This window comes from Notamacropus eugenii, chromosome 2, assembly GCF_028372415.1.
Source record: "Notamacropus eugenii isolate mMacEug1 chromosome 2, mMacEug1.pri_v2, whole genome shotgun sequence".
Taxonomy (NCBI): Eukaryota; Metazoa; Chordata; class Mammalia; order Diprotodontia; family Macropodidae; genus Notamacropus; species Notamacropus eugenii.
Genome location: NC_092873.1, coordinates 195,112,701 through 195,234,596, shown reverse-complemented (window position 1 = coordinate 195,234,596; position 121,896 = coordinate 195,112,701). Strand labels below are relative to the sequence as shown.

Sequence of the window (121,896 nt, the reverse complement as noted above, 5' to 3'; positions counted from 1 at the left end):
GCAGTACTAGAGTGTGTAGGATGAATCCTTAAATGAACTTCATTTTACTGAATTTGTTAAAAATTTGTTAAATTTGTTAAAAAATTCTGTGATGCTGACATCTTCCCCCACTAACTCCAGAACAATCAAGCCTCTATTTTCAGATGTTCCTAAGTAGGATCTTCCTTACTTTTGTCTTGAATATTCTGTAAAAGCATTCTGTAAAAACTATTGGCTATGCAAATCTTATCAAGTCTCTTAATTGTTTCAAGTTTCATTTTCCTGATCTATAAAATAAGGATAATATTTGCAGTACCTTCTGTACCTGAACACATGATACTCAGGAACACATGTACTTGTGATTTATTGCTAGAATTGATTTTCTTTGAGTTATGTAGGTAGGTAGTATTCAGACACAATTGAACTGAGCTGTGCTTTGTGTAACCTTTAGCCCTTAGTGTGTTTATACTTTCCATAATAACACATCCACACAGTTCTAGATTCACCAGGATTAAGTTAGACACAGTCTCACTATTGCTATTCAGTATAACAACTGGTTCACTGACCCCAAATGCTCATATGGACTATTTGTGCCATACCTGTGGTAGAGAAGCCCATTGCTTTTCACTGAAGTTTGGGTGGGGATAAATTCTTTGATTAGATTGCCCAAGACTAAGGGGGTGGGGGGGGATGGCAAGGTTGGGAGGTTGAAAGTAAATGATATAATCAATCACATTTCCCTCAGCCCTTCATTACACTAAGTCCACCTCTCATTATAATATTCATCCTCTCTCATTACTTGTTAACCAATCACAATTGATTGCCACCCTCAAAAAACACCCATTCTTCCAAGGGCATGAACGCATTGAGTGGATTACATGAGGGGTCTTTGGCATTTGAGAGTGTCACTAACTCCTTGTATTAATTACCCAGAAACTATGTCTCCCAAATGTTGGAATGTTGAAAGAAATTATGAATTACTATGTTGAAAGAAATTATGAATGTGATGAATATAGAGTAGGATGAAAAGAGCTACATGAACTGATAGTGAAGTAAAAAATAACCAAGAAAACAGTATATATAATGATTATACAATTGAAATGGAAATGGAAAGAACCATCACACTCAAAAAAAAGTAAAAGTGAATGTAATAAAATTATAAAGATCAAACATGGGTAGAAAGGAGATATAGAATATACTCCCACCCACCTGATCACCTTGTAGATGTTGGAACTATACTAGTATTACACATTACACATGTTTTCAGGCTTTTTTTTGCCTTAAAAATATCATTTTTTAATATAGGATGGCACTCTGAGAAGAAGAAGCATATTGGGAAAACTGTGATGATGTAGAAAAAAAGATAGCAATAAAAATTTTTTTTTTAAAGTCATTTGACTGTGTCATTTGGGTTCACTAAAAATTTATGTTATCTGATCTCAGCTGGACTTTTACTACTGCATGACAATCCTTTTCTCCTTCTGACTTTCTCATTGTCAAAATCATGCATTTATCACGGGAAACTATGACTCCACTCAGCTCGCCTAAGGTCTGATAGTCAAATCTCTTGCCTTACCTACCCAGAAATCAGACTTCCTTGACTCTCTGCAAAGTCACCCTGCCATGTATCTGCATAAGAACCCTTTTCTTCTTCCTTTCTCCCTTTGCATCACCCCTTTCTATGTATCTTCCCTCATTAAAATGTAAATACCTTGAGGAGAGGGATAGTTATTTATTTTTATATTTCTGATACTTAGCACAATACCTCGAACATAGTAAAACACTTAATATATATTCTATCTATCCCAACCTTTCTTCTCCCTTCTCAGGCTGCCTATATCACCTTTCTTAGCAGAGGAAATTTATTCCTCCTTTACTGAGAAAGTAGAAGCCACCCACTTCAAATTTCCTCTTCATCCCTTCATACCTCCAAAATACTCCATTATTTTCCTTTTTCTCCTCCTTTGCTCCAATCTCTGGTAAACAGATAGGCCTTCTTACATACATATATACATATATATATGTATGTGTGTGTATATATATGTATGTATATATATATATACATATATAATAAATACACACACATACATATACATATATATGTGTGTATGTATATGTGTGTGTATCCTTATCATCTAGCTCCTTCTTTCCCTCTACTGACAGACATTCCCAGGTCTCCATGATCCTTAAAAAATTTTTTTTCACTTAACTTTGTCTTCTTAAAGCTATTGTCCTATATCTTTTATCCCTTTCATGGCCAAACTTCTGTAATAAGTTGCACACACTCAAGGTTTCCATTTCCTCATTTCCCACTCAGTCTTTTAAATTCAGTCAGTCTTTTATAACTGAACATCAAAACCCCAGAATAAAAACCACTCTCTCCAAAGTTATCAACTGCTTAAGTGCTAAATCTAGCTTGTACTAATAATGATCCCAGAGAACAAATCATGAAAAATATCTCCCTTTTCTTGACACAATGTTGAGAATGTTACATGCATTGTCATGTTAGTTCCATTTTGTTTTTTGCTTAAGTATTTTTTCTTAGTTTTAAGGGAGAATTCATTGTCTGGTGTGGTGAGGGTGAAAGGATGGTAACATTCTGAAATTATACAAAGGCATCAAGAGTACTTCTACGAGAAAAAAATTCAATCACTTTTTCTTAGCCCACAACCACCTTGATCTATCTCAGCTTTTGAAATGACTGTTTCCTAGACTCTTTCCCTGTGGTTTATGTAGCATTGCACACTCTTACTATTCTCCTATCTGTCTATACACTCCTCCTCCTTTGCTTGATCATTATCTTTCTCTTCCTTACTAAATGTGAGCTTGCCTTTCACTCTCCCAAGGTTCTATTCTAGACCCTAGTCTACCTTTTTTTCTCTCTCTTCTTAATAATCTTCTCTACTCCCAAAGATTTCAATGATAGTATAGATGATTCCCAGATCTTTCTGTCCATCCCTAATCTATACCCTGAATTCTAGTACTGTATTTTCAATTGCCTGTTGGATAACTTCACCCAGATATTCCGTCATCATTTCAAGCTCTGCATGTCCAGAATGGAGCTCATATTTTCCCCCTCTGCCAGATGTCCTCTTTTCTGCTGGTGGTTCCACCATTCTTCTAGTCATTTGGATTCATATGACTTTGAAGCTGTACTTTACTCTTTCTTCTCTCCCAATTTTCTTCTCCAATCAATGGTCAAATCTTGTTGACCCCACTTCCACAGCATCTATCACAGTTGTCCCTTCATCTCCACTCACAGAACCTCTACTTCAATTCAGGCCTCCATCATCTCTTGCCTAGATTATTAAACTTTATAATTGGATTCCCTGTCTCTAATTTCCCCTCTCCTTTCCATCTTCTACACAGATGCCAAAATTAAATTCCTAAAACACACAGGACTGAAATGAATGAGTGAATGAATGAATGAAAAAGTATTGATTAAGCATCTGCTATGGTCCAACTGCTGTGCTAGATACTGGGGTTATAAATATAAAAATGAGCTAGTCCTTGTTCTCAAGGAGCTTACATGCTAGTAGAAGCAGATCATACATGTAAGAAGTATTGGACAGGAGAGGAAGTTTAGGTTTCGGGAGCCACACTAATGGTGAATGAAGTCCATTGCCATATGTTTCCAAAAACAGTGGTAATATTAATTTGATTACTTTTCTTTTTAAATAATATTCTATTTTTTCCCAATTATATATAAAGACAATTTTTAACATTCATTTTTCTAAAAAAATTTTGAGTTCCAAATTCTCTCCCTCCCTCCTTGCCCTACCCTTCTCTCTCCTTCAGACAGTAAGCAATTTGATATAGGTTATACATGTGCAATCATGCAAAACATATTTCCATATTAGTCATGTTGTGATAAAAGACATGGTCCCCCCAAACCCACCAAAAACATGAAGACGATGTGAAATGTTTCACAAATTTGCTTCTCATCTTTGCATAGGAGTCATGCTAATTCTCTCCCTATCATTCACATTTTAATGTATATGCTTCCAAAGTAAGCACAATTTGACTACCTTTCCCTAAGCAAGAGATAGAAAGGTCTACCTGGCTGACAGACCATTATGGGCAATTCAGAAACAGAGGAGCTTGCCTTTGTTGAATCAATTCATAGTGTTCTTGATACATATCCTCGTTAAATACCTTCCTCTATGACTAAGTAAGTTATTTTTTGTTAACTTTTGAATGACCTATGAGTGTCTCATTTTATACCAACATTGAGCTTAAACTGTTAGGGAAGTAGCCTGAGGCAGGCCTATCCTAGAACAATGGGATGGGGAGCACTATACCCAATGGCAGAATAGATGGCATATTATTCAGGGTGGATGGATGTGAAGCCTCGTTTGAGGCCAGTTAGATATAGTGTAGTAGATGATTTTTTACTTGCTCACTCATCAGGACAATTCATGCCCAGGGCAGTTCCAAAGCTATACGAATTCTTCTTCCCCACCCTCAGCTGTTAGTTCTGCTGCTTTCTTGTCTTTATGTAAGGGTTGATAGAAAGCTCTGGGACTGACCTCCTTTTGATGAGCCAAAACAGAAAAGTGGCTCTGATCCACAATAATAAAACAATTATTGCCCAGTTGATGAGATATAATGAAAACGATGACATATAAAGTCCCAAATAAAGGCTCTCTACCCTGCACGCTCATCAAATTGATGAGGTCCCTGATGAATGAATGAATGAATGAAAAGCATTTATTAAATGCTTACTATGTGCCAAGCACAGTGATAAGACCTGGGGATACAAATACAAGTCTATTTTTGTTATTGTCTTGCCTGAAGTCATGACTGCCATGCCTGCTTTTTTTTTTCAGTTCAGCTGAAGCATTAGAGATTTTGCTACAGCATCATATTTTGGTTTTTATATTTCGAGTGTGTTTCTTATTAACAATACATTATTAGAGTCTGCTTTCTAACCCATTTTACTATCTTTTTCCATTTATGGGTGAATTCATGCCATTTCACACTCACAATTATGATCATTAATTGTGCATTTTCCTCCATCCTATTGTCTCATATGTTTCCTCTCTTTGTTCCCTGCCTCCTGTTTACAAGAATATAGTCATGGGACAGTAGGATGCTTAGCACCAATGCTCCATGTCTAATGTAATCAGCTTCTGCCTTTCCAGGAAAGTAAATAAAAAACAAGACAGCCCCTGTCAACCCCTACAGATGAAATCACAGATCCTTAAGTATTGAAGTTAGTAGAAGAAACAGAGGTACTAAAATTAGCCAATAATATCAAGAGGCAGCCAGGTAGCACAATGATAAAATGCTGAACTTGGAGTCTGGAAGACCAGAATTCATTATTGGACCTTGGGTACTTAAAGGCATATCTCCATTTGTTGTGATTTGTAAATATTATATTGTTTTTGTTTTACAAATTGAAGGTTTGTGGCAACCCTCTATCAAGTCAAGTCTATCAGCACCATTTTTCTTACAGCATGTGCCACATCATATCTTTGTGTCACATTTTGGTAATTCTTGAAGTGTTTCAAGCTTTTTCATTATTATTATTATATCTATGGTCATCTACCACACTGATGGTAAATTCTTCAATTTGAAAAGGCTACAAACCAAAGTGGAGGGAGTGTTGGTGCATGATTTTCTGTTTGCAGATGATTGTGCACTCAATGCAGCTTCTGAAGTTGAGATGCAACAAAGTATGGATTATAACTCTCCTGCCTATGATAATTTTGGCCTAATAAATTAACACCAAGAAAACACAGGTCAGCCACCACCACACCATCCATGTGTGGAGGTATTGGTTATAACAAATGGAGAAGTTTTGAATGCTGTGGATAAGTTCACTTACCTTGGTAGTATACTTTCCAGGGATGTACACATTGACAGTGAGGTTGATGCACACATTTCCAGAGCTAGCTCAGTGTTTAGGAGGCTCCAAAGAAAAGTATGGGAGAGAAGAGGTATTAGACTGACAACCAAACTAAAGGTCTACAGAGCTGTTGTGCTCACCTCATTTTTGTATGCCTGTGAAACATGGGCAGTCTACCAATGCCATGCTAGGAAATGGAATCATTTCCATTTGAACTGTCTTAGAAAGATTTTGAGGATCACCTGGCAGGATAAGGTACCAGACACTGAGGTCCTTGCTCAAGCTAAACTGCCAAGCATTCAAACTATGCTTCAGAAAATGCAACTGTGATGGACTGGTCATGTTGTTCGAATGCAAAATGTACACTTGCCAAAAAAGACCATTTTATGGAGAACTCACACGAGGCAGGCGATCACATGGTGGTTAGAAGAAGTGATACAAGGACACTCTCAAGATCTGTCTCAAGAACTTTGGATTTGAGTGTGCAACATGGGAGACACTGGCACAGAACTGCTCAGCATGGCATGCCCACATCAGAAAAGGTGCTGTGCTGTGTGAACAAAGCAGAATTGAGACAACACAAAGGAAATGTAGAATGCACAAATTTGGAGTATCCACCCCAAATGTTCACATGGACTATCTGTGCCTAGTTTGAGGTAGAGCATTTCAAGCTCTTATTGGTCTCATCAGCCACAGTCGGACATATTGAAACTTGACTTTATCAAGCTGATATCATTTTGGTCCTCTTTAAGAATGAACGACAACAACCAACCAACCGTCCATCTGATAGGGTGCTCTGTGATCAGTGATCTCTGATGGTACTATTACAATTGTTTTGGGGTGCCAAGAACCACACTTATATAAGATGGTGAACTTAACTGATAAATGTTGTTTTGTTCTGATTGCTCCACCAACTGTCGTTTCTCTGATCTCTCCCTTTCCTCAGCTCTCCCTCACTGAAGTCCAATTCACTTGCAAGTCATGGCACCTGATCTCATGGTCCTCTTCAAGAACAAAGGACAAACAACAGTTCTCCCCTTGAGTCTCCCTATTCCCTAAAAACACGATATTGAAATTTGACCAGTTAACAGCTCTGTGATGGCTTCTAAGTGTTCAGGTGGAAGAAAGAGTCTCACATCTCTCACTTTAAGTCAAAAGCTAGAAATGAGTGAAGAAGTGAGGAAGGCATGTTGAAAGCCCAAAAGCTAGACTATCACCCTGATCAGTTGGCAGCCATCAACATCAAGGCAAATCCCTCCACTAGTAAAAAGATTATGACTCACTGAAGGCTCAGATGATGGTTACCATTTTTTAGCAATAAAGTGTTTTTTTTTTAATTAAGGTATATGCATTGTCCTTTTTTTAGACATAATACTATTGCACACCTAAGAGACTACAGTATAGAGTAAACTTAACTTTCTTTTCTTTTTCCTTTAATTTTTTTATTTTATACAAATATTGAAACTTAAGTACATAATAAGAGAAACATTATAAACAAATATAAAATAAGAAAAAAACTGTTGTGCACAGAATAACACAGGAAAGGATTCAAAATATGTAGTAATAACTTATCATTTAAAAAAACCCTATATATTAAATACTGTGTGTTAAGTTGAAAGCTGTCCATCTTTGCTTTCATTTAGGTTTTTCTTTTATTCTCTGATGTGCACTTTTTATTTTTTTCCCTTCCTCCTCACTACCCACCACCCCAACACTACAATTGAGCATGGATATATTTACAAATAAGTATTGATACATACATACATACATACATACATACATACATACATATATATATATGCACATATACATATATAAACATATACTTTCCCTAAGAGAGTCTATTCTTAATCTTATTTTTATGTTTTTGCATCTTTTTTTCCATCTCTCCTAACTCCTCTACTTTACTTCTACCTGCTACCTTACTCTCCTATTACTTAATCTACCCCTACTCCAGCAATCCCTCCCTTATCCTCCCATTGCCCTAAATCTAAACACCCTTTTGAATACCTCTTTGACCTATTTTGTCCCCACCCCTCTAAAGCTCCCTCCCTTATCCTCTCCCCTCTCCTTATTCCCCTTATTTTTATTTCTCTTTTAAATTTAGAAGGCTTACACTCTTCTAGATGTATATGTTATCCTGCCCCCCAAACCCATTCCTAATGAAAGTAGGTTTCCAGAACTAACAGGCCTCCTCCCCCATCTAATTCCTCTGTATTGATTCTTCCTCTTGCACTTCATTTGTATAAGATAATTACTCTTTTTTGCTGTTGTTGAACGATTTTACTTTTTATAGTCATATCATACTCAGGTCTACCCTAATCTTTCTTATACACTACCTAATTACTAGTATCAATCTTAGACATAGGTTTTACATTTTCCATACACAAAATTTAGTCCCTTACAACTGGTCATTGGTATGTACCTTATATTTCTCTTGGCTCTCCTATGTCAAAGCGTCTATTGTGTTTGTTTTGTTTTGTTTTGTTTTTTTAACAGATTCCTGAAAGTCTGACAATTGACCAAATGTCCATTTTTTTTTTCCATTCAAAATTACTTTTAGCTTTGCTGTGTATGATATTTTCTGCCAAAAGCCCAGTTCTTTTGCTCTTCAATATATAGTGTTCCATCTCTCAAACAAAAATTTGGGACAATCATTGATAGTCCTTGGAGAGACATATAATGTAATCAAATGAAGAAAATTATTGGACAGCTTCTACTTCACTTTGAAATATTTTGGTCACTAGGTACTTTAAAATTTTAAGCCTCAAGGGTGGATCCTAATAGCACTATATTACTTTGCCCAACTTTATGCCCACAAATTCGATGATCTAAATGAGATGGATGAATATTTTAAAAAATACAAATTGCCCAGATTAACAGAAGAGAAGTTGAATACTTAAACAACCCCATCTCAGAAAAAGAAATTGAACAAGCCATCAATGAACTCCCTAGGAAAAAATCTCCAGGGCCAGATGGATTCACAAGTGAATTCTATCAAACATTTAAAGAACAGTTAATTCCAATACTATATAGACTGTTTTTGAAAATTGGGGAAGGAGTCCTCCCAAATTCTTTCTATGACACAAATATGGTTTTGATACCCAAACCGGGAAGAGACAAAACAGAGAAGGAAAATTATAGACCAATTTCTCTAATGAATATAGATGCAAAAATTTTAAATAAGATTCTAGCAAAACGAATACAGCGTCTTATCACGAGAATAATACATTATGATCAGGTAGGATTCATACCAGGAATGCACGGCTGGTTCAATATTAGGAAAACTATTAGCATTATTGATTATATCAACAACAAAACTAACAAAAACCACATGATTATCTCAATAGATGCAGAAAAAGCTTTTGACAAAATACAACACCCATTCCTATTAAAAACATTGGAGAACATAGGAATAAAGGGAACTTTCCATAAAATAATAAGCAGTATCTACCTAAAACCTAATAGCACTATATACTCTGTTGAAGCTGTTCAAACCCTGTGAATTACCATGTGGCATGTACTGCCATGTAAAAGCAAACACCATGATTTTGGGGAGATTAGGTTTAAGCCTGAGGCTATTTCACTTTGGGTCAACACCCAAGTGTGAATCTTGTAATATACCTAGTATTTCCCTACTATGTTGCCTATGGTGTTGCCACATTAGCACTAGATGAAGAAAAGAGGCCTGGCAAGTGAAAACATGTTTGTTTGAAGAATAATTTTATATAAATAAAAAAAGGAGTGACTCCACAACACACATGTTAGTGCCCCCTATAAATTAAGTGATATTTCTTGTTTCCCTGTTTTGTGCTTACATCTCTGTATGCAAATCCTCTCTCCCCAATCCCCATTAGAATGGAAGCTTTTTGAGGATTTTCATTTTTGTCTTTAGACAGTTCCTGGCATACAATAGTTGCTCAAAAATTGCTCTTAGCATTGAATTGAACTGAACTGAGTTATGACCAGAGTCTAGTTTTTAGAGCAAGTATAGCTATTAAATTCATATTAATAGTGTAGAGAGTCCTTACAAAGACATAGCTGGTGGCCCAGATTCAAATTTAAATAGGGTCCTCAAAAGGAAAGAATCTGAAGGTGATACTTTGTGCATTGATAGATAAGGAAACTCAGTTTTGGAGAAACAGAATTAATTGCATAAAGTTGAAGGCAATTTTCAATTATTCAGGGAATGAGTATCATTTGTGAATTGTCCTTTTGATGATTTTATTCTTTTTGAACATTTGTTATTTTATTGGGTAAAAATTGAATCATTTTGTTGCTGGTTACTCTGATAAAAGGTTTGGTTATTGATTTTTAAAATGGCGGTCTATCCATTTTTTTAATGCTCTTCATTTGTCCACATTATTTTCTTTATTCATAACAATAACCAATTTGCTCTTTAAAAAAAAATTTTAGTTCAGAATTTTTAAAAATATAGAAAATGTTTAGTAAATGTATGTTGATTGATTTGAATTCTCCACCTATCACCGTGATGTTTTTCTCAGACTACTTCTAGGCTTTGGAGCTTTTACACTTGGTACATTTCCAATTATCTTTTGGCTATAAGCATCCAAAATCTAAAAATAAGTTACAAATACATTTTTATTAGTGTACTTTAAGTATGGGCCCCACTACTATCATTGACACCACGTACAGTGTATACCCCACGTGTTCATGGGGAAAAGTTTTGTTACTATTGGTCTCATGATACCATCTTAGTAAATGCCTTTGCTTTGAAAAAAGATTAATTGGGAAGAGAAGTTATCTGTTAAAATTTATGTGTCCTCTAAGAATAGATGAATATGAAATATTCAGAGAAGAATGGAAAGATGTATGAACTGATAAGCCAGAAAAACAATATACATGATAACAACGTAAATGGAAAGAATACCAACAAAACCTCTTGAATTTTATATATTTGTAATGATCCAACTTGGCCCCAGAGAAGAGTTGTGAAAATTAATCTCCCTCCTTTCTTGGTAAAACTATGTGTGTGGAACATTACATATGTCAGAAGAGATTGATATGTTGGCTGATTTTGAAGAACCGCTTTTATTCTTCTTTCTTTTTTATTCTTTATTACAAAGAATGGCTCTCTGGGGATGGGAGATAGATGGGATATGTTCAGAAATAAAGCTGTTGTAGAAACCAAAGATTTTTAAAGTTACTCATCATGACGTACCCTTGGGGTAGTGTCAGTAGTAATGGTGGAACACATACTTCAAGTATATTAGTAGAACCATTTATTCATAACTCAGTTTTATTCTTATGCTGGAAATGAACCAGTTGTAAAGGCAATTGTAAGAAATCGTCTAAGAAGAAGACCACAACCACACTCATCACTCCATGCTTCATCATACTCATGTAGCAAGACAACAAGTGGTTCAGAGGGATGACTGACACCGGAGTCTATGGGGGGTGAAGGGGGCGGCAGTATCTCCCGTCCTTCATGCATTATTGATGAATCTTGAGAAGATACAATTTTGTCCGCAGCCATCCCAGTAATCACACCCCGCAGGGCACACAAACCTACCTCAAATTCGCTTATCCATTTACGGATCCCACACTATACACAGAACTTTGTGCTAGGTGCCAATGGACATTTTCCTTTCTTAAAAAATTGACTTTTGGGGAGGAGCCTAAACTTCCAACAAACTTAACTGTTTTCTTCCCAACGGCTAACACATTTAGGATTTATGGGAGAAAATGCAAAAGAGTCAACTGAACGCATTTTTTTTTTTGCTTTTCTTTTTAGACAAGGAACCTACAGAGCTGGGAGGTCCTAGCACGTGGGACCGCTAAGGGGCTACTGAATGAAGGAGCTTTGGAAAGAGAAGGGCTTCAGCGTCCAAAAAATGCCTTCTCTTTCAAGGAACTATTTCTTAAGAAAGGAAGTGGGGGGTGGGGGGGAGAAGGAAGAAAGGGGTGGGGGAGGAAGGGCTGTGTCGAGGGGAGAGAGCGGCGGCCCGTATGAACTCGCACATGGATTCCTAATTTAATTATTTTTAAGTGAGCCAGTGAGACGTTCAGGGTCCACGACGGCAAAGATGGTGACTGGTAATAAGAGGACTAAGAGGAGGGAAGCTCGGGCAGAAGTGAAAGGGAAGCGCAGCCGCACAGGAGAAGGGGAAAGCAGTGGTCTCTTCCAGACCCCTACTACCCCCTCTGGCGTAGAACACGTGGTTTGATCCAGGCGGGTACACTGGTGGGGACAGCGAAGGAGGAGGGAGGCGTAGGTGGACGCAAAGAAGTCTCGGGGACTGATGCTTCGCCTAGGAGGAACGGATGAATGCGCAACTGCGCAGGCGCGGAGTCGGCGCTACTATTTCGCCCTCGCTGAAAGAGAGGGGAATCCAGGCAGCAGTTCTGACTATTTAGTTGTTAAATATACTTATATTCCCATCTTGCCTCCTAACTTCCTTTTAGTTACTTTCATTTTCTTTACTTATAAAGAAATAGCCTATATAAGGCGTTTTTCCGCCAAATCTCGAGAGGTCTTTTGCACTACTTCTCCCAAAGCCGGCACAATGGGCACGTCCCCGCCTCCCCAAGCTCCCGGGAGGTGGTGGCGAGTCTCCCCCACCCCCCTAGCGTCGCGACTTGGCGCTGCTTCCTCCCCGACTCCACTTGTCGGCCCCCTCTGCCGGGCGGTGCCGATTCCCCCTCCCGTCACCCCTCCCTCCTTTCCCTCCCTCCCTCTTTCCTTCCCTCCCTGCCCGCCTGTAGCGCCCCCGTGGCCGCCGCCACCACCACCACCACCGTTCCAGCGCAGGCCATCCTCTGCTCCCTGCGCGCTCCCAGCCTGCCGCGGAGGCGGCGGCGGCGGCGGCTGCAGAAGCCCAGGAGCCCGAAGTCAGCAGCGACAGCCGCGGCGGCGGCAACGGGGAGCCCATGGCGTACAGTCAGGGAGGCGGCAAGAAGAAAGTCTGCTACTACTATGATGGTAAAAAAGGCCGACCCTCAGCGGGAGCGGGGAGCCCGGAGCGCGCTAGTGGGGCTGCAGGCTCCCCTTCACCCTCCCCCCACCTTGCACTGCACCTTGGCCTTCCCTCTCCCACCCGGCAGGGGGGCGGGGAGGCGGAGAACCTGAAATTGTGATGGGTCGTGCCCTGCTGTGAGTGAGGGGTGGTCGCCTGTCTCCCTCCCTTTCCCCCTCCGTCCCCGCCCCCGCCCGGTGTGCAGGCGGGAAAATGGGCATCTCCTTTTCCCCACCTACCCAACCATCCCCATCCTCCTCCCCCAAAGTCACCACCCCCTGGGGAGCCCGCCCAGGCTTCTTTGGGGTTGGGGTAATGGCGAATAAGGCCCGCCCTTCACTCCCACTAGCGTGCGTGGGGAGGAGAGCTGGGGGTTGAGGGCCGCGACGAGAAGCGCATCCGACTTGCACAGCCGCCCCCGAAATGATGGTTTCTAACACGTTCTGGGCTCACACAAAGCGGTGCATCCCCCTCCATCCCGGGCCCCGCCTTCTCTCCCCTCCCCCCGTCAGCCCCTTCCTCTTTTCCCTCCCCTCCCTTTCTCCCTCCTCTAACCCACCTTTAGCGCATCCGCTGCAGAAGGTGGCAGAGAGTTTTCCCCCAATCGCCAGGCCAGGGTGAGATGGCCTCAGACACTCGGCTTAAGGAATGATCTTTGTCCATCCAGTTGATGGAGCCCCACGTTCTCAGGGCCGGTGGGATGAAGAGGGCCCCTTCTTCCACCTCTGCGGCAGAGCCCTCGATGGTTTTCAGCCTAGGATTTCTACCGACTTGGAGACGTGCGGTCTAGTAATTAATTAGAACTAGGAGGAACGCGAGGTGGCCAGGGGACGGGATGTATTTGTTGCTACTTGTGTGTGGGAATCAGACCCGACGGGGCCTGGCCTTGGTGAAGCCTCTGTCTGTCTTAGCGGTGCCAAGTTAGACGTGGTTGCCGCCCACTTCTTTGTTGCTCTTTGTTCAGCCAGGGGTGTGTGTGTGTTGGGGGGGAACGTTGTGCGAGAGCCCCTCTTTAGGAGTTTTCATACCCCTTTGGAACCTTTGGTAAAGTAGAATGAGAATCCTGGTGAAGAAAGCACTCAGCAGCAGTTTAGAAGTGATGTCTGATTGCAGGTAGTTGAGTCCTTCAAGGGTCTGGGGGGATTCCATCCACTGGTACATATTCACCACCCTTCTGCATCTTGTTTAGAGGCTCTTCAGAAATTGATGTAGCTGAAAACAATCACCTTGTGGCCAGCCTGGTAAAAAGCCTCCACTAACACCTTTCTCCCCCTTAGTGTCGGTGGGACTTGATGGCACTTGTCCTGCACTAGTGTATCCTGAAGTTATCCCCACAGCGGAATGAGGCATCAGAGTAGGGCCCGAGTGGAGAGGGTGTAGATATTTTCAAAGTATTGAAACAAATTATGCTGGAGAGAAAAATCCCAAAATCTAGCAAAGGAATTAGACTTCTTGGCCTGATGTGCCTTTACAAATTTGTATGAAATGAACTCAAAAGCTTCCCTTTATAAGCCAGCCTTTTCCTAAATTTGACATGGTTTCTTTTGGAAAGGAACCCTATAAGTTATCTCTCCCAACATAGAATCATAGTGATACCAAAAAATAGATGTTGATGATTTGCTTTTGGATTTTTCTTTAAAGTAATATCCCATCTTTCTAGTGAAAATGACATAACTTGACATAATTTTTCTTATGCCTGTTTTATGAACCCCAAAATAACTCTTTATCAAATGATGTAAAAATTTTAATGGGGATTTTATTTTATGGCTATGAGAATAAAACAATAGTTTTGTCTTTGTTAGAAATATACTTTCTAGGAGGCTTAATTATTTATTCTAAATTGTTTAAAAGTTGTATCTGGGGCTTAAGATGTCTTAATAAGACTTATAATTCACTTTTCGTATATATTTTGGGGTGCCATAAAATCTTTTGGCTTTTTTTTAACTGAAATAGACTTTAATTATTTATATAGCAAGTGATTCTTTTTATTTAAATATAGTTTTGGAACACTCTTTTTTAAATTGATATTGTAAGGGAAGGTCTGAAGGGATCAGGGAAACCTGATCTACAGAACGCTTCAAACAGCTGTTAGTTGGTCTTGGCAGTGAATTGTGGGCTCTGAATGGAGTAGGCCAGCCTGCACTTTTCTTCTGGTCTTAGTAACATCTGTGGTATCCAAGGAAGAAACTTAGTTTCTTCTTTTCTTTCTTTTCCCTGGTAGCACTCTCTCTTTAAAACTTAGCATATTTGTGTACCTAATGTATCCCTGTTAGTAGATTGTAGAGTCCTTGAGAGCTGGGACTGTCTTTTTTTTCTTTTTTTTAATTTTTGTATCACCAGCCTGCTTGCACTAAGTGTTTTAAATAAATGTTAGAATTGAGTTGACCCTACTAATACTCTGATGATTTTGGATTATTATGGTTACTACATGGTGAATATATTCAGTTTTTTTGTTTGTGGTAGGGCAAGTAATCCTAGGTAAAATGATAAAATAGAAACAATGAGAATAGCTATAGAAGTTAACTTTGTCAGCGTTCCTTTATTGTGGATTGCTTTAGTTATCTTATGTGCTAAGAACTGCCATCAGAGTTTTTAGGGACATATTCTAAAAATCATTAGACTAAATGCTGACACCATCTTACTTTTTTCCAGCCTTATCAAATTGCTCCAGATATTTAAGTCAGCCAAACCCAATTGCTCCCTCTCCCAGAAGAAATTTCTCTGCTTTTTTGCTTCTTCAGTTAATGGCACCGCCAAGAGCATCATCTTCTTTTCACCTGTTTTACAATGAATTCCCTTCTGTTCTCAGCTAGCATTTGTGTTTTGTACTTTTCAAATGGATTTATTGTGTATCACACAGTTAACTGTTTTATATAAACTTTCCCTCATTATCTAGCATGAAAAACATAGCTGTGAATGCAGTGGATGCTCAATAAATGTTTGAGTTGAATTGACTTCTCATCTGGGGCTCTTTTTAATCTATATTCTTAACTTGCCTACCTTTACCTTAATATATGAATAAATTATATCTTACTTCCCTTGCGTTTTAGTTAAACTGGTCTATTTATTGTCCCTCAAGACATTCCATCATATACCATCTCCCTGCCTTTGCCAACACTGATCCAAATTATACGTCTTCCTCCCTTCAGACTTTAAGAATCTTGATTCTTTCAAAGCCCAGCCCAAGAGCCAGCTGCTACATGAAACCTTTCCTGATTACTTTGTATGTATTTTGTATTTATTTGTGTGTCCTCTTGGTTTCTCCACACAAGTGTAAGATCCTATACAGCAGGAACTGATTTTATCTATGTGCCACTGTTGCCACAGTGTAGGCACTTAGTAAACGCTTAATAGTTGATTGATTTTCTTTGGAGTACTGTATTTAGATAAGCATTTACTGCCACACATTATAAATTTTCTCTTTGTAAACAAGTTGGCTCCCTCTTGTTTGAGTCTTTTTTGGCTAAAAATTTGGCAGTGATATCTTTGAGTCTGATAACTTTATTACGTTTATAATCATTAGCATTACTTAATAGTCTTAACCCCCCTCCTATATATGATGCTGAGATCTGTGTAATAAATGTAAATGTTTCCCATATCTTTAAGAACTTTAAAATTAGAATAATATATGTAAGGGAAAGATTTTTACCAAATTTCAAAGGTAATTTAAATATGTGCCCCTCAGAAAAAACCTTAAATTTGACAAGTTTTGCTCATCAATAAGCGTTTACTAAGTGTCTCCTCATCATTATCCTCTTAAGAAATATTTTCATGTCTTTACTTCACTTTTGTGATAGCCTACTTATTTCTGCTTCTTCATTTGAAAATTCAGAAGGACGAAGTAGATGGAGAAGAAAGAAAAATAGAAACTGGAGATATACACAGAGCATAAAAATCTCCATCTTAGCCTAGTTTCGTTAACTAAGTGAATATTTGAGCACCTACTATGTGCAAGACTAACATTGTAAGAGCTATTTTCAATAGCAATGTGACTAGGAAGTCCTCAGGAAGGAAAAATAGAAGAAGCTTAGATAATCCACCAACCAATTAAGCAATATTTCCCAAATTAATTTGGCCATAAAACTCTAGAGCTTGAGATCTGTTGATAGAACCATGAATCCCATCTAAGAGAATCTTTGAACATGGGTTACCTCTTGGATGAAGGAGAATTCATTGAATTTGGTGACAAAATAAAAACCATAGAACATTGTAAAATGAATATTTTTGTGTGTGCATAATTTTAGAGGGAGAATAATGTTCAGGATTTAGAGTCAAAAGATTTGGGATTAAATTCTGATTCTTCTATTTACTAGGTATGTGACCTTTAGCTCTGTGTGCTTCAGTTTCTTCATCTGTTTATTGGAATTGATCTCTAAGTTCCTTTCCAGCTCCAAATCTATGAAATTTATTATTTTAGAGTGGATAATATAACTACTGTCATTTTTCCACCTGGAATCCTTTTTGACATCATATGAAATGCGTCTTTAGAATAGTTTAGAAAACATTTATCTAAGCAGTTTAACAGGAGTTTGAGATGAAGAAAAACAAAGAAATTTTTGGAAAAAAAAACAAAACAGAAGCCCCATATAGCTTATTACTGTGTGTAAATATATGCACTTGTTAATATATGGGGGTTGGGGAGAGGGTCTTCCAATAGATGTAGTTTTTAAAGCTTAAAGACTGCACTAAGACTTTTGGGACATACTGTATAACAGTTATATACTAGAGATGAGACAACTTGCTGTATTTAAAATTATATTTACTCCGAGAGTTTGAACTTTTTTAGATGGTACAAAATTACTAACATTTTTATTATCTTCTGTCATCATTGCTTAAATTTGCTGCCTAATGGGGCCTGTCCTCTTTATAAGCCAGTCAGAGAAGTAAACGTACTTAATTTTGCTCAAGCTGAATATTAATACTGAGAAATTAACACTGGAAACAAATTTCCACATTATTTATGTGGCCAAAGATAGCGGTATCTGTCTATATTTTAAGCTTATCACTTTTGTTTGGAAGAGTAGGTGATTCATTTTAATCCTCTGATTTATCATTACATAATAAGAGTTTTAAATTCCAAAGTCTTTCAGAGTTGTTGTTTTTTTCTATTATGTTGTCATTTTATAAATCATTCTCCTAGTTCTGTTCCTTTCACTCAACATCATATCCTAGAGGTCTTTCCATTTTGCTTCGAAATTGTCCATTTCATCATTTCTTGCAGCACAATAATGTTCAATTACCTTTACACACCACAGTTTGTTTATCCATTCCTCAATTAATGATCACCTTCTTAGTTTCCAACTCTTTGCCTCCACAAAAAGTTGCTATAAATATTTTTATATCTATCCTTTAATCTCTTTGGGATAAAAAGCCTAGTTGGATCAAAGGGTCTGCATAGTTTAGTAACTCTTTGTACATAGTTCCATATTGCTTTTCACAGATCCACCAGGAGTACAGTAATGTACTTAATTTCCCACAGCCCCTCCAACATTTACTATTTTTCTCTGTCATCTTTGCCAATCTGATGGGTGTGAGGTAGAACTTCAAGTTGTTTTAATTTGATTTATTTATTATTTGGATATCTTGAAAATGAGAACATCTCACAAACTTTTAGTTAACTTAGTACAAGGATTTTTTCCCCTATTGCCTGTTTCTCTTTCTTATTTTAACATTAGATTTATTTACGTAAAAACTTTCAATATGGAATCAGAATTGTTCATTTTATTTTCTGTGATCCTTTCTTCTCTATTGCTTGTTTAGGCATGACCTCTTCCTCTGGCCATGGATATGTTCCTTCCTTCAATTTGCTTATGATGTCATCTTTTACGTCTAAATCATATATCCATTTGGAGTTTATCTTGGTACATACTATGAGTGTTGGTCTCTACCCAATTTGTAGCAAGTACTTTTCCCAGCAGGTTTAGTCAGATCGTGAATCCATACCTAGCAGTGTCCTTGAGTTTACTGAACAATTATTGTATTCTCTTGCTTCTTTGTGTTGTATACCTAATCTTTTTCACCGATTATCCTTTCTATTTTTAATGACTACCAAATTGTTTTGAGTATGTCTTTGTAGTTTAGTTTAGATTTGATACTAACAGATTCCCCTTTTTTCCCTATTTTTTTTATTACTGCCCTAGAAATTCCTGATCTTTTGTTTCTCTATAAGGATTTCATTATTTTTTTCTGCCTCAGTAAAATAATTTTTTGGTACGTTGGTAATTTGAATCAATTAATTTTGGTAGCATTGTCATTTTATTAAATTGATTGGACCTACTCATGAACAATTGATATTTCTTATTTAGGTCTCTATTTCTGCAAAGTGTTATATCTTGGTAGATATGTTACCCAATATTTTGTGTGGGAGTACTTACCTTTGACTTAATACAAACAATGATTTTTTGGGTAAGAAACATGGCCTGAATTGGAATGAATATAGTGTGAAGCATTAACTTAGTAGTCTAGTACAGGGCAGTATTCCATTCCCCAATGCTCTTTCCTGGACTCTCTTTATTTTTTCCCTCTATTTCTCTTGTCAATCTCATCAACTCCTATGGATCCAGTGCTTTTCTCTATGCTGATAATTCTCAAATCTATTTATCCAGCCCTAACCTCTCTTTTGACCTCCATTCTCATATCATCAATTACCAATTGGACATCTCAAACTGGATATCCCATAGACTTTAACTCAATATGCCCAGTCTTTCTCCCTGAATTTTACCTCGTTTATACTTTCCTACCTTTCCTGTTACCATTGAGGGTACCAACAGTCAGATAGGCTCAAAACGTAGATGTCATTCTTGACTTGCTCTCACTTTAGCTTTCTGTATGTCTGTTTCTCTCTGTCTCTTACACAAGCACATGCACATACACCCATATCCTATTCTGCAGCCAAATCTGTTAATTCTGTTTTCTCAGTCTCTCTCATCTATGTCTTTTTCTCTACTTTGATTCTGCCACCACCTTAGTCCAGGCCCTCATCATCTCATTTGAACTCTATTGCATTTTTCCTCTCAGGTCTCTCCCCTCTGTTTTGTATTCTCTACTCAGCTATCAAAATGATCTTACTAAAACAAGTCTGACCATGTCACCTCTAATTTATCCTGTATATATTTTATATGTATATAGCTATTGATATGTTTTGCCTTTAGATTGTGAGTTCCCTGAAGTCAGGTACTATTTTTATTTTTCTTTGTACCACAGGTGCTTAATTTTAGTAAATCCTTGTTGCTAATAAGTGTTTAATAAATACTTGCTGATATGCTCCCACGGATATTCAAGGCTTCTAAATCTGTGGTAAAGCAATTGCAGGGATATGTGCCATGGTTAAATTTATTTATGATGGATTTTAAATTATTTTTGTTAGAGACATGCTTGACACTAATGAGGTATCAAAGAAAATTTATTGCAGCAGAGGTCAGAGGAATTGAACACTTTGGCTAAAGTGGACCCCCACCCTCTTTTCAGAAGGAGGGAGCACTGAATACAGAAGCAAGATGAGCTATGTATCGTTAGCTCAAGACAGATCCTCCTACCAGGAGATGGATTGGTCCATTCTCTATTAGGTCACCATCTTCTCTACATGCCCATTACATAACCACCCTTGGTGTGATTTCCCCTCCCAGATATGCTTTAACATAGGACCTATGATCATAAAATGGAGAGAGAATTTTATGTGGGTTATATCTACTTATATGCATGAGGTTCATTAAGCAAGCGCAGTGAAGAAAAGCTTTCTCTAGGTTATTCTAGGTCATTTTTCCTGACTGGTTCAGGCCTGTTTCAGGCCTGGACCTTCTTATCAAAAATTTTGTGACTTTCTGAAGGCCATTGTCTGTTTCTTGATTGGTTGAGTCTACCTGCAGTCTGCTGGCTTTCTTATTGTATGACTTATTCTCATTTACTTCATCAGCTAATAACTTCTGTGGAAACTTAACTTTTTGCTGTCTCTCACATTTTTATTATATATTATTTCCATGAAGATGCAGGTAGAATTTTATAAGTTACTGTGGTTAAAACAACAACTGATGACCAACTATATGGTCATGACTGAACTAGGCTCATGCTTGACAACTGCTACCTTGGACCAAGGTAGTAACTGTAATAACCTTTAAGAATCCAGGGTTACCTGTAATCCTCCATGGGGCATCTAGGAAAACTTATGTGGAAGAGAATTTATGTGGAAGAGATTTAGGATCCAGTTAAATAAATCCAAACATGTTTAGGCATCATTTTGACATGATGTGGAGAGCCAAATAATAGAAAAGGCAAATCACTTTTCTGAACACTCAGAAATTGAACTGTTTTGCATATTTTATAAGAATAGAAGTTTGCTGTAGAGAACAGAACCGGAACCAGTATGTGGGAGTTGCCAAAAGGCATTTTTAGCAACATCATGTAAGGAGAAACTTTCCAAAAGTGATGAGGTATATGGACTGACAGCAGGGACTATACAATTAAACATTTGTTGGAAATTTTGTTGTGAGGAGTCTTATTCAGGTACTGGTTTGATTATAATTGCTAAGGTCTCTTCTAAGTGGTAAATAATAAGCATTTTGTATTTTTATAGTGTTTTACATTCTTTCTTAGCCATTAAAGATGTCTGAATATGGAAAACATTTTTAAGCATATTCTAGAAGACCATTTGTCAGAAGTCTTGTATGGGGGATTTTTTGTGCGTTAGATTAGGTAGGCTCAATGCCCTGACTGATAGCCTATGGTTATAGTTCTTTCACAGTGCTAATTTTGAGGTAGATTTTTTCTATTACTTGAGTACTTCTTTATTAACTAATTTTTGGGAGGATGGAGGGGGGTGAGAGGAGAGGGTACTTCATAGTACTTCAAAATTTAAAGTTAATCTAGTAAGGCAGTAGAATTTTGAGATATCTTTGTCTCTTCTCCCCACTCGCAGACACCTTAACCACTTCTCTCTCTGTTCTCTGAAAAATCTAAATTTTCATCACACTGAAGGGAGGAAAAGTGGTTTTTGAAAGATTAAGAACTATGTAGTCTTTCCTACTTGTTACTTTTGCATCTTTAACTTTTTAAATCTTTTAGGCAGTTTTAAGTGGAAGGTGACAGCTTCTTGAGGATATCCCTCTATAATTTGATTATTAATATTCTTGTGATACTTTCTTTTAATGGAAAATTAAGGTCTCTATGCAGTGTGTTGCATAGTATCTTGTACATAGTATTTGCATTATAAATATTTGTTGAATAAGAAATTAAGGAAATATCTCAAATTATTGTTTATAGATATTTTATTTTTGTATACTTCAGATGTTGTGGACCTTACGTGGTGATAGTAGAGGTTATGGAAATGTGAAAATGCAAGGAATCACCAATATGTAATCATACAGTTTTAAAACTGTTGTTCATGTTTCATTTCAAAGCAGACCAATGATATCACAAGTGATGTCTTGACTTGTGAGTGAATTGGGTTTAAGTGAAGCAGAGTTGTGCAAATTCGTCCTGAGTCATCCAACTCCAGTGGCAGGACACTGAATGGAAACTTAGAGATCATGTGTCACTGAGCCCTGGAAGTTCCTTACCCATTTTCTAAATGTTCATATTTGGAACCAGTTTGATAGTGGGGTTAGCTCTAACTTGTTGCTCTGTGACAATTATGTGGATACATTGTTTAATGGCATTCTTACTATATCCCCTTTGCTTATAGTAATCCTGATGAATATCTGGTCACTGGATTCAGATGGCTCTGGAGGAGAAGTGAGGCTGGTGACCTGCACAGCCCTCCCTCACTCAAAGCAAAGTCAAGTGCAAGTCATGTCATCGCTTCTCTGATGGCGTGGTCTTCTTCAGCAACAAAGAACGAACACACACACACACACACACACACAGGATGAGGTTACTGTTTAATTGAACTGACATTTCAGGATTCACTGAATATTTGCCTTTATAAATACCACTTTGCTGCTTAAAGTACAGTCATAGCAGATCTCTTGTTAGTTTTTGAATTGTGGCTGATGCAGAAGTGAATGGAGTTATTATTGCTCTTTTATTTTCATAGAAGGTATCTTTGCTTTCCTAACAGTAACTTATAGTCCCCATTGATGGTGCCTGGAAAATAAAAGTTGCTAACCTTTAATCTAAATAATACCTAAGTGCCTATTTTAATCATTTTCAAAAGAGAGTTTCAAAGCTAGAAAAACAAGTGCTAATAGACTCAAGGTCATGTATCTCAAAAGTTGGCTGAAGCTAGAAGTTTCAGTTAACTATGAATATTTAATATCAGATAATGTGTTAATGACTTTGCAGATCTTAAGGTGCTATGTAAATGTTTACTATTATTAATTTTGGATGTATCACTGCATTTTTAAAAATGGATAATTGTCTTCAGGTAATTATTTTGATGACCATGGCAGAGAAACAAAAAATCTTTATTCCCAGAATTTTCATGAAAATATTTTAGAACTAAGACATTTCAAAAAGCTTCTCTATGCTGAAGATGGATAGATGATTCTCAAGAAGCATTCAATAACTAATTGAACCCATTGAGAATAGTTAAACAACTTGTAACAAAATCACATATCTATCATATAACAAAATCATAAGTAGTTTATTTGTATAATTTCTTCATTTCACATTAGGAAATAACTTTTCATCCACTTAATAATTTGAAAGGAACACTTTCCCTTAGCCCAGACACTACTAAAAACAAGAAAAGTAGTATTTCTAAAATTATTAAAACTACTTTCTATGAATGTATATCATACGATAAGTAATTAATATACAAAGGCAGCATGACAGATAGCCTTAGAATCAGGAAGACTGGATGTCAGCCTGCTGTCAGAAATTGAAACAAATAACACAGCCATGACTTGGGCAGGTCACCTAAAATACCTGAGCTTCCAATAACCATGCAAAATGGTTATTGATTTGCATTAGTAGAAGGTGTTTTCGTACACCAGGAGCCCCCAAACCAATGAAAATACAAGTCCTGTCCAAAAGAAAAAATTTACATAATAGTGACTCTGGTATAAGAAGCAAAGCATATATGCTTAAAAGTTGCACAAAAATAGCATATGGAATGTTAAGTTTCTCATTGAATTGGAAAAGTTAAATGAATTACAATCATAATACTCATTGTTGCCATTCATTATAGAAATTTTTGATAGATTTACAATGCAATAGATAAAAATAACGTGTTACAATAGTATTGATTTTTTTTTTTGGTTAAAAAATTAACAATTTAAAATGTGTAAACTTGATTTAATCTCAAATGTTTCATCACAAGATTGGGTATGAATATTTGAGACAATATAATAATACACTTTTTTAAAAATTTCATTTATTTTTAACATTTAAAAAAGTTTGAGTTCCAAATTCTCTGGAGAGAATCTCTTCCCCTCCTACTTAGAAGGTAAGCAATATAATACCTATTACACATGTAAAATCAGGTAAAACATTTCTATATTATATAGCCATGTCACCAAAAAAAGGCAAGAAAAATTTTTAAAAGTTATATTTCAATATAAACTCATACTTGATCAGTACTCTCTCTGGAGGTGGATAGTAGTTTTCATCATGAGGACTTCCAGATTGTTTTGGATCATCCTGTTGATCAGAGTAGCATAAGGAAGCTAGGTGGTAGAGCTCCAGGCCTAGAGTCAGGAAGACCTGAGTTCAAATCTGGAATCACATACTTACTAGCTGTGTGACCCTGCTCAAGTCACTTAACCCCATTTGCTTCAGTTTCCTCATCTGTAAAATAAGCTGGAGAAGGAAATGCCAAATCATTCCAATATCTTTGCCAAGAAAACCCCAAATGGGGTCATGAAGAGAAGTAGGACACAATTCAACAAGTCTTTCACAGTTGATCATTATTACAATATTGCTGTTACTCTGTACAGTCTGGTTCTGCTCATTTCAGTTTGCATCAGTAGTTTCTGAACCATCTCCCTAGTCAATTCTTATAGCACAGTAATTTCCAATCACAGTGATAAGCCACCACACTTTCAGCCATTCCTCAAATGATAGATGTCCTTCCAATTTCCAGTTCTTTTGCCACCACAAAAAAAGAGCTTCTATAAATATTTTTGTACATAGAGATCATTTTTCTTTTTCTTGAATCTATTTGGGATACAGATCTCATATAATGTATGAATGGACCTGCTTTTTGGTTCCTAGACACGCCCATCCACTTGGCTGAGACATAGATATTAAGCAATATCCTTTTATAATAATCAGCTATAACTTGAAGGACTATAGGTGAATTATTCAAGTGTAGCATGTTTTGTCATGAATCTTATCAAATTGTGGTGGGTCATTGTATTGATTACAGTTAAGTTTTTCCACAGTTGATTTTCTTTGCATTATTGCTGTTACTGTCAGGATTGTTGTCCTGGTTCTACCCCATTTTACATAAGTTCCTACAGGTCTTCCCAGTTTTTTCTGACACCATTCCCTTCATCATTTCTTAGAATCATAATATTCATATGCCATATAACTTGTTTGGCCATTCCCCAATTGATGGGCAATGCCTCAGTTTCTAATTTTTTGTCACCCCAAAAAGAACTACTATAAGTATTGTTTGCACATGTGGGTTTTTCTTCTCTTAGTTGGGAAGGGGAGGAGGGGGAATGGGAATCTCTTTTGGGTATAGCCCTAAGTAACAGCATCGCTATATCCAAAGTTAATACACTACTTAACAGCCTTTTGGGCATAGTTCCAAATTGTTTTTTAAAAATAATTGTAGTACTTCACAGTTCCACTAGCAGTGCATTAGTGTTTCTGTTCTCCTGCATTTGTCATTTTTTTTGGTCATCTTAGCCAATCTGGTGGATATGAAATGGTACCTGAGCTATTTTAATTTATATCTCTCTATCAATGATTTAGAGCTTTTTTCTCATTTGGCAATTGATAGCTTCAATTTCTTCCTCTGAAAATTGCCTATTCATATCCTTTGTCCATTTATCAATTGAAGAATGGCTCTTATTCTTATAAATTTGATCCAGTTCCCTATATATTTAAAAAATTAGATCTTTATCAGAAAAACTTCCTGCAAAGATACCACCCACCCCTCCTCCCACCTCCCTTTAATTACTTTACTTCTTTTGGTTTTGTTTGTGTAAAAACTTTTAAATTTCTTATTCAAGATTTTTTATTTTATCTCCCATGAACCCCATTATTCCCTTGTTTCTTTCTTTCTTTGCTAATTTACTTATGATATTATCCTTTATGTCTAAATTATGTGTTCCTTTTGAGGTTATCCTGGTATGAAGTGTGAGATGTTGGTCAATGCCTCATTTCTACCTTATTACTTTACAGGTTTCCTATAGGTTTTGTAGATTTCTGGCCCCAGTAGCTGGGATCTTTGGGTATTCATTTCATATCTGGTATACCTAATCTGTTCCATTGATTAGCCTCTATTTCTTATTTGGTACATTATTTTGATGATTAGAGCTTTGTAGTTAATTTCAATTCTGGTATTAGAAGGCCCCCTTCCTTCTGATTTTTTTTAAATTAATTCCTTTAATGGTCTTGATCTTTTGTTTTTCTAGGAGAGTTTTGTTATTTTTCTTTTAGCTCTGTTAAGTAATTCTTTGGTAGTTTAATTGGTATGGCATTTAATAAGCAAATTAAATTAGGTAATATTGTCATTTTATTATATTGGCTCAGCCCACTCATAAGCAATTAATATTTCTCGAGTTATTTATATCTTTCTTTATCTGTGTGAAAACTATTTTTGTAATGGTGTTCGTTTATTTCCTGTGTGTGTATTGGGAAATATACTCCCAAGTATTTTATACTATTAATAGCTATTTTAAATGGAATTTTTCTCTTTCTGCTGGTTGGTATTTTTGTTGGTAATATACAGAAATACTTGTGATTTAGGTAGGTTTGTTTTATCTCCTGCAACTTTGCTGAAGTTGTTAATTGTTTCATTTAGCTTTTTAGTTGACTTCAGGGTTTTCTAGGTAAGCCATCATATCATCTGTCAAGACTGATAGTTTTATTTCCTCAGTGCCTACACTTATTTAATTCCTTTTTTATTATCTTATTGCTATAGCTAGCTTTTCTAATATAATATTGAATAGTAATGGTGATGATGTAATCCTTGATTCACCCCTGTTCTTCTTGGAAAGGCTTTTAGCTTATCCCCTTGACCCGTAATGCTTGCTCTTGTTTTTTTTCAGGTGCTACATAGCATTTAAAGAAAAACTCCTTTTATTCTTATGTTTTTTAGAGTTTTAACAGGAATGAGTATTGTATTTTGTCAAAGTTTTTCTGCATTTATTGAAATAATATGATTTTTGTTGTTATGTTATTAATGTGGTTGATTAAATTCATCCTGGTGATATATATGATCTTTGTGATATTTTTGCGGCAATATCTTTGCTGGCATTTTGTGTATTTATTTTGCTCTTTTAAAACAAATTTAAAAAAAAAACAACCTCTTCTAAGAATTCTTCTTGGGCTTGTATCTAATCTGCATCTTTCTTTGAGGCTCTGCTTGTAGGTATTTTCAGGTCATTGTCTTCTGTGTTTGTGTCTTGTCATCATAATAACTCTTTATGGTTGTCTATCTTGTTTTTTATTTGCTCTTTTTACCAGCTTACTTATTGACTTTGGATTTTATGTTAGTGTTGGTCTCTGTTCACTTCTGGGGGGATGTCTGGCCTGACCTTCTGGTTTTTTTTTTATGTCCTTCTACTATTTTCACAGCTCAGCCTCGGGACCTGCAAGGTTTTGGTGGTTCAGAGGTGATGTGATCTGGAAAGAAATGTGTTCGCTGCCCTCCTGGCTTGAGTTCTGCAAGTTCCTGACCTAGATTTATGCCCTAATGTTGGCTTATGTGTAGTTGTAGTATGTATAGTTGAGTTTTAGTAGACTACTGCCGGACTCAGTCACTGTTAGCTTACTAGGTTCTGCAGGTTCAGAACAACCGAACTGCTGGCTCCATTTTGGTCTTGGTTTCCTACACGGGTTTTTCCACTGCAGGCTTGTATGGAGGGCTAAAGGCTAGAGCTAGTCCCCACAACCCCCACCTCCCTCTGCTCTTGGACTCAGAGTCACACAGTTGGTTCTGGAACTTGCTCCTTACTCTGTACACAGTGAGAGCCTCTCTTGTTCACAACTATTCCTCTCTGCCTTGGAACTGTAACTTGAACCTAGGTAATGCGTAACAGAGCTGCCAGCTAGCACCTGTTCCTGTTCCCAAAACTTGTTCAGGGATCCCTGGGATTTCCTTCTGCCCCTATGCTTCCAGCATTAGTGTTCAGTCTCTGCCCCTTTACAATCCTTGGTCACTAGAATGCTCCCCTCTACTGTTGCTGCTGCCTCCTTTGCTATTCCTTGCCAGCCCCCAACCCGATGTCCACAAACCTCCCTGTCTGTCTTCCTTAGCTTCTCTGGGCTAGAAAAATGACTCACTGTTGCTTTTTCTTGACTTTTCCAATGAGTTTGGCACATTTTCTAACTTGTCATAGAGGAAATATGCATTGGTGAGCTACACAAAAATGTTAACTCTCACTCCGCCATCTTGACTCTACCACCTTTCCCCGATAAGATTTTTAAAATTCATACATATATGAGTGAATGGTTGTAGTCACACTGAGCATCTGGATTTATCAGAGACATTTTTTTAAAAATTAGATATTTTTCTAGTTTTCTAAAAAAAATTTATCAGATACTCCTTTTAACATAGCAGTAGGAACAATTTCTTCCTGTGTATTTATTCATCTTAAATTAAAGCTGAAAAATCAGAAAAGCATGTTAATCGTTCTCTGTTAGATTTATCAAGAACATAAAGAGCAAGAATAATTTTTAGTATAATATTTAAGTTTCTCCTGTTCACCTGGCTGAAAATTGAAAAATACATATATATATATTTGCTTTTGTTAAAGTAACTAAGTATATATTTGTTGTAGGGAAAATCTCCACAAGGTATTAAGATAGCTAGTTTAATTCAGTGAAAGTTATCCAAATAAGTAAGATATTAATATTTAAGATATTTGGTTTGTTAGTGAAAATTGTTGTTCTAGTATAGCCTGAAACCACCATCCTAATCTATAGTGAATTCAAAATGGTTTATTTTCCAGTGACTTGATGATAGCATTTCATAGAAGTCTTAGATTTTTTTCTGACTGGAAGGAACTTAAGAGATTAATCTAATAACCACTTCAGAGCTCAGTATAAGTGTCACACAGTGAGTCACTAAAAGAGTTGAGACACCTTAGAGCACTTTCCACTCCTCCATGATTGTCTCCAAGCTCAGTGTAGCTTGTTCAATTGATGATAATGCTGTGAAGTGATGTCAACCAGGGCATTATTATATAGGGACAGGCCTATATAGAGATATATTATGTATTACATAATATATATTATTATATAGGGATAGACCTATCTTTTAAAATGCTTCCATGTAAACTATAAACTCTTATTGGCATTGTTGATTGTACTTATTTCTTCTTATTTCAGGTGATATTGGAAATTATTATTATGGACAGGGTCATCCTATGAAACCTCATAGGATCCGCATGACCCATAACCTGCTGTTAAATTATGGCTTGTACAGAAAAATGGAAATATATGTAAGTATCACCTTTTCACTAGAACATTCATGATTGAAAATTTAATTGAGCTGCTACTTTGAAATAAGCGCAGTTTTGAAAAAAATTATTAATATTAACAGTGGTGAGATAAAAATGTCATCAGTGGTTTTTTTCCTCTCTACCCTTAGGTCTTCTTGGAACCCCTGTACCTGAAAAAGTCTATACCTCATATTTAAAGAATCACAATTTAATAACAACCCATTAACTCAGTTACTTAATAAAATGTAACAGTAGGAAGGAATAAAAAGATATCCACAGAATATCAAGCTTGTTTGTATATCCTTGCACAGATTGCTGAGGAAAATACAAAAGAAGTGAGAGTCCCTGCTCTACTACAACACATTGTCTAATTAGGAAGGCAAGCCAAAACCACAGAATTTGAGTTAGAAGGTCCGTCACATCTCCACCTAGGCCATGTCTTTTTTTTAAAGGTTAGTAAATTAAGGTTCAGAGAAAGAAAGTGATGTGCCCAGGTTAATTGGTAGTACTGAGTGACTGGATCCCAACCTCTACTTCTAATGTTCTGCTATGCCACATGACCTTAGGTCCTTGAGCAATCTTTTCTACCCTGATGTTACTCTGTCAGAACCCACACAAACTGTTAAAGTTGGAAGGGACCTCAGGAATCATCTAGTCCAGTGTATACCTGAAAATGAATCCCCAGTACAATATATGCAACTGCTGATTATCTGTCCTCTGCTTGAGGACCTCCATTGAGAGAATGACTACCATATTCTACTTTTTGGAAATCTCTTTATTATTTCTGGTTCTCCCCACTGGAGCTAAATGGAGCAGGTTTAATTCTTGTTCCATTTGACAGCTCTTCAAATACTTGAAGACGTATGTTATACCTCAGTCCTCTCTTGAAGGTAAACATCCCCATTTCCTTTAAGTGATGCTAACCCAAGACTCTTTACTATTCTGAATGACCAAATTTGGACACTCTTTATTTTATCATTATCTCTCCTAACCTATTCCAGATGTCATCTGACCAAGGAAGGTTTATAGAGGAACCATCATTTCCTTCCAGGAACATCTGCCCTTTTTAATGTGGCCCAGTATTGCATTAGCTTTTTCAGTTGCCATGTCCCACTATTGACTTAAGGAGTTTTCACTTCATAACACCATGCTTTCCCCATTTTGTATCTGTGAAGTTGATTTCTCGAACCTAAATGTAAAACTTTACATCCTTATTGAACTTCATCTTTGTAGATTCAGTCCAGTGCTCTCTATCCAGCCAATCAAGAGGTTTGTTTTTGTTAAGATACTGAATATCATTCGTTGTTAGCTATTCTTCACCTTTGTATCATTTGCAAGTTTGATAAAATGTCATCTACATCTGTATCCCAAGACATGGATAAAAGTATTAAATAGGGCAGGGCTAAGCACAGATCCGTATTATACTTGACTGGAGATTTCCAAGTTGACAGACAAATACATTAATGACCACTCTAAAAATCCACCCATGCAGCTGACTGTGAATCTAATTGTATTACCCTCTAGTGCACAGAAGAATAGTATGAGTTGCTTTATCAAATGGTTTACTAAAATCTATGTAAACTCTATGATATCCCTTGCCCTACCAGTTGAATAATTCTGTCAGAAAAGCAAATGCAGCTATTTTGGCATGACCTATTTTGGATGATGCTATACTGAGTCTTAGTAAAAACCATTTCATTTCCTAGATGGCTACCAATCATTCCTGTAATGCTCTGTTCTAGACTTTTCCTAGGAATCAAAGATAAGTTTTGTGGTCTGTAGTATATAAACTGTTCTCTTTTGAAAATCAGAACATTACCCATCTCCAGTCTTTTCAGGTCTTCCTCCAACCTTCCTTTCTTTTAGATATTGTTGACAGTGACTCAGCCATCCTACCTTCTGGTTTTTTTAGTGCTAGAGCATGAAGTTAATGAGTCAGGTAACTTGAATTTAGCCATGGTACTTAACTAGGTATTCCTTTACTTACCTTGGGCATCAGCTCCCCATTAGTCATTTTTGTTCAAGTATTTCTATTGTAGAGATCTCTTTGTAGAGATCACTTCTTTAATAGAGAAAACAGACATGGAAAAGAATTGAGCATCTCTGCTTTTTCTCTGTTGTCATTGGATTTTACTACATTAATATTACCCTCAATTAACTGGCTTTGCTGTGATCTTCTGGACATATCTCTTTATAACTTAGTCATTTAGTTAGTGAGTTCCATGTTCGTTTACATTGTTCTTTTCATAACTCCTATTTTTTCTTCTCATTAGATTTGTTTCCCTTTGTTTATTTTCAGGAATTTCATTTTTGAGTGTGCCTTGATCCTTGTAGAATTTTAGTCCATGGGATCTGAAACCTACTCTTCAAAGCCCTTAACCCTTTGAAATCTGTTCTTCCAACATGTAAGGCGCATGCTAGACTATGCCTAGCTTTCTTCCTGTATCACACTTACTATAGGAGGAAGTGATTATTTCCCCCTAACAGTTCCCATTACTTCTACTCTAACAACCAGTTACTCTGTTCAGTCATCCCCAGAATTGAATTTCTTCTTGTTTCCTCTATTTTTTTGAATGACAAAATCATCAAGACATGTCAAAAAATTAATAGCTGTGTTTTTTGGCACAAAGAGCTCTAGCAAATGTCTGCATAATATGTCTTCTGTTGCCACTGTATTATGTCTCTTATATCAGAAATATTTTCTATCTTGTTAAACTTCCCATCTATTTCTTCTTTCTATCTAGGTGTTCTGTAGTATTCTTTAATTATAAAATTACTTCTGTTTCTCAATCCATTAGTATTCAGCCAAATGCTCTCCATCGTGCTTTCCCCACCCTGGTTTCGGATTTATAGATTTCCTCACACAAGTATAATTTTTTAAATATGTAATACTAGCATTATCTTCTTTCTTTGCCTTTTAAATAATTATACTGTAACTTTTTATTGAGTCATAACCCATCCAGATTACATTCCAGTCATAGGTTTTTTCTTACCAAATTTCAGTGATATCCATGAGGTTCAAGTTTATTGCCTTCTTGCTTTAGGACATCTACTTCCTCTTCTTATTATTTAAACTTTGAACTTTTGTGTATAGATGTTTGAAGTTTTCAGTTTACAAACAGTTCTGCTTTTGTCTTTGCAACTGCAGCACCTAGCACATTGCCTGGTGTACTGTAGAAATATAATAAATGTTTATTGATTAATAGTTTTATTCTTACTGACTCCTTTCTTGGATTTTGTCTCCTTTGACTTTGTGAGTGTCTTAAATCTTGTTCTTCTTTCATTGTTATTACTCACTAGTATCTAGAGTGCTGTGTTTCAAGGGCAGTTTTCTCTTTCCCCAATCCTCTTATCATCTGACACAAAATTGAATGCTTTGACATCAATGAGGTTTCTCAAAAACCTACCCACTCTGAAAGATACCAGATAAAGAGGGATATGTGTTACTGGGAAAGTATTAAGACCAGAGTAAGGTCTCTATTCCCAGCTTTAGGATGGAGTAGGATTTTGCATAGAGAGAAGAAAAAGGCATCCTAGGGAAGGAGACAGCGTGATAAAAGCTTGGACTTGGGAATGATATTTTGGATTGGTCTTTCTGAAATAGGCTAATTTATTTTTTCAGACAGATTTTTTCAATGGTGGCAACAAATAGGAACATCTAAGCATCCTTTGTCAGTGAATTTGTTTTAAAATAATTAGATATTAATCCTAAAATTCTCATTCTTTTCCTGCAGAGGCCCCACAAAGCTACAGCTGAAGAAATGACCAAGTATCACAGTGATGAATATATCAAATTTCTGCGCTCAATAAGGCCAGATAACATGTCTGAGTATAGCAAGCAGATGCAAAGATGTGAGTTTGGATATTAAAAGTAGATGTTAATATTGTTTCATAAAATACCTCTGTTTATATAGAGACTTTATATATTAAGTTATATAAAGCTTATCTTAAATGATCACTTATAAGTGTGATAGGATTAACATTAATCTTATTCATCATTCCCACTCTATATGTATTTTAGCAGTGCATATTAAGATATTGACGTTTATGGACAGAGCAAATTTTTTTTTCTTCAATTAATTTTCAATACTGCTTAATGGCAAATAATAGTAACAACAGCTAACATTTATATAGCACTTTAAAGTTTGCCAAGCAGTTTATATACATTATTTTAATTGAGCCTAATAGCAGCCCTGTAAAATAGATACTCCAAGTTTTAGTCTCCCTATTTTATTGATGGGGAAACTGAACTCAGATATTAATCTGAGCTAATTTGAACTCATCCTTTCTATGGGTGAAATGAAGTAATGATAGTCTGTAGTCACTTGAAAATGATTAAAATGGTGTTTCATGTGGTTTATTTGTGTTATGATAGTTTTTATCCTAATTAATAAAGGATTGACTTAGGACTGTAAAAATTAATGTAACTAGAAAATGCAAGGATTTCAAAATTGAGTTATTAGCTTTTATTTGTTGGCTATATAGACTGATACAACCAACTTTTACTGGGAAACTAGCATAAATAGTTGGACTTTTGAATACTAACAAATTAAGTGTGATTTTGAAACTGACTGTTGTCACCTTTCAACAGTAAAAACAAAAAAAATCAGGATAATAAAGCACCTGTCTCACAGGGGTGTTGTGAGGGTCAAATGAGGTATTTGTAAAACCCTTAGCATAGTGCCTGATATACAGCAAGCACTTAATAAATATTTCTTTAGCCCTTATAACCATTTTTTGTACATATATATATCTCTTGCTGGGAGTGACCTACTTGGAGGGGAATGCCTACTTCTCTAGTAGTGGACTTTTCTATGTAAATAATTTAGATATTTTTTTTTATACAATTACCAACTTGTGTGCTCCAACTCACAGTGATTTAGTGCTGCTTGTATTCTCTTTGAACAGCGTTTTCCCATTTTTTAACATTTTTGCTAGTGTGAAGGGTATGAGTTCTGTTTTAGCTGTGTTGTAATTTTCATTTCTCTGGTTATTTGTGATTTTTGAACATTTTTTCAGGTGGTGTGGATGGCTTATATTTTTTTGAAAACTTCATATTCTTCGAACACTTGTCTATTGTGGAATGTTTCTTAGTTTTATAGATTTGTGTCAGTTCCTTATATATTTTGAATGTCAGATATTTGTCGGTTGTTTAATGCAAAGGAATTTTTTTCCTACTCCATAACTTACTGTAGCTGCATGGATTTCATTCGTGCATTAGTTTTTTACTTTTTTAAAATTTTACATCATCTTGATTGTCTGTTTTGTCATATGTGGTCTCTTCTATCTTCGGTATAGTTATGAATGTTTCCCCTTCCTTCTCATTTTTTCCTATTTTTAAAATGGTTTAGCTTTTTATTTATATCATTTGTCCATTTGGGTTTATGGTGGTAAATGGTATAAGATGTTGCTCTTAATCTATGTTTCACCAGACTTCTTTCCAGTTTTTGGAACATTTCTTGTTGAATAAAGAATCTCCTCCTTAGAATTAGTATTCTTGGATTTATTAAATATTGGGTTACTGTGTTTATTTGTTTAGGATAATTATTTATCTATTCTCTTCCATTGTGTTTATGTGTATGTGTATATGAAATTACCAGATCATTTTTTATGATTATTGTTATAATGTGGCTTGAGTGAGATCTGTTCATCCTAAGCCTCCATCATTCCTGCTTTTTTTTTTCAGTATTTCTTTTAGAAAATAAATTTTGATAATTTGTCTAGTGCTATGAAGTAGTATATCATTGCCTCTCATTTAATGTATTAAAGTATCTGTTTTCTTCTTTTTCTGCCTACCAGTGTTTCCTTTGTTTTGTCACATAAAATGCTTCCATGTACACATTTTATTGCATAGTTTTATTTCTCAAAAACCTCCTCATTGCTTCCTGAATGAGGCCTTGACTTCTTAGCTGGATGTTCAAGACCCTTCAAACTGTACTTCTTGATAAATATGAAAACTTTCCTTCCTTTATTTCTGGTTGTTAAAATGTTGCTCCTACAAGAAATCTTCCTGAAGCAAACCTCCAGACAAAAATAATTTCTCTTCTTTGGAATCTTATGACACTTTATATATTTATGCATTTGTGCACCTGCCTTATACTTACTCCTAAGTTCTTTCATGACAATGACTAGCTTTAGTCCTTTATACATACAAGATGCTTAATATTTGTTGTCTAACTTTTTTGCATTAATACATTAGGTTAAATTAGACTTGGTACTTCTTTCACAGTTAACGTTGGAGAAGATTGTCCTGTGTTTGATGGGCTTTTTGAGTTCTGCCAGCTGTCAACTGGTGGCTCTGTTGGTAAGTAATCTTGATTTAATCCTTCATCCACAAGTAGTTTTAAAATTTAAGTCTTTCCATTTTTAAAATACCCAGGAGACACCAAAATATTTATTTGACTTGAAAATTAAGACATAAAAATTTCCCATCTTTTGTGCAGTGAAAAATTATGCTAAATTCTTTCTTATTTTATTCATTGTTAGAGCTAACAGCATTTTCCCTTCTTTAATTTCTCTTTCTCAGCTGGGGCAGTAAAATTAAACAGACAACAGACTGACATGGCTGTTAACTGGGCTGGAGGTCTTCATCATGCAAAGAAATCAGAGGCATCAGGTTTCTGTTATGTTAATGATATTGTCCTCGCCATCCTAGAATTGCTAAAGTAAGTTCATTCAGATATTAATGGTTAATTTTTTGATATTGTAACTATATTGAAAATCTCACATATTAGTGAAAATATTCACCCATTAATAAAAGATAATTTTAAAATTATTTTATTCTTGAGTCTTGACTTGCATCTGTTTAATCCAACATTAGGAGAGCATATTCTTGACAGTTTTTGGGAAGAGAAAAAAATGTTAAATGTGCAAAACTCAAAATTAACATCTGTTCATGATTTTCTTTTATAAAGTAAGACGTTCCCAGTTACCATTGGGAACATTAAAGGACTCGTTGAAGACTTAAGAAAGATGAGAAGGGAATAGCTGTTCACCAAGTAATCAGTAAATAATTATACTCAATAACCAATAAGTTTTGAGAGATTTTTTCTTGCTTTATAGGCCATAATCAGAATCTGATGTTTTCTTTTCATTCTTGCCCTTGTCCATATGCTTTTAGAGTTTCTTCACCTTTGACTTCATCCTTAATGGTTTAGAGGGGATACGGCAGCTAATTGCATCCAGGATTTCTCCTTACCACTTCTTGTAATTGTGCTTTATGATCAGAAAGTTTTACCTTATAATAGTTGGAAACACTAGCAGGTATTTTGTTATATGGAAACAGAAATATGTAGGAAGAGGAGTACTCTGCCTGAATTTTACACAAAGAGATTAAAAGAAATAGCACCCAGAATGTAAAAAGAAAAAGTTACCACTCTATTAAAAATATTCATTGAATTGAATGCTAATTTTTTTTTGTAATTCAAGTGATCATTGATTGTCACTCCAAATAGCTTTTGGTAGTTTTGTGAATTTAGCAAATTCCTTCTTTCCTAACAAATATATTTGCAATTAATTTACTTTTAAGAACTAATATTTTCTGCATTTATTTTCCTGTAAATATTCATTTCCTATAAATCTTTTTGTAAGGTACCATCAGAGAGTTCTGTATATTGATATTGATATCCATCATGGTGATGGTGTTGAGGAAGCATTTTATACAACAGACCGTGTAATGACTGTATCATTCCACAAATATGGTGAATACTTTCCTGGTACAGGAGACTTGAGGGTAAGACTACTAAGCATTTTAATTTTTTTTTCTCATGGGGAATTGTAAAGTTCATATGTGAACTAATTAATGCATGTGCCTTCTTAATTTCTGTGCATTATATGTAATATGCTTAGAGTTTTCTGTGGCCTAAGCTTGAATTTTAATTTTCCTCAACAAAATCTTATTAAACATCTACAACTGTAAAAGATACTTGTCTTTTGTGAACCACTGCATAACTAATGTAGCCATAAGATATTGTTAGTTGAATTAAAATGATTATAATTAACTATAATTTTCATCATTTTTCTGAAAGAAGTAATTCTTGAATTTTGCTTGTTTTTCTGGATAGGGTGAATATAGGTATTTTACTAAATCTGTTTAATATAGGATCCTTCAACCAATTCCCATTTTGCAACCCTACCTTGGTATCCAATTTGAATCTTAATAGTTTTGTGTATTTAAATGTCCTAGAAATATATTGTCATTCATAGCTTTATGAACAATAAAGGAGAATCAAGTTAATTGTAAAAGCAAAGAGTTTTTGGTTTTTTTTAATTGGGCTTTAGTCCAGTCTGGTAGCTTTAACTGTCTCATGAACCTCACTGATGTTGTCAATTTTCTATAAAGATTGGTTACTATTTACTATTATACTACAAAATGTATACTATAAATATATACTATAAATTTTGACTGTCCAGTAATTGTGTCTTCCATTTTTAATATTGAAAGATAGTTAAGTATAGTGGAAAGAACACCTGATTTGGAATTGAGAACTGGATTCAAATTCTAGCTCCTGCTACTTATCTGGGTGACTTTGGTTACCCAAAAGTTAATTGATTAGTGAGTAATTAATAGTTCAAGGTTCCAATTTCTGCTTTTATGCAAAATGAAGGCACTGGAACTGGTTTCTTTCTTGTGACATAGAATCCTATTGCCCCCTATGAAGTAATGCTTTTATGCCACTAGGTAACTTTAAGTGAGACACATTATGTTTGAGGTAAAGTGTGTTTTGTTACTCAAGCAAATTTGTTTCTGTCTTTTCTTTGGCACTCATTTATGAAGAATGAAATTATTCCTTCTAAAAACATTTTTTTTAGTAGCAGAGCTTGTACTATGATTACTTTCTTTTTCTTTTTGGTTGAGGGGTAATGAGTCTGTATCTATGATTTCATAGAGCTCTTTATCAGTGAAGGTCAGCAGTTCTGTAATTTATAGTCTTAGGGAAGTTTTAGAGTCCCTGCTTTTCTCTTAGGAATAAGGAGATAAAATGAGTGTGCAGGCCTTCAAAAAGCTTATACTTTTTCAGAAATTTAATGGTAATATTTACCATTATATATACATACAACAACTCTACAACAACTCATCCTAAAAATTCAGCTTCGTCTGCAAAATGTCTATGAAATTTGTCATCAGCATGTCATTTTTTATACCAATACTAATAATTTTTCCACAGTTTGCTTACGAAAAAGGTTTAGTTATAAGTTGAAATGTCTGTTGCAGCAATTTAATAAAATTATACATCAGCATGCTTTTTTCTTTTGATATTAATAAAAGGTAGCATTTAAATATCACTACATTATCTTTTTTTAATGAAGTCATAATATTCTACCAACTTTGTCTAAAACAGAAATTTTATATAAAATCTATATATAAAATCTGTTTATATAAGTAGAAAGAACTTAAAAGAGCCTGGATTATATAAGTGTTCACCAAAAATTATGTAATTTTAAAAACTAAGTAGACATGGTTTTCCTGTTAAACTGAACTGTCTAATCTCCGATTTTTTTTATTAACTAATGAAACTTTAAATTGCTTTCTCATTATTCACTGGAATAGCAATAATGGAAAAACTCAGGTTTATTTCTAACATTTTAAAAGAAAATTTTCAATTGACTATGTTCAAATTACGCTTTCTTAGATGATCATCATTAATATTTTAACTTTTTTTTCCTGTGTGCATATCATTCATCTATTAAACATCCCAGTGTTCTTGACTGTTTATTTTTGTTAATAACTTTTTTGGTCCTGCTAGATTTTAGGGAGAAAATAAATGTATTGGAGTACTTTTAATGCATCAGACTAAATTAGAGTATTGAGATTTTCTACTTTGATATAACTAAGCCATGAATCATGAGGAATTTGATAAGAAAGAGAAATAGATGATACTTTTAATTTAATAATTAATATTTTTAATTTTACTGAATGTTTAATTCAGTAACTGCCCTACAATGGAAGCATCATGAAGGCAGATTCTGTATTACAGTTTTTATATTTCTATATTCAATGCCTTCTACAGAGTGTTTAATAAATATTTGTTGAATTTAATAAAATTTAAGACAAACCTGTTCTGTTTCCCTCTTTTCATGACTTTTTGAACTATTTAAATGGCATATTTGGGAGTCAGAATAAACAGTGTACAGTGTTTCTTTCTAAATGGTAGTTGCTTGTAAAACATATCATTAGAAGTCTTCAAATCTAAAGTATTTCTTTCTTGGTATGATTTTTACTTCCTTTGTCCACAAGATGGTACTGTTTCTTTAACCCAAAAGTCATTAATACTGGATTATTGAGAATATTGAAAGCTTACCTTTTTTTAAAGGCAACTTAGATGGTTTTCCTTCCATATATGTGCTCATGAGAAATTTGGGTTTTATTATAATTTATTTCATAGCAATAAAATTAATGGGGTTTTTTGCTGTGCAGTTGAAAGTTTTTTTTAACTTGCCTGACATTTTTCACATTGTATGTAGAATTCTCTACCAGTTGTGTAGGTGATTTTAAAATATTTTGATATAAAATTGACTTGACCGTATCTGCATTTATTAGTACCATGCCTCATTGTTGTCCTAGATCTCTCTACTTCCTTTTCCCTTTCCTATGTTAATAGACCAGGAAAAAATGTTTGGAGATTATCTGAAATGTCATCTTCTCTCAGCAGATAACCAGAAAACCAAAGAAGAGATAGAATTTTTTAAAATAGACCATATAGGAGCTAAATATTTTCTCCCTTTTCCCTCCCTTCCAGCCTTGGAGTATCCAAGAAACATCCAGCTTCCTAGTTACTCAGGCTCTCATATGCATTATTACCAACATACACAGTCAGTCACTAAGTCTTAATTGATTCTACCTTACCAAAATTTTTCCTGTAGACTCCATTCTTTCTTCTGACACTGCCACTACCCTACTACAGGCCCTCCTTATAGCTGGATCGTTTCAGTAGCTTGCTGGTTGGTCTCCCTGCCTCAGGTTTCTCTCCAGTGCATCTTCTACTATGCTGTCAGATTGTTCTTCCTAAAAACTGTCTTTTCTGACCATGTCAGACTCCTAGTCATTAAACTCCCTTGGTTGTCTGTTACCTCCAGTATCGAATAGAAAATTTTATTTGACTTGTAAAGGCCCTCATACATAACACTTTCCTACCTTTCCATTCTTTTTATACCTTACTCCCTTCCAAATACTCTATGATCCAGCAACACCAACTTGCTGTTCCATGTACAAGACAGTCAATCTCCAACTCCCAACTTTATGTATTTTCAATGGCTGTCCCTGAAGCAGTAAGCACCCTGACATACATAGGTGGGCCTGCTATCACAGGTTATTGTATCTCCATTTCTAAAAGGAAAGCAACTTTTGAGGGGTCAGTAATCACTTTAATTAAGCACATATCATTCACTTAGTTCGAGGAAAAAGTCAGCCCCCTGAACTTCAGAGAAAATACAGAAAAATCTGAATCAACAGACAGAGCTTCCAAACTGTCTGACAGTAAGCAATGTACACATCACAAATCAGCAGACAGATGCAACTGCCTGACTACACATACATAGTTACCAGAGAGGGAAGCACCAACATCTGGGTTTTCAAAGCTGGGGAGCTGCTTAGCAGCTTCCCAGAATCTCATCTGGCACGCAAGACTTCTTCCAAAAACTAAGTCCCACAGTAAAACCTCATCTCAGTCTTCATACACTTGTTAGAGCCAGAGGACATCACAACCCTTGAACCAGTGCTTCTGACAAAAGGTATAGGCCTTCCTACAAATCTTCCCAGGCCCATTAATGGGTGGGGAAGATCTTTAATCACATTACTCAGTCAGAAGCACTTGATTATACTAAAACAAAAAATACATAATCAATACAGTCGCCTGAGCCTGGAATTCTCTCCACATTTGTGCTTCTGGCTTCCCTGGCTTCTTTCAAGCAATTTTCAGTGAAAATCCCACCTTGTACAAGATGCCATTCCCAATCCTCATTCATACAAGTGCCTTTGTTCTGTTGATTATCTCCGATTTATTCTGTCTATATCTTGTTTGTACGTAGATATTTGCATTGTTATCTCTACCATTAGACTGTGAGGTTTTTGAGAGTAGGATCTTTTGTGAGTTAAATTCCAAATGTAGTAAGTTTTTTGTCCCAAGATAAATGAGTTCAATTTGGGCTAGGTCAGCATCTTTGATCAAAAGAAAGTAGAGGATTGTCAGATCATGGATCAGTTGTAATATTGTCAATAAAAATAGCTTTGGAGAAGTTCGGTTCTCAACCATAAGAGGTCTGCTTTCTGCCAGAAACTACCAGCACAGCCAGGGAAAACATGCCTCACCAATACCAGCATTGACACCAGAGCAAAAGAAAGAACTGTCTGATATAGCTCACCAAATTGTTGCTCCGGGCAAGGGAATCTTGGCAGCAATTGAGTCCACAGGTAGCATTGCAAAACAGCTACAGTCCATTGGAACTGAGAACACAGAGGAAAATCAGCGCCTCTTATAGGCAGTTGCTTCTGATAGCAGATGATCGAGTGAACTCCTGTATTGGAAGTGTTATCCTTTTCCATGAGACACTCTAAGAGTGGCATTGTGGACATCAAGGTGGACAAAGGCGTAGTGCCTCTGGCAGACACTAATGGGGAGACTACCACCCAAGGTCTGGATGGGCTGAGTGAGTGCAGTGCCCAGTATAAGAAGGATGGAGCTGACTTTGCCAAGTGGCGTTGTGTACTGAAGATTGGGGATAATACATCTTCTTCACTTGCCATCATGGAGAATGCCAGTGTGCTGGCCTGATATGCTAGCATTTGCCAGCAGAATGGCATTGTCTCCGTCGTGGAGCCAGAGATCCTCCGTGATGGAGAACATAATCTGAAGTGTTGTCAGTGTGTCACTGAGAAGGCCCTGACTGCTGTCTATAAAGCTCTGAGTGATCACCATGTCTATCTGGAAGGGACCTTACTGAAGCCTAATATGGTCAACCCTGGCCATGCCTGTACCTAGACATATTCACATGAGGAGATTGCAATAGCAACTGTAACTGCCCTTCACCGGACTGTGCCTCCTACAGTCACTGGTATCACCTTCCTCTCTGGGGGTCAGAGTGAAGATGATGCCTCTATCAACTTCAGTGCCCTCAATACCTACCCTTTGCACAAGCCATGGGCCCTGACCTTCTCTTATGGCTGAGCCCTGCAGGCATCTTTCCTCAAGACCTGGGGTGGAAAGAAGGAAAATGTCAAGACTGCCCAAGAGAAATATATTAAGCAGGCCACAGCCAACAGCCAAGCTGCTCAAGGCAAGTATATTCCAAGTGGAAAGTCAAGAGCTGCAGCCAGTGAGTCTCTCTTTATCTCTAGCCATGCCAACTAACTTAAGTCAAGGCCTTCCACCTAGGTACACCCTAACACTCCAGGCCATCCCTCAGAGTCCAGGAAGAGGCTGAGATTCCAGAGCTTTGTGCTGACCTCTCCCATCACTCCTAATTTGTGTGGTATTGTTGCCCTCTGGTGAATCTAGTGACCCCTCCTCAGCCCACTTTTTCCAGTAAACTATCTAACAATGAAAAAAAAATAGCTTTGAAAGAGTTCTGAATTATTTCCAGGACATTTGGAGATTTCTCTTTTCCAAGAAGTTAACAGAATTTTACTCTACTCCATCTTTGTAAAGTACTTATTCCAGCATGTGGAAGTTTATAAGATTGTGGCCTCTGCTTTCTTTACTACGAGCTTACCCAAGAAAGCTGGTAATTTTTCAGTAGCATTCATAATGAGGATTTCAGGAACTTGAATTGAAAGATTTACCTTATTTTTATAGTTAAAAATATCCACCAGGAAAACAATTAATGAATAAAACCTTTTGTTTCGAAGTGTTCCCAGGAGCGAGTTTTCTTTTCCTTTTCAGCAGCTGTTGGTTCAAACAAGCGCATCAAGCAAAGTAGTGAATGAGCTTTTATGTAGTAGAATGGTGCATTTTTTGCTTCCCAATTTCTAAGAGACTCTTTTTAAACATGATGTTTTAAAGACCTGTATGTGATAAAGTTGATGGCTTTTGTGGCTGTTGACAAAACTTCTTTCAAGGCTGTTGGAAGAGTCTGTGTGTTGCTGTTAAAAGCAGTGAACAGTAGTGACATGAAGAGCTTCCCCTTTTTGATAAAGTAGCATAACCAGATGTATTAACAAGGTTTAAAGTAAATGCATCCTTGCAAACTGTATAAAAGTTTTCATTCCAGAGTTTTATTTGGAAAAAAAAAAAACTTAAAAAAAATTTTTTTTACTGTTTCCAAAATATTAATGGGCTTTATAGTTTCCAAAAAGGATTCACAAAGTGTATCAGCTGTTTTCATTGAGGGGTATTTGTACCTTCATCCATACTTTGTACTGAAGGGGTCGGTGGCAAGGCTGTCAGTTCCTCAGTGACCTGCTTCAAAATATTTAAAAACAATTAACTATTTCATAATTTATCACATCTTTTGACAGTGAAGCCACTCTCAGATTTTTCCTCTGTTATATTCCACAAACGAAGATGACCCTTTCCTGTGCTCATGGCTTTGCTAAAGTCTCTTCAGTAATGTGGGGCATTTTTCGTTTGGCACTCTGGTAAAGAGCTTAATAGGAGTCTTCAGAGTTTTTGTGAAAAGGCAGTTACAAATTTTGCAAATGCTTCACTTTCTCAAATTGAATTTTCTTTACATAAAAAAGATCCTGACATCTTTAGATATATTTTTAAGATGATCTGATATGAGATAACCTTTCAATTTTGTTGGCTTCATACTAACATTGGCAAAAATTTTTGCTGCAACAAATATTGTGGCATGTCCCATCATGGTCATTAATGCAAGTGAAACCATATTAACATGTGTTTGTTCATTATTATTTCATTTTATTTTATCTTTTTTATTTAAATTGGGATTGTAGATTTTTTTGAAACTTTTTTTTATAGTTTTTAAGTGACTTATTTGATAAGCTTGCATAGAAATAACTTATACGTTGTCAACAGGCATTTATTAGTGCCTACTATGTGCCAGGCATTGTACTAAAACTTTAGAGATAACAAAGAAAGGTTAAATCAACCTCTGCTTTCAAAGAACTCACAATCTAATGATGGAAACAGCGTGTAAAAACTGCATTTATGGAATAGAAATAGGTTAAACTGAAGGTGATTAGGACATGAAAGGTTCTAGTAATAAGGATAACCAGGAAAGGCTTCTTGCAGAAGGTAGAATTTTAGCTCTGAACAAAAAGAAGTCAGATAAGCCAGGAGGGTGAGGAGGGAAAGAATTTCAGGAATAGGGGAGAGCCACTGAAAATGAAGGGTTGGGAGTTAAAAATGAAGTGTCTTGAGTGTAGGAGTCTAGTGTTATCGTATCACAGAGTAATATGGAGAGGGGTGAGGTATGTAGGAAAATTGGACAAGTAGCGAGGGGCCAGGCTGTGAAGGGCTTTAAAAGCCAGATAGAGAATTTTATTTTGTTTCTGGAAGTAACAGAGAGTCATTGGAGTTTAACGGATAGTGTGTGTGTCTTGGTCAGAAAGGATGATTTCTTTTTTTTGTTCATACTCTGTTTATATATATTTGCGAAGTAAAGATATTCACACAGAGAATGTTGTAAGTATAGTGTTAGTATTATTCCATGAAAATCATATACGTTTAAAAATTACTTCTCAAGAAAACTGAATTGTGTCTGAAATGAGAACCATTATTTCTAGGAAGGCATGAAAAATCCAAAATCCAGATTCCAAGACTAATGTGATTTCTGAGTTATTAAGCCTTTAGAATTTTTAAAGCTTTAGATAAATTTTAAGATCAGCCTTGTGTTACTTCTCATAAAAGTAAGTGGATGTTTTGTACTTTGCTTGACATTCTGGTATCTGTTTTCTCCAGGACACTCTACTTCTAGCCTTATTAAAATACCTAGCTCTCAATCTTTCTCTCCTACAATTCTGCCTTTATACTAGGAGAATTCAACATACATATTGATACTCCCTCAAAACACCCTAACTTCCTAGTTCCTCAGCTCTACCCTACCTTAGCTACACATAGAGATGGTCCTACCCTTGACATCACCATCACCCACAAGTGCTCTACACCAGGACTTCTTAAACTTTTTCTACTGATAACCTTTTTGCCCAAGAAATTTTTACATAGCCCCAGATATGTAAGTATAAAAAAAAAAAAAGGTATGCAAATCAAACATTTACTGATAATAAATCATAATTTATTTTTAAACAATTCTTTGATACACATATAATTTTACCAATTATTAAAGATGAAAGCAAATTTATGTACTAATGAGATGGATGTGCTTGTTGATTTTTACATAAAGAATTAAATCTTGGCAGAATATTTAATACTGCAGGACGTAGAGCATCTTCAATGTTTTTCAGAGTTGATTGCTATTTTGATTTTATGATTGTCATTGCTGAGAATGTTGCTTTGCATAGATATGTAGTACAAAATGGCAGAAGTATATTTGGGACTATTTCAGAAATTGTTGGAAATTCTGTCCTAATCCCAGTCAAAATTCATTTAATGATTTTGTATGTTCAGTAAAAACACTGCAGTTCACAACATACAGTAGTCTCTAATCTGAGCCCTGGTATATGTTTCTGGCAGTGTTCATTGGCATTGCATGGCATGATGGCAAGCACAGTGCAAAGTGCACATGTTGTGTGTCCAGAACCAAGGCAGCAGTGAAGCTGCACAATGTACACTGCCAGAAACACCTTGCATTCATTACACATTTGATTTTGAATTGATTTTTGGTCTTTTACTATTGCCAAATTTCTTGTGACCCCAATAGTCAGTTACATGACCCTATGTGGGATCATGACCCACAGTTTAAGAAGCACTGTTCTATACTTCCTAGTTTATGAACTCTAAAATTCCTGCTTTCTTACAGGATTCATTGTGCCTTCCATCTTATTAATGTGCTTTTGAAGGAAGGTGAAAAAAAATCAAGCCATACTTAAACTGGTTCCACAGATTTATATTACATAATCTCATCTGAGGACATTTGCCAAGACCTCTATCTTTTCATCTCATGTTATTCATATGCCTTTCTTCACTAATTTCTTCCTTCATCCCCATTTCATATGAAGAAGTAGCCCTTCTCTTAGACAAGACAAACTCCTTTACATGGAAAAGTAGATCTCAGTTCATCCCATATTCTCCAGCAGTTTGCCACCTTTCTTTTCCCCTACTCTCTCACTAATCTTTAATCCCTTCCTGTACTCTTTTTTTTCTTTAGTGCCTACAAACACACCTAAGTCTACCATATCAAAACACTTATGTCATCTGTCTGACCTCACTATGGCATCTTCTATGTCTCCTCTCTCTTAGTTTAACTCCTTGAGAACCCTGTTTGTAATCAGTACCTTCACTTCCTTTCTTCTCAATTCCCTGCATTCTGGCTTCTGGCTTCATCCTTCAACAAAACTGCTTTCTCTGAAGTTACCAAATTCAGTGACTTTTTCTTAATCCTTATTTTCTTCGATCTCTCTGCCATTTCTACTGATGATAACCCTTTTTCCTTTTCCAAGATAATTTCTTGTCTTCCCTTCACTGCTCTCTCCTGGCTCTCTAACTGCTCCTCAGTCTCCTTTGCTGGATCTTTATCTGGGTTACTTTCACTAAACATGAGTCCCTCAAGACTCTGTCCTGGGCCCTCCTTTCCGTCTGTGTTATTTTACTTGTAATTGAATTTCTTAAATTCGTCATGTCCAGAACTGATCTTCTCTATTCCCACACTTCTTCCCTCTATTCTTTGTAACTTTCGTATTATTGTTAAGACTACCGCTGTCCTTCCGTTCACCCAACATAGCAACCACGTGTCATCCTCATCTCCTCATGTTACTACCCATACCTAATCAGTTGCCACTATCACTTCTACCTCCCAACATCTCTCACAGATATGCCCTTCTTTACTTATAGGCCTTGCAAGATGATGCATCATCTGTATCATTGCCTAATTTGTTAGCAGTAAAAAAAAAAAAAAATTAGATTCATAGAGACAATGCTATGGTGCAGGAATTTGAGCGTTAGACCTGGAATCAGGCAGAATTGAGTTCAGTTCCTTCCTCAGGCAAGTCACTTAACCTCTCATCACACTGGTTTCCTCAACTATAAAATGGGAGTAATTATATCTTTGCCTCCTATGGTTTTTGTATCAGATGAGATGACACATATAAAGTCTTTTGCAACCTTAAAGCACTATATTATTGATAGCCATTAGTAAATAACACTTTTCAGCAGTTGCTTCAGCTATCAGACATGTTGGAACTTTGTCTCCATTCATAACCTGCCCCCTATGTGTGTTGCAAAAGGCCAACGTTGCCTTATATAGAATTATAATTCTCACTTGAACTGCCAAGTTTTACAAAATTTTAACAATGAAAACAGCATATCTCTTTCCATGTGTTGGTCTACAAACAGTTGTAGTTAGGGAATCCTGGAAAACAACTTGGATGTCTAGATCACCAGTATGAGAATACGTAACTTCATTTGGTGGTGAATGACTCCTTGATGCAGATTTGCCTAATAGTTGGGCAGCTCTGATTTCTTCTGGAGACTAAGTTATGGGTATTCATAATACTAACTCTGGTTTGTTGCCTTCAATGATAATGGTAGTAAATGCCAAATTTCATCTCGATGTTTTTTGTCTGTCGTTAATAATTAGTTACAAAGTACTTGGGTGCATACTACTACATGCTGTTTTCCTTTTCATTTCCAATATATACTGATATTTGTTAGTAGTTATGTTAGATTTTAGATTTGTCACTTTGCCCTTTAAATAAGTATTGTGAGATTTTTAGCATATTAGTTTGGTTGATAAGTTTTATAGTATTTATTGTGAAAATTTTTCTTAAGTTTTAATTAATTATGCATTTTTAGGACATTGGTGCAGGAAAAGGCAAGTACTATGCTGTCAACTTTCCAATGAGAGATGGAATAGATGACGAGTCCTATGGGCAGATATTTAAACCAGTAAGTGTTACATTTGCCAGATCTCTTTCATTTTTTATTACATGTTGAAAGGGATTAACCTTTGATATCCTGTTTCCATGTAGATAATATCAAAAGTGATGGAGATGTATCAGCCTAGTGCAGTGGTGTTGCAGTGTGGTGCAGACTCATTATCTGGTGACAGACTTGGTTGTTTCAATCTTACCGTCAAAGGTAACTACTTTAAAAAGTGATATTCCCGTGTCAGGGTGGGAGAGGAATTTTCAAGAATTATTATTCTTTAACTTCACTATGTCTGATTTGATAAAGAGTTTAAGCCTCAGGTGCACATATATATGTATGGATTTATGCATAAATAATATTAAGTAACAAATAACCATTTGATCACTGGACTTTTTGCATGTTGTCATTTTAAAAATTAATTTATTATTAGTCTTTCACTAAACTCACTTGGCCATAGTGTAAAGATAATCTTGGGTTGTTAAAGACGATGCCAATGCAGTATAATCTTTGGCAGGTCCTACCACCCTAGAGAGACTTTGAGTGAGATTTGGTCTCTCTTCTGAGGTCCACCTTAACTAAACTTGAAAGATACTCATTCTCAAGTTGACTACAGAAGAATGAATTTTGCAGCCATAGCATCTCTTAAAGACTGTTGTTGGAGGGTGCAGTTTTAATTCCAGCACTCTGTTAGTTCAGTTTCAAACTTTGAAGCACAAGAGTCAGTCATAAGTCATTAAACATTTAACACAAGGAAGTTTACTTTGCCCTAACACAGCAAGGATATGCAGCAAGAATACAGTGACACTTATCTTCGGCTTTGGTTGACCGTCCTTCCTCGCCTCCTCATGGAAACACATCTGATCAACAGGTCATCAGGGTATGATCCTAGGCAGCCGTCAAGATTGAGAAACCTAGATTCCACATGACTTGGACTTTACGTTGTCATTAGTTAACCATGAATCTGCAAGCAGGGCCAGTCAAGTCCCAGGACAGCTTTTGTCCTGTACCTACCCCAGGAGAGGGTTGGAAGCTGGGGTGGAAGGAACATCAGAGAAGCGGGAATTAATAACCTAGGCCAGTCAAGTCACTTTTGTCTTTTGTAATTAATGTTTCCTCATGTTTTGAGTCGGGGGAAAGAAGCTATGTCAGGAAAACATTAACTCCTTAGTAACTGGGTCTTAGGGATCTTCTAGAGGACCTTCTACCATTTAATGTTTATAGGACTTTTGCTGCATAGTACTAAAGGGAAAAAGAAAAAGAAAAAAGGAAACAAAAACATGGAGGTAAACAAAAGCCAGAAATATACTAGTCCTTTCTTCCTTCTTTCAGAAGGACCAAGTCTCAAGTTCTAAAAGCTAGTTCATATTGCAGGTGCCACCAAGTCAACTCAGGGATCCCTTTCTACCAGGTAATTATGAACCCATCATTGTTACAGTGGTAGTATACTATTAGAAAGCAAAGATGCTTCCAACAATTCTATGCCTTTGTCTCCCGGGCCCTTTCTGGAAAGGAGTTGCCCAGAACATCCCAGAGGAAAGGAAGCCTGCCAGTTGAGGGGAACATAAGCTACTTCTCAGGGGATTGTGGTATCCTCTGAGGAGGCAAGAACTGAGACCCTGCACTGGGAAAGGCAGGGCCAGGGAAGGTTAGCTGGAACTAAGTCCAAAAACAGTCCATTCTTATCAGGTAAGTCTTCTGGAGACTGGATCCCCAAAATCACTGGACCAGAAAGTGCTTCTTCCTAAGATGTCAGTGATTTGTCACAAACATTGTTTGTAGGAGGTTGGACAACCTCATCTTAGCAGTCAAATGCATAATGATTCAACTGCTGATTATCAGAAGGAAACCTCTTGCCCCTGAGATGAGAAATTTTACTAGTTGGAGACAAGAAGAATATCCCTTGAGTTGTGCTCCAGCTTGCCCAGTTGGGCAGTAATAATTGCCTTGTTTTCACTTATGGCGATCATATGGTCTTCTGCCCACTATAGTATGGCATTACCACCCCGTTGTTCAACTTGGCATTAGGCCCATTCCCTAACCTTTGTTTTTCTTATAGCAGCTCCATATTGGTAACTTAGCATATGATGTCTCTGATGGGTGTTGACATGCTGCACAAATGCAGGGGGAGGCATCAGCATAATTCTTCCCCTGATTGTCTGGTCATGTGCAATCCAGGTTCCAGACCACTTGGCCAGACCTATGGCTGCCAATCAGGAGTCAGTATAGATGAAGATCTTCTTGCCTAGTATTATGTGGGATATCCCCTGTTAACAGATTAGGGGCTGCAGAAGTCAATTTGCACATGTCTCTCATAGCAGATAGCATCGGTCAATCAGGCAAGAGTGGCTTTTCCTCACATCTTTATAGGAGTAAGGCCCTTTAGGCCAGTGGAGGAGGAGGCATGGTTCTCAGTATCTGAAGTGGAGACTATACTAGTCTCTGGTATAGTCATCATCTACTTATGAAGGGCACTCACACCAGAAGGTCTTATTTCTAACATACCATTTCCATTTAGCACTAGAAGCCTCTTCTGCTACAATTGTCTTGTTAAGAGGGACCATCTTGGATCACACTTAGGGCCTAGAAAGAAGTAAGCAACTGTCTTCCAAAAGTGACGTAGTGACCAGCAGCCCTAGAAAACTTGGTACTCCAGAAGCCCAATATTCGTTTATTCTAGACACTTCTTGGTTTCCACTAAAGGCTCTGCTTATCCTATTCTATATGGAGAAAGATGTCCAGAAGCATGAGCCTCATACAGCCATAAGGACCCAAACTATAAGATAGCTTGATTTCTATCTTTCCAGGGCAGTGGTCTGCTCTGGGACCCCTTTGAAAGAGGCAGATTTGCAGTGACTGTAAATAGGGGCCATCAGGATACCTAGGTAGGAAATATAGGTTCTCCAAAATTTGAAAATTACAGTCAGTCTTTGGCTTACTTTTTAGTTCATGTAAAAGCAACTGTCCATAGCTTATTCCAGACTCTACCTGGAATTCTCTGGTTTTTCCCTAACTAAAATTTGACTGAGCAGTTTGGACCCCAGATTACCTTATATTTGATTCTCCCCCCCATCTCCAAAATTTGACTGAGCAGTTTGGACCCCAGATTACCTTATGTTTGATTCTCCCCAAAATTTGACTGAGCAATTTGGACCCCAGATTACCTTATGTTTGATTCTCCCCCCCATCTCCATCCTTTTTATGGACCTCCTGCCACAAAGGGCTTCATCTGCCCCTATTACCATTACACCATTAATGTAGTGGTGTTCACCAATGCCCTTTCAGACCTCTTTAGGTCTCTGCTCATCATAATGTGGTAATACGAGGGAAAGTGGAGGAAACCCTAGGGAAGGATGGTAAAATTACATTGGACTGTTTTCCAGTTGAAAGCAAATCACTCTTGTCCAGTCTTAGCCACAGAGATAGAGAAAAAAGCATTGGCAGCTTTGATTGCTCCATGCCAGTCATCGTGGTCCTGGGTAACTTACCTTCAACATTGACAGGGAAATGGGAACAGCTGTGGAAATAAGCTTGACAACTTTTCAGCTCCCAGTCCTCTGTAAAGCTACCAGGTACCATCTACCTTCCTCTCAAATGACACAGGGTTGTATAAAGAGAGCTGTATAATGAAGTGATCCAACTTCCTTCTTCTCCATTACTTGAGAAATATCTTTCACCTCCATCTGCCTCATTAGGGACCAGATACTGTGTAGTATTAACTACGTGGGAGCAGTTAACTGTAAACATTTTCTTTTGGCCTTTTCCAGAGTAATATGCCTATAGATTGCTGAAAGGATTTGCACAAGATCTGAACCTATGATCTTTCCTCTGTAGCCTCCCCTGAATGATCTAATTGGGACAAGGGCTTTAGAGGATGCCTCAGGATGAGACTTATGGATCTTTGGTGCCTGGTTTCTTAATTTCTTGCACAGTTTTGTTAATTCACCTTGATCTGGTCATTGCTTTCTTATCAACCTCATGTTTCAAGAGCTTCCCCAAGCTCCCTCCTATTATTTCTGCTTACCTAGCCAGACAGTATTTGTACAGCCACAACTGTCCCCACCTGCTGCTCAAGTTTTACCTGTTGATCAAGCCCATTCCTGTGTGGTTATGTGTCTGGGGAGACCCCATAGCTAACTCTGAAACCTTCCAGCAAGGCTCCTCCAACAAAGTAGAATCTACTTGTACCTGAGACAGGCTTGGTATAGTGTTCAGGGACTCCTGAGGTTTCCCTTTGAACTTCTACAAACATTCCAGTTCATCGGTGGGAAAGGTTTGCTCATTACCAGCTCCCACGTGGTGAGTTCCCGGATGGGGACTGACAAATCATCAAGCTTCATTCCCATCAGGAGAGATCCCTTTAATTAAACAACCATTAATTGACCCCTGGCTTTTATTGCATGGTCCTTGAAAACTGAGAATTCAGTCTCTAGCTGCTTCAGTCCTCTATTCCAAGTTCACTTTTAGTCTACTTCAGCTTGTAGTTCAGTTTACACGGAGCAGTCAACAAAAGTCAGGGAATTCTGGGCTGGATTTACCCTTCCTGGACAAGATTCTTCAACACCCATTGAACTAATCCCTAAGCAGGAATTTACCGTACTATACAGAACTACATCATTGGGAGGGCACTTGGAAACAGGGAGGAACATAGTGGTCCAATCACCCCACTCTCCTCTATAGGTACAGGATTCTTCCCCCAATTTTACCTAAACTTATCTCAAATTGCTGAAACTAGACCATATATCAAAGGTACTCTTCTAACACTCTTAGTTCAGGTTAAAATTGGGGAACTTTTAACTGAACATTTAACAAAAAAGTTTACTTTGCTTTAACAGTTATATAATTACTTGCCTTCTCATAGAGATGCATCTGAATCAGTTGGATATGGTTTTAACCTCCCACCTAAGTCTGAAAGGCCTAGATTCCACATGAGTAAGTCTTTTTATGCTCCTCGAGTTTCATGAAAATGCATCCTGGAAGCCGAGATCAGTCATATCTGGAAAGCTTTGTCTTCTTATAGGTAAAGCCTCCCCATATTGGTGGAGGGGGAAAGAAACTGCATCAAGGAAACTGGGCCTATCACAGAGACCTAAATTTAAAAGGATTGCAATCTGAATCATAATGGAAAGATTATGCACACAGATTCCTAAATTTTTTGTATCAATAAAGCAATCCAAAATATTTTTTTTTAGTTTAAGAAACCTTTTTTTTAATTGAATTCTTTTGTTTTCAGTGTTCGACAATCACTTCCATATGTCTTAGATTTTTTATCCACTCCCTCCTCCTTATTCCTCTCTCGCCTCTCCCTCCCTGAAATGGTGTACAATCTTATATAGGTTCGACACGTACATTCCTATTAAGTGCATGTTGCATTGAAGAATTAAAATAAATGGGAGAAACCAATCTTTCTTAAAGACTGCTGCCAAGAAAGCATTAAAGGCAGTAATTATGCTTTGTGACAGTAGCATGTAACCTGTGGGTTTATTAAAGTATGTTCAAATCATATACCAATATTCTTTGTTTATATAGACAAATTCAGTTTTTCTTTTGAAAATAGTAAATGTAATCAAATGCTATCTGAAACTAAATCTGTATTATGTAGACATCTATCCTTTGAGATTTTACAGACAAGGTAGGCTAACATTCTCTATCAAATCTCAAAGGATTGGTGTCTACATAATACAGATTTAGTTTCAAGAGAAGTAGTTGTTCCTCTACAAAAGTCCTACTCTCAGAACTCATTTGTGGTGAATGACCTCAGGTTCTTGAAGAAAAAATTCATGTTACTGGACGTTTTGCACATTAGAAATGTTCATTGTGGTTCAGAAGTCAGATAAGATGTATTGTCTGAGAACCAGTCTAAGTGTGAGAGGCTCATCACTAATAGTCTGGCTATTAGGCATATTAATTCTTTGAACATGGTGACTCATGATGTAAATTTTTTTTACTGGTCCTCTATCTCTGGTAACCTCCTTCCACTTAAGTATTGGCAATATGTATGGAGTGGCATAAAAGCAAGGGTGGCTTAAAATATCATTATTTAGAAATTTGGTAAATAATCATTTTACCTTAGGTACTCCAAACACAAAATCCTAGTCGGTAGAGTTTTTCATCTAAAGGGTCCAAGAGATCATTTCACGAGACCCTGGGTCATTTTGCTTTTTCATGCTTATGATAGACATAAGCAAAAAGATTAACAAGAAAATAATTTGTAGGTTAGGTACCAGCAGACATTTCAGATGTTTATGCCTCTGTTTGTGAGTGTTCTGTTCAAGAACGGAGTTGAAAAAAGGTTAAGATGAAATGACCTCCAATTACAATAGCCACAACCTGAATATTCAAATGAGGTGTTTAAACTGAAAAGTTGGGAGGGGGGAACTTTTAGAGTGCTGTAAATCTTGAAGCATCCTGACCTTGTAATATTCAAAATTGTGGATGACTCAAGACAATGGAGAGACAGGCAGGGAGCTACACAGCATTATCACTAGTGACTTATACATTAAGGAGTAGCATGAAAAACAAGCTCTTCATCTGTCTTGATTATAGCCAAATGATTTATAAACTTGACAATACAGAAACATCAGATGAGGGTGGTACAAAAGTTACATTGATTAAAGTATAGTAAACTGGGAAATGTGTGATACAAAAGTCATGAGTTGACAGATAATGGTACAAGTTGTGTTTATTCTCCTAGAGCAGGAATTCTTAACCTTTGTTGTCGACCCCTTTAACAATCCAGTGAAGTCTGTGGATCCCTTCTCAGAATAATATTAATAAAGGACTTAAGTATAAGGATGATAAATTAAAGAACAAAAATCTTGGATAGGCAAGGGAAATCTCTTTTTAGAAAAAGGCAAAAATAAAAATGATTTGTTGAAGGGAGAGAGAGAGACAAGGGGCATTTTATTTGACCATTTAGCTGAATAGACAGAAAGGTAAGAATAATTAGCTAGCTAGAATTAGCTGAAGGAACTTGTAAGTTAGTGAATACTCCAAAACTAGGAAATGGGTAACAAAAGAGTAATTGAAGAATCCAATAAAAGTGACAGATTATACAAGAAAGCAAAACTTTCACAATCTGTTGCTTATAGGAAAAAAATTTTTTTGGCCAGAATAAAAATGTTTTTAAAACATATACATATGCTAAATATGGGCTAGAAAAAAAATTGTTATACATCAGGCAAATTCCAAAACAACAGGAGTTGCAATCATGTTCTCAGACAAAGGTAAGTGCATTGAAAACAAAAAGGTATAACTACATTATGCTAAAAAGTCATATATCAATATTAAACTTAAGTGCTTCAAATGCTTTTGCATCTAAATTCCAAAAAGAAAAATTAACTGAACTACAAGAGGCTATAGTAATGTAAGTGGCAGGACATTTTCACGTCTTGGTTTTGGGTAAGTTTAAGAGAAAGAAATGAAATGGAAACTAGAGAACTGAATGTTTTGTTGGACTAACCAGCTAAAAGGCAAGATGGTCTTCTATGTGTAACTGTTAAAAGAATGTCTGTTATTTCTCTCCACCAATTGGAATTTTTACAAATTTACCACATACTAAGGTATACAGACATTATAAATGTTAAAAAATATAAATGCTACATATTTTACGTACCATAATGGAATGAAAATGATTCAGAGACCATAATAAGAAACCAGCTAGAGACTCAACAAAATTCTAAAGTTGGTTAAAGAACAAATGATGGAAACAGTTATTTAGAAGAAGATGATAATGATGAAACAACTCACCAGAATTGCTGGGGTGCATCTAACGCAGCACTGGGGGGAGAACATTGCTGAAGAAATAACAAAGTAGAAAAGGAATATTAGTAAACCAGATTTGCATTTTTAAAAGTTTGAAAGCTAAAATAAATACAAAAGAGGAGATATCAAAAGTAAGTTGAAAATAAATTAGAAACATACTATAGAAGTGATCACACTAAAAGTTGGTGTTTTGAAAAGACTAATAAGGTTGATAGACCTTTAGCCAATCTGATTAAAAAGGAGGTGGCAAAAATCAAATTAACAGTGAAATCAGAATAAAGTTTTAATTGACACATTAGAAACAGTGTATGCTAACAAAACAAAAGAAACAGGGTTTCAAAATAAAAATAGAGAACTTAATAGAAGACCAAATAGAGAATTTAAACAATCCCATCTCAAGAAGAAAATAGAACTAGCTGCAAAGAAACTACCAAAGGGGGGAAAAAAAACTAATAAGAGTCACAGAGTTCTATCAAACCTTTAAAAAAAAAGTGCACATCACTTACATTCTCAAAATTGAGAAAGTACCCTACCAGATTTCTTTTATGAAAGAAATGAAGTTCTAAGCTAAACCAAGAAAGGATCAAATGATTATGGAGGAACGTTATTAGTGAGTGTTATTTCTAAAATTTGAATAAAACCTGGTCAGTCATACTTCATTGCTTTATCTAAGAAATCATTATGATGGAATTAGATTTATAACAGGGATTACAGATTTTCTCAGCATTAGGGAAAGAAAAACTATTTTTATAGTGAAAACAAACATTTAAAACCCCACATCATTATCAGTAGATGTGGGAAAAGCCTTTGACAAAGTACAGTATGTGTTTATGCTAAAACATCTCCCAATAATGGGCAGAGAGGAGCTTTTTTAATGTCACAAAATGTTTAAAACCAAAAGGAAGCATCATAATGACAACAGGAATATACAGAAACTTTTTCACTTAAAAGATGCTCACTATTTGATACAGTTTTGGAAATGCTAACAGTAACAATGAGAAAATTAAAGGCCTAAGGATCCCTGTTTGCTGGTGTCTCTAGGTAGGTGGCACAGTGGTTAAAGTGCAGCATCTGGAGTCAGGAAGAATCCTCTTCCTGAGTTCAAATCTGGCCTCAGATGCTACTTGTGAGACCCAGGGGAAGTCACTTAAGATTGCCTCAGTTCCTCATCTGTAAAATGAACTGGAGAAGGAAATGGCAAACAACTCCAGTATGTTTGCCAAGAAAGCCCCAGATGGGGTCAGGAAGAGTCGCACACGACTGAAATGACAGAATCACCACCCCACTTAAGAGATCAGCACAAATATTAATTGAAACAATTACAAGCAAAATTTCAGACATTAGAAAATAACAACAAAATGAAATAACAAGGTCACTCTGTCAAGCACATGGAGTACTTGTGTAGGTCCAATTACAAAGTACTCCTTTATAGCTAGCATGTTAAGTGTTGTGCCAGTGTAATAGAGATGACGATATCACCAAAGTTAGTTTGTGATTCTGTGCTAATCAAGTTATCAAAGGGATACTTTGCAGAACTTTAATTTTTTTTTTTAAATGAGTTTTGTAATATCAAGGGAGGTAAAAGAAGTGGACACAAATAAAGAGGGAAGTAGCACCTTAAACCATCTTATAAAAGACGTCATCAAAACTGCCTCAGTTTTAAATAGAGGCAGATAGTAAAACAAGACGAATCAGAAACAATAGAACTCAATAAACATGTTCAATAAAACATTTATTAGGAAAGAACTCCCTACTTGTTTTTGTAAAATTAATACGCTGGAAAAACTAGTGGTCAAGCAGAAATTAGGCTTTGGCACCATATTCTATGATACATTCTAAATGGATTCATTACCTTGATAACCAAAACTGATATTAAAAAGATAATATGCCTTTTATAATGATGCATAGCAAATACATTCTTTTATTTATTTATTTATTTAACTTTTAAACATTCATTTTCACAAAATTTTGGGTTCCAAATTTTCTCACCTTTTGTCCCCTCCCCCCACCCCAAAACACCAAAGCATTCTAATTGCCCCTATCACCAATCTGCTCTCTCTTCTATCATCCCTCTCTGCCCTTGTCTCCATCATCTCTTTTGTCCTGTAGGGCCAAATAACTTTCTATACCTCTTTACCTGTATTTCTTATTTCCTAGTGGCAAGAACAGTATTCGACAGTTGTTCCTAAAACTTGGAGGTCCAACTTCTCTTCCTCCCTCCCTCCCCACCCATTCCCTTTGGGAAGGCAAGCAATTCAATATAGGCCATATCTGTGTAGTTTTGCAAATGACTTCCATAATAGTCGTGTTGTATAACTGTATTTCCCTCCATCCTATCCTGTCCCCCATTACTTCTATTCTCTCTTTTGATTCTGTCCCTCCCCATGAGTGTCGACCTCAAATTGCTCCCTCCTCCCCATGCCCTCCCTTCCATCATCCCCCCCCACCCTGCTTATCCCCTTATCCCCCACTTTCCTGTATTGTGAGATAGGTTTTCATACCAAAATGAGTGTGCATTTTATTCCTTCCTTTAGTGGAATGTGATGAGAGTAAACTTCATGTTTTTCTCTCACCTTCTCTCTTTTTCCCTCCACTAATGTCTTTTGCTTGCTTCTTTTATGAGAGATAATTTGCCCCATTCCATTTCTCCCTTTCTCCTCCCAATATATTTCTCTCTCACTGCTTGATTTCATTTTTTTAAGATATGATCCCATCCTCTTCAATTCACTCTGTGCACTCTGTCTCTATGTGTATGTGCATGTACGTGTGTGTGTGTAAGTGTGTGTAATCCCACCCAGTACCCAGATACTGAATAGTTTCAAGAGTTACAAATATTGTCTTTCCATGTAGGAATGTAAACAGTTCAACTTTAGTAAGTCCCTTATGACTTCTCTTTGCTGTTTACCTTTTCATGCTTGTGTTTGAAATTCAAATTTTCTTTTCAGCTCTGGTCTTTTCATCAAGAATGCTTGCAAGTCCTCTATTTCATTGAAAGACCATTTTTTCCCCTGAAGTATTATACTCAGTTTTGCTGGGTAGGTGATTCTTGGTTTTAGTCCTACTTCCTTTGACTTCTGGAATATCCTATTCCACGCCCTTTGATCCCTTAATGTAGAAGCTGCTAGATCTTGTGTTATCCTGATTGTATTTCCACAATACTTGAATTGTTTCTTTCTAGCTGCTTGCAATATTTTCTCCTTGACCAGGGAACTCTGGAATTTGGCCACAATGTTCCTGGGAGTTTCTCTTTTTGGATCTCTTTCAGGTGGTGATCTGTAGATTCCTTGAATACTTATTTTGCCCTCTGGTTCTAGAATCTCAGGGCAGTTTTCCTTGATAATTTCATGAAAGATGATGTCTAGGCTCTTTTTTTGATCATGGCTTTCAGGTAGGCCCATAATTTTTAAATTGTCTCTCCTGGATCTATTTTCCAGGTCACTTGTTTTTCCAATGAGATATTCACATTATCTTCCATTTTTTCATTCTTTTAGTTTTGTTTTGTGATTTTTTGGTTTCTCATGAAGTCATTGGCCTCCATCTGTTCCATTCTAATTTTGAAAGAACTATTTTCTTCAATGAGCTTTTGAACCTCCTTTTCCATTTGGCTAATTCTGCTTTTGAAAGCATTCTTCTCCTCATTGGCTTTTTGAACCTCTTTTGCCAATTGAGTTAGCCTATTTTTCAAGGTGTTATTTTCTTCAGCATTTTTTTGGGTCTCCTTTAGCAGGGTGTTTATTTGTTTTTCATGCTTTACTTGCATGTCTCTCACTTCTCTTCCCAGTTTTTCCTCCACCTCTCTAACTTGATTTTCAAAATCCTTTTTGAGCTTTTCCATGGCCTGAACCCATTGGGTGGGCTGGGATACAGAAGCCTTGACTTCTGAGTCTTTCCCTGATGGTAAGCATTGTTCTTCCTCATCAGAAAGGAAGGGAGGAAATACCTGTTCACCAAGAAAGTAACCTTCTGTAGTCTTATTTTTTTCCCCTTTTCTGGGCATTTTCCCCACCAGTGACTTGACTTCTGAATATTCTCTTCACACCCACTTCGCCTCCAGATCTGCCCCGCCAGAGCTTGGGGTCTGAGATTCAAATGCTGCTTCCCAGCCTCAGGGCTTTCAGCAGGGGGGGGGGGGGGGGCAGGGCTGCTATTCAGTGTGAGATTAGGTTCAGCTGCTCAGGTGGGGGCAGGGCCGCCTCACAGGACTCAGTTCCCTCAGGGGGTTTATGCAGAGACCTTCAACAATGGATCTGGGCTCCTGCCTGCTTGGGGAGCCCCTGTCTGCTCCCGCCTCTGCTGCTGTCTCCCGAGGGGGCCTGAGTTATGGGGGCACCCCACTCCCCTCTGGGCAAGCCAAGAAGACCCTCTCACCAACCTTTGGGGCCCGTAGGTGGAGGGACCCGCGCGGCCGCTGGAGGTGGCATCCCTGAAGCCTGCTTGGATCCGCTCCTCTCGGTGCCACGCGGCCAAGGCAGGGCTGGGCTCAGCTCCGGGTCCGCAGCGCGACAGACCTTTTGCGAGAGGTTTTCAGGGCTCTCTGGAACAGAAATCTCGTCCACTCTGTTCTGTGGCTTCTGCTGCTCCAGAATTTGTTGGGAGTTCTTTTTTACAGATATTTTATGGGCTGTGAGTTCGGAGCTAGCATATGTGTGTCTTTCTACTCCACCGTCTTGGCTCCGCCCCCCCTTAGCAAATACATTCTTAACCAAGGAATAGTGGCAATGACAAAAGAAAATAGATGATCAGTTACGTGAAGATGAAAAATTTCACACAAAAAAATGCACCTTGGATCAGTTTAATGACCAAAGAGGAGAAAATTGTTAATTTTTTTTCTGAGAAGAGTTTGGTATCTAATATACATAAATAATTGACATATATACCTCTGCATATAAACACGACCAAAAGCCAGTCCTCAATAAATAATTGGTCAAAAGAATTGCCAAGTATTAATCATATGGAAGAATAATCCAAATTACTAGTAATGGAAATAAAAATCAAAACAACCCTGAGATTTCACCTCCCTCTGCAAATTAGCAAAATGTAACAAAAGATGAGGAGTCAGCATTGGAGGGTTTGTGAGAAGGACGCTAGTGCATTGTTGGTGGAGCTGTGAATCAGTACAGCCATTTTGGAAAGCTATTTGGAATTATGAAATGAAATTTCAAAAATGTTCATAGATTTGACCTGGAGATTCCACAGCTAGGCTTGTGTTTCAAGGAGGTTTTTGATAAGAACAAAGTGCCCACATGCACTAAAATTATAGCAGCACTTTTTGAGATAGCAAATAATTGGAAACCAAGTGAATGCAATAATGTTTTGTAAGATGAGATGAATTCAGAGAAGCATGGAATGGTCTATATGAATTGATACAATCAAACAGAGCTAAGAAAAAAATACACAATGATTACAACAATGCAGATGGGAAAAATTCAACCAAAACAAAGTCAAGTGAAGTTTGTAAAATTAGAAAATAATAAGTATGGCTCCAAAGAAAGGTGAAAAGCACTCCACCTCCTTTTCAAAGGCAGGCTTCACTAGTATTATGCATTGCACATATTTTCAAGCATTTTCATTGTATTGATCAGTTTATACTGGCATTTTTCATTTTCTTTTGGTGGGGGGAGAATTTCTTAAAATATTCTTAGATGGGATGCCTCTAGGAATGTATGGAGGAGAGGTTTGGGTACTGAAGAAAACTATGGTCATTAAAAAAAATGTACAAAATATATCCTACTTTGGAAATATATTCACAGACCCCCTGTTAAGAAACTCTGGCCTAGTAACAGTGAAGTTGCCAATGAAGGGTCAGCATTTTTCCATATAAACAATGCAGTTTGTGAAATGGGATACCTTGGGAACTCATGGGGTCCCTTATCCTCACTTATTGGAGATACTGTTGAAGGGATTCCTGGTTAGGCACGATTTAAATGAAAACCTTTGGAGGTGCTTTTCCCTCAGATTAAAGCAGTGTATATACGTTTGTTAAGTGCTTTAAAATAACCAAAAGTCTTTACAAAGCTTACATATGATGTTTGAAAACCATTTTGACTGTTTACCTTTTTAAAAAAATGTTATGGTTTATTTTGTAAGTAAAACTGCTCATTTATATGTCTTCTTCTTTGTGTCAGGTCATGCTAAATGTGTAGAAGTTGTAAAAACTTTCAATTTGCCCCTGCTGATGCTTGGAGGAGGTGGATACACAATCCGTAATGTTGCACGGTGTTGGACGTATGAAACTGCTGTTGCCTTAGATTGTGAAATTCCAAATGGCAAGTATTATTACCCAATTAAACAGTGAAAACAATGAAAAATGATAAAATTACTTATGATTAGTCTTTGCTCAGAACAAAGAGGAGAATGAAGCCTTTGTCATTCACCCACTTAGAAGTTTGGGGAAGTCTGTAGACACCTTCTCAGAATAATGTTTTTACACATATAAAATAAGATACATAGCATTACAAAGGAAAGCAATTATATTCAAATATAGTTATCAAAATATTAAAAATAAGTTCACAGGCCCCAAGTTAAGAACTGAGTTAGAGTATGAATGTGATTGAAGAGTTGTTAGTGTGGTGTAACAGAAAGAATATTAATATGTTTTACCATTGATAAAGGATCCTAGAATGCTCTAGGATATACTTATAAAATATTCACCAATAAGAAATTTTTTTTTTTAGTGAACAGAAGGATTTGAATGAAACAAAAATTGAATTAAAAAAACAGTTTCTCATATGAAAATGTCTGTAAATCCTTTTCGAAAACCTTAAAGCATTATACAAATGCTAAGTCATTTTATTTCCCTCTCTTTCCTCCATACGTGAAATAAGTAGGTACAATATGTACGTACATATGTATATGTATATACATATACACATATACACACATACACACACATACATAACATAAATAGTACATGAAGTCTCAGAGGGAGAGTCATTAGCAGCTGTGGGCTTTTTGATGGTAGGATTTGACTTGAGGCTTAAAGCCAGGGAAGCCAAGATTGAAGAAATGAATTATGAACAAACTATTAAGCCCTTATTATATGACAAGCATGTTCTAAGCACTGGGGATTCAAGTACAAAAGCAAAGAAAATCTGTAACTTCAAAGTAGCTTGGATTTTAATTGGGTAAAATAACAATCATTTAGGGGAATGGTGGTAGGTGATAGCACTTTGGTTCATAATATTAACTGGAATGACAGATGGGTCCATGGGAAATAGATCAACATACCCCTTACAGAAACAATGGCAATGTTTATTTGATACTCTTTCCAGGATGGATTGATTGTGGGGTGGAGAGGCTGGGTTTAAGTAAAATAGCCAGAGAATAGGTAGTACAGTAATGCAGTGAATAAAACACTGCACTTGGGGTCAGAAAGACCTGAGTTCAAATCCAACAAGTGCTTAGCATAGAAGAATAGGAATTATTAGAATAGGGGGAGGGAAAATAGGTGGAGCTGAAAAAAAGAACATTCCAGATATGGGGGACAATTTGTGGAAAGACTCCGAGACAGAGTGTCCTGTGTGAGGAACAAGTTAGTGTGTTGGGATTGTAAACGGGTACTTTCTCCTAAGTTTTCCTGGGTTTTCTGATGCTGTTTTTCTTTGGCTGTCCTTCCTGTATGGCTTGTTCTCAGTCTCCTATGTTGAATTATCTCCAGTGTTCTATGCCATGGTCCCATCTGGGATATCTATCTCTGTTCCTATCCCTGTGTAGCCTGCCTCCAGTCTCCTTTTTGGCCTTATACATCATTCCCCTTCATGCACTCTATGGGCCTGTCAGACTGGTATTGTTCCTTATGCTTGGCAGTTAACTCCTGATAGTTTAGTGCAGTGGGTAACCAACAGGTCTCAAACTAGTTAGTGAGTTAGGGAAGATATCTACCCCAAGCATGTGAAGACTTTCTGGCAGAATGGCCAAATGAGAACAGTTTGTTCTAAAGGCCACAAAAGAGGCTGAAATGGGTGCTGTGGAATGCTTAGTTGGTCAAGCATCAAAGATTCCTGAACCCCAGGCCATTGCCAGTCATCTTGACTTTTGTCCTGCTGTTGCACTTTGATGATTCGTGAAGACTGAAGCTGATGACTCTGTGCAATTCTGCCTCACTTAAGTCTAATTCACAGGCAAGTCAAGTTATCACCTGTGATGTCATTGGTCCTCTCCAAAAAAGAAGGATGAACAACAACTCCTGAAGCTTAATGTAGTGGAAAGAGGAGTGGACCTGGAGTCTAGACCTGGCTTCAAATGCTGCTCTGCTACTTAATGTTTGTGATCTTGGACAAGTGACTTAATCTTTTTAGGCTTCAGTTTACTCATTGCTTGTAGCTTGTCTCCAGTCTTCTTTCTGGCCCTATACATCATTTACCTTCACATGCTCTATGGGCCAGCCAGACTGACATTGTTCCTTACTCATGACAGTAACTTTTGACAGTTTGATACAGTGGGTAACTAACAGGCCTCAATACAGTTGGAGAATTGGAGGGGAATGTCTCCCCCAAGCATGTGAAGACTCTGGCAAAACGGGCGAATGAGAACAATTTGCTTCAGTGGCTATGAAAGAGGCTAAAGCATGTTCTGTGGAATGCTTAGTTGGTCAAGCATCAAAGATACCAAAGTCGTCCACTGAACCCTAGGCCATTGCCAGTCATCTTAACTTTTGTCCTGCCACTGGACTTTAATGACTCACAAAGAGAGAGTGAGACTGATGACTGCAACTCTGCCTCCTTTGAATCCAGTTGTTGGGCATGTGAGGACATGATGGAGTTGAATTAGATGGTCCTTCCATGATCCCTCATGATTCTGCCATCTCTCTCCATACCTTTGCATAGGCTATGTACCCTGTCCCTGGAATGTCCTCCCTTCTCAACTCTGCCTCTTAGAATTCCCAGCTACTTAGCAAGCTCGGGTACCACGTCCTGAACCATCCTACCCTGATTGTCCACCCTATCCCTTGTTACCTTGTTTTTATTTGTATATATTTTGTGTTCTTCTCTGTATGTTGTCTCCTCCCTATACAAGTTTAGTAAGTGCTTGGTGAACGATTAATCGTGTTGGATGTTGCAAACTGTCTTGTAAATTAAGTGTCATAGTTCTGTACTTGGGCTTAATGAGATTAATATTTTTATTGCATTTCAAAATGTGTACAGTACTTTTTCATTTTATCTTTATATTCCCAGACCATAGCAATGCCTAGTACATAGTAAGTACTTAATAGATTCTCTTTGAACCAAATGTATTTAGTAATAGCTTATATTCAGCTAGCTTTAAAGAAGGGGAGGAAATGGATAGAAGAGAGGGTGTATTGTGACAGTGACTACAGAACTGACCTCAAAGTCAGCAAGATTGGGTTTGAGCCATTCCTCTTGACATATAGTGGTTATGTGACCAGCAGGTAAATCATTCAACTTTCCAGTGCCCCCAGACAAATCTAATGCTACAAGGTAGCTGCATTGGCAGAAGGAGTTTCCTCACCAAAAGTTCCCTCTCCTCATGGAATCAAATGTCTAATCCCTCTTGACTGCCCTCTTCTTTTTCCCCAACACCCCAAATGGTTCAAGTGCCAGTATTCCTGAATTGAAGAGGAATCATGAGTTAAGCAGCTCAAATTTCTTCTTATGGAAGATTTGGTCTTAAGTATTAAGAGATGAATTATTGCTGTATTTTAGATTTTCCTCTACTTTTGCATTTTACTTGTGTGGACTTGTTTGTAACTTAGCCTTCTTGTAATTTTCTAAGAATTATTTTTCAAATTCTAGGTCTGATCGATGTTTACTATATCTACATTAAAGATGAGCTTTGTATCTGTTTTGTTTTGTTTTGTTGTTTTTCAATAGAGTTGCCATACAATGATTACTTTGAGTATTTTGGACCAGACTTTAAACTGCACATTAGTCCATCAAATATGACAAATCAGAATACCCCAGAGTATATGGAGAAGATCAAGTAAGTAGTGATTAAAATAGTTTATTTTGTTAAATGTTTGATAAAATAAAATTTTTGGTATGTACACATGCAAACATTTTTCAAAATATTTTTTGTATATTTTAGTTCTTTAAAAACTTTCTAAGTTGTAAAACTTAAGCATAAGTTAGACTATCATAGCTAATGAACTATGTTTATATTCTTCCCACTTTTTACTTCTCCATTATACTTAATATCATTAAATTGTCATCCTGAAACTTTTTTTTCAGAGAATCTCAGAGTTGGAGAATCTTCAGAGACAATCTAGTTTACCCATAGTAAAATAAGAAACACATGTGATCATCTAGTCTTGAAGATGTTTTTTGACTAAGTGACCTTGAGAATAATACTCTCTCACTGGTTAAGATCTGTTGTTAATAGGAAGATAAACATGCACATCCATCTTGTATTGCTTTTTTCTATAATCTAGCAAATAGTGCTAGTCCATAGTCCAGTTTTGGACTTGACAACTATAAGATCTAACTTCATGGTTGAACTGGGTACAGATTTAAGATCTTTGAATGTTATAATCTAATAAGGCATTGATGCATCAGAAACAATATATAAAAAGTTGAGGAAACTGTAGATATACTATATATGTATATGTACATTTAGAGAGAGACGTACATATGTTATATGTTCTTATATGTAGATATAGATAGCTGGATAGATAGATATATTATAGATAGGAAAGAGAAGATAAGGGACTGATGGAAATCAAGGAAAATATTTCACTATGAAAAACTAGTGGTTATCTTCAGGTATATCTAAATGGCTAACACCTAAGAAGGCTTTTGATTTGTTCTGCCTCTTGTGAGAGGGCTAGATGAAGAACCCACAGAAGTTGCAGAGAGACAGATTAAGTTATACTAAGTTAACAAATAGAACCAACTATTCAAACCTAGAATGAACTGTATCAGAGGACAGTGCTTTCTTCCTCACTAGAATTTAAAAATATTTAAATGGATGATCTCCTCTTGGGTATAATTCTAAAGGATTTCTATTCAAGTATAGGTTTGACTATATTTCTTCTGAGGTTCCAAGTCTAGAGATTCTGATTTGTAGACAGAACTTCTCTGTTCACAATTTTACCAATTGTGAACTTTACACAATGAAGTATCTGAAGATGTTTATAAATAGTCTTTAAGTAATATTAATATAAATAGGCTTTATTGACTATTTAACTGACAAAAAATTAATATTGAAAATTTGAAAAATACTGAAACACTGGTCCACTTGAAGTCAACCAACTTCAGTTAAAATTTTACCACCTTAATAGGTTTAAAGCATTATTTTATCACTTTATTTTGAAGTAATTTCAGTGTTTCATGAATTAATATTATTCTTATACTGTTATAATTTTGATGAAAGTATTGGGAAATTGATTCTTAATGAAGTCTATCAATGAAACATAAACTCATTTAAATGAGAATTGCTTTTTGATAATATACATTCCTGATAGCGAGATTTTTCCCATTCTCCTTTAATAGTTTTAAATTGGCAATGTATATGGCAATTATCTCATTTGTTGACGTAATGATGATATTTTTCTTACAAATTTTGTCATTTTCAGTATAAATAAGTTCCACATAACAAAGACACTAGTTAAGACCAATGAAAGAAATTTTTTAAAATGTAGATGTTACCCTGTTAAGAAAGCCAGTTAGTTCTTGATGGAATGACATATAGTGAATCTGAATGCAGTTTTTTAGAGTATCTTCTGACCTATAAATGTTTATTTTGAATATGACCTACAGTATAGATAGCAAATATTGACTGATTCTATTTTTAGCATCATCTTGAAGGTTTTTACTTGAAAAGAAAGGTAGCTATTTTAATTTTTAAAAATCATTGAATGTTAGAATATAGGGCTAATCATATAGATGAAACTATTTCCTCTTTCTTTGGGGTAATTTGAAATTGCATATCAGTCTATTAGTTGGATTACAGTTAAGTCTATTCACCTTAAAGAGAAGGAAAGAAAATTAAATATGCATAGATTTGAACCCACTTATTTCTTACAGTTTCTTATGTTGTAATCTACTATGACTCCTATGTGTACAATTTTTCTGTGTACTTTGGATAACTGTTGAAATTTGAACACTAGAAAATGTTGCATTTTGATTAAAAAATATAGCCAGTATAACTTCCAAATATATCTAGTACATAAATTTATAGGTACTAAAACTTTAGAAGATTGCCTATCATCTTGCTCAAGGTTCTTTTAAAATATATTCGAAACTAGTGAAAAAAATGAATTATTTGAATGACTGTTCCCTGTGCAATATAGACAACGTTTATTTGAAAACTTGCGCATGTTACCTCATGCGCCTGGTGTACAGATGCAAGCCATCCCTGAAGATGCTGTTCATGAAGACAGTGGGGATGAAGATGGAGAAGATCCAGACAAACGAATTTCTAGTAAGCTAATACTGTTAAAATATTATGAAATTGTGTTAGGTATACTGGTTTTCTTCATTATTCAACCTATTTGAAAGTGGCTTCCATATCAAGAACTTGGATATAGATTGAATTCTAAGATGTTTTTCTTTCTTAGAAAAAATAACTTGCTTCTCATTGAAAACAAACTGAGTTGCAGTGTCTTCCTTAAAGATTCAAAATCCACTTGAGTAGAATTTTATGCTTAATCAGAAAATAGATGTTTTAACAAATTATTTTACATTTTAAAACATTTTTGGATATTCAAAAAGGTTTGTAGCTAACCTTGGTTATGTGCAAGTAATCATCTTATTTGCCTCTTAAATATGTTATTATGTTGAACATCTCCTGTTCTGATTTCTAAAGCTTTTCTTGGCATTATACCTAATTGTCTTTTAAAAACAGTAATTATAATAGCTGGTACAGCACAGCAGCATGACAGCATTTCTCATTGTGAGCTGTATATCAAAATTCCTAGATTTTCCAGATTTCTTATTTCCCTTTAACTGTTTTCTCCCTGGTACTAAAGCATGTTTTAATATTTATTGAGAGAGAAGTGTGGCCTTATTCTGGAATTTTAAGATGTCCATTTTGGCTTTAGTTTTGGTATGTTAGAGGTATTTTGTGTTATTTATACTTTGGGTGGAACTTAGATTAAAATAAAATCTGTACTTGAAGCTTAATGGAATATAATGAATGCAAATTTTATACTGATATTTGCCAAAATGTAATATGTACTTTTACATTGTGTTTCAGTTCGAGCATCAGACAAGCGGATAGCTTGTGATGAAGAATTTTCAGATTCTGAGGATGAGGGTGAAGGAGGACGTAGAAATGTGGCTGATCATAAGAAAGGAGCGAAGAAAGCAAGGATAGAAGAGGATAAGAAGGAAACAGAGGACAAGAAAGCAGGTTAGTTGTTGGTCTTCACAATGTAATAAGTGATAGATTTGCTAAGGAGAATATTTCATCTCTGAAGGGACATAAACTCAATTACAGTGGTATTCAAATAGGGCATTGTGCTAAGCAAATAACTGGCCAAAAAGTGAGATACCTCTCTCTTAGCCTTTAAAGAATCAATATATTTTTTTTAAAAGTGTGCATTATCTCATTTTAACAATTCTTAGTCTCCAAAGTCAAAATGAAATGGGAAATTTAAGCAAATCAACAGAGCTCATTATATATTCAATTCAGTAAACATTTATTAAGTGCCGGCTATTTGCCAGACATTGCACTGAGCACATGGAAGGGAACAGAAGGAAATAAGCATATATGTATATGTGTGTGTATATGCTCATATACAAATACATCTATGTGTGTGTATGTGTGTATGTGTGTATTATATCTCCAACTACGTGATATAACTACCTAGAATAAAGCTTGATTATAGCCCAAAACTTAACATTTCACTCTCTCGATCTTGTTTAACTCTTTGGTTTATTTTACTTTCTGATCACTTGAATGGAAATTAAGTAAGACATTTAGCATAGGTGGCGTAGGTATAAGAATTATGAGGTTTCAGTTGCTCAGAATTTTAAAGTTTGTGTTTATTCGGTGACCTAGGACATAGGATTTTAAGAGGACGTAGGATTATTTCTTTCTTTTTTCTTTTATTTAAGGGCTAAGCTTTCCTGTGTAGGCAGTTTGTATTTATTGTACATTTCTTTTAATATTCCTTTTATATATTTATATATTTTTTATAATATTTCTTCTAAATATTTCTTTTTATTTTTAGATGTTAAAGAAGAGGAGAAGTCCAAGGACAACAGTGGTGAAAAGACAGACACCAAAGGGTAAACCAGTACTAATTGAATCTCCTATGAATTAAATATGATTAGCTTCAAATAAAAGTTTCACTCATCAAGATTAATATACACAAGGAATGATGAGTACAATTATGAAATTTCTAGTGTCATATATTCAGAAAACATCTGCATCAACTCATGATAAACTGTGCTAGGCTTTACAAAATCAATTATCATACCTACTTAGTCACAGCTCTCAGAACTTAATGAAAAGAAGTGAGTGAACAGAAAAATGAAGACATTTTCTGTCACAGAAATACTTGTTTTGTTGTATATAGTTGTAAATGTTAGTTTAGTCAAAGAGCATTTAAACTAAAAACTTTTATATTTTGCCTTTTGAACAGAGCCAAATCGGAACAACTCAGCAATCCTTGAACTAGAGAGCCTCACACCAATTTCAGGAAAAAGTACTAAATTGGAAAATATTGGGAGAAAAAAAATACAGGTTTCTTTTCAAAAGAGACTGCTGACTTCATTTTGTACTACTTAGCATGGACCGTATTTATTTTCAAAACGGCTTTTTTTTTTGGTTGTTGGCAGGTTGTATTGTGAGTTTTTCTAATTATGATGCAAAATTTCTTTCTCCACCATGCTATATGTGATAGTATTTAAAATGGATGTGAGTTATTATGTTATGTCTAAAAACTGATCTATTAAAGAAGTAATTTGCCTTTCTGAGCTGATTTTCCATCTTTTGTAATTATCTTTATTAAAAAACAAATTGTACTTGGGTTGTCTTTTGTTTTTCATTGTAATATGTTGTCAGCTTTTGGTTGACAGGGTAGTGTTTTGGTTGACAGGGTAGAGTATAAGAGTTACATAGAATTAGTGTGCTGGAGTTCATTTTGGGGTGAGGAGACTGACTACAGTTGATTTGAAAATTTGAGAGTTCCTCCTTCTTGGGTATCTTATTGAGCTCATATACTTCAAACTGAATTGGCCACATTAAGATATAAAAGTAACTACAATATTGATTTTAATGAATCCCCTAGAAATTGTTATTCAGATACAGAAAAACTTTTGATATTCAGATAGTAGAATATCAATGCCCACTCTAGATCATTTGACAAACTTTTGTAAGACAAATCACTTAACCTCTCTTATTGACCTTCAGATAACTCTGCAAGATATCCCAACTCATAGATGGTATGAGATATTCCTAGGTGAAGCTAGTTTTTACACCAAAGAAATAAACACTATTTGTGTATATCCATATTTCTTAATGAACCATGTTTAATATACTCTACATGAGTAGAAGATTCATTTTTTGCTGTGTTTATTGGATTTTCAGTGTGAGTTTAAATTAGAAGTATTTTGTCTCCTGAATACAACACTCAAAACATTTGAGAGTGAACAGATCTCTAACCCCATCCTCTAACTTTTGTTTTAGAATTAGAATGAAAATTTGTATAGTAGATGAAAAGGGAACCAAGAATATAAATGGATTTTTTTCAATCTTTCACATTATTGCTTAGGCTGCTAATAATATTTTTATTTTAATTGAGTACTGAGATTAGAGATTTATTTATGCTGTAAACTTCTATACTAAACCATTTGATTTGTGATTCTTTGTCCTGTTAATTGAGATTCGAAAGAAGTGTTGTAAATTTAGTCAAATTTTTTTGGTATGGTTTACAATCATCTAGGATACTGTCTTCAGAAATTTAAAATTTTTCTAATGCTTCAGAGATTCGGTTAATAACTTCATTTTATAGTTCAATTAAATTTAAGTTGTTTATGAAAGTAATAAACTGGGCAATAAAACATTGAGTTGGAAGAATAATTTCTGAGACTTATCATTGATAACTGGATGCCTAAGAGTATTAGAAAATGAAAAATACTTTCAAATGGGAAGGGCAGCTAAATTTGATCATTTTTGAGAGAACTATACTTAAAGGTTTGCAGATTTTTGGCAAACTCCACTAAGTTGTTTTCTGTCTTCCTTTTTTTTAAAAAAAATTAATGTAGTTCAAATTATGGCAAGATTATGGCATGTAAAACCATCTGGTGAATGGTCTAACTCCAGAGTTCTGAACTTGAGGTCTATGATTTTTAAAAATATTTTGATAACTATTTCAATATATTTGGTTTTCTTTATAATCTTAAATATTTTATTTTATAAATTTAAAAATGTTCTGAGAAGGAATCCATAGGCTTCACTGGACTGCCAAAGGGGATCCATGACACATAAAAAAGTTTAAGAACCCCTAGTCTAAAATGAATATTTTTCTATGTCAGTTTTCAGCATGTATCATGTAAGCCAAACAGTTAATTACCCTTTTCTGCCAACCCTCAACTGACTTGGTTGCCCAGCCTTTTTTTCCAGATTCTTTAGAGTTTCCTTTTCTTTCTAGTCCTGTTTGCTTTCAGTTCTTGAATTCCCAACACAGCTCAACAAAACCTTGCCAAGGGGAGGAAGGTTTGGTGAATAGGTGGGCTGCTCAGCACATAGTAAGTGTTTAATAAATTGCTGACCAAATCAATTATCAGCGGGAAAACAGCCCAGGAAACATAGGAAAGGGTTTATCATAATTATGAAATTGTATTTTAAATTTACACAGATGTCATTCATAGCACATTGACTTAGTGACCTTGCTTTACTTAAAGTTGTGCCCCAGCTCCATCATGCATATGATTTCTCTCATTGGCAACAAGTTAAACCGAGGTTCGACTTTTTTCTTCAGGGGGCCTAGAATTGGTCAGTTTTTCATTTTTTAGTTTTTTGGGGGAAACTTTTTAGGTCTCAAACTTCATGTACCAATTTTATTTTTCTTAGCTACAAAGAATTTTAAGCTATTGTAAACTATTCATAATTTTAATATGTTGAATCTGTGATTTCAACCAGTACAGATCTCTACTCTTCCACACTTAATCATCTTGTGAGACTCTTGTCTCTGTTTTTCCATTAAGCCTTCATACCCATCATTTTAAGGGTCTTTTAGGTTTCTGGACATTCCATTTAAAGAAATGAACCATATAAGCAAAGCATTGGTTACATTTCACTTTTGGTGCATGAATAATTCTTTTCTGGTAATCTCTCTAATATCATTTATGCCACTCCCCCAATGTAATTCTTTATAAGTATCAGTGAAATGGAGGTTTGTTATAAATCATAGGGGCGAAATCTTAAAGCATCAAAACGAATTGTCATCAAAAGAAGTCAGTAACAAAATCTGAACTTGGGCTTTGTTTCCTACATCACAGTGTGAGGAAGATGAGATGGTGCAGAATCTAATTCTGTTTCCATTTGTGTTATTAGGACTACTGCCTTGGGAGCACTACATGTTGAAAAATAGCCATGGAACAAAAATTAGGGAAAGTTGGTGGGATTTAGCAAGGAATTAAGGTTTATGTGGGTTCTGGAATTCACATAAGGAAATACATTGAAAATGAACGGTTTATAAACAGATGTTTGTCTTGATTGTTAAGAAACAAGGCCATTTATTGGATTGGTATCTGGTTTTAAGTATTTGAAAAATAGTCACAAGGGAGCAATGAAAACTACGGAATGCATTCATTGTAGAGAACAGTTGTAATGTGAGCAGAATTGTAGAAAGAAAATACTAATTTCCATACAATTGTCTTTTCTCCTTTTCACCACAAGGTGTCAGCTTTCCCACTGTTCCTATGTCTTAAAAATAAATACATTATGTCTGTCTCCTTGCCGTATGTATTGATACTAAAGTTATTTTAAGGTTGCAAAAGCGAAATTACACTGGTTGGGAAATGAAGCTGTGTTCTTTTCCATCTACATTCTGAAAGAATATGATTTGAAGAAGGTGGAAATGTATATGTTGATTTTGGTCTCTTCAAACAAGTAAAATATGCTATTAACTCCAAAACTTTGTATCCATAAAGGCACTAATTCTGCGTTGATTTCTTTGCATAATAATCATGGCAGGCATTTGTATAATACTTTAAGGTTTTTGCATCAAATATTTTAAGTTCTATCACTTAGCTTGATAATATCAGGAAAGTAAGAATTGAAATTCTGCTTTTCTCCTAAATCCACATAGCTGAATCTGACCATTTTGAAAGTACTTGGAGCTTGAATCTTACAACCTCATCACTACTACATACCCTCCCTTTGTCCCCATACAATTAGAACATTGTGTCCAAAGGTAGGCTGAGGTAGCTCCCTGTTGTGGAGTGTGAACGTTGACTTTAGAGTCAAAGGACCAGGCTTCCCATCCCAGTGCTCTCACTTAAAACCAGTGAGACTTTGGGCGTGTTGTTTAACATTTCTTAGCCTCAGTTTCTTTATCTATAAAATGAAGAGTTGTACTAGACCAGTTTGATGGGCAGTACTCCCAAGTGGCTCCAAACCAGAAAAATATATAATTAGGAAATATTTAACAAAATACATATATAGTATGTATAATAAATATATAACGATACATAAACATAAGTATGTAATATAAAAATATAAATAAATAGAACATAGATTATGGTACTATGTGGTTTTCTAAGTCAATATGTTGTTCTTAGACGTCCATATGTACAGTTTAATAGCCACCATTTCTATTTAAGTTTGACACCACCAGACTGGAAAATCTCTAAGCTCCCAACTCTAAATCTACATGTTTATGATCATTGTCAAACCTGACCCAAAGAGACCAGAAGAGTGATTCTATATCCAAATGTGAACTCTGGACTTTTTTTTTCAAGAGTGGTATGTTTAGCACAACATCTTCCGGTTGTGAAACTACATTGTTTCTATGAGATAGTTAATACCAAGATTGAATTGTCATTAAAGGAGTCGAGTACAATTGTACAAGGCTGATGCTTTAATGGGAGCAATGTGAACTGTGATGGAATGCAAGAAGGTGGTGTAGGAGGTGGCAGGATGTGATACCATCTCCACTCTTTCCCAGTGATCTCATCAGATCCCATGGGTTCAATTATCTTTTTATTTAGTATTTTTTGAAATATACTTTAAATATAAATTTATCTAATTACACTCAGCCCTAATTCAAGTTTGTCATCTAATTCATCACCAGCTGTCTGCTGGACACTCTCACATAGCTATCCCATAGGCATCACAAACTCAGCATATTCAAAATGGAACACCTCTTCCTCTAAAGTTTCTATCCCCAGGAAATTTCCCCGTCTTTTAGTAATAGATTTTTATTGATAACTTGTTTTCATGTCACCTAGTTTCCTCCTTATAGTCCTTCCCCTTCCCTTTTTATAGAGCCACTTTTTAAAAAAGAAAAAGAGGGGAAAAATCAGCAAAACCAATACATTAAAAAAAAAACCCAAACTTGTTATTTATTTATATGTTCTATTCCACACACCTCTGCAGAGGGGGAGGAAAAGGTATCTTCTCATATCTCTTCTTTGAGGCCAGGCTTGTTATTGATAATTTTGCAACTATTCGGCTAGGCTGTTCCGCTGCGTCTCTGCAACTTTCCCAAACCATGAAATGCTTACAAAGTTGCTGCTGTAGTATATTCATATCAAGGTTGCTATTGGGATATTTAATACTGCAACAGCAGCTGCTACTGGAGGATTCTGCTAACAGCCCGGGTCGTTGATTTGACCTCTGATGGCACCTTAGAATTGCTCACGTGATGCTTAATTGGAGGAAATGGGATCATGAGTAAAAATAGGAATAATCCAAGTAGGACCTACCTCACACTCCCCCTACAATAAAGTGTTTTAAAAACCTTAAAGTACCATATTAATGCCTAAACTCACATGGTTGCCAGGATACTCCCCTCTTGTAATATTCACCTAAAAGCAAAAAACACAGAGACAGACACCATATGGTCACAGAAATATGTTGTCCTGGCATAATAAGGCAGCCAGCTGTCCCCCTACTTATAGCCACAAGGAAAAAAGGCTGAGAGTTTGTTAAGTCACACCTTTTATATACGCACTTGATTCTGACCCAGCAATTTTAAAGTCAGAAAGCATCATCATTCAATGCCAGTCTTTGAGTCAAAACTCCTCCAGTTTCCATGTAGTTGGGTTGGAAGCAGTCTTGGTACAATCCATTATTCTTGTTTTTTGTTTTATTTTTTGAGTTGGAAAAGTTAGAGTGGGAGTGTAGTGACAGTGTTTCTAAGAAAAAAACAGAAAATATTGTCAGTGAAGCATTAAAGAAAAAAAATCCCCAAAAAAGGATATTTGTGTTTTCATGTACAGTCTTCTTGTTCTGTTCTTTATATATAGGGAAATGTCTGTTTGTTGATGTTTCTCAAGTTTGTAATAATGGTCTGTCAAGTTCATAATGAAAGATCTTTGGCTTTCTCATAAGTTTATATTTATATAACACTTGGAAGTTTGCAAAGCACTTTCTGTACATTATTTAATCTTCATAGCAACTCCGTAGGTTTTGTGCTGTGGTATCTCCATTTTTAAGCTGAAGAAACTGAAGTTCAAACAGGTTACTGACATGCTTGAGTTTTCATTGCTAGAAGATGTCAGAAGAGTGATTCAGACCCAATTATCCTGACTCCAGGTATTGCCCTCTATCCACTTGGCAATTCTACTATGACACATGAACAGAAGCCATCTGGTACAATCTCTCATTTTACAAATAAGGAAGTAGGCCCAGAGAGGGTTGGAACTTTATCAGTGCTACACAGGTATTAAAGGTTAGAGGCAACCCAGGTCCTCTTGACCCCAAAGTCAGTGCCATGTGAACTATCAATATGTGAGCAAAACTCCAATTTGTATTTTGGAGAAATAAAACATACCTGCTTATTACATTCAGCACCAGAAATAAATTTAAAAGTTAATGAACTGAGCACAGAAAGATGGAAGGAACAGTGATGTGATCTAGGTTACCTTTAGAAGTTGAACATTTGGATGCTGTCTCTCTGAAAATAGGTATTTTACAACTCAGTAGGACTCCTTAAAATTATAACAGTGAAAATTCCAAAGGCTTAATAGAGAACTAACTTGGAGCCTTATTAGCAAAGAGTGCTATTCAAAAACATTTGTTTAGGAGCATCAAGTCCAGTTCAGGGTAATAGAGTGTATGGAATAGAAAACTGTAGAATGAATCCTGTTTGGTACCTGGCATCAGTACCAGTCGTAAACAAAATTGTGAAACAGATAAACCTTGGCTTTGTTTCTGCTTGTCTCCTCTTACACTGCCTTTACCATTCCCCATCTTGTATCCTTTCCATTCAGGGTCTTCCTCTTTCCTGACCTGAGATAAATGAACATAATCATTAAGATATTTACTAAAATATTTACTATTTAGTATTAACTATGGGTTAATAATCATGATAGCTGATGCTCAGTTGTCAATAATAAATGGCATTTTCAGTTTTATGAACTGAATATTATATTTTAAACTTTTATCCTATTGTATTTTAAAATATGCTAAATATATATTTATATATTGTATTTTAAAATATATTAAATGTGTTGAATAAAATATGCATTTTATATAATATATTAAAATATATTTTATATTTTAAAACTTTGATCCTTTTACCAGCCCTATAGATAGTATAGGTATAATTAGCTCATTTTACAGATAAGTTGATGCTGAATGACTTTAAAACAACTAATAATAGAAGTGGCTAGGTGGCACAGTGCCTGGAGTACTGCACTTGGAATCAGGAATACCTTAGATGGAATCCTATCTTGGATTATTACCAAGTGTGACACAGTATCTGTGTGACTGTGGATAAGTCGAATAACATCTCTGTCTCAATTTTCTCATCTGTAAGATGGAGACAATAGCACCTACATCTCAAGATTGTATTATATGCTTATTCGTGCCCTCAACACACAACACATAAGCTTATAATTACTCTACCTACATGTAAGGCCAGCCATGTCTATGATTTACCTCATAACTAATGATCTGTCCATGCTTTGCCACATTTTGAGCTTTACTCAAAAATTTCAATGGAATTTTGCTTTTATTGAAAAAAAAACATTTGCTATTCCTCACATTCAAAGATTATTCTGCTTGTTATGTGCTAGGTACTGTCCTAAGAACTAGGAATATCAAGAAATGTAAAAAGAAAATAGCTCCTGCCTTCATAGAGCTTATATTCCAGTGGGGAAGACACCATGTTAATTAGTTACATACACAATATATACACAGTAGATGGGAGGTAATCTCAAAAGGGAGAGGATTAGTAGATGGAAGTACCAAGAAAGATTGCCTACAGAAAGTGATATTTGAGCCAAGACTTAAAAGAAGGCAAGGAAACTTGGGGAGAGCATTCCAGGCACATGGAACAGGCAGTATAAGGTCATGGAGTCAGGAGATGAAGTATCATGTTCAAGTATGCCAGTGTAGCTGGGTTATAGAGTGAATAGATGGAAGCAAAGTGTAGGAAAAGGAGGTTGTGATGAGCTTTCAATTCCAAAAGACTAAATTTGATCCTGAAGTAATAAGGAGCCACTAAACTTTATTGATATAGGTGGCTGTGGAGGAAGGTAAGTAATATGAAAAAACATTAGCAACTGAGAGGAGGTTGAATTTGAGTAAGGAGAACTTCAATCCAAGGAATCCAATTACAAGGCTTCTGAGTGAGCATTATTAAGGGCTTACTGTGTGCTAAGCACAATATTCAGTACTGGGGATACAAGTAAAAAAAGACAGCCCCTGTTCTCAAGGAGCTCATAGTCTAATGAGAAAGACAGCCCATAGAGAAAGTTCCAGCTTTAAGCTGAATGAGAAAGTCCTATGGTTTTCAGAGTGCAGTGCTAAAGCAAATGGTCATTTTGCTTTCATGTCATTTTCATTTATCAAATCTGTTTCTGACACCAAACCATTTGACAGTGCCAAGGACTTTGGACTAAAGCAACATAGTTGAAGTGAGCAACATTAATGACCCAAACTCAGATTGGTGCTATATAATCAGATAAAAGGAAATGTTTACAATAAATTTTGGGAAGGTAGACTGCATTTCACATGGCTGTCCTTCGAACACTTGAAGATATTCCCAGCTTCCACCCCTGCTGAAAGTCTTCTCTAGGTTAAACATTTCCAATTAAATCAGTCTTTGTATGGTATGGTCTCCGATCCCCTTACTCACTATTTTGGTAACTTTAATCTGGCTCTCCAGCATCTCGATGTCTCTTCTAAAATTTGGAATGACCATTGATTAGGTAATGGTGAAGGTGAGGAAGTAGTCAAGAGGTAACAGCAAGGTTCTGAACACAGAAGACAGACTAAATGATAGTTTCATAGATAGTAAAGAGAACAATCAGTTTTGAGGGAAAATATGATAAGCTTGACTTAGATACATTGAGTTTGAGTTTCATGGTAAAATGTCTGGATGAACATATTCTCAACACAGGAAGAGAGAGGTGGGTCTGGAGTCGGTATGAGATGTCAGATTATAGGTAATGATTTGGGAGTCACCAGCATAGAAATGGGAATTGAAGTCAGCAATTACTAAGGGACAAGAGAGGAGTAAGGGAGAGAATGAGGATCCAAGCAAAGGAGAAAAAAAAATGCAATTGGAGAGGCATGAGGAAAACGAGGCATGTGTGGTATTTACAGAACCAAAGTAATTATTCCAGGAGAAGAGGTCATCAGAATTGAGGTAGCATGGTACCACTGGCTCTGAAACCATAGAACTCTTGTTCAAACCCTGCCTCTAATTGCAGTTATTAACTGTGTGACCTAACTTGATGTCATTGGGCCTCAGTTTTCTCACCTGTAAATTGATGAAATTGGACTAAATATCATTTGAGGTTTCTTCTAGCAATAAATCTTTGATCTTCTGAACATGCCTGAGGAAAGGGGCACTAAATTTGGATATTAGGAATCACTAGCTGTCTTTGAGAGAATAGTTTCAATGAAAGAGAAGGATGGAGAAATTAGTTGCTAAGGGGTTAAGGAATGAAGAATTAAGTGGTGGGAGCATGGGGTGAAGACTTCTTCAAGTATATGAGCAAAGAACAGGAAGAGATGGTAGCTCAATACGGGAGAAAGGGCAAAGGAAAGGTTTATTTGTTTCATTTGGGGGTTAAAGAAATCTTTTTAGTTGCAGATGAATAGAATGAATGCCAGCCACTGAAAGTGAAAGAATAGAACAAAGCTAAAGGAGAGTGGTCTAACCATAAAGATTTGAATTCAGGAGACAGAAGGAAATTGTGGAGAAATGGAATGATAAAGGCAAGATGAGGGACTTGGCAGAAAAAAAGAGCCATAGGGCAGGATAGGGGAGCACATCTTCTGTAAGAGTGAATTGGAGGGACAGAAGGGAAGTGACCCAAGAAAGGACAGAAAGGACCTATGTATACAAAAATATTTATATCAAAGACCTGGAAACAAAACGTCCCCATTACCTTGGCAAGGACTGAACAGACTATGATATTTGAATGCAATGGGGTGTTATTAGGCTATAAGAAATTCTGGGAAGGGTGTATTTTGGAGGCTTGGTCGTTGCATTGATCACAGTTGGATTGCTCATTTCACCCTGCATCAGTTCATATAAATGTTGTGAAAAAAATCTGTGATGGAGAAACTGAGGCACAAAATTCCAAGCATGATCAATTTATTAGCATGGATAGCAATTACCAATAAATTAGACCCAAGACTCCTCAGTGGTCAAGGATATATCTGACAGGGCAACTCTTTTATAGCATTTATACAGAGACTATACAGATGTTTTTCACTCTTGATTGATTGGTGCTGCTTACATCAATTCTTCACCAAGTGGACCAACATCCCTTGACTAACATCCTTTGGAAAGTTCTGTGGTGGCCAAACATCCTAGACCAAGTTGATGCATCTTACCCCACGGTCAGCAAAAAGCTCACATATTGGAATTTTTGTGGTTGGACCTTAGCCCACCGGAACAGGAAAATTAAACTCTTACAAATTTTACTAATAGTGCCTATACAATCCAATCTGAATTTGATTCACAAATATTGATTCTGATTAGATACACTGATTAGATACAATTCTCAATCAATAATTAATCATGGAAAATAAATTTTCAAATTTCACAACAGGTAGATGAAGTTATAGATTTTAGGGAACTCAAACACATAAGGATGGGGTCAACTAATACATAGTGGATTGAGTTACTCATGAGGCAAGTTTCAAGGCTAGTGCTTCTGTCCATGAATTCTTTAGAAGGTTTGATTCCTTTTTTTTTTTAAGTTTCATTAATGTATTTTGTTCTGACATTACAACTTACAGATAAGCTCTACTAGACCAGAAGTCTGCTATTTCAAAGTAAAACAAAACTAACAATATGATGACCTTATCTGAAACTACATTAAATGCCCCACATCTGTATCTTTCCCCCTGCCAACTTCTCAGTTTAAAAATATAATTAGCAAAAATCATATTTTCCTTCTTCACCCCCTCTAGATTCCAAGTGCGTGAGACTTGGGAAATTCTAAATCCCCTCCTCACTTTCTTTTACTTAGGAGGTTGAGATTCAGGAGCAGTATCTTTGAACTGTATTCTCAGGCTGCAAGAAAACATGTTTCCTATGGTCATATCCATCTGTTGTAAGTCACCATTACTACTCAAAGGGTAGAAGAATCTTCCTTCCCTTAATCATTTGCAGCACTCTGAAAAGAAAGTATAAAGCAACCAAAACCAATGTAGCCAAGACTAGAGGGAAATCAGGAAATTGGGGGAGGGGGGGGAATTTAAAGCAAGTTTCTTTCATAAAGGCTTCATTTCTCAAGTATAAGGGGAGCTGAGTCAAAGTCATAAAAATATGAGTCATTCCCCAGTTGATAAAAGCTCAGGGGATATGAACAAACTGTTTTCAGAAGAGGAAATCAAAGCTATCTATAGTCACATGAAAAAATGTTCAAATCATTAGAGAAATGCAAATTAAAAATAATTCTGAGATACCACCTTATACCTATCAGGTTGGTTAACATGACAAAAAAAAAAAGGAAAATGACATATGTTGGAAGGGATGTGGAAAAATTGGTGCAGTTGTGAGCTGATTGTGAGTTGTGAACTGAAGAGTTATACCACAACTAGGTCTGTATCCCAAAGAGATCAGAGAAAGAGGAAAAGAATTTTTGTGCACAAAAATATGTTTTTTTTTTTTGCGGTGGCAAAGAATTGGAAATTAGAGGGGGGTGCCTATCTGTTGGGGAATGGCTGAACTATATATGTGGTATATGATTGTGATGGAATACCATTGTGCTATAAGAAATGATGTGCAGGACGGTTTCAGAAAAAAATTGGGAAGACTTGTATGAACTGATGCAAAGTAAAGTGAGAACAAGTAAAACATTATAGATAGTAATAACAACATTATAAGGATGATCAACTGTGAAAAACTTAACTACTTTAGTCAACACAATGCTCCAAGAGAATTCTAAAGGACTTAGATGAAAAATACTTTCTACCTTTAGAGGGGGAATTGGTGGAGTCTGAGTACAAATTGAAGCACAATTTAAAAAACAAACAATTTTGTTTATTTTTCTTGCTTTTTTGTTCTTTTACAACATGACTAATATGAAAATGTGTTTTGCATGATTTCAAATGTATAACTGATATCACATTTCTTGCCCCCACATTTTTTACTTTTTGAGTAGGAGAGGGGTAGAAGTGAGGAAAAAAATTTGGAATTCAAAATTTTTTTAAATGAATGTTAAAAATAAACATAATCTTTTATTTTAAATTGTAAAACAAAAAAGAAAAAAAAAGATGGCACAAGGGAAAGGATCTAAATCAAGTCTTTTTAAGTCAAGATCAAATCTCCAAAAGGCCTAAGCTCCAGAGAATAAGAGTAGCCCACATGTATAGGCTGTAAGGAAAGGTGTCATATTTTTAATCAGCCACTTAATAGGAGGTCCCAGAATTGCATCAACTGTTTCCAAGGACAATGGCCCAAGCAAGCCCTGGAATCTCATGTTTGATTGGAGGAACTCTTCCATTTGATCAGGGACCAGTGCCCTATGATCTTATCAGGCTGATTAGAAAACTCATTTAGATCAAGGCCTTCCCTGATTTACTACTCTTATGAAAGGAAAATGAAACCAGACTATTGTTGCTCTTTCATTTTCAAGTCTTGTTGGTGTATTATCATGATTTGTTGGAGATTTGACTACTCTGAAGATCTACGTTCTAGAAAAGGACCAGATGGAAGCAGTTGAGTGACATGGTGGTAAGCTGCTGAATCTGGAGTCCGGAAGTCCTAAGTTCAAATTTGACCTCAGACACGAACTATATGACACTGAACAAGTCACTTAATCTTGGTCTGCCTCAGTTTCCTCATCTGTAAAGTGCACAACAAGAAACCTAATCTCCCTGGGTTTTTATGAGGATAAAATAACATTTGTAAAGTTCTTGGTCCTCCTTAAAGCACTGTATAAATGCCAGCTATTATTAGAATGTAAACCCAAGGTCTCAGTTTGGAACTCTGAGTACAAGCTCATTTAAAAAAAAAAAAAAAAAAGGACTTTGTTTTTCCAAAACTCTTTAGCCACAGAATTTAGAGTATAATAGAACTTGACATGGGAGGGAAAGGGATAGTTGGGGTATGAGAATATGAATTTCCTCTGGAAACCAGCTGCAAGCCTTTGGATTCCAAGACTTTAAAGCAATTATGCATTATACTTATAAACTCATTCCAGGTGGACATTTTATGTGCTGGAGCTAAGGCTGGCTGAGAGCACTCTGAAATTGCAGAGCTCAGGAGAATAGGGACGGGAAAAGGACAGTCCTCTTTGATACAGAGAACATGAGTTGCTTCATTATTTTTCCTTTTTAAAGACCCAGCCCCTAGCACAGTGCCTGGCTCATAGTAGATTTTTAGTAAATGCTTGTTGATGGATTGACTGATGATATAGAACAAAGAATGCCAATTGTTCCTTGCTGCCTGCCACTGGGGAAGAAAGCAAAGACCTCAAGCACTGGGCAGAAGGTTAGAACTCCCGCTTGCTTTTTCATTTGTAGATCTTTGTGGTAAGAGGGTAAGAGGGCAAAATGAAGTTTGGCCCAAGCTTCAGTGGTGTGACCTATCAGTATGACCTCGCATCATACACTTCTCTAATATTCAATTTCTTTATCTTGAAGATGGGGATAGCACTCCCACCACCCATCTCTCAGGTTTGTGTGAGGAAAGCAGTGAGCACAATGCCTGGCATATAGCTGATGCTTAATAAATATGTGTTGACTTGGCTTGATATTACTTGAAAGCCCTTTCTAAATCTTAAGGTATCAAAGCGAGCTTTTCTACATCTGTGGGGAAACAAGTACACTTGCTTCGAGTGATGCTTCTGTTCTCTCAACCCAGTGACAGGGGATCAGTAGGAGAAGATATGGTAAACACTGGTACATAAATGTGGGTGGTGTCCTTTAAAGTGTACAAGCCTGATAATGTCCAAAAACTCTCCAGAAACGCTTGAGGCACAGGGGAAAGTGCTGCCTCTCAAGTCAGCACTTGAGAGTTCAATATGGAAATCAATAGACACTTTTGCTTATATATTTAAGGAAAAGCCTAAAAGGGATTACTTAAGGAGACTCAAGAGTGGGAGGCAGGGGGAAGATGAGTCCTCAATGAGTCCTTCATACTGGAGTCAGGACCTATACCTCCAAACTGGGACAATTTCTCTAAACTTCCCTTCAGTAGGCTAAGCCTAACACCTCCAGCCTATGTTAGGCCACTGACCTCCCTCACTCTGGGACTGGGAACTTACTCAAAGCAGGACTGGGAAGGGTCAGGGAAGGGGTACAGCCACAGAATCTATAGCACAATCATCTCCAGGCTGTGGCATGATGAGGAAGTCCATGATAGTCTAGTGCCCCTGAGTCTTCTTCAGGACTGCTCCCTCACCTTGCTCTGGGGGTCATCTCATCTCAGATATCAAGTCTGTTCTAGATGTTTTAGAGGAAAAGGAGAGAGGGGCCAGCTTAGGTGGCTATGACTATGTTTTTACTCCTGAAATTACAATCAACTAGGAAACCGGATGTTTCTATCCTGGGATGTTTCCCAAAAATGAAGGTTCAAGGGAAGAAGCAGAGTAGAAGGGGGCAGAGCTACCAAGCAGGAGATGAGGGGCATGATGAGGGCATAATTGGCCTGTTGGACAGAGGGTTTTCAGGCCAGCAAAACCAGAAACTTTTCTAGACTTCAACAGCTATAAACCAAATGATTGTCTAGTTTTTTCTGTAGAGAATGTAAGTAACTTTCCCTTTCCCTAAATAGCCTTGGTTTTCCTAAATCCTACCTAGCTTTCACAGTCCGTCTCAAGCCCTATGTTCTCCCTGAAGTCTTCACTTACTCATTTAGCCCACACTGAGTTTTTTTCCCCTTCTCTGAACTCCTATAACACTTAGCATGACAGAACTTGGGCCATAATACAGTGTGAGAATAATGCACCACTGGTGGAACTGTGGATTGATTCAACATTCTGGAAAGCAATTTGGAATTACACTTAAAAGTAGTAATCAAACTGTGCATATCTCTTGATTTAACAATACCTCTAGTAAGCATATACTCAGGAGAAATCAAAGAAAGAGAGGCAATGTGTTGTAGTGGCTCTAGGGTAACCCTAGAGTTGGGGAGATATGGTTTTGAATTCTACCTCATATACTTTCTAGCTGTGTAACCATGGGTAAGTTACTTAAATTTTCTAAGCTTTGGTTTTCTTATCTGTGAAATGAAAGCTTTAGACATGACTTCTAAATGCCTCTGCTAATTCTAACTCTATGATCTTATGAAAAAAGAGAAGAAACACAAAAATATTTATAGCTGTACTTTTTGTTGTAGCAAAGAAATGGAAAGAAGTTGGTTATCCATCTAGCAGTTTCTTATTTTAACTAACTGTTCTTGCTAAGTAGGTGCTGAGTTTTATTGTTTGGCTGTGCTGGACTGGAAGGGTTGTCAGATCCTGCTAAATGTTAAATTCAACTTCCTTTGGGCAAAGCTCTTATCTAATCTATAGACAAGTGTTTATTAAATGACTACTAAGTGCTAGACACCTATGTGTTAGGTATTAATATAAAGAATGAAATAATCCCTACTCTGATGGAGCTTATGTTCTAGGGGTTGGAAACTGCACTTCTCAGAGACAGGCAGACAGACAGATAGACAGACAGACAGACAGACATACACACACACACCCCCTCAGACAGCCCTTTTTTCACTTCTATTCCTTTTGATGACCCTCAAACTAAAGAATCTGAAATAACTGACCTCAAAGGTCCATTCTAGGTGTAAATCTATGATTCTAGAATCTTGGACAAATTCTGAACAATTTGATTCTCCACATAGTTTTCCTTCCTGCAGAAGAAACAGCAGAATTTTATGCGATGGATTTTACTCCCCTTTAAAACATCAGCCTACCTTTATATTGTGCTGCAAGATTTGAAGATGTTTTCCTAATTATCCCTATGAAGGGAGGCAGTGCAGTGTGGTGGAAAGAACTCTTAATTATGAAAAATTAAAGAATTTTTCATTTTACTAATTAAATTAATTTATTGTCAAATTTTACTATTAAATTATTAAATAAATTAATAAATTATTTAATAAAATATAATTAATTAATTAAAAATTTAAAGATTTTTACAAATTAAAAAAATGACAAGGAAAATTCCTCCACCATCCATAAAATCCATTCTCCCATAGATTTACATCCCATTGGTAAGAGAAGAAGCATTCATGATGAGGAACACACCTATCAGGAACATGGATAGCCAGGGCATGGAGTGGAGTCCTTGGGCTATTACCTAACTGGCAATTGCTACCATTAGTGCCATTTACTGCTTCTGAAGAGCCACAAAATGACTTTGGTTGGGTGATATCATCTAACTGCAGTCTATCAGGCTGCACCGCTGGACTAGTCTTCTTTCTGGTGCCCTGTGGCTGGAATAGTAGACACTTTATAAATGTTTATTGATGGCTGGCTGGATGAAAGTTAGCTGTGGATACTCTGATATCTGCTGCCACCTGCCGGTCATCTGTGGATTTACAAGTGCTGGGGGGTTTGGTTTGGTTTTAATAAGGTACGGTTGGTTGTCAGTTGATTTAATATCTAAACTCAAGGTCAATATCTATTGAAAACCAGTACAACAATCATTCTAAAAAGTCTTTAACTCAAAGAATTTGGAGGGGAAGGGGATACCAAGCTGCTAAAGACACCTAGGAGTTCTAGTTCTTCTTTCACAGAAGCCCAGTCATGTTCACTTCTGAGTGTCCTTTGTTCAAATGGGCTGGCTCCATGCAGGATAGTCAGGTAAGTTCACTGTTGGGCTGAATCAAGCAGGCTACTCCTCAGGGCTGGCTTCTCACTACACTAAGTTTTTGGTGCTACCACTAGCTTGGGTGATCTCTACTATTGATTCTAGTTTCTGAGGGGATTACCTATGGTTCTTTTGACTCTGATGCTGATAAAGTCATAACCTGTTCCGTTCAATTCCCACATACTTAATCACCTAAGATAATGAACAAATGAACACAGAGACAAAAGAAACAGAGATGCCATGCACTCATGCCTGATATCCCTCATCTACCTGGTGGCCCATAACAGTCCTCTTCCCTCCAATGCTTCCTGGGAAAAGAGAGATTTTCTGAATAATTTTTTTTCTGATTTCTCAGTTTTGGCCTCTCAGCCTATCATAAGACTCATCATCGCCATTGTACTAATTTCTTCATGGTGAGAAGTAGATTTATTAAGACTCTGTGTATTGGATTCAAAGTGGGATTCAGATACATACTCTATATGACCCATCAGGAAGGATAAATCCATATATGTTCCAAGGACTGGTCTTCAGTGGTCATCCCCCCCCCCTTCACTAAAGTCAGAAGAAACCCAGAAGACAAAAGCCCCAGAGTGAGATTAAATTTGTCCTTCAGACCCATTTAAGTCTGCCAACCACAAAATCACAAAATTTTAAAATTGGAAGGGACCTCAACAGCCATTTAGTCAAACCCAGATCTTAAAAGGAATCTCCACTGTAATATATTAAGTGATCATGGAACGTTTGTTTGAATATCCCCAGTGAAGAACCCAAAACCACTATCAACTCCCTTATTCCTAAAATTTGTGCCTCTTTTAATGTAGCCCAAGATTCACTTACTTTTTTGACTACCATATTGTTGACTCCTATTGAACTTGCACTGATACTCAGATCTTTTTGAGATGAATTGCTGTCTATGAAGAACTGGCTCCAGAGTCAGAGAATTTCAGTTTGAATTCTACCTCTTGGGTAAAATGCTTCATTTCTTTGAGCCTGGATGTCTTCATCTGCAAAATGAAGAGGTCAGACTAGACTTTTCATTCCCCGCCAAAAAAATAATAATAACAAGAGCTACTTTAACAAATGCTTTGCTAAAATGTAGATAAACTTTTTCAGCATTTCCCTGATCTGCTTGATTAGTAACCCTGTTAAACAAAGGAAATAAGTTTAGTCTGGCATGACCTGTTCTTAATCAATCCATGCTCATTCTCTGTGATCAACCCTTCCTTATCTAGATGTTTGCAAACCATCTTTTAATAATATAGTTTAGAATTTTCCCAGGAATTGAAGTCAAGTATGCTAGCTTATCATCTGCAGATTTCATTCTTTGCCTGTTTTGAAAATTGAAACAATACTTACCCTTCTTCTGTTCTGAGGGGCCTCTCCTGTTGTCCATGAATTTTCAAATAATCATCGACAGGGGTTTAGCAATCACATCTCCCAGATCTTGCAGTAGCTGAGCAGGTAGTTCATCTGGGTCAGATGACTTGGGTTCCTCAAAGGAAACTATGAGTTCTTAACAATCGCTTCACTTATGCTGGATTTCATCTCCCTGTTAGGCAATTTTATTCTGTGTTTTCCAGCCCAAAGGTCATTTGCTTTGGCAGAGGAAATGGAAACGGAATAAGAACCAATGGCTCTGCTTTCCCTCTTGTCCAATTCTCAGTGCATCTACCCCACCGAGCACATGCTCAGCTTAGTGGGTATGTGGCCAATGAAGGAAGGAAGAAATCAAGGAAGGAGAGAACAGGAAGTTGCTGCTGCCCCCCAAACCATCATGTTTCTGTCATCTACCCACTTTAGTAACAGGGAAATCTTTGTTCACATGAAGTTCTTCCAAAAAGAGAAAAAAGAAACTGTCTTATAAGTAGCAATATGTGGTAAAGCACAAACTTTCTATTCTCTTAACAGACTACCCAAAAAGGTTCAGTTTCTTATGAAATTCTAACTTAACCCGTTCTAGCTGGGGCAAAATGTGACTCAGGATTGCTCATGGCCTTAAGACTTCTGGGCGTGTTCATCCCCACACCCAGTTGCCCTCCTGAACACTAAGAGAGGTTGAGCGGCATCTGTCCAATGCAGATGAGAAGGAGCTCAGGAAACTGACCAACTCTCCAAGCGGCAAAGTGGAAAAGAAAATTGATGTTTTGATTAAATGAATCTTCGAAATCATTTCATGCCAAAGAAAAAATATCCCATTTCAGTGCCAAGCATTCAACATTCACAGAGAACAGATGTAACGTGTTCAGTTTCAAATTAGCTTGAGGAGACCCTAGAACCTTTGTATTTAAATGTTATAATTCATGACAGAGTGTGGAAGGTGGTTTTGAGATGAGACAAAAGACAACTTTTATTTGTATGTGGGTGTGTATACTTGCATGCATATACACATCTGTAAATGTGTATACATATTTGCATACAATTTAGTTCTTGATGTCCCGTACCCTTTATTTCTGTGCCCAATCCCTTTATTTCTTTCTCCCATTTTATTTTTTTTTTGTTCTGAACTTAAGCATCAAATGCAAATAGCAAAATTTCCATATACATTGTAAAACAGAAGAGGATTGTGTAGTGAAACTCCCATCCACGTTCAAAGTGGCAGTGGCAATTCAGCAAGCAATTAATTTCAGACATCAAAGAGTTTGCTAGAAATAATGAAACATTTATTTGTAGGTAAAATTTAAAAGTAATGGAGTAAATATGCTGGAATATTATGATAGAGGCAAACAGCCTTCCTGTTTCCCCGATACAATTATTAACTGAAAATCTGTGCTTCTTGACTTAGATGATGAGCTAGGAGCCAAATTCTTTGTCTCAGAAATACACTTTTACATTAAGTTTTCTTGACCTTTTGGGAGAGGGATGTTTATCAAACTGCCCAAAGCAAAAACATGTCAAGACTCCTTGCTTTCCAATGATATAAAAGTAACTATGTTTGGAAATAGAAATATCTGCTCCTTTCTAAACAGTGATTTTGATATCAGAATGCCAAAGTTCTATCTAATCTCTTATCTAAATGTAACGAACAGTTATAGCAGGCTCAGAAAACATACCCATGTGTTCCTGTCCAAGATAACACCATCAATGAACGGATTGTGGTGTTCAGTTCATGCTAAATAGCTCCTTTTTGTCTTTTGACTAAAAGAAATGAAAAATAACTGTTCTCAGATTTAGATATGTTTCCTAAAGATTGGGGCATTGCAAAGATTCTTAACTATTTTGTGTTTCATGGACCCCTTTGGCAGTCTGGTGAAGCCTCTAGACCACTTGATGTTTTTAAATGCATGTAAGAAAATAGTATTGTAAATGAAATCAATTATATTAAACTTTTGTGGTGGTTCAATCGTTTTCAGTCATTTCAACTCTTCCTGACCTCATTTGGGGTTTTCTGGTCTAAAATACTGGAGTGGTTTGCCATTTCCTTCTCCTGCTTATTTTATAGATGAGGAAACTGAGGCAAACAGGATTAACTAACTTGTCCAGAGTCACACAGCTAGTAAGTATCTGAGGCCATATTTGAACCCAGTCTTCCTGACTCCAGGTCTAGCATTCTAATTATATTCAAATACAGTTATCAAAATGAATATTTTAAAAAATTCACAGGCTGCAAGTTAAGAACCCCTGCTATAGTGGCTCCCTTTTTAGGAACCACTGGCTTTTTCAATATATTTTAAAAACAACACTTGGATTTAGAGTTAGAAGACCTGGGTTCAAATTATAACTATTTACTACCTACCTATATGACCTTAAGCAAGTCACTTCATCTATAGCTTCAGTCTCCTCATCTGTAAGGGGGGGGGTGGAATTTATTAGATAACCTCTAATGTTTCTTCCAGCTCTGAATCTAAGATTGTCCCACTTGTAATGAATTTGAGTTAAGTTCATTCACTCAGCAAATATTTATTGTCTACAACATGTAAGACACTATGATAGACATTATACAGTAAGAATTCTATTTGAAATATTTACTATGTTGTTAGATTTTATATTAGTATTATTTTGAAAAAAAAATTAATCTTATGTTCTAATCCATTTTTCTTTCCTAACCCTTTGTGAATTTGACCAAATCTCTTAACTTCAATAGTATCCATCTCTAAAATAGCCATGTTAATGCTTCTTCCTATAATACTTTGAGATTTGGGGGGTAAACAGCTACACTATAAAAAGAAAATGTTTCTATTTCTGATTTGAGTTGAACTTCCGATCCATTTAAACAAAGAACTAAAATGAAAGTGGTGAAGGTCCATGAATAAAAGACATCAAAAATACCTCATTCTATTTCAGGCCTCATCAATGAGCAGGTGGCCATAACCCCCTCACGTTCTCAAGTTCTTTCATTGCTATAATCAAAAATGATAGGATGCCAAGTCGTACTCACCCTTTAAGAGGAAACTAGCTGACCACTTGTAGAAGATATCAGGGGGCAGTTAGTTGGCACAGTGGATAGCGAGCCCTGTCTGAAGTCAGAAAGACTCATTTTTGTGAGTTCCAATCCACCCTCAGACATTTACTAGCTGTGTAACCCTGAGCTAGTCACTCAACCCTGAGTGCCTCAGTTCATCGTCTATGAAATGAGTCGGATGAGGAAACGTCAAAGCACTTCAGCATCTTTGCCAAGAAAACTCCAAAATGGGTCGTAAAAAGTCAGAAACAACTGAACAACGATGGAGGATTTTAGAGCATTTTATGTTAAGTTATAAGGCAAACTGGGTGGCCTCTGAGATTTGTTTCATGTCTGAGTGTGAGAGAGAGCAAAAATTAAGTTTCCTCAGTAAGTTATTATTAATTGATGAAGCTATTGAGAATAAGTTAGATAATAAGAAATCCAGCAGACTGCAGGTGGATTCAACCAAACAAAAGACAGACTGTGGTCTTCAGAAAATTACAAAGTTTTTGATAAAGGAACCAAATCTACAGCTAGCTGGAACTAGCCAAGAAAAATGACCTAGAGTTACCTGGAGAAGGCTTTTCTTCACTGCGCTTGCTTAATGAACCTCATGCATATACATAGATACACCCTGTATAAAATTATCCCTCCATTTTCTGATCATGGGTCCTATGTTAAAGCATGCTTGGGAAGGGGAATCACACTAGGGGGGTTTATGTAATGGGCATGTAGAGAAGATGGTGACCTAATGGAGAATGGACCAATCCATCTCCTGGTGTGTCTTGAACAAATGGTATATAAGATGATCTCGCTTCTGTATTCAGTGCTCCCTCCTCTTGAAAAGAAGGTGGGAGCCTGCTTTGGCCAAAGTGTTCAATTCCTCTGAACTCTATTGTAATAAATTTTCCTTGATACCTTATTAGTGTCAAGTGTGTTTCTAACACTGAGAATCTTTCATTCTATAAAGAATATGAAAAAAACATAATGCGCCTTTTTCTAATTTTTTTTTAATATTCAAAAAGATAGACCTTTTTTTTTTAGAAGCTATTGGCTTTTTCAGCATATTTTTTAAAATACACGCAAAAAACCCAATAAATAGCATTTCAAAATCTTGGACCCTAGGAATCTTCAGTGAACATTTGACCTGGATAGTCATGTACATATTCAGAGACTTTTATGAAATATCCTTGAGCTATTGAGTTTTTCTATGGAGACTATGGTTCAGCCATCTGTCAGTTGCAGGTCTGGTCATCTTCCTGCCTTTCCTCACCTCACTATCACAGTCTGTGGCAATTAACCTTCTGGCATCAGGAAGAAGCCAGAGCTGATTACTTTATGACTGTGTTCACTTCCATTCCTAATGGGATTATCCAGAGTGTTCATACAATTTGTTTAATAATTTTAGAACTGGACCATCTTATGAATTCTAGTCAGATAAGAAAGTGAAATGCCAGAATTCCCTGTAATCCCTCTTCCAGGTTCATGCATTTATTTACCATCCAATAAATATTTATATTTCATGGACAGTATTGTGCTAGCCAGGGGTGGGAAACCTGCGTCCTCAAAACCACATGTGGCCCTCTAGGTCCTCAAGGGTGACTCTGTGAAGTTTGGATTCTGCCAATGGGCTACCCTTGAGGACCTAGAGGGCCACATGTGCCTTCAAGGACATAGGTTCCCCACTCCTATTAGCCTGTAAGAAAGGAGGTGTGCTGCAGTGGAAACAGTACTGGGCTTGATTCAAAAGACTTGTGTTGGGGTCTTCTTTCTACCTTCTGCCCATGGGTGACTCTGGACGAGTTATTGCCTGGTCTCAGTTTCCTCATCTTTGAAATGAATGGGTTAGATTGAATAATCTCTAAGATTCCTTTCCGTTCCAATTCTACAGTTCTAAGGTATATAATATAGATTCCTGACCTTAAGAAGCTTACAGTCTAGTAGGGGAGATTAGACTTATATACAAATAACTATAATACATAATAGGTTAAGATAGGTTCTTTAGAAAGGTGTGAAGAATGGTTTAAAAAGTCCTAAGAGAAGGAGAACACTTCTGGTTGGTTGAGATGGAGGAAGGCTTCCTGGGGAAGGTAGCATTTGAATTATACCTTGAATAACAGGTAGGATTTCAACAGGTTGAGATTAGAAGAAATAGGGAATAGTGTGGACAAAGACAGAGAGGAGGAAGAGGGGAAGGGGAAGGGAAAAGAGGACAGGAGGACAATTTCAATAACAACTAAGACTGGGTAGAAAATTAGAGTGAAGTTCTTGAAGTAGCCTGGAATGTTCAGATGAAAAGCTTTGAGACTGAGAATGCTTCCTCATCACAAGTATCCATAAGAGGCTCCAGTTGCAGGAAGTTACAGAGGGGACTCATGCCTTGGACCAGGCATGACCTCTTGGACCTCGAGAGTACCTGTACTTTCCACTCCAACATGTTTTCCAACATTATTTCATTCAGATGAGCATTTTTCTTGTTAACATCCTCATGAAATTTTTTCAAACCACTTTGCAGGAACCCTGCAGGCAGCTAGGTGGTGCAGTGGACCAGTGGAGCACCAGGCCTGGAGTAGGCAAGGCCTTAATTCAAATCAATCTGCAGACAATTACTAGCTGTGTGACTCAGGAACATCGCTTAACCCCTCTCTGCCTCAGTCTCATCATCTCTAAAACTGGGTTAATGACAGGATCTTCTTCCTAGGATTATTGTGAGGATAAATGAGATAAAATTTCCACAGCACTGTATATACAGCTCCAAGTCCTATATAAATGCTAGGCATCATACTGGAGCTCTCCTAATGGGTGGACAACAGGAGCCAAAGGGTGCCCCTGGGTTATGGGCTCTTCACTTCAAAACAACCTCCCTGCTTGACTGATGACAACTGGCAAACTAGCTCTGTCTCCTCTACTCCTTGTAGAGTCCTGTGCCCTTTGTCTTCCCGTGATCCTTGCTCATTTGTGTTTTGTAACTGTAGCCACCTCAGGAGGGGGAAGTGGTAGCAGCCCCTTGGCCACCTGCTTGGCGGCTCCCCACTTCAGAGTAGCAGCTGCAGGTTTTTTGTGTTTTATTTTGAACCAAGATGACTAGAATTTTGTTGGGGCACCTGTCTTCTCTGCTAGAAATTCTAACAGGCCGTGCCCCAGTTTACCTAGTTAGGTTTCTTTTGTAACCTATGACACCTTGCAGTGTTGGCATCCACTAAATTACTGGCACACAGATTTCTCCTTGAAGATAGGAATATATATTATATATACATTTGTTGTTATTCAGTCTTTTCAGCTGTGTCTGACTCTGTGACTCCATTTTGGATTTTCTTGGCAGAGAAATTGGAATGGTTTGCCATTTCTTTCTCCGATTCATTTTACAGATGAGGAACGGAGGCAAACAAAGGTAAGTTCCTTGCCCAGGATCACACAGCTGTTGTTTGCCCTTCATTTTTGAAGAGGACCAATGATATCACAGAGTGATATCTTGACTTGTGGGTAAATTGGATTTAAGTGAGACAGAGTTGCATAAAGTTGTCAGCCTCGCTTTCTCTTCCTGAGTCATTGAAGTCTGGTACCAAGACAAAAGTCAGAACCACTGGTAATGGCCCAGGATGTAGTGGATGACCTTGGCATCTTCAATGTCTGACCAAGCTCTACATGTCCCACAGTGCCTGCTTCACTCATCTTCATGGCTATTGGAACAAATTATTCAAATCTGTCCTTTCCCCTGGAGGAAGTCTTCACATGGAGTAGACGCCCTTCCTGCACCACCCTATCTCACAACTCACCCAAGGGTTTCAGACCTGTTGGTTACCCTCAACCTGGTTTAGCCTGTCTGTCAAGATGGGTTAACTGGAGTGTAACTGTTCCCATGCTAAAGCTCCTTGGAGCAATGGATGAGAGTCAAGTGCCAGGGACACACCAAAGGTAGATGAGCAGCTCTGAAAAGGGCTGTGCAAGGCTTCACGCCAGAGGTGCTAGCCCTCCATGAACACACCATGCGTCCCAGGAACTTGCCCAAGGTCGCATAGCTAGGAAGTGTCTTGAGGCTAGATCTGAACTCATGATGATGAATCTTTCTGACTCCAGGCCCAGCACTATCCACTGTAGCACCTAGCTGCAGCTGCATTATATTGTACATATAGATTATATATGTGTGTATATACTTACTTGCCAAGCCTAGAGGCCTGTATTGGGCTACCCGAGTCTTTCTTACCTGTCCAGGTCTTCGGCTGGCCACGCCGGATGCACATATGAGAGAAAGGACGTTCCAGAGTCAAACAGGGGTTGAGCTTTATTACAGGGTTTCGGTTACAAGTGCAGGGGGTCTTCTTTCTTAGGACGAAGAGGGGGAGATTTCCTAAGAAGGCTAAGCTTAAGGGAATGGAAGTAGAAGTACAAGCGGGGAGAGAGGGGGAGGGGAGAGAGGAAAGAAAAGAAGCGGAGCCCTACTTTTCTCTTTGGCTCCACACGTGCTAAGAGCGCTTTTAGGCTTCCTGAATCCTACTTAATCTTCAGCCACACAGTTTGCATCTCAATACCATGCTGTTAGGTAACTAGGTGTGCTCCAATCCGGGACGACCTCGAGGGCAGGGAGACTCCACCCATCAGGTATCTCCGGGGGAGAGGCGGAAATACCCGAGCTAGCCGAGCTAGCTCGGTCTGACCTTCTCGAACCCCCGCTGTTCATGGAGGGCCTCGTAAGACTCTAAGATTTAGAAGTCCCACTTTTACCTGCCCGAGACTGTCCACACGGAATTGAGCTTCCAGTCCCAACATATCCCCTTCTTTGTTATGCGCGGAGCGCACCTGGCTCTAGAGCAAACAGTGGCTGGAGGCTGAGTGGATTAAGGAAGGCCTTTAGCATATGAGTACCTTACAACAAGACTTCATTCACACAGAAATCTGCAGCTAGCACAACTGACAAAGGGAGGCCTCAAATAAAACAAAGATGAAACTAAATGGCTGAGTTACAACTGGGGAAGTGCAATCAACTAAAATCCCAAAGCATATTTTAAGAGAAGCAGGTGGTGTAGGCGCCTTACATCACCACTCCCTTAATCTTGCAAATGGATCTATACAGGTGGAAAATTGGTCACCTCCTCCCCACCCAAGTGTCCTGGGTTTGTGATATCAAAGTCCTCATTCAGCTGGCGAAAAAAGGATGCCTAGATGGGAAACTGTCAGCAGCAGTGTCTGCGGTTGTGATGAGGGCTGCTTCCTCTCTGGGCAGCAAGGTTAAAGCTGTCAGCAGCAGGCTCAGGTGGTGTATGATCCTTCTCCGGGGTCTCTGGGCTCTCCGGGGTCTCCGCCTCCTGCGTCTCCGTCGTCTCCGACCTCGGTTCCCACCTACGGATCCTTCTAATGGGAATCCACGCATCACCTTTTCCTGTGGAGACACAAACATACCCTCGACCCCCTATTAGTATCTTAAAATGTCTCATAGCTGGAGTAGTATGTGCGCTCCTTGAGACAGCTGTATCAGACTCTGATTGTATTAGGCCTCTTGATCTTAGCTCTGATTGTATTAGGCCTCTTAATCTTAGCTCTGATTGTATTAGGCGACCTTTTCCCCTTCTTTGTTTAGCGAGGATCGCCTTTAAGGTAAAGATGATAAGAATGCATAGTGGCTCTTTACTTAGGTATAGCTACTGCCAGGTGCTTACAAATGCTTCATTAACATCTGTAAGGAACCTGACTTTCCCAGATTTTTTCTTTTTAACAAACACAGGAGCATTCCAGGGTGCTAATTGCTCCTTAACCAATAGTTGTAGTGCCTGGAGTTTTTCTGGAGTCAAAGCCCAAATCGGGGTGTCTGACTTCCAATTCAAGGGTGGGGACTCCAGTGCAACTGCAATGGCCCTTACTAAAAATTTGATAACCTCATCCCGAGGCGGCTGAAAGCCATTCCGGCAATCAAGACATAATCGGAGGCTGAGTACTGTAATTGATTTCCTGTAGCCTCAAACTGCCCTGTTCCTGTAAATTGCTGATAAGCCTGGGGGGCCTGAGCCCCTAGCCCACCGGTAGTGCTCTTTAGCCTCTGAGAAAATTCTGATACCCAAATCACATTCTGCCCAGGGGTAAGGCAGGCTCTGGCTAAGCTCTTCCAGTCATTAGGAGTCAGAACGAACTGACCACAGAGAGTTTCAAGCATGGCTATGACAAAGGGTGAATTAGGGCCATGCTTGGTACAAGCCTCTTTAAGAGTCGCCACTCTCTTCCACTCTATAGGTATGTAGCTCCTCCGAACCCCACCGGGGACACTGGGGTCCGCTATTTCTAACACAGGAAATGTCCCTACATCTTCTCCATTCTCTATAGCCTTTCTTATTCCTTTTTCCAAACTGGACTGTGGCCCTGAACTGTCTGACCAATGGAGCAGGTTATAAGGAGGCGCGGAGGGAAGGCACGGCGTATTCTCCCCTGCCTCGCCTTTCCCATCCTCTAGATGGAGCTCCGAACCTATTTTTTCTTTATGCTCCTTAACTTTCCGCTTAACTTTCTGCTTGCCTGGGTCCTCCCCTCCCCTCTCTCCGCTTCCACTCTCTTTCCAATCCCGCCCTGGCCTCTCCGGCCCTTCCTTACAAAATTCTCGGAGGTCGTTTAACTCTATTGTGACCCCCGCCTCCCTGCCTTCCCTGTGAAGTGTCTCAGCCCAGACCTCCTGTTCCTCTGGCTTTATTACTGGCAATTGATTCCTCATCCCTGCCCTTTTCCCAGGGGTTTGGGAAGCTTCTCTCCCCTTTCTCTCCTTCCGAATCTAGGATTCGGGACTCGCTTCTTTCACAGCCCCTTCCGGGTGTACCCCAAAAGCACCCAGGATTATCTACGCTCCCAATCCCTGTTGGGGCGCCAACTGGCAAGCCTAGAGGCCTGTATTGGGCTACCCGAGTCTTTCTTACCTGTCCAGGTCTTCGGCTGGCCACGCCGGATGCACATATGAGAGAAAGGACGTTCCAGAGTCAAACAGGGGTTGAGCTTTATTACAGGGTTTCGGTTACAAGTGCAGGGGGTCTTCTTTCTTAGGACGAAGAGGGGGAGATTTCCTAAGAAGGCTAAGCTTAAGGGAATGGAAGTAGAAGTACAAGCGGGGAGAGAGGGGGAGGGGAGAGAGGAAAGAAAAGAAGCGGAGCCCTACTTTTCTCTTTGGCTCCACACGTGCTAAGAGCGCTTTTAGGCTTCCTGAATCCTACTTAATCTTCAGCCACACAGTTTGCATCTCAATACCATGCTGTTAGGTAACTAGGTGTGCTCCAATCCGGGACGACCTCGAGGGCAGGGAGACTCCACCCATCAGGTATCTCCGGGGGAGAGGCGGAAATACCCGAGCTAGCCGAGCTAGCTCGGTCTGACCTTCTCGAACCCCCGCTGTTCATGGAGGGCCTCGTAAGACTCTAAGATTTAGAAGTCCCACTTTTACCTGCCCGAGACTGTCCACACGGAATTGAGCTTCCAGTCCCAACACTTACTGAATCTATAGCCCTAAAATATACTCAAGTTACTCTGGGCGAACATTAGCTGAAAAACAAATATATCAATAGTTTTCTGATAAAGGAAATTTAATCTCTATTTCCAAAATCCACAGACATGCATGATTATAATAGAATGCTTTGATGAAAAGCTTTGAGGCTGAGGAATAATTTTCTTTTAAGCCTAAGGGATCCAGAGCACCATGTTTCCTCTTCTGACTCTGGACTGTACCACTGTGTCTCGTTAGCCTTCTCACCCTGGAAGCTCACTTAGTCCCGTGGTCTTCTTCTGGAACATTCCTCTACCCCTGAAGCTTCTTTCTCTCATTGGTAGATTTTTTCCTCCATTTTGAGGAGTGTTCCACTTTCTATTCTTTCCCAATTCCTTTTCTAACTCCCTAGATTTTGCCATGATGCCATTGTGCTGGTATCTCTCCCTTCTCATGTCCCCTTCACCCCACACACCCACACCCACCCACCCACCCACCCACCCACCCACACACACACACACACATCTTTTCAACTTCTTTTTATGTATTGTCTTACCCCATTAAGATATAAGCTCCTTGAGGGCAGGGACTCTTTCTTGTATCTTCAGTGCTCAGCATGGTGTCTGGTACATAGTAAGTACTTAATAGCTGCTTATTGACTTGACCACATGATGGGAATTTGATAACATTTAAACACAGAATAGTCTCTGTTCTCATGAATCTTACAACCTAGGAAGGTCATAAGACACCAACACATGAGATACAATCATATTCATGATCTTACTGATATATATAGCACACACACACACACACACACACACACACACGTATATATATATATACATATACTCCAGCCATCAAGGGTGGGCTGCAGTCCCTTCACTCCTCATCCTGTATGATTCTTGTCTATTTTCTCCCACAGAGCTTCTACAGAGGGTCTACTTAACATCCCAGAGGTCTTCTGCTAGGTGTCTTAGCCTATTGGGGGTATTAGTGCATCAGTAAGATGGTCCGTTATCCTTCCCTATGTTACTGACCCACCTCCTTTTCTCTTCAGATATTTCCCAGATGATATCCTTTATGTTACATGATAGGATGATGTCATCATTAATAATATGTGTCCCCGTTTCCTTTTTTGAATTACTAGCACTTTTGATTCCTTGGGGATTGTGATGCATCATGACTTGTAGTCATAAACACTCAATGGAAAAAACGTTGGTGTTAAAAAAGATTTTGTGTCAGAAAGCAGCCTGAGAGTATGTGTCCAATTTCCTACATTCAGTCCAACCACTCTCTTTCTCCTGTTCAGCTCTAGTCCCAGATCTCTATTCATCAACAGTGTGTGTTGAAGACATATGCATTCACGTTTGTCTTTCTTTTCACAATGCCCAGCATAGTGCTTGTCACACAGAAAACAGACTGTTTTTGTTCAGTAGTCTTCAGTCAAGTCCAGTTCTTCATGACCCCATTTTGGGTTTTCCTGATAAAGATACTGAAGTGGTTTGCCATTTCCTTCTCTTGTTCATTTTACAGAGAGGAAACTAAAGCAAACAAGGTTAAGTGACTTGCCCAAGGTCACACAGCTAGTAAGTGTCTGAGTCTGGATTTGAACTCAGGAAGAGGAGTCTTCCAGACTCTGGGCCTGACACTCTATCCACTGTGCCACTTAGCTGCCTAATAATACTAGTACTACAACTAATAATAATAATAGCTATCTTTTCTAGAACATTTTAAGATTTACAAAGTGCTTTATAAATATCTTATTTGATCCTGACAACAACTCTGAGAGGTAGACATTATAATAATTCTCATTTTCAGTTGAGGAAACTGAAGCAATCAGAGGTTAATTTGAGTTGTCCAGAGTGACACAGTGAGTATCTGAAGCTGGATTTGAATTTAGGTCTTACTGATTTTAGGCCCTTCACTCTCTCCACTCAATCACCTAGATGCCTTGATAGTATTCACTTAATAAATGCTTGTTGAGTGATGGTGGCATGCTGCTCATCTACCTAGTGGCCTATACTTTTGTTAAATTCTTTGACCAGGGTTGGGAAACCTGTAGCCTTGAAGCCACACGTGATCTTCTAGGTCCTTGGGTGCAGCCTTTTGACTGAGTCTAAGTTTCGTAGAGCAGATCCTTTTATTAAGGGGATTTGTTCTGTGAAATTTGGATTCAGTCAAAGAGCCGCAACTGTGACCTAGAGGGCCACATGTGGCCTTGAGACCATAGGTTCCCACCCTTATCTTAGACCCTTCTAACCCTGGCCTAAGCAGGAAAAATTCTCAGGCATATCTTCTAATATGCATGCTACTTCTTTTTGTTTATTTGTTTGTAATTTTTTTCAGTGAACAAGCACTTATTGTCTCTCCCTCCTACCTGGAAAATAAATTGAAAAATTAAAAATAAAATGCTCATAACAAATACGTATAGTCAAGCAAAACAAATGTTATTTCCAAAAACATATTTCTCATTCTGCACCTTGAGTCCACCACTTCTCTGTATGCGCCTTCTGAAGGCAGAGTCATCACAGACTCTCTTCCTGTAGAAGTGACATGTTTGAGGGCTACACTCTCTTAAGATACCCTGAGGAGAACACATAGGTCATCTCTTTTCTGGCTGTCTTCTAAGGACTGTTCGTACATTGATAGAGTACATGGACACACAGAGAAAAAGTCACACACCCCGGGACCAAAGACCAAAGCCACAGCCATCTTCATTTCTTTCTCATTTTGGAATATAACAATTGGCACATGCTAATTAAAGAAGTCCAGCCTCATCCTGGAAATGGTTGAATGGCTCCTCCCACTTACACCCACAGGCTACATACAATCAGCCTTCACATGAGTAGATACCCTCAGGAACTCTCCCAGCAGAGAGAGCCTGTTCTCTCCCCTGTCCATGGTTGCCTTCTTTCCTATGTTAACAGGGCCTCCTCACACTGCATGCTTCGTTGAACTATGTTGATATCCAACAGGGTTTTTCAGGTCTTCTATCTACCCTGAGGGAAAGTACAATAGACGCCAGAGAAATTCTGCCCCAATTCCAATAGAAATCATTTCTTCAGTTTCATATCATGGCCTCAGTGCTTTTTCCAGAAACTCATTCTGGCTTCAACTGTCCTCATGGGAGCCTTCCTAAAGCAGCGGGAATCAACAAGACAGAAACTAGAGGGTACTTTAGGCCTACACTAGCTATTTGACAAGTAGGCTGTCATCAGGTTCTCCCCAGCAAACAGTCACAGAGGTAGTGGAGAAAGGGAGCTGGTAACATCACCATCCTCTTCTCTGGTACAACAGGGGAAGCAGAAGCCATGGGAGCATGAAGGGACTAGAGGGAGGAGACATAAACTTCCATCACCACAAGCCTCTCTGGTATAACTGTGAAAGCAAGAGGAGAAGCTGGGAGCTGTCATGTGGAACAGAGCCCAGAAGCTCGAAGTCAACCACAGGGGACGTGGCTCAGCCGACAGTTTAACTGAAACCACAGTATCAGGAGAAGTGCATCATACCAGGCACTCTATCCACATATCGCCAAGCTGTCTCTATGAATTGGACTCAGCTCAAATCCTGTTTTCTGCAGGAGACTTTTCCCAGTACCATCTACTTCTAGGGTCTTCCCTCTGAGATTATCTCCCTTTTACGTTGAACATGTCTTTTATGTGCAATATTTTATGTATTGTCTCTCCCATTAAGAGGAATACGAATTCTCAAAGGCCAGGGATGTTTTCTGCCTTTCTTTGCATAAACAGCACTTTGTACCGTGGCTGGCTTATAGCAGACATATAATAAATTTTTGTTGACTGACTTCATATTGAGTAAGTCATTTATTTCTATGCAAAAGAAGGAATATTAAGCTTGAAAGAATCACAGTAAGTATTAACAAAACAACTTGAATGCAATTCAGTCACAACATACAGCTGTTGTTACCGTCTGTCAGGAAGCTAATGGCAAATTCCATCAGAACGTATAGCAGTTAACAAAACTGTTAAGGAGATGTTTTAGAATCCACTTTGACTCTGTGCTATCACTGCGCTCCAGATTCAGACTCAAGCACCATTAGGACTTCATGCTCAGTTGTTTCCATGGTCCACCACTGCTGCATTTGCTGTTACTGCTGCCAGCCTCTCTGGATACAACTGGTCACACCCAAGGGTAGGGTGTCTTTGCTATACTCACTAACCTCCATACTTTTGAACCTGTGAGGTCACCTCTCCAGGAAAGGAAATGCCAAGTTTATAAAGCTGCCAAGGGGCCTGGTGAAAGATTGCCTTAGTTGAGTCCATGCTCTGTACTAGGCCAGTTTCAGGGAGAGACTTTACCCCCCAGCACAAGAGAGTTAAAGAAGAAAGTACACAGCCAATCACAGAAAAGAGGGCTGATCCAGAAGATGTCACTTATTGTGACAGATGCAAATCCATCCCCCCTCCCCATACCTGCCATTATCACTGGGTGAGTAGAGGACCAAGGGACTGCTCAGGACTTTCCAAGTCATTGTAAAATGCCAGGTTGTTTCAGTGAAGGGCCCCCATGTGGCCAACAATAGCTAGGAAGTTTACAGTCTTCTAAATGGCCAAGAAATGAGTCACTATGTTCTTGGAATAACCAGAAGTTTCCAGGGAAGCTCTGGGCACATGGTTCAAGGAATAACTTGTGTAGGCCCATTTAGCCTCCACTACACAAGCTTAAGAGGAACTGGTGTGTATTTTCAACCCTTCCATGGATAATACTGATACAGGGAACATTATCAGGAATATTAGGTTTAATTTGTTTGTGTTGATTCTCATACCTCTTACCATTCAGTACTCCCAGAGGCTATGCATCATCCATGGCATAGTAGCTGTGATTACTAACATCATGGGAGTGGGGTTTCCAATAGAGAAGCTACATCTATCATCACAGGATAGATTAGAATTGCTCCAGTCAATTTACCTGATCTCAGATACTATAAGATGCAGCAAGTGCCACCCATTTTTGGTGATTGTTTCTTCATATCCAATTCTCTCAACTTTCTGAAGTCATCCAGGACACCAGCACCACATCTGGACTGGGTTTGCATTACGGTTAGCAGGGCCAAAGGGTGCTAACACCATAAGTTGCAAGTGTCTGACTCCTTTTCTTGCTGTGTGAGTTGTGTGCCCTTCTTGGGATTAGGGGCATCAATTTCTGGCTCAGACCAAATCTGTGCCACTTCCTTTGGATATCAGTGTTCTACTGTGGGACTCTGCTGGTCTTCATGTTCTGGATCAGTGATCCTTAAAAATAAGAGATATAAAGAATCAGTCAATTGTAGCAAATTCCTACAAACCCCATCAAAGAATTTCCATGAATATCAGATACAAGTTGAAGAATGGGTTCAATGTATTCCAAGCTTCCCAGGAATATAAATGAGTAATCTCCTCAGGAGAATGTGATGGCACATAGGATTCTAGGTAATCCCAAAAACTGATTTGAGATTTGCTGAATACATATCCCAATAATAATAGTAATTAATAATAAATCTCACTTGCATAAAACTTTAAAGTTTAAAGTTTTTTTTCCTCCTTACAACTCTGAGAGTTATTTTCTACTTTCTGAGGAAACTGGGGTATGGGAGCTTAAATGAGCTCTTTAAAGGTACAGGACTGGGAATTGATTTCAGGTGTTCTTTCCAGTATACCACAGTACTATTAGGTATTTCCAATATGTCACAATACCTCCTGTTGATAAAAAGGTAAGACAAAGTCAATATTTTCTCTTTTTTATGATAATTTTTACAATACCACAGGTATTGAAGTTCAACTTAATTAGTACATTTTTATCTGTAGAATTTAATCTGTTCATGGTTTCCATGTAATAGCAAAACTAAGTAACATTGTTCCAGCTTCTGATGGCAAAGTGTGAAATTTAGCTAAAAATAACATATTACACTGAAACAACCTATAATTTTAAACTTTTCTTGAAATAATGAATATTAATTTTGATTATGTCTATATTAGCTTCTAATGCCATTATAAGCTAGACTTCAGAGTTGGTTGCATGTCTCCCAGATTATAACCCATCTTTCAATGATAATCTTAAAGAGGAGTATATGTCTCAGAGAAGTTAAGTGACTTGCCTATGTTGTAAGAGGTCAGAGGTACAATTTGAACCTGAGTTTTCCTAGTTCCCAAGTCAAATTTACTTTCCCTTAGGTTATTTTGCTTGCTGAACCAAACCTTAAGAAATGTAAATGAGAATTATTATTATTACTAAAATTCTACATAGTAAATAGAGATAGTCTTGGAAGGAACACCTAGGCTCACCTGGGGCAGCTAGATGGTTCAGTGGGTAGAACATGGGACCTGGAGCCAGAAACCTTGAGTTCAAATACAGCCTCAGACACTTACTAGCTATGTGACCCTGGGCAAGTCACTTAACTCTGTATGCCTCAGTTTTTTCATCTGTAAAATGAGCTGGAGAAGGAAACTGCAAATCACTCCAGTATCTCTGCCAAGAAAACCCCAAATGGGAGATAGTCAGATACAACTGAAACAACTCCATGACAACAATAATAAAATGGGGTTAATAATAGTGCCTACCTTGCAGGATTATTGTAAGTTTCGAGTGAAATAATAATGATAAAGCACTTAGCACAGTGTTTGGCACACAGTAAGCACTGTATTAATGTTAGCTATCATTATTACTGCTATTAATGTACTGCCACTGACATACATATTAGCTCTGTTGACTCTGAGTAAGTTCTGTAGACTCTCTATGCCCCTAGCTCTTCTCTAAGAGGGTAAGTTGCACATGAGTTTGCATTTTGGCAGAGTTTCTGCACTGAGAGTTCCCTACACACATGAAATCACAATCCAGACACTTTCCACATATCTAACTCTACCATCCTCTGGGGAAATGGAGAAAAAGAATTTTCCTCAGTAGCTTGTGCTGTGTTTAGCCAGTGTCTGTATTTTCAATACATTTTCTGCTTTGCTGCTTCATTATGGTTTTCTATATCACAGCAAAGGGAAATTCTCTGTTGCTTCTCAACCTTCAAACTAATGTCTTTTTTCCTTAACCTAGGAGGAAAAAGTGAGGCTGGTGACTTTACAGAGCCCTTCCTCACTTAAATCCAATTCACTTGCATGTTATGGCATCATCTCCCTGATGGCATGGTCCTCTTTGAGAAAGAAAGGCAAACAACAACAACAACAAGAAGGGATGAGATATTAAAATGACCAAGGTAGTAGAATATTGGGAAATGTGGGTATGTGCACAGATGTTTCCTTATTAGTGGGATGATAGTTGTCCTAGATTGGTAATGATGTATGAGGACTCTGGATTAAACAATATTCAGTCAACTTTGTTAGCCTTGATAAATATTGTCAGCAGGCTACGTTACACCAAAGGAGAGTTTCCTGCTTGACAATGAATATCAAAAGCGTTGTTGAAAACTTTCCTATGCTCTAGTTAATTAACCTTAAGAGAGGGGAGGGGAAGGAAGTCATGCTTTTTCTGTGTACAGTAGGCACATCTGCCCCAAAATAGGGCAAAGTGGAAAAAAGTAGAATTTTGCTATATGATGATGATATCTAAGTAGAATTGAGCAGAAGTTTAACCCATGGGTGGGAGTGGGGGAGAGCTGTGACTTCATCATGGATGGGGACCTCCAAGTGAGAAAGCTCCCTTCACCAATGCAGATTGGTGTCTGCTCTTCATCTTGGTCATACAGAGTTGCTTGGGGGGTACTAAGAGATTCAGTTACTGGTCTAAGATCACATAGCCAATGTAGATCAAAGATGGGACTTGAATACAATTCTTAACTCTCAGGCCAGCTCCCCACTAAAACACGCTGCCTCCCTACACTGACCCACTTTCCAGACAAATGTCTATGTCACTGAGAGTGGAATAAATCCCCTACCATTTCCCCTGTATTTCCAGGTTTGGCTCTGGCCATTGTGCCTAATAGCTGGATAATTGTCAGATATCACTAAGATTGTGTATGTAGGTGTTGCTCTAAGGATGCACTCTGCATCTAAGGATGCAGTTTTTAGTCCTTTTGTAAAACAAGATCACTAGGAGCCAGCTGTGGGCAAAGGTTGTATGCCTGTCCTTATTGATGTTTCAGTAAAACACTTCGCACGGTGCCTGGCACATAGTAAGTGCCATATAAATGTTGGGTATTATTATTGTTGCTATTATTTCATAGGGATCATATGAATAAGGAAACCTCTAATGAACATTGGCTTTCCCAGATCTATTTACAATTCAAAATTCAGGAGTATGTCTAAATTATAACAGAGAATGTTCATTTTGAATCAGATTTTTTACAGGAGGAACTCAAACTTCATCAACACAGGTCTCCATTTTTGATGGACTTAACATTTGGCATTTTAGTGGCTAAGATTCGTAACCAGTCCATCCCTCTGTCGTTTCCTAGATAGCTCATAATATTCTTGGGAGAATTAAATGAGACAATTTATGGCAACATGCTTTGAAAAGTATTGTATAACTGTAAGGCACTGAAGTATAATGTAAAGGACATTGAACCTGGGGCTAGAAAGGTTGGGTGTGAACCCTGGTTGAATGGATTACTGTTTATTTTATGGTGCTCAGTTTGAGTCTTCCACTGGACCCCGAAGTCCTCGATTCAAAACTTTCCCCATGACCTTGGGATTGTCACTTAACTTCTCAGGGCTTCAGTCTTCTCATCTATAAAATGAGGCTATACAGGGCTGTCAGCAGGTAAGCAGATAGAGTGTGGTAGAGGGGAAAGATCATTGACTCAGAAATCACTTTATAAACCACAAAGCACTATATAGATCTGAGCAGCAACTGCAGCACAAGGGAAAGCCAGTGATTTGGGCAAAAACAATAAATATAGCAAAGAGTCATTTTTTTCAATGTTTATTAAAGCATCCACTTCATGCAGATCATTAGTCAAGGTTGGGGGGAGTTTACAAAATGCAGAAAAAGACATTGTACTTGCCCTCTTGGATCTTAGGGCTGCGGTCTATAACTGTGATATAGGGAACTCCCAGATGAGAAAAGTCCTATCAATGCAAGTTGGTACCCTCCCTACAATTTATACTGTTAGAGAGTTGCCTAGGGCACAGAGAAAATAGGTGAATTGTTCAAGCTTACACAACCACTAAGAGTCAGTGACTTGAGTTCAGCTCTTCCAGATCTGAGGTCAGATCTCAATACACCATGCCAACTGACCTGTCGTAGAACTTATAATCTATCATGAGATCAAAAACCATGCTTGATTTGGTAGCATATATACTTAAAATATAGAGAATCCGGGGTTGATAAGATGTATGCCATGTAAGAAAAGGAAAAACATTTTGTCAAAAGTAATTTTAAAACCTTTGAATACTGAATTTCAGACAATGGAAACTCCCTTTCTAAAACTAAGAGAGACCAAAATGGAAGTTCTTAATTTGGGTCCCAGTGCTTTATCTTTGTATTGCCTACAGAACCTAGGACAATGCTTTACACATAGTAGGAACTAATTCATAAATGTTTTGTACATTGATGGAAAAGAAAGAGGTGATTGGAATGTCCCATTTCCTGTCACTTTTCCCTTTTTGTTATTTCTGAACTGAGTCAGGGTTGATAGCAGGGGTGGCAAAGAGAAAGGAGAACACTTTCCAGCTTAGACTCATAGGAAATTCATTGCTAAACTGGTTAAACAACAGGCTTACTTGTTCCCAGCCTGTTAAGCCAGATAGCTTACTCCTAAACCAGTTAAGCCAGAAACAACTAACCATATTGTCTAAAACTATTGAGCTTTTAAGTGAGAAACAAAATCATTTATTTCTCCTCTTACTTTCTCAGGAACTCTGTAATTATATTCTACAGAGAAACAATTCCAATTTGTTTAATTTTGCAAACTGTCAATTTTTTAAAAAATATCACTTTAATAGAGTTAACATTTCATCAAGGGTGAATGAAGATTTTAGCTTTTGAAGAAAGAATTTTTAAACTTCTACCCAAAGGGGCCTCTCTCTCAAACCTCAACTTCCCCCGTCCCCCATTCTCATGTCTCAGATTGATGATTCAGCTTTAGTGGAAAGCTAAATTTGGAATTCTATGATCTAAGCTCAAATCCCAGCTCCATTATTTAACTTACCTGTGAGATTTGGGGTAAGTCTGTGGATTTCAGACCCTCATCTGTAAATTAAGGGTGTTGAGATGACCTCTGAGGTCCATTCTAACTTAGAGGATTCTAATCTTAACTACTCTTTCAATGCTTGTTGAGTACCTAAAACCATGTTCTTTCCCCAGAAAGAGAGTGAGAAGGGTAGAGAATGAGAGAAGATGGGGAAGAGGGAAGAGGAGGAAGAGAAGGCAGGACTCTTTAAGAAATTGTCTAAAGTTGCTCACATGGAAATCTTCCCTGGTATTATAACCACAAGATGTTTGCATCTATAGTGGTCATGAGGTGAATGTAGGGCAAGGACCTAAGCTATTCCTTAGGTTAAAGTTTTCTGTCTTCCCTATCAAAACATTTCTTTCCTGGGCTCCCAGGACTCTCATCCACTAGTTGATAACCCAGGTGTTTAACTGAGAAAAGCTAATAACAGGAGACTATCATCCCCTACAGAAAGAGTCATTTGCTGCTGCCACATGCTTTCTTCCCTGACACTTGTGAGAACCAGTGGCTGTAAGGCTTAGGGGTTCCCCATTTCCTATGAACAGAAACAGAATCTAGTGTTGAATTCAACATAGAATCAAGGGTAACCTTAAAGGTAATCTAATGCTAACCTCTCATTTTACAGATGAGGAAACAGGTCTAGAAGGGTTAAGTAACTTGTCCAAGGTCACTCAGCTAGCAAATATCAGAATCGGTATTTGAACTTGAGTCTTCCTGATTGTAAGTCTCTCCCTCAACCCACTCTGAGGGAAGAGCGTTTAAAAGATAATGAATCCAGCCTCTGCGTCAGTCCACTGTGCCACATCCTTCCCAGGTCTCTGCTGCAATATCTCTTCTAGAATACTAGTGAAAGGGACTCATTCATCTCATAAAGTATTGTATCATTAAATAGCTCTAAGGGAGTGGTCTCTCTCTGTAATCCTCACTCAAACAGGAAAAACAAAAGTATTTTTGTTTAGAGAAACATATATTTGGCAAACATTAGATTTGAAGATGGCATTTTGGAGGCAGGTACCTGAAGTGACGGACTCAGAGAAGCATTTCTTAAACTTTAGCTTTCTCTAATGACCTGCGTCATTGGTCCGGCTCTGCTTTTTTTTTTTTTTTTTTTTTTAAGATTTCTAAAATTCTAAGCCTAGATGACAGCAAAAAGCATTTCTATTGACAAAGAAGAACCCAAAATGAGGCAGCTATTTGGCTGGAGAGTCAGGAAGACCTGAGTTCAAGCTCAGCTTCAGATACCTAACGAGCTGTAGGACATTTAACCTCTGTTTGCCTCAGTTTCTTTTTCTGTAAAATAGGGATAATAGTAGCACCTACCTTTCAGGATTGTTGTGAGAATCAAATGAGATAATAAGTTCTAAAGTGGTAAATAAAATATATAATATAATTAAATAAAAATTAAATAGATGAATAAATAAAATAAAATGTAAAGTGCTCGGTTCCTGATACTTAATAAGCTCTATATAAAGGTTAGCTATTATTATGAAGCCATGAATCCCCATTTCATACTGCTTATTCTTTTTTAAATTGTAAAATAAATTAAATGTTAATTCCAAAATTGTCCAACTTATTTGTTCTTCCTTCTGAATTTCCTTCTGCTCTCTTGTGTGTGTTTTGAAATGTTACAATGGCTCCCCTTTTTTAGCATCATTGTTATCCCTCTTCCCCTCTGTCCTTTCACACCTCCATTAAAAAATGAGAAAAAGAGAAAGGGAAACTCTCTTGTAACAAATTTCTGTTCTATTTCTACCCATAGACATGAATGATGACTGCTGAAGTGACTGAGGTCTTAGTTTTTGCTTCAGTGACCTTCATCCAGCTTCTGGACCTTGGAGCAAGATGGTCGTAGCAAGTGCCATTTCAGTATGATTGCCAGAATCTTCTGGAAGTGATTCAATCGCTATATACATGATGCTTTTTTCTAAGGGAAAATGTAGAAAAAAAGGGAAATGGTTTAAATAAGACTGAAATATTGGTATTTTCCCATGGAATATTCATTCATATTGAGCAGGTCAAAAGGGGTGAGTTCATCTGTCTTGGGGTCTTCATCAATCAATCACCCAGCCAACACTTACGTTCCTTCTAGCAAGCGCTAAGCTAGGGGAACAACGACAAAGATGAAATCAGCCTTGCTCTCAAAGGGTTTACAGTCTAATGAGGAAGACGACATGTACACTAAGTACATCCAAAATGTAGACAAAATACACCCGAGCTAATTGTTAAGGGGCGGGGCTCTGGAAAGACCCACATAGGAGGTGATGCCATGTAAAGGCAGAGGGGGAGGGGTGAATTCTAGGTGGGGGACAAAATCTTTCCTCTTAAACTGACTTAAAAGCTAAGAACAATCTTACCACAACATTCAGGTGGATTTTTTTTGGAAACAATGACTGGAAAGGGTTAGTTAGGGTTTGAAGGGAATTTTGCCCAGAATGACACCAGTCCTTTCTGGGCTTTGCTGCTTCTAAATAGCCTTCCATAGCAAAGGAATAAACAACGGATGTATTAATTAGTTGATAATTACGCGTGCAGTGGGAACTGAAACTCAATAAACACTTTATTGAAAGTAAATGATAATAAATTCTATCAATAAAAACAGCTCATGAGACAATTTCTTCAATTCCATCAATGTTAGGAAGCAGCTTTGATAACAGAAAAGAGAAAAATTAAAGCTTAAAAACTTTTTTAAAATAAAATTCAACTCTGATTGTGTTTACAGTTGACAAACTAGATCCACATGGTGAATATTTTTATCCTTTCCTGTGGTATTAAACACCAGTCCAAATAAATAGGAATTTGTCCAAGATGTAAATGCTGGTTTTACCACTAGAGGGAACCCACACCGTTTCAAAGGAACCATAAAGGGTGATGACCAATGACATTAAATTATCACTAGAGAATTTTTGTTATTAGTAATAATAGAGGCATGAGTTAACTTTTACAAACAATAATGTTATGCACTTACTTAATGTCTTTTGTCCGAGATTTTCTCATTCTCCCAACAGTACTGAGAAGTAAGGGTCAAGTAGTAATAGAAGGGAATGTTGAGTATCTGCAAATGTCTAAAGTAAGATGAACTTGGGCTAAAAACATTTAATTTACTTATATAATATTTCCTTATAAAATTTCTGTTATGGATTTAAATAAAATCTTGCTCTTTATTTCTACAAAAGTTTCCCAAAGTAGAAAAGCTATTCTTTCCCCTTTGCCCCCCAGGGAATAGGGGTGATGTTATGGTTTTGAATAATGCATTTATTTACAAATTGATGAATAATCCAGTTTTTATATCCAATATATTCTGTCTCTGTTCTCTCTCTTCTTGTCCTTCTGTTTCTTTCTCTTTCTCACTCTAATAGTTTCATTCTAAAAGAATATAGTTGGAGACGTTACATGGGGGAAGGGGCTGCTAAAGCCTTTCAATTTAATGGATAGCCCAGTTCCTATCATGATCACCCCCATTTCTCCCTCTGGAGTAGTATTTTCTAGCCTCTAGATCATGGATGATCATTGGTCATCACTAGAAGCAGCTGCCAAATGCTTCAACTTTCCCATTAGTAATATAACTTGATCAAACATTCTTTAAATTCACAGCAGGTGCTAGGAAGACCCTGCAGGTGGGGGAAATACAAAGTTTAGAAAAGAGACAATTCCTGCCCTCATAAAGTTAACAATTTAGTAGGAAGATACAATGGATTCCAAAACCCAACAAGATACAAAAGAATGGTACCAGATAGATCCACAACATTATACTAGGTCACTAGATCCAAACACAAATTGACAAATCTAAAGGCAAGAGAGGTCATTGAAGCCAGGATTGGATTTGGCAGAGATCTGATGATTTGTAAGACTCCTACCAGCTCTAAAAGATTCTCTGTGTGACTATGTAAATGTTATTATGGTTGTTCAGTCATTTTTTTCAGTCATGTCCAACTCTTCCTGACTCCATTTGGGGTTTTCATGACAAAGATACTGCAGTGGTTTGCCATTTTCCTCTTCAGCTCATTTTACAAATGAGGAGTCAAGGCAAAGAGGGTTAAGTGACTTGCCCAGGGTTGCACAGTTAATAAGTATCCGAGGTCAGGTTTGAACTCAGGAAGGTGAGTCTTCCTGACTCCTGACTTTTGACTTCCTGACTTCAGGCCCAGCACTCTATCCACTGCACCCCCTCCCTGTGATGACAAGGAGTTGGGGAATGGCTGAACAAGTTATGGGGTATGAATGCAACGAAATACTATTGCTCCATAAGAAATTGTGAAACAGATGGTTTTGGAGAAACCTGAGAAGACTTGTATGAAACAATGCAGATTGAAGTGAGCAAAATCTGGAAAACAATTTGTATAATAACACTAACATTGTAAAAATAAGCAGCTTTGAAAGACTTATAAACTCTTATCAATGAACAACAATGATTTCTGAGAACCAACGACGAACACTACCCACCTCCTGAGAGAGACGTGATGAACTGATTGCTCATGTCTCTCAAAAATGAGAAATACATTTTTGCCATTGCTGGTGCAGGAATTTGCCTTGCTTGATTAAGTATATTTATTACAATGGTTTTGTTTTTGTTTTTATTTTCAGTCAGGAAATAGGGGAGGAAGAAAAAATAAATGCTTATAAATTTTTTAAAATAAATAAATGCAAATTTTTTTAAAAAATCATCATTAAAGTTCTGATGAGAAGGAGGTTATCTTTCTAATAACTGTTTGTTTCCTTCCTATAGGAATCTAAATCCTTTGAGCAGTACCATAAGTATAAAGGCCCATCTGTATAGGAAATATGACTGAGATAGTGTCCACTAGGATGGAACCCAATTCATATAACTCCAGAACTTGGGATTGAGATAGCAAGAGGGAGCAACTCATAGGGAAATAACGACAAGGAAAGAAATAGAGAAAAAGAATGAAGAATCAAAAAGATCTGAAATTTCTGTAGTTGACAAAATTAGGATTCACAGATCTAATCAGACAACCATGAAGTGTTTGGATGGTCAACTCAAAATGGGGCATCCGTGAAAATAAATTCCATTCATAAGACCTTGAACTAAAAACGAACAAATACAAGCAACGTCCCTCCAATTTAATATAATGCTTTAAAAAGAAACTCATACTAAGGGTGTTCTAATGGAAAAGAATTCAGGAATTTAAGAGAATTCAATAACTTATCTTAAAACTACTGTTACAAACCTAATATTTAAGTTTCATCAGAAGAAAAAAGTAATTTATGGAAATGCTGGTTAAGCATTTAGCATTTCACCTTGGCCCTGCACTATCACTCTACTCCAAATACAGATCTCCTCTGAATTTTGCCCTCTGCGTCTTCTACTGCTACATCTGTTGCTACCCCAATCAGCTGTTCCAATGGACCACCAACTATTCCTTTGGATACTCCTGTGGCTCCACTTGCAAGTGGAGCCTTTTGAGTTAACATGCTAGTGTCTAAGTCTGATGCATCCTTCTGAAAATTGTTGATAAACATATTGCCACTTAAAGCTGCAGCTGAAAGGGTCCAACCAGGAGCTGTCCCTTCTTTTTAAAGGTCCATCAGCAGCAGCAGTCAATTAAGGGACCCTTCACATATGATATCACACTGCTGGTATGTTAGCAATGAGTCCTATGGATCCAGAAACTGACATCGTTGACCAGAATCAGTAAATTCCAAGCATGCTGTATGGAAGTGGGGGTGGGGAATGCACCATCCTATATAAAGAGGGGTTAAAGTTTGAGATAGCTAGTAAGAAGTTGTAAGATGGGTGAGAAATGTATCATTTGTGACTGTAGACTCAGGGCAATAATATTTTTCATAGCTATCCAAAATTGGTTAGATCACAGGATCTCAGAGTTAGAGCCAGAAAAGATTTTTAAAGGCCATCTGGTCCATCCTCATTTTATAAATGAGAAAACTGAGGGTCAGAGAAATGAAGTGTCATGCCCCAAGGTCAGACAGGCAATAAATGTCAGAGGCAGGACTTTAACCCAGGTCTTTCTGATTTTTGTCCCTGTTTTTTATTATAACACAATGTCTCCCTTAGCTCTCTCATTTGATTAAGTCCTGAAGTGGCTGAGCATTTTTTTCCCCTAAACCAACTAAAAGGTTAAGAATAATTTGGACCACAACATTTGAGAGGACTTTACTAGAAATGCTCTTAGAGAATCAGGGCAAAGCCAAGAGTTGAATGACATCTCATCTTATGTGCCTGGGCATCCAAGTAGGTTCTGCTGTGCTTTTGCACTTTTAAATACTTCTTGGTAACGCAGGAGAATGATCTTAGGAAAAATAACTTCCATTGACCTCATTCCAGGAAACCAGTAACAACAGTCAACTGGCTTTGAAAAGCTAAGAAGACAATGTTTGGAGACCCAGAAATTCTCAGTTTGGGCAAAAGAATGGGAACCACAGGTCACTTCTTAAGACCTCCTAGTGAGACTGTGGCGCCTGAGCCCCACAAAGAGGTTGGCACAAATCAAATACTGAAATCCAGCGGAGAAACTGGCCAGACCACAATCAAAGCAAGTAGCTGTCATTTGACAGAGCCTTGGGCTCTCTAATTCTCCCCTGGCTTCATGTCTGTCCTATTGCTAGCCTGTCAGGGAAAAAGAAATCTCTCTGGCCCTAGGATCTCTGAATCTTTTTCTTCCTCAACCTTTACATCTCTCTATAAGTTCTCCCTGCTTGACTTGAAAATATGACTTGTGAGGAATTTTTGAGATTCAAATCAACAGTTATACTGATAATGAACCTGGCAAGTGCCATGTGTTTCACCTTGTTCTTTGGGGGCTGGATACCCTTCACGTTTCAAGGCACAAGAGGATCGTCTTTACAAAACCATATGCCATACCTCTGAGTCTCTAGCAAGAGCAGTTACTGAGAAAAGGTAAATTTCTGCAGGGAAAGTCAGATACCAGCAGCTCACTCAACAGGATGCCCCATCAAGGGATCACCTTTTTGATAAGCACATACCCACTAAGGAAATGAAAACTGAAGATCAGCTTCTGAAATCAAGAGTAAACTGCTTTGGTCCAGGAAGTAAGTAAAATACATGACAAATAGGAACCAAACTAGGTCATTTGTTTTGGAAAAGGTGGGGGGGGGGGGGGGGAGGGAAACTAGTGGGGGGCACGAGATGAATTGTGTGCCTATATCATGGAAATAATCGGTATTATTAGGACCTAAAAAGACATTTCACAGTTTCTTCTTCAAGCATCCAGCGGCTCATGGAAAGTACTTTATAACCAGCATAATTTTCAAGGTCATAAAACACGGTCAACTCCAAGATCAAATATTTGGGGAGCTGATTTTGGAATAGGTGGCTTTCTCATAAGTCTATCATTATCTGCTCTGAATTTTTGCTTGTTATCATGACATACTGAAGTGTTCATTGCTTTTTTTTCTTTTAAATAGAAATCCCATCTTTTAAACAGATTGCTCTGTCTGTGGTAGGCAGTGTTAGTTTCTTCAGGAATATCTTGTTTTGTGTGCTTTAGTGGTGAGCTCTTTACATTGCCCTACATTGGCAGAGAGATGAAAACATAGACACTCCACACATACACTAAGAAATTTACATGTCTTCAGATGCTGGTTTTGTTAGGGAACAATTCTGTGGTTAGTGGTTTTATCAAACCTTTGTATCCTGAAAATCACATGAATTCAATGCCATAAGTACAGATGCCACAAGTACAACACCACAGAGTACAAATATTAAAAAGACAGAGATGAACATTAACCAAGAATTCCAAGGAGAAAAATCTCAAAATAATTTGCCAAGCTCTTCTTGTCTTTAATTTATTTTTGTTGCTGAGTCATGTCTGATTCCTCATGACCCCATCTGAGGTTTTCTTGGCAGAGATAATGGAGTGGTTTGCCATTTCCTTCTCCAGTTCATTTTACAAATGAGAAAACTGAGGCAAACAAGGTTCAATGACTTACTGAGGGTCACATGGTTAGTAAGTGTCTGAGGCCAGATTTGAACTGAGCCTTCCTGGCTCTCATGCTCTAACCACTGTACCACCTAACTGCCCTTGCCTTTAATTAGTCTGAAATTTGAAAGAATTGTACACTTTCTTAAAAAAAAAAATTACCCAATAAGGTACTTCCTACTGTGCCACAAAAATTACAATTTTTAAAATTTCTTTAATAATCTCTACTCATTGGGAAAGCATCAATAATTACCTACTCCTACACCTTCTTCCTCTCATTTACAAAATCTTTTTACAAATGATATATATATCCACTTGACTGGACACGAGCTCCTTGAGGACATGGATATTCTGTTTCTGTCTTTGTGCCTACAGTGCCTACCACAGTGCCTAACACATAGTAGACATATAAACACTTGTTGATTGAAAATAACCCCATTGGTTCAGGCTCTGCTTATAAAATGTCAGAGGCTGAAAGGTAAACACAAGTATAGAATTCATCACTAAAAAGTGGGGGGAATAAAAGGTCAAATGAACTGATAAAAAACCAACAATGTTGAAGTACTTTTTAAGTGGGTTAAGCTGCTTTTAAATGTTGCTGCTATCTGCCCTGCTGTTTTCAGATCCTTGGAGACAGAGAAAACTCATACTAACCACTTCCATTTTAAAACATTGCTTATTGGCTCTACAGTAAGGAAGTGGAGGGAGGAGAGGAGAGAAATGGGGGTGGGAGTGGTGGGAACTAGTGGGAACACCTTTATAAAACAATGGGACCCAAGGGAAAGGATTGGGAAACTGGCCAAGTTCAACAGAGGAGATTCAATATCCTAGGGAACCTATGAGGCCATTTCTCAGTTTGAAAAAGATGCATTACAATGATTTCTCTGCAGGCTTCCAGTGCATTCCAGAGTGAGACAAGACATGGGCAAGACTTTTTTTTTTTTTACATTTTCTTTTTTTTTTTCCCCCATTAGGCATCTTAACTTAAATTTCTTTTCTGGAAACAATCACCTGGCAAAGAGTAGTCCCAGATGTTGATGGGGGAGTTACTAGGCACAAGCCATGTTCTCAACTCAGTAAGAAACACATCTTTTTAATCAAGCAGCCTAAAATCATTCCTAAAGAATTATAACAATGGATTCTCATCACTGTGATTGTGAAAGAAATCTTTACAACATACCTCCAGTTCACAAAATATATTGTCAAAGGAGTAGACTGTGCAGCAGAAAGTTAAAATCACGATATATTTTTAAGTATCCCACTAAACACAACAGTAATTGCTTTCTCTTTAGCATATTCAATTCAATTCAATTTGATTCAACAAACCTTTATTAAGATTGGTTCAAGGCACCATGCTAGGCCTGGAGAGTTGACAATGATACAGAGCTGGATGCTTCTCTGACGCCAAGGCATCCCCCCAACTTCTGAAATTCAGAAAGTCATGGAGACTTCACTCCTTCCACCTAGAAAAGGCCAAATAAAAAAGCCATAGATCCAGGCCTGTTTCTTGGGGGCCATATGACTACAGAAGAAAGTGGCCCTGAGGCCATTCCCCCTTTTCTCTGTGGTCTCTCACTGAACCCCTGACCTTTCCAAGATGGGAATGAATTGAGACAGCCAGAGCTGACTCAGGCCTTTCTGAAGACTCCAACTAATTCAACCATTCTGGCTATGCAGACAGTTGAAAAAAGGCTTCATCTAGCCATGTGGTTTACCAACCAGAACAAGTTACAAAATGTCTGTGCGTGCTCTATAATCTCTTTAAGGCACTCCCATTATATGTCATCAAAGGAAGCAAGTTTCCCAGATTTTCTGTGGTAAAGTGGCCTCAGCAAAAGCTAGCTGATGGGGTCTATGCATGCCCCAGACCCCCTTTACGTAATAAAAAGAGCTAACATTTTAAAATAGTCCTTCAAGATTTGCAGTGTATTTTATATATAATATCTCATTTGATCTTCACAAGAACGCTGTGAAGTAGGTGTTATTCCCATTGTATAAATGACAAAACTGAGGCTGAGGCAGGCTAAGTGGCTTGATTACAGGACCAGTGAATGACTGTGGAGAGATGTAAACTCAGATTTTCCTGATTCCAAACCAAACACTAAAAAACCCTAACTGGCTGGGATAGATGCATCAAGTGTAGCTCACCTGTACAAGAGAATGTACTTATGACCAGGCTTTACAAAGAAATTTCAGAAATAAAATGGCCATCAAGCAAAAGATTATTGCTTGCTCCCCCTTAATTTGCTTTGAAAGGGTTTCTGGTATCAGCTAGTGACTGTTTTCTCTGTGGGGAAATCCAACAGACTTTGTTTCAGGACTAAAGGGACAAAGATGTAGGGAGAAGACTCTGAGTGGTAGAGTTTAGACTCCATGGTTAGGGTCTGGTGCTGCCCTACTAGTTAATGCTACAACAGGGTGCTTTGAGTTCCTTGTATTATATCAATAGGAAGGCTAAGCGATAGAGGTAGGGACCATTTGAGTGGGCAGGAATCCCTTTTACTTGTATTGCTACCTTGTAGCAATAGAGAGTAAAAGAAATGTAAAAGTATGTCAGTCTCAATGGATTTACATCTTCCGAAGGAGCTAAGACCTAATGGAATGTGTGGAATATGCCCATGCCAGGGGTAAATAATATTTCTGTTTTATCACCTTTAATAGAGTCTGATTAAATGCTTGTACCCTAATGAGCCAGGGAAGGTGAATGATATAAGAGAAGCACTTAGCATCAGGACTGGATGGAGGAGGCAATGTAAAGTAGGATGGGGACCAGCCATGACCTGATTAGGTCATTCACCATATCCTAGAGCTAGGGATCTTAAGCTGTTTTTTTTTTGGAGGGGGTAGGGCGCAGTCATGGACCCATTTGGCAGCATGGTTAAGTGTATGAACTTTTCAGAATAGTGCTTTTGAATGCATAAAATAAGATACATACAATTTTAAAGAAAATTATCTATATTGAAATACAGTCTGTAGACAGGAAGATTGTGATCACCTGAAATCTAGTGTCAGGTTTAATAACTACAGTAATTTCTCGGTAATGATGAGTGAAAATGACTGTAATAACTGTGTTAAGATATGAAAATATCTATGACTTCTTCTGGGGACAACATCACAAGTACTGCTAAAAATTACTGTGGTTTGTTACCTGTATTCAGAAGTGAAAAAAATGTTAAATTTCAGTTAAAGGTTAATGAAAATAAAGAAATGATTATTTCCATATTCAAGTTCAGAGCCCTCCATCTCCCCCACCTTCCAAGGTCTGTGGACTTAGGTTAAGAATCCCTGCTGTAGATTAGCATAAGAATCTGGATCACCATCCATAAAGGAGCAGGGTCAAGGGGGTAAGCTGAAATCTGATGTAGAGCCAGAGAGAGCCCCAGGAACTGGGCTGGATACCCTACAGTACTCTCTGCTGTTAGTTGGGGAGCATGACAGTGGAGGTGAGTGCCTGAATGATAGAACATATCCTGGTTCTTAGTAGTGAATAGGATGAAGCTTAGCAACTTAGTGAAATGATGGAGGGAAGGAAGGAAGGAAGGAAGGAAGGAAGGAAGGAAGGAAGGAAGGAAGGAAGGAAGGAAGGAAGGAAGGAAGGAAGGAAGGAAGGGAGGGAGGGAGGGAGGGAGAGAGAAAGAAAGAAAGACATTAAAAATACTAAAAAACAAAAGTACTAGTTACATATTGGCAGTCAATGCCAAATATACTTGGCAAAGTGAAGACATACAGCTGCAAAACTATGTTAGTGTTTCCCAGCTGTATTTCTTCACTAGGATTAATTTTGAACAAGTAGACCCGAGAATTGTGTTCTGATGCTTTGAGTTGCCAAGGTTGTACTATGCTAGAAATATTTATGGGTCTTGAAGGGAGAGTCACAACAGGATCCTCCTAAACTATCTTTTCATCAAGTCCTGTATTGGAAAGTATTGACTGAGATTCTTCCTGTCTTCCAACATCTCCACTTCCCCTCACATACTGCTGAATGTTGGTGGAGGAGATCTCGCAAACCAGATCGTCTAGAAACTGGTATTACCAATCTCAGCTTTGTCCTCATTGTTTCCATGACACCCCCTCCCCCTCCAAAAGGGTAAAACACCCCTGATCTAGATCAGTTCTGAAGAGGACTTGGCTTGGATCCAGTTAATTCTTTGGAAAGACTTGGGCTTCTCTGTAGTGGCTCATTCTGATTCATTTGTGAGAGGGTGTTTCCTTCTTGGTTTAGCACTATATAGTCTACCATTAGCGTTTCTAAATTAATGATCTCTCAGGGTTAAGTTATTTAGCTTAGCTTGACTTTAAACACCATCTGTAAATATAATCAAGTCTTTCTTCTCACACAGCTGTTAAACAGAGGTAAGGCCAAGGCCTGACCAAGGCCAAATTTACTTAGTTTATGAAGCCTGATGTGAGGACCATCTGAAGTGTTATGCATGGGTGTATGTTCATATAAACAGATGAATATATTTACTTATAACTATAGGCTTATTATCTAACTTTCCCAATTTAAAGAAACCTCTTGGAGTCATTTTGTTACTAGAGGGCTGGCTACCAGGTCATGTATTTTTTTAGCTCCACCAGTAAAATCATAAGTCCTTGGAGCACTGAAATGAATGA

At 37.5% G+C, this 121,896-nt stretch overlaps 1 protein-coding gene, 1 non-coding gene and 1 pseudogene across 2 annotated transcripts; 2 read left to right on the top strand and 1 right to left on the bottom strand.

The window, feature by feature from the left end:
* Positions 1-3,889: 3,889 nt before the first annotated feature.
* Positions 3,890-3,996, bottom strand: LOC140530570 (U6 spliceosomal RNA). Its single transcript, XR_011976005.1, has one exon. It is a non-coding gene; the product is annotated as a U6 spliceosomal RNA (small nuclear RNA).
* Positions 3,997-12,365: 8,369 nt separating this feature from the next.
* HDAC2 (histone deacetylase 2) lies at positions 12,366-70,989 on the top strand. Its single transcript, XM_072643077.1, has 14 exons — positions 12,366-12,773; positions 29,248-29,360; positions 33,095-33,212; positions 35,590-35,664; positions 35,887-36,025; positions 36,951-37,092; positions 48,227-48,319; positions 48,403-48,511; positions 62,188-62,328; positions 65,893-66,001; positions 68,310-68,440; positions 69,215-69,370; positions 70,194-70,251; positions 70,608-70,989. Exons 1-14 carry the CDS (start codon positions 12,722-12,724, stop codon positions 70,636-70,638), a joined length of 1,467 nt encoding a protein of 488 aa, XP_072499178.1. The 5' UTR covers positions 12,366-12,721; the 3' UTR covers positions 70,639-70,989.
* Positions 40,611-42,907, top strand: LOC140530415 (fructose-bisphosphate aldolase A pseudogene; annotated as a pseudogene).
* Positions 70,990-121,896: the final 50,907 nt, after the last annotated feature.

Coding starts and splice junctions, on each gene's coding strand:
- HDAC2 (XM_072643077.1), top strand. CDS start 12,722: ATGGCGTACAGTCAGGGAGGCGGCAAGAAGAAAGTCTGCTACTACTAT. Junction 68,441..69,214: donor TCCAGACAAACGAATTTCTA/GTAAGCTAATAC, acceptor ATTGTGTTTCAG/TTCGAGCATCAGACAAGCGG. Junction 70,252..70,607: donor GAAAAGACAGACACCAAAGG/GTAAACCAGTAC, acceptor CCTTTTGAACAG/AGCCAAATCGGAACAACTCA.